Below are 142474 nucleotides of genomic sequence, written 5' to 3'. Positions count from 1 at the left end.
TCCAGATCCGATAAGATCCTTGTAAATTTCTTCCGGACTGCTTCAACTTGATTTATAGTTTTCTTGTTAGTAGATGACCAAACCGGCGCACAATAATCCCAGTCAGGCCTCAATGGCATCTTCTACAACTTCAACATTACATCCTGTCTCCTGTAATCAGCACTTTGATTTATGAAAGCCAGCATGTCAAAGGCTTTCATTCCGACACCTATATACCTCTGCCGCCACTTAAATTAATGAAGGACCCGTATTGCCAGATCCTTTTGTTCCACCGCACACCCCAGTGTACCGTTCACTGTGGAAATCTTACCCAGGGTGATCCAACTGAAATGCAGCACCTCGCACTTGTCTGCAGTAAAATCCATCCACCAGTTGTACAGCTGGTCCAGATCCCACTGGATTCCAACAGTCTTCCTTGTTGTCCACTGCACCCCTAATATTGGAGTCATCCGCAAATGTGCCGATCCGGTTAGCCACATTATCATCTAGATCAATGGTACAGATGTCAAACATCAGCGGGCCCGGCACCGATCTCTTTTGCACTCCGCCAGTCACAGGCCTCCAGTCAGAGAGGCAATCGCTGTCTCGCATCTCCCGCAAAGCTAATACTGAATACAATTTACTACCTCTCATTAAATGCCAAGCTATTGAGCTTTATTGACCAGCATCCCATGCGGGACCTTGTCAAATATCTTGCTAAAGTCCATGCACACAGCATCCACTTCCTTGTCTAATTTAATAATTTAAACTAATTTAACTAATTTAATTTAACTAATTTAAACTAATTTACGTTCCTAGTAAATTTCCCTTAAAAAGCTATCATATACATTAGACTACAGGGTACAAGACTATGCTGACTATCCATAATCAGCCCCTGTCCATTCAAATACTCATAAACCTGACCCCTCAGACTATCGTCCAATATCTTTCCCAATACTGATGTCAAGCTCACATCAGGAGAGGGCCTTTCTTAAACATTGGAACAACATTACACATTACACGATGGGGCAAGTGACCTAATTCTGATCATTTATAGTATGGTTGTGTTTTTGAGTCAGAGAGGGTAATTAAATCGGCCAGGATGAAATGGCGGTGCCGACTCGATCGGCCAAATTCCCCAAATTTGCTCTATATCTTACCACCTTATTCACTATTCTCCAATTTCCCGTTGTCTCACCCGTCGGTAATGGTGATATAAACATTTCTCCTGGAGCCCGAGCAGTTTCTGCAGTTGCCTCCACAAGTTCGGAAGGAACACCTTGGCAGGACCTGGGAGTTTGTCAACCGAATTTGCCTCAAGGCAGCAACATGTCCGCCTCTGTAATAAGTATATGGTCAATGAGCTGCTTCGCCTCACTTCTATATATTCTGTGCAGATTCTGCCTCCGTCTCCCGAATAAGACTGATAACACCCACAGCCCCTATAACTATCGGCTTCATGCACTGATGACCATTCTGGATTCCAATTCTGTCCCTTGCAATTCTTCTGCTCTTTACTTTTCTGTAGAATCCTCTTCGGATTCCTGTTCACGTTGTCTCCTTGGCCAACCTCCTGACTTCTTTAACCTTCTTGATCATTCTAAAGTGTTCTCTTGCATTTCCCATACCCCAGAAGTACCTCACTTGCCCCTACCTGCCGATACCTGCTAAGCAGCTCCATTTATTTCTTCAATGTCTGCCTCAATATCTCGAAAACCAAAGTTCTCTAACCCTGTTATATTTACCTTTGATTCTGACAGGCACATACAAGCTTGGTACTCTCAAAATGTTACTTTTAAGGGCCTCCCGTTCACCAAGTACACCATTGTCTGATAGCAGCCAAAGCACAATTCTCAAAGCCTTCTTAGAGACCATCAAAATCGGCATTTCTCCAATTTATGATCTCAACCCGCAGGCCAGACCGTTCCTTATCTATATTCACATTTAAAATAATGGCATTGCGATCGCAAGATGTAAATATTTAGCCTACACAATCTTCTGTCACTAGCCGTGTCTCAGTATCTAATCGGAAATCAAATCTCGCACACTCTCTCGATGGGACTTCCATGTAATGATGAAGGAAACGTTCTGAACACATTTAACAAACACTGCCCAATCTAGGCATTTTGAGCATGGGAGACCCAGACAATGTGTGGAAAGTTAAAATCACCTACTTTTACAAACTTATGTTTCTTTGAACAGTCTGTGATCTCTGTACAAATATGTTCCTCGAAATCCCTCGGACAGCTGGGTGGTCTGTAATATAGCCCCAGTAACCTGGGTCCTATCTTTTCTCATTACCCAGTTGTACCCATAACGCCTCACTAGACGAATTCTCCAGTCTGTTCTGATAGAGCACTACCACCATATTTTCCCTGACTGGTAACGCGATCACTTCCCCTTTAACCCCTCTTGCTCCATGGCATCTGAAACAACGGAACCCCAGAATATAGATTTGTCATTCCTGCCCTTGTCATAGTCAAGTCTCACTAATCACTACGATATTGTAAATTGTGTCGATTCACGTCCTGATCTCATCTGCCTTTTCTTCAACACTTCTTGCATTGAAATATGCGCAGAGCAGAACATTAGTCTCAACATGCTTTACTCTTTCATTCCTGACTTTGCCTGAGGGCTTAACATCTGTTTGGGAGACTTGGATAAGTACGTGGATGGGAGAGCTATGGAGAGCAGGTCAGTCGGAATCAGCAGAATATAATTTGGCACGGAGACCGGGTGGAATACGGAGACTGAGAATCGTGTGCGGTAAAACTCCCCGCTGTCGGATATGGAGACCGGAACCGTACGCGGTAAAACTCCCGCCGTGGAACCACAATCCCACGGTGGATTTGTTCGGTGACTTGTGAACATACATGATTAATGACCCTGCAACTGGGGACTGAATGAATAGTTAGTCTAACAATTCTAATCAGACACACCATCTCCTCGCATTTCTCCCTCACCCCTGGCTACTTACCCCGTATCTTTAACCACTCCATCCTCAGAGTTCCTCTTCATTATCCGGCCCTCTACTCCAGCATTCGCTTCCTGCTCCCTGTGTCCCTCATCGTCGCACCTCTCCATCATCCCTTCCTTATCATCTCCCCTCTCAATCATTCTTGCTTTTCACTGCCTCTCTCCCTCTTCCTTCCCTCTTCTCTATCCCTCCCTGTTACACCCCTGCGACCAGCATCCCACCATCTTTCACCACTTTCCTCGCTTTCTACTTCACTCCTCTCTCTACTCCTCCGTCAACAAATCGTACTCTCTCTTGTCTCTCTTCATCTCCTCACTCTCTCATGCCTCTCTTCATTTCTCTCACACTCTCTCCCCTCTATCCATCTGTTTATCTTACTCTTCCATTCTCTCTCCCATCCCACAATCCCTGTCCTACCCCTATCACCCACCATCTCCCTCTCAGTCATCCTCTGCCTTCCCCTCTTCACCTTCTCTCTTCTCCCTCTAACTCTTCTCTCTCACTCACTGACCTCTGTCTCTCAGTAACCTCCTCCATCTCCAGCTCTCTCCCTCTCTCTCTCTCCCCCAATGTCCCACCCTCTCCTCCGCACTCTCCCAAACACTCTCCATGCTGGCTCCCGTATCCCACACTCTTCCCCTCTTTCTCACCCTCTAAATGCACCGCTCACACCACACGTTCTCCCACTTTGCTCTCTCTCTCTTACTCTCTCAACCCGCTCTCCCTCTCTCAATCTCTCACTCTTTGCCCCTTCGCTCTCATTTTCTCTCTTCCTTCTCTCTGCTTCTCCCTCTCTCTCTTTCTCTCTCTCTCTCTCTCCCCCTCCCTCCTGTCACACCCTTCGCTCTCCATCTCATCCCATACATAAATCAACAATATTTAAATGCCATGTGGAATTTATAACAAGGATCTTTGTAGGTTCCAGATCTTTGGTAATGTTCTTTATATATGAGGATCAGAGAGATCTTGGGGTCAAAGCAGCTACGCAGGTTGACTCTGTGGTGCAGTGTCCTTTATTAATCATGGGATTGAGTTTAAGAGCCGAGAAGTAATGTTGCACCTATATAGGACCCTGGTCAGAATCCTCCAGAAGTATTGTTTTCTATTCTTGTCGCATCACTACAGGGAGGACGTGGAAAGTACAGAAAGGGTGCAGAGGGGATATACAAGGATGTTACCTGGATTGGGAAGCATGCTTTATGACAACTGGTTGAGTGAATTCGGCCTTTTCTCTTTGGAGCGACAGATGATGAGAGGTGACCTGGTAGAGGTGTACAAGATAATGAGAGGCATTGATCGTGTGGATAGTCAGAGGTTTTTTCCGCAGGGCTGAAATAGCTAGCACGAGAGGGCATAGGTTTAAGTTGCTTGGAAATAGAAACAGAGGAGATGTCAAGGTTAATTCTTTTTACTCAGAGAGTGGTGTGGTGTATGGGATGGGCTGCTGGCGGCGGTGGTAGAGGTGGAAACGGTAGTCGTTTAAGAGACTCCTGGATGGCTACATGGAGCTTAGAAAAAGGATTATGGGCAAAACCTAGGTAGTTCCAAGGTGGGACATGTTCGGCACATTTGTGGGCTGAAGAGCCTGTATTGTGCTTTAGGTTTTCTAGGTTTCTATATTAAGGAATGCCGCAGTTGGGGATAATGTTGACTCATTTATTTAAATGATTCGCGAAAAAATATTTTAAAATAACTGCAGAAAATTTTAATCTGAGTTAAAAATGTAAAGGAATGTTCAGATAGATATAGATTCTATCGCTCTTCCCTGCTGCAGGAAGGGTTAAATACAATATTAAAGCGAGTTTGCACACACTCGAATGAACGTCTTTTGCGGAACCGGTTCGATCTGATTTCAGCAGAAAGGCAGCTCCCTCTTCTCAGGAATGTGACCGGGCAGGCAGGCCCAGGAATATTCTGAGAGGATGGGTGTTTTGAAGTCGATTCTTTCAGCTAGCCCCGCCCGCTGCCTCCACACGCTCCCTCTCGCGGATCATTCGTAACCAGGGCAACAATCAAAATGAGGGAGAAACGCTGTAGGCCAAGCAGCATCTATGGACGGGAATAATAGGGCGACGGTTCGATCCAAGACCCTTCAGCAGTACTGGAATGGAAGGAGAAGGGGTCAGATCATTGATTGATTTGGAAGGTATGTGTTGTTGTTCTGTGTAACTCTGAGGCCAGGGTCGGTGTGTAAGCAGCTGCTTGTCCAGTCACATTCCTGAGAACTGGGAGCCGTGTTTGGGCTGAAATCAAATCGAACCGGTTCTGCAAATCACTCTCATTAGGGTGTGTGCAAAGTCGCTTTAATATTGTATTTAACCCTTTCTGCAGCAGGGAAGAGCGATAGAATCTACATCTAACCGAACCTTCTTTTTTCATTTTTAACTCAGGTTACAATTTTCTGCAGTCGTTTTAACAATATTTTCGGCGATTCATTTAAATAAATGAGTCAATGTTACTCCCAACTGCGGCATTCCTTAATATAGAAACATTGAAAACCTATAGCAGAATACAGGTTCTTCGGCCCAGAAAGCTGTGCTTAACATGTCACTACCTTAGAACTACCTAGGTTTTACCCATAGCCCTCTATTTTACTAAGCTCCATGTAGCCATCCAGGAGTCTCTTAAAAGACTCTATCGTTTCCGCCACCACCACCGCCGCCGGCAGCCCATTCCACGCACACCACTCTCTGCGTAAAAAAAAGCTTACTGCTGACATCTCCTCTGTACCTACTTCCAAGCACTTTTAATCTATTCCCTCTCGTGCTAGTCATTTCAGCACTGGGGAAAACCCCCTGACTGTCCACATGATCAATGTCTCTCAATATCTTTCGCTCCAAGGAGAAAAGGCCGAGTTCACTCAACCAATTATCATAAGGCATGCTCCCCAATCCAGGCAACATCCTTGTAAATCTCCTCTGCACCTTTTCAATGCTTTCCACATTCTTCCTGTAGTGAGGTGACCGGAACTGAGCACAGTACTCCAAGTGAGGTCTGACCAGGGTCCTTTATAGCTGCAACATTACCTCTTGGCTCTTAAACTCAATCGCATGATTGATCAAGGCCATTGCACCGTACGCCTTCTTAACCACAGAGTCAACCTGCGTAGTAGGTTTAAGTGCCCTGTGGGCTCGGACCCCAAGAACCCTCTGCTCCTCATATATAGAGACCATTGCTGAGGATCTGGAACCTACAACGATCCCAATTACAAATGCCGCTTGGCATCTACATACTGCTGATATATGTTGGGTTGAGGTGGAGAGCACGGGGTGTGACGGGGAGGGAGGGAGAGAGAAAGAAGGAGAGAGAGCACGCGTAAAGAGGGAGAACGCGTGGTGTGAGAGGTACATTTAGAGGATGAGAGAGAGGGGAAGGTGGGATACGGGTGCCAGCAGGGAGAGTGTTTGGGAGAGCGAGGAGGAGAGGGTGGGACATAATGAGAGAGATAGAGAGGGAGAGAGCTGGAGATGGAGGAGGTTATAGACAGGCAGATGAGGGAGTGAGAGAGAAGAGTAAGAGGGAAGAGAGGGGGAGATGGGGAGGGGAAGACAGAGGGTGACTGAGATTGAGAGTGAGATGGCGGGTGATAGGGGTAGGGACAGGGATTGTGGGATGAGAAAGAGAATGGAAGAATAAGAGAAATAGACAGCATAGAAAGGGAGAAGGGAAGAGAGAGTACGGGAAAAATAAAGGGCGAGGCATGAGAGAGTGAGGAGATGTAGAGATGCAGGAGAGAGGAGTACGGTTTGTTTTTAGGTTAGATTGGAATAGATTCAACTTTGTACCCAGTACAAAGACAGTGAAATGCAGTGAACATCTAACCAGAAATGCAAAGAATAGAGTTATTTACAAAATAACTGCGAATATAGAATTAAGTGTTACAGTACACAAATATAACAGTACTGAGACAGGACAATATTGCTTAGCGCTGTGATGTGAAGTTCAGCAGGGTCACAGCCTCAGGGATGAAGCTCTCCCTGAGCCTGCTGGTGAAGGAGTGGAGGCTCCTTCAGATGGGAGGAGAGTCAAAAGTCCATGATTAGGGTGAGATGCATCCTTGATAATGCTTTTCGCCCTGCCCAGGCACCGTTTATGGTAGATGTCCTCAATGGTGGGCAATTGGGTGCCGATAATCCGCTGGGCAGTTTTCACCACACGCTGGAGTGCTTTGCGGCCCGATACGGGACAATTGCCGTACCTGTGACGAGATCTGAAGGAGTATTCTAAAGTGCACTGTTCCTTTAAACGAGAGAGAGAGAGAGAGAGAGAGAGAGAGAGAGAGAGAGAGAGAGAGAGAGAGAGAGAGAGAGAGAGAGAGAGAGAGAGAGAGAGAGAGAGAGAGAGGGGGTGGAGAGGGAGAGGGAGAGGGAGAGGGAGGGAGAGAGAGAGGGAGAGAGAGAGGGAGAGAGCGAGAGAGAGAGGGAGAGAGAGGGAGAAGGAGAGGGAGAAGGAGAGAGAGAACGCGCGAACAGCTTGTGTGCTGATTCAGCAGCAGGGAGACAGAAAGTCTGTGAGTTGCCTTGGAAACTGAAAGGCGGAGCTATATGATAGACAGCTCGTGTTTCGCACTACAGAGATATATGCAAGGTCAGTCGACTTTTTAATCAGACACACCACAGGAGACACACGACTCCAGGGACAATGGGGACGCTGGTGAGCTTTCTGTTTCCCACGACAAGGGCGGGGTTTTGGCTCACAGTGTGGACAAAGGGCTGACCGGTGGGAAGCTATCGGTGTGTTTAACCCTGGTCTATGGCTGATAAATTCACCACAGAAGACGGCATCCCCTTCTTGTGGTCACAGTCGGTGACTGTAAGTTTCGGGAGCAGGAGGAGGACGTGAGGATCGACATCGGCATTGGAAGATAAACAAACACTCTAACTCTCTCTCCCCAACTCTACTCAAACCAAATTCCAGAAATGAACTGATCACTTACCATCCCACCGTGAGACTGTATCACCCAATCACCTGAGCTGGGGGAGCTTATTTACTCACCTATATATGTGCATAAACTCTGCTAACCTGTTTACTTTATCTCGTTTTATATCACTTTATTCACGTACTTACTAATAAAATAGAGTTTATAACGGAAGACTCAGACTCCAGGTGTGTCCATTTCTGCTGGTTCTTTTTAACCCGTTACGGGGTACATAACATACCACGCTGAGATGCGGCTGGTGAGTATGCTGGTTGTGGGGTGTGAGGCACTGTCTTATGAAGCCTGTCTGTCAGAGTCGACCATGACTGTCACGTCCCAGCTGACTCGATACGCAAGCCAGGACACTGCCTTATGGAGAGCAAGCTGTTGCCCATGTAGCACGCTCCCGTCTCCATGCATCTGGTCAACCCAAAGGAACAGCAGAGACTGACACAGCTTGGCACCAGAAGCATCACAGGAGTAGCCAGTTTGCGTTGAACACAACATAAGACTGCCTTAGGAGCTCCAGCTCCAGCTTTTGCCTTGTGGTTTTCATCCCGTGAGGGGTCGAGTTGCAAGGCAGCGGAAGATTGGGATCAGAGTTTTCCATCCCCTGGATGAGCTGCCAATCGTGTCTGTGACGAGATCTGAAGGATTATTAAATATGGACTGTTCATTTAAAAAGAGAGAGAGAGCGGACAGCGTGTGCTCTTTCTGAGATGAGAGTGGGCAACGAAAGCCTGTGAGTTGCCTTGGAAATTGCAAGGCGGAGCTATATGATGGACAGCTGGTGTTTGGCAGTTGTGGAATATATACAAGGTCAACTGGGTTTGTAATCAGAGACACGGAAGACACTGACACTGGTTGAGCTTTGTGTGCCCACGACACTGTTATTGCTCACAGTGTGGACAAAGGGGTGAGCGGTGGAAAGCTATCGGTGTGTTTAACCCTCGCCTGGGTTGATAGCTTTACCGCGTGAAAACGGCACTCTCTTTTGTGTGGTCACAGTCGGTGACTTTAATAAGTTTCGGGAGCAGGAGGACGACGTGGACGACTCGACGGCATCGGCACTGGGAAGATAAAACATCCCCCTCTCTCTCTCTTCATCTACTCAATTCAATATCCAGAACCGAACAGACTTCATACCGATATCAATCGTAAGACTGTATCATTCACCACCTGAGCTGGGAGAAGTTTGGGAACATTTTTTACTCCCTTATATATACATAAACTCTGCTAACCTGTTTCCCTTATCTTGTTCTATATTACTTTATTCACGTAGTTACTAATAAAATAGAGTTTATAACGGAAGACACAGACTCCAGGTGTGTCCATTTCTGCTGGTTCTTTTTAACTCGTTACGGGGTACGTAACATAGCACCCGCTGAGATGCAGTTGGTGAGTCTGCTCTCAATGGTACAGCGGTAAAGGTCCGTCAGTATCCTGGGACAGAGGTGATCTTTCTTGATGCTCAGCAGGAAATGAAGGCGCTCTTGTGCCTTCTTGATCAGGTTGGACGAGTTCAGGGACCAGGTAAGATCCTCGGACATGTGGACACCAAGGAATCTGAAGCTTGATACACGCTCCACTACAGCTCCGTTGATGTAGATGGGGACGTGAGTGTGGCTCCTAGCGTGCTTGAAGTCCACAATCATCTCCTTGATCTTCTGGGTGTTAAGGGCCAGGTTGTTTTCACACACCATGCGGCCAGGTACTGGACCTCGTCCCTGTAGGCCGTCTCGGCATCCCCTCTGATCAGGCCAACCACCGTGGTGTCGTCTGCGAACCTGATTATGGAGTTAGAACCATGTAGAGGAACACAGTCATAGGTGAAAAGGGAGTACAGAGGTGGGCTCAGCACACAGCCTTGAGGCACGACGGTGTTTAGGGTGAGAGTAGGGGAGGAGAGGTTGTCTAACTTAACTGATTGGGGTCTGTTAGTCAGAAAGTGCAAGGTCCGATTGCAGAGGGATGAGCTGATACCAAGTTGGCAAAGTTTGCCGATCAGCTTGGAGGGGGACCACAGTATTGAAAGCCGAACTAAAGTCAATGAACAGCACTCTGACGCAAGAGTTGGGGTTGTCCAGGTGGGTCAGGGCAGAGTGAAGTGCCTTGGAGATGGCGTTCTCCGTTGACCTGTTGTTGATATAGAGAGAGGGGTGAAAGAGAAGGAAATAGCGAGGAAAGGGGTGAAAGAAAGTGGGAGACTGATCAAGTAGGGGTGTAACTGAGAGGGATAGGGAAGAGGGAAGGGGGAGGGAGAGAGGCGGTGAGGAAGCAAAGATGATTGAGATGGATGATGATAAGGAAGAGGTGAGGGAGAGGTGAGATGGTGAGGAGACAGTGAGCAAGAAGGGAAGGCTGGAGTAAAGGGCCCTGTGAGGAAGAGGGACTGTGAGGAGGGAGTGAGGGAGATGGGATACGTAGACAGGAGTGAGGGAGAAAGGCAGGGAGATGGTGTATCTGATTAGAATTGTTAGACCAACTTTTCATTCAGTCCCCAGTTGCAGGGTTGTTAATCATGTATGTTCAGAAGTAATCGAACAAATCCACCGTGGGCTTACAGTTCCACGCCGGGAGTTTTACGGCGTATGGTTCTGATCACCATATCCGACAGCAGGGAGTTTTACCGCACACAATTCTCAGTCTCCGTATTCCACACCGGGAGGTTATTGTTCACTGCTGTTGTTATTGTTCTCCGTGACAAATTATTAATCTGCCGATTTCCACTGACCTGCTCTCCATACCCCGCCCATCCACATACTTACCCAAGTCTCTCAAACAGATGTTAAGCCCTCAGGCAAAGTCAGGGATCAAAAGGTAAAGCATGTTGAGACTAATGTCGTGCTCTGCGTACATTTCAATGCAAGAAATATTGAAGAAAAGGCATATGAGATCAGGACATGAATCGACACGATTTACAATATTGTAGTCATTAATGAGACTTGGCTATGACAGGGGCAGGAATGACAAATCTATATTCCGGGGTTCCGTTGTTTTAGACGCCACAGAGCAGGAGGGGTTAAAGAAGTGGTCGCGTTTCCAGTCAGGGAAAATACCGTGGTAGTGCTCCATCAGAACAGACTGGAGAGTTCCTCTAGTGAGGCGTTATGGGTACAGCTGAGTAATAAGAACTGTAGGATCACGTTACTGGGGCTGTATCACAGACCACCCAGCAGTCCGAGGCATTTCGAGGAACACATTTGTACAGAGATCACAGACTGTTCAAAGAAACATAAGTTTGTGAAAGTAGGTGAGTTTAACTTTCGACACATTGACTGGGCCTCCCATGCTCAAAATTCCTAGACTGGATAGTGTTTGTTAAATGTGTTCAGAAAAGTTTCCTTCATCATTACGTGGAAGTCCCATCGAGAGAGTGTGTGAGATTTGATTTCCGATTAGATACTGAGACACGGCTAGTGACAGAAGAATGTGTAGGCTAAATATTTACATCTAGCGATCATAATGCAATTATTTAAAAAGTAAATATAGATAAGGAAAGGTCTGGCCTGCGGGTTGAGATCATAAATTGGAGAAATGCCAGTTTTGATGGTATCTAAAAAGGCTTTGAGAATTGTGCTTTGGGACACGCTGTCATCAGGCAATGGTGTACTTGGCGAACAGGAGGCCTTCAAAAGCGACATTCTGAGAGTACCAAGCTTGTACGTGCCTGTCAGAATCAAAGGTAAATATAACAGGTTTAGTGAACTTTGGTTTTCAAGAGATATTGAGGCAGATATTGAAGAAGTAAATGGAGCCGCTTAGCAGATATCGGCAGGTAGGGACAAATGAGTTACTTCTGGGGTATGGGAGATGCAAGAGAGCATTTAAGAAATGATCAGGAAGGTTAAAGAAGACATGAGGTTGCCGAAGGAGACAATGTGAACTAGAATCCGAAGAGGATTCTACAGAAAAGGAAAGAGCAGAAGATTTGCGAGGGACAGAATTGGAATCCAGAATGGTCATCATTGCATGAAGCCGATAGTTATAGGGGCTGTGGGCGTTATCAGTTTTACTCGGGAGACGGAGGCAGAATCTGCACAGAATATATAGAAGCGAGGCGAAGCAGCTTATTGACCATATACGTATTACAGAGGCGGACACGTTGCTGCCTGGAGGCAAATTCGGTTGACAAACTCTCAGGTCCTGCCAAGGTGTTCCTTCCACAACTGGTGGATGGATTTTAATGCAGCCAAGTGCGAGGTGCTGCATTTCAGTCGGATCACCCAGGGTAAGATTTCCACAGTGAACGGTACGCTGGGATGTGCGGTGGAACAAAGGGATCTGGCAATACCGGTCCGTAATTCATTTAAGTGGCAGCAGAGGTATATAGGGGTTGAAATGAAAGCCTTTGATACGCTGGCTTTCATAATTGAAAGTGCTGATTACAGGAGACAGGATGTAATGTTGAAGTTGTATAAGACGCCATTGAGGCCTGACTGGGAATATTGTGTGCAGGTTTGGTCATCTACTAACAGGAAAGCTATAAATCAAGTTGAAGCAGTCCAGAAGAAATTTCCAAGGATCTTATCGGATCTGGAGGACCTGAATTTTAAGGAAAAGTATAGATAGGTTAGCACTTTAATACTTGAAGCATAGAAGATAGAAGGGGATTTGACAGAGGCATAATAAATAATGGGTACATATAGGGTAAATGTGCGCAGGATTTTTCCACTGAACAACACACACACACACACACACACAATGCTGGAGGAACTGCGCAGGCCAGGCAGCGTCTATACACAAGTGTAAACTGTCGACGTTTCGGGCCGAGACCCTTCATCAGGACTGAGCCTGAAACGTTTACTCTTTTCGATAGATGCGGCCTGGCCTGTTGAGTCCCAGCGGCATTCTGTGCATGTTGCTTTGACTTCCAGCATCTGCAGGTTTTCTCCTGTTTCTTTTTCCACTGAGGTTGGGCGAGACTACAGTCAGTGGTCTTGGGCGATGGATGAAAGTTGAAACGCTGAAGAGGAAAGTGAGGGGAAACTTTTTCACTCACTGGATGGTGAGAGTGTGGAACGAGCTGCTACCGCAGTTGTTGCATGCGAGCCCGTTTTCAACGTTCCACAGAAGGTTGGATAGGTACCTGGATGGCAGGGGCATGGACGGCTGTGGTCCGGGGCAGGTCGATGCGAATAGGCAGATTTTTTCACAGAATAGATGGGCCGAACAGACTGTTTCTGTGTTGTACTTTTCTATGACTTTGTGAATCTGTGTCTCGTTATTGGAAATCAAACCCACATCCAACTGCCATTAGTTCCCATTCTGTCCGGTCTCTGAGCGAAGGAGTTTCCCCTTATGTTCATATTAAATATTTCACCTTCCACGTCCCACTTAACCCATGACCTCTAGGTCCAGTCACACCCAACCTAAGTGGAAAATAGCCTGCTTGCATTAACCCTATCTCTTCCCATCAGAATTGTGTGTGCCTCTGCACTGTTCCTTACGCCACAACAGGGGTTTCCTACGCCCAGTATAGGTCTCCGTATCCCACGCTGCGAACTCTTTCCTTGAAGTTAACTGTTTTCCAATCTCTCGCCCTCTCTCTCCCCAGCGTTCTCTTCCTCTCTCCCTTCCTGTTTCATCTATCCCTCTCTCACTTTCTGTCACCAACTCCGGGTGTTCCTCACTCTCCATCTATATCTGTGTGTGTGTGTGTCTCTCTCTCTCCTCCCTTTCCCTCTCCCTCCCCCACTCTCTCCATTCACTACAGTCCCTGTCTTCTCCACTCACTCTCTCTGCCGTAGACCATAGCCTATCAGTTTGCGAATGTCATCAGCGCTTTTGTCTGCACTCCCTTAAATACTTTGAAATTGGAAATGATTCCCTTCCTGACTCCCATTTTTCCTACCACACAACTCCCTGGTTGGTTCTAATTTTCAATAAATCAGTCATTCCCACCCTGACCGCCAGGTTAACTGCGGTGAAGATAGTCAGCTTCTCCGTCTCTCCCTCCCCGACGGCCATTCCAATAACAGCGAGGACGCCCATCTCAAGTTCGTGCGTCACTCCCTCAATAGCGCTCATTTCCAAACAACCTCTCACTCCCTACATGGGCACAATTTCTGGCCATTTAGAATGGGCGTCTGTTAAGAAAAATAAATTTCTCAAATCTTTCAGACGCAGTGAGACTCAACAACCCGCTGGTTAACCGAAGGCGAAGATGTTTCTGTGGCAAGAATTGCCCGGATGGAAATACAATAATCAGTTAATGCTGGAGTCAATGAATGAATAGTCATAAACATCCCTGAATTGTACATGGGCGGACCGGTTTTTGTTTGTTTCCAGTAGAAAGGATGAAATTGCGTGCCCCGGATCATAGAGTTATACAAAACGACAGCACAGAAACAGGCCCTTCAGCGAATCTAGTCAATACCAAAATCGGTTAAACTTTCTACCCACACCAACATACACCGGGATCATAACTCTCCATATCCCTACTACCCATGTATCAATATATACTTCGACTGAATATTGAAATCAAGCTCGCCCGCACCACTTGTACTGCAGGCTCATGTCACACTGTTACAACACTCTGAATGAAGACGAATTGCCTAGAGGTAAACCTAGGTAATTTCTAAAGTAAGTGCACGTTCGGCACAGCATTGTGGGCCGAAGGGCCTGTATTGTGCTGTAGCTTATCTATGTTTCTATGTTTCCCTCCACATTCCCCATAAACTTCTCACATTTCACCCTGATTGTAGCCCTACCCAACCTAAATAGAAAAAGCCTGCTTGCATTTACCCCATCTATGCCCCTTGTAATTGTGTTTAACTTTATCAAATCCCCTCTCAATCTTCCATTCTCTAAGGAATCCAGTCTTACCCTCCGCAATCTTTCCTTATTACAGAGGTCCCCGCGATCCGGCAACACGCTGGTATTTTTTCTGTAATCCTTCAACCTTGTTTACACCTTTCCTGTAGGTCGGTGACCAAAACTGCTCACAGTTCTCCTAATTAGACTTCACCACCGTATTATACAACTTCAACATAACAGCCTGTCTCCTGTACTCAATACATCGACGTATGAATGGCAACGTGGCAAAAGCTTTCTTTAGGACCCTATCTACCTGTGGCACAACTTTTGCTGGATTATGTAGCTGTGTCCCCAGATCTCTTTGTTTATTCACAGTCCTCAGTGCCCCAATGTTCACTGTGTGAGACGTAGCTTGGTAGGTCTGAGAGAAGTGCGAAACCTTGCTCTTTTCTGCATTAATTTCCATCGGCCATTTTTCAGCCCACTTTACAACTGATGCAGATCCTTCTGCAAGCCATGATACCGTCCTCACGGTGCAGTAAAAGGTGGTGTTATCCGCAAATCTGCTCATCAGTGAACCACATTATCCTCCAGATCATTGATATAGATGACAAACAACAAAGGGACAAGCACCAATCTCTATCTGAGGCTGTGTCCTCTTGTCCTAGACTCTTCCACGTCCTTTCCAGATCTACTCGGTCTAGCCCTTTCAGCTTCGAAAGGATTCAATGAGATTCCCCCTCATCCTTCTGAATTCTAGCGAGTGCTGACCCAGAGTCATCGAACGTTCCTTGTGATAACACTTTCTTTCCCGGAATCATCCATGTGAATCTCCTCGGGACTCTGTCCAATACCAGCACATCCTTTCTAAGCTGAGGGGCCGAAACTGTTCACAAAACTCAAGGTGAGGCCTCACCCGGGCCTTGTTAAACCTCAGCATCACATCTTTGTTCTTGTATTCTAGACCTCTTGAAATGAATGCTGACATGACATTTGCCTTCCTCACCACCGACTCAACCTTTAAATTAAACTTCTGTGTGTTCTGCACAAGGACTTCCAAGTCCCTCTGCATTTCAGATTCCTGGATTTTCTCCCCGTTATACAAAAATAGTCCACACATTTATTTCTACTACTAAAGTGCATGACCATGCATTTTCGAATATTTTCATGCTCATTCTCCTAATCCGTCTAAGTCATTCTGCATCTGACCTGTTTCCTGAGCTCTATCTGCCTCTCCAACAATCTTCCTATCATCTGCAAACTTGGCGATAAACGCATCTGTTCTGTCATCTAAATTTTTAACATACAGCAGGAAAAGAAATGCTTCCAACACCAACTGCTGCGGAACATCACTAGTCACTGGCAGCCAACCAATCCTCTATCTTCCCACTATTTTTTGCTTTGTTGTATGCCCTTTCTTTTGCTTTTACAATAGCTTTGACTTCCCTTGTCAGCCCCGGTTGTTCTATTTTGCCATATGTGTATTTCTTCATTTTTGGAATACACATGTCCTGCGGTTTCCTCATTTTTTTCCAGAAAGTCATGCCATTGCTACTCTGCTGACATCCCTGCCAGCAGCTCCTTTCAATTTACTTTGGCCAACTCCTCTCTTCTCACACAGTAATCTCCCTTACTCCACTGAAATACCGCTACATCAGACTACACCAGATTATCATTTTGATCTTCCAGAGGTCCAACTTTATTCAGTGCAATCCTTTTGCTGGGATCATGTTTGTGGAATCCTCAATAATTCTCTTCACCTTGTCTATTAGAGGAACTTCATGCCTTCTTTTAGCCGCCCGGATTTCTCTCTTGAGCGTTCTCTTGCATGTATTAGACTCCAGAAGGACCTCATTTGATCCTACTTGCCATTCTCTGCCATTCACCTCCTTTCTTCTTTTAACCGGCGCCTCAATAATTCTTGCATGTCAGCGTTCCTAGACTTGCTATTCTTACCTTTAGTTCTGCGTGGCACTTGCAAGCTTGTAGTCTCAAAATTTTGTTTTTGAAGGCTTCACACCTTCCAAGTACATTTTTGCCACAAAGCAGCAGCCTGTCTCAATCCACACTTGCCAGTTCCACTCTGACACCATCAAAATTGTGCTTTCTCCAACTCAGAATCTCAACGCACGGATCAGGCCTAAGTTTTGCATATTTAAGTGCATATTTTTGGCATCGTGGTCACTGGATGCAAAGTGTTCCTATGCACAAACTTCTGTCCCCTGCCCTGCCTCATTCCTTCATAACAGATTCAATACTGTATACTCGCTTGTTGGGACCTTTGGTACTGATGAAGGAAAAGTTGTTCGACACATTTCACAAACTCTATCCTCCCTTGTCCATTTGCATATAGGTCAAACTCAAGGCCCGCGGTGGAATTATCTTTGGCCCGCGAGATAATATCTAGTTACTATTAAAGCTGGCCCCAGTAATCGAAGAGCCTATGGCGTATGATATGGCTAATGCTGAGTTTAATCAGGTACCAGGTTTTCAGGGTTTTTAGTGTTTATACGGCAGTCTTCTTCATAAGAAACGGAATTTGTAAAGTGAAACACTTTGTAGTTATAGCAGAGACTGAGACACATGAGAGCAGTCTGAAAAAACGGAGGCAACGAAAGCTGCGTTCGCACGCGTCCGACTGATCCGGCCCGCATGAAGCTGCATTTTGCTCAATCCGGCCCGTGACCTAAAATGAGTTTGACACCCTTGTTTTATTCGAACTCCGCAGCCTTGCTTTAAAGCCTCCCTCATCCCGCCCTCCCCGGGCGCGGATGCTCCAAGAGACACGTACTCACAAACCCCCGCAGGCTTTTCTCCCTTTGTTGCGGACCTAGCCTTTGTGCCTGCACGCTGGCTAATTGTGAGCCGGTTCGAGTGTGCTAGGAAATGGGTCGCCACAGTCCCGTTAAAGTGGCCATACCTTTCTTATTTCCCAGTTCCACACAGGACGCCTCACTAGTCCTGTTTGCAGTCTGTCCTGACGGAGCACTGCCGTGACATTTTCTCTGGCCCTGCGCCGGACAGTCCCGTTCACACACAGGGTGGAGCCTCAACCCAGCAGGATCAAACTCACAGCCTGAGACTGGCCGAATAAAACGGAGAATCTCCGCTCCGCTGGTTGCGCCAGAGGAATAAGGAGGAAAAGTGAGATCTGCACGGAAATCCAGACAGAAACTACATGCGACCGCGAGGGAAGGTTCACAAAGTCTCTGTAGTTCTGTCTGTGTTTGCTGCATTTGTCCTGGTTCCCTCTCCTCCCGCTGACCGACCTGTACCTGACCGGCGAGCAGGTGAGGGATCAGAACTGCGGACAGCCTCATTAACCTCGGCTCATCCGGATAGGGAATCAGCGACTGACACTGTATAACAGCATCGGCAGCAGCAGTACAGACTGAATTCTCGGTGCATGGTCGGCATGTTTGTCATCTGGGACCGCCACTGAACCCCGTCCGGTATCAACATCAGAGGTAAATGTTGTCTCCGATTCTGCAAATCAGTGAGCGTTTACAGCGGGGCTCGGCTTTTGTCGGGGTCGGGAGGGAATACAAGGGGAGAAGGGAGACGGTCAAGTTAACAAATTAATTGTTGACCAGATCCGTTACAAGAAACGACAACGTTCCCTTCTGTCATACACATTTTCTACGGTGGTTTCTACTGAGTCAGTGCAGATGAACCTTGCCCACGGAGAATGACATCTAAAATGTCCCACAGGTCCCTTCTTCGATTTCTCTCACTCTCTGCCTCCCCCTCTCCCCCTCTCTCCCTCTCTCCCTCTCTCCCCCTTCCGCCCTCTCTCTCTCACTCTGTCACGCAGAGAGACACACACGCATTCACACAAAATAAAAACTAACTACTCAGAATAACAGAGCGACCGTGAGATTTTGCTGTTTTACTACTCGGCAGTCGCTCTGGAGAATGTCAAAGATCAATTTATTTAAATAAATTGCAAAAAAATGATATTAAAACTATAAATGTAGAGAGTTTGGAGTAAAATTAAATATTGGAATCTCACAAAGTCTGGTAGCAATTATAACCAGTAGTCATTCAGATTGCAGACATTGGGTAACTTTCTTTTATATATCAACGGGTGTTTATTGTTTTATTTTCCTGTAACAGAAATACTTAAATACAACATTAATCCACCTTTGTGCACAGTTGAAGAGGAGAGTCGAACTGGTCTGTTTGGTTTCAGCAGAGAATCCGCCCTGCGGACAGGCAGCAGCTTGTACAGGGAAAATCGCGCTGTGAGTCTCACAGAACAACAACACCGGCCCCATAGCTACTAAATATCTGTCGCTGGACTGGTTGGAATGAAATTAGCAGCAAACCCCTTGAAAATATACCGACACGGAGACAGAACATTCTTGGTGAATTGAGGTGAGACTAACTCAGCTTCTGATATTTTTTTTTCCGGATCTTTATTCCCAATCAGCACGTTGTCTGTGTTTTGGGTCAGTGATCAAGAAGTCATCAGTTCTATTGTAACCTCATCTGGCGGTGGTGGTGTCAGTGATCCTGCAGTTTGCTGTTTGCACGGGTGAGATTTTCCACAATTTATGTCAAGGTTAAAAACAGTTCTCGAACCAGAGGTTACGGTTTCAAAGCCAGCGTGTGAAAAGCTGTTTTGCCAACACGGGTTCCGTTTCCAAACTTGTCATTTCAGATGAATGTGTGTTCTTTCCTGTTTGTGACTGTGTTTATTCTGGGTGTTTCGAGCTGATCTCCTCAGCGTCATGTGGAAGCAAAGACTTTGATTTTGCTTCAGGCCTCGATACAGTTGGAGGTGGGGATGGGGAAACAGTTACAGAAAGCGGCAGGTGGTATTACAGAACGAAAACCATGATTTCACTGTGTGCGCAGAAAGCCCGATGGGCTGAGTGGTCAACTTCTGCGTGGTATGTTCACAACAAAAGCTCTGACTACAGTCATTGTAAATCAATTTAATGCAAACGGCCCATAACACATGTAAATTACCTGTCGCCGAACTAAAGCCGCAATTAAATCATCCAGGGCGTTGACATAGATGATAAGCAACAATAGACCCAACACCGGTCCATGGGGCATCCCACTACCCACTGGTCTCCAGTCAGAGAGTTAACCATCTTTCAGCATTTGCTGGCTTCTCCCGCGAAGCCGATGGCCAAACCAATGTATCACCACATCCAGCATCTCCAAGCCCCTGAACCTCAGACCATAAGACAGAGGAGCAGGATCAGGCCATTCAGCCCATCGAGTCCACTCTGCTAGTCCATCATAGCTGATCCCGGATTCCACTCAACCCCACACACCTGCCTTCTTGCCAAATCCTTTAATACCCAGAGCGATCAGGAAACGATCAACTTCCACCATAAATATCTGCATGAACTTGGCCTCCTCTGCAGTCCGTGGTAGAGTATTCCACAGATTTACTGCTCTCTAGCAATGAAAAAAACTCTTCCTTACCTCTGATCTACAGGGTTGCCCCTCAATTTTGAGGCTGTGCCCTCTAGTTCAGGATACCTCCATCATCAGAAAAATCCTATCCTAACTAATCCTTTCAACTTTCAGTAGGTTTCAATTGGATCCCCAGACATTCTTCCAAATTCCAGTGAGTACAGGCCCAAAGCCGTCAAACGCTCCTCTTATGTTAACCCCTTCATTCCCGGAATCATATGCGTGAACTTCCTCTGGACTCTCCAATAACAACACATCCATGCTGAGATATGTCCAGAACTGTTGGCAATACTCCAAATGTGACCTGACTAGTCTCTTATAAAGAATCAGCATAATCTCCTTGCTTTTATATTCTATTCCTCTTCAAATAACTGCCAACATTGTTTTTACCTTTTCCCAAAGACGCAACCTGTAAATTAACCTTCTGGGAGTCTTGCACGTGGACGCCTAAATCCCCCTACACCTCTGATGTTTGAAACTTCTCCCTATTTAGATAATAGTCTGTGCTATTGTTTCTTTTACCAAAAACACATTGTCATACATTTCCCAACAGTTTATTCCATCTGCCACTTTTTCGCCCATCCTTCCAATTTGTCTAATTCCTGCTGCAATCGCATTGCTTCCTCGGCACCATCTTCCCCTCCGGCTATATTCCTATCATCCATAAACACTGCCACAAAGCCATCAATTCCATTATCTAAATCATTAACAAACAATGTGAAAAGCAGCGATCCCGTTACTGACCCCTGAGGAACACCGGTAATCATGGGCAGGCAGCCAGAAAAGGCCCCTTTTATTCCCACATGTTGTCTCTTGCCTGGCAGGCATTCCACTCTCCATGACAGTATCTTTTCTATAACGCAATCGGATTTTATCCTGATTTTAACATGTCTTGTGTGTGGCACCTTATCAAACGCCTTCCGAAAATCCAAGTAAATGATATCCATTGTCTAAGCCCTTCTGGTATCCAAAGGAAAACTTTAATATTGTTTTCTTTACTACTCTGAAAGCATCATAACTGAGGCCGGCCGAACAGTGCTACAGAGATGTGACTGTAAGACCGGGTCTAGATGTCCATTATTACAGATTACACAGTGTTGTGAAAGAACAGCAGCTCAAAGGGGAAAAATCTGCGTAGATGTTAACTAAGGAATCCGAATGTTCTCAATTCAAGATATAGAGGTAGTATTAATGCACAATAAGTGTGATTTTATATACTTAACAGCAGTGAAAAGGGGGATCCGGAGATAGTAAACAATAGAGATCCAGCAGGTGTGGAAAAAAGAGATTCGCACGCGAAATGCTGGAGGAAATCCGCAGGCCTGGCATAATCGATGGAGAGGAATCTCTCGACCTGAAACGTCGTCTGCCTATTCTCCGTAGATGCTGTGTGACCTATGATTTCTGCCAGCATTTTGTGGTTGTTATGGGTACAGTGTCATAGACCCCAGAATAAGATCTGTCAATTGGGTGAAGGTAAGTATCTTTTGAAGTTTTGCAGCTACGTATTGAGAGACGAGCCAATTGACAAGGCTATCGCAATATGTCACAATATTTTTAGAGTGTACATTATAACCCTCTGCGGGAAAATTTTATTTTTGGTTTTCTCCTTTTGTGCAACAAATACGGATTCATAAGAAACATTGTGAGTGGCTCCATGCCGTTGGAAGCGGGATCAGGCTCCGCTGAATGGGGCTGAGTCACGGGGCCTCCGGTTATCTCCAGCCCGATCATGGCATTAGGTAGCACTGGAGACACAGCACGTTTGTAAGGATTTGCGGTGATGCTATGGCCCGACTATTGCCATGCTGCTTATGAAGTCCCCCGATTTGATCCTGGTCTTGTCACAGGACAATTCACAATGGCCAAATAACCTGCCTACTGTGTGGGGACGGAGGCATCCGGATCACCCGGAGGAAACCCATGCGATCACAGTGAGAACCTGCAAACTCTTACTGGCAGCGGCGGGGATTGCATCCAGGTCGTTCTAACTGTAAAGGCTTAGGCCATTGTATAAGTCGTTGGTGAGACTGTGTTTGGAGTACAAAGTATGGTTCTGGCCGCTATATGTTTGAAAAGGCTTGGTTAAAGTGGAAAGAGTGCAGGGATTTGTGAGTCTGTTGTCAGGGTCAGAGATCTCCGTTCTGGGGAGAGTATGTCCACTCTATGTTTTTACTCCCTGGAATGTCGGAGACTGAGCAGCAATCTTACAGAAGTGTTTTAAATTATGAAGGGCAGAGTAACTGACACGCTCTGGTTTATTGTGTAATTCAGGTCATCGCCAGCAGGTGGTGCTTTCTTCTACCCGGAGGGCAGACAAGAAGACGACAATCGACCAACAACAGTCAGAGTCATAATAGACACAGGTATGTTCACTGGGCTCTTTCTCACTAAAACTCTATCATCACAATACACGTGTACATAGAACATAGAATAGCACAGCACATTGCAGGCCCTTCGGCCCACAATGTTGTGCCGACCCTCAAACCCTGCCTCCCATATAACCCCCCACCTTAAATTCCTTAAGCACCTTAAATCTAGTAGTCTCTTAAACTTCACTAGTGTATCTGCCTCCACCACTGACTCAGGCAGTGCATTCCACGCACCAACCACTCTCTGAGTGAAAAACTCTCTAATATCCCCCTTGAATTTCCCTACCCTTATCTTAAGGCCATGTCCTCTTGTACTGAGCAGTGGTGCCCTGGGGAAGAGGTGCTGGCTGTCCACTCTGTCTATTCCTCTTAATATCTTGTACACTTCTATCATATCTCCTCTCATCCTCCTTCTCTGCAAAGAGTAAAGCCCTAGCTGCCTTCATCTCTGATCATAATCCATACTCTCTAAAGCAGGCAGCATCCTGGTAAATCTCCTCTGTACCCTTTCCTATGCTTCCAGATCCTTCCTATAGTGAGGCGACCAGAACTGGACACAGTACTCCAAGTGTGGCCTAACCTGAGCTTTACAGAGCTGCATCATTACATCACATTTCTTAAAGTCTATCCCTCGATTTAACAGCACCTCTTTCACCTCAGACGGTTGAAGAGGTTTGGAATGGTTCCCGAAATCCCAAGAACTTTCTACAGGGGCACACTTGAGAACATCCTGAGAGTCTGAGGGAACTGAGAGAGTGGTGTGGACAGCTCAGTTCATCTGTAGATGTGAACTTCCCACTACCCAGGGTATTTACATTTACATTAATACAGGGTATTATTTTTTTTTACTGAGTTAAGTATTGTATGTAATTAGTTTTGCTACAACAAGTGTATGGGACATTGGAAAAAAAGTTGAATTTCCCCATGGGGATGAATAAAGTATCTATCTATCTATCTATCTACATTATTGTGTAAAAAGGACCCGTAGGATCATTGTGGAGCTCAGTCACCCCAACCACAGACTGTTGCCACTGCTACCATCCGGGAAACGATACCTCAGCGTAAAAGCCATGACCAACAGGATCCGGGACAGCTTCTTTCACCAGGCCATTGGACTGATTAATTCATGGTGATACAATTGAATGTCCTGTTGTACATATTAATTATTATAAATTACTATCAATTGCACATTTAGATGGAGAGATAACATAAAGATTTTGTACTCTTTAAGTATATGAAGGATGTAAGTAATAAAATCAATTCAATTCAATTCACCCTCTTCACTATCTGTTCTGTCATTCTGGCTCCAATCCTCCCTGCAACTTTAGTTTAACCACCCACCCCACAGGGAAACACAAGCAAACCTTATCACTAGGATAGTAGTCACCTTCCAGTTTTGTTCCACTAACTAACAAATCCCCTATCACCCCCTTTGACTTTCCTCTGCCAGGTAATTCCCACCAACAGTTTCTAAGATAGTCCACCTATTCTCGTGAGGGATGGCCACAACAGTACTCTGTGATGGCTATTTAACCTCATTCCCCTTCCTGACTCTTCCTTCCTTCCTGTGTCCTGCACCTTGGGTGGAACTCACCTCTCTTCATGTCATACCTACCACCCCATTCAACTGCTGGATGATCCAGAATTCATCCATTTCAAGTTGCAACTCCTTAAAGTGCTGGATTACAAGCTGCAGCTGGATGCACATCTTGTAGGTGAAGACATCAGGGACACTGGAGGTCTCCCCATCTACCCATTAATGTCCCCTCCAATTTGAAATATGTGCGCAAATACCTTCTGCTGTACAATGTTTACCCCGTGTCAGCAATATTGTGTGCACTGAATTTTATATTTTGAGGTATTCATTTCAACAGCTAGCAAATCACTGTTGATAAGAACTATGATCTCCTCTGGGATTGATCGAGTTCATCTGCACTCTCACACAACCTATGTAGCAGGTAATGAAGGATTTTCTTACCAGAACCTTTGCATACTGTCCATATCTGATTGGCTTGCTAAATGATGCTTTGAAAAGTCAGATTTCTAAGTATTACTCAATTTCTTCCCACTTGCAAATTCTCCAGCAACTTTTGCATCACCACAATACACACAGGTAACACCAGCTTCTGTGTTGTACATAATTATTCCCCCTGAACCCTCCCCCAGGGGACTGAAGGTGGTGAACTGATTGATGGCAATGCCAATGAATATGAAGGGAAGGGCAGTAGTCTGTCTCATTGGGATCTGGCACATTTGTGATGTGAAAGCTACTTGTTGCCAGGGCAAAGGTGTTTGATATCATTGTGTAGCCAGAGAGAATGGCTTGAAGCATGTTCTCACTGGTAGAAAATTCCAGAACAAGAGGTTCCAGAACAACAAGGAACACACACAAAATGCTGGATGAACTCAGCAGGCCGGGCAGTATCTATGGAAAAGAATATTATTGTTGAGTTCCTCCAGCATTTGTGTTTCTTGGATCTCCAACATAGAAACCCCCCACCCCCCCTGGAAAACACCTACAGCATAATACAGGCCTGGTGCACAATGCTCTGCTGAACATTACTTATTTTAGAGATTACCTAGAGTTCCCCATAACCTCCTATTTTTCTACGTGCCATGTTTTTATCCAGGAGCCTCTTAAAAGACCCTATCGTATCTGCCTTCATCACAGTCGCCGGCAGTCCATTCCACACACTCGCCACTCTGCGTAAAAAAAAAACTCCCCCCCTCGTTGTGATATCACGTGTCAGAAAGGGATGGTACAGAGTACCGAGCATGCGCAGAAATGAAGAATGATCGAAAAGCATGGTAGCGTAAAACGTGGTTTTGTTGCTGTTAAATAAAAGGTCAATTCTTCCAGAATATGGTTGTTATGAGTAACCCACGGTACGTATAAAGAACACAACACCCCTGACAGCTCCTTCCAACAGGCTTCCAAGCACCTTAAAACTGTGCCCTCCCTACAGGTCTTCTCTTGTTTGTGATTGGAGGTAGAAAAAAAGGTGATTTTCTCAACTGGTGATGTAAAAGATTTTGTTCCCTTTCTCCGAGTTCCTAATCCTTGCATTTAGATAGCTGGAGCTCAGCTCTGTCTGAGAGATCCATCGGTTCCCATTCCCTCATCAACCGGAAGCTCCCCGGGGCCCGTGTACGGATCATGGGACTGAGAGTGAGGGAAGAGAGCAGGACTGTGCTGGAATTGCGGACTACGGTGTCCGAAGCTCAGAGAAATATCCCTAAAACGGTGTTGCAAACTCCACGTGGCGAACACTCTTACCGGATGCTGATACTTCTGTTTGTGCACTGCGCGCATGCGTGATGTTCGGGTACATTAACAACGCTGACGCCTGCGCATTACATCGGTGCTTCAGCGACCACAAAATTTTTGACGCATGTATTTATAGGTAATCACGGTGCCATTGAAAGTTTCTGCAGTACCAGTTGCATGTCCACAGCTCAGTTTTGTTTTGTTTGGCGGCTCCCATAAACAAAAACGTCAATACTAACAGGAAATCCGTGTATCTAATGCCAAAGTAGAATCCTCTTGCAAATTCAGATATGAAACAGAAGAGATTCTGCAGTTGCTGGAGATAGAGAGATGCACAGACACAATGCTGGAGGAACTCTGTAGTTCAGGCAGCAACTAAGCAGAGGAGCACACAGTCTAGGCATGCTGAAGGGGCTCGGTCTAAACTTTGTCTATTTATTCCTCTCCACATTTGCGGCCTGATCTGTTGATTTCCTCCAGTACTTTGCAGAAATTAACCACCTTTTTTCAATCAAACATTTTCACAATGTTTCTGATCTTTCATTTGCAGCCACATCCTGCTGGTGTGATTCCTCTTCCTCCTACTCATCGTAAACTCCAGGCCTCATTTGTTTCTGGAGCCCCAAAGCACTGACTCAGGCTGGCAACTCTGGTTTCTGACTCTTCTCCATCGAAGATTGACTTGCTAGTCTGCTGTCAGGCTTTAGAGGTGCATTGCAACAACCCAGCTGTCTGAGGCACAGTCCTTTGAAATTAGTGAAGTGACCCAAACCGTTCAAAAGAGCAGGGAGGAAGTAGTTTAACCACCTTAGCCCGGAGCACTGAAGAACTTGAGAACCACAGTTTGGCCATCATCTTATTCAGCCTGGAGAAAAACATGCAAGTGTATAAGATGATGAGAGGCATTGGTCGTGTGGATAGTCAGAGGCTTTTCCCCAGGGCTGCAACGGCTAACACGAGGGAGCATAGGTTTAAGTTTAAGTTGCGTGGAAGTTGGTACAGAGATGATGACAGCACTAGTGTGGTGGGTTTTTTTTCTTACACAAAGTGCCTGCTGATATGGAATATATTGTTTATGGGAGCAGCCACACAAAAAAAAAAGTATTGTCATGGAACCGGTGTTTGCAGAAACTTTCAATGGCACAGTAATTACCCATAAATCTGTGCGTTAAAAATTTCGCTTTCACTGAAGGACCGATTGAATGCGCAGGCGTCAGCGTTGTTCACTTAACAGGATATCACGCATGCGCGCAGTGCACAAACGGAAGGATCAGCATAAGGTAAGAGTGTTCGCCACGTGAAGTCTGCAACACCGATTTAGGGAAATTTCTCTGAGTTTCGGACACTGTGACCCGCAATCCCGGCACAGTCCTGCTCTCTTCCCTCTCTCTCAGCCCCGGGGAGATTCCGGCCGATGAGGGAATGGGAACCGATGGATCTCTCAGACAGAGCTGAGCTCCAGCTATCTAAGTGCAAGGATTAGGAACTTGGAGAACGGGAACAAAACCTTTTACAGCAGCAGTTGAGAAAATCACCTTTGTTCTACCTCCACTCATAAAAAAAGAGAAAATCTATGGAAAGGGCACAGTTTTAGGGTGCTTGGAAGCCGGTTGGAAGGAGATGTCAGGGGTGTTGTGTGCTTTATACGTACAGTGGGTTACTCATAACAAATAATATTCTAGAAGAGTTGACCTTCTATTTAACAGAAACAAAACCACGTTTTACGCTACCATGCTTTTCGATCATTTTTCATTACTGTGCATGCTCGGAACTCTGAAACATTACGTTCTGACACGTGATATCACTACTGCAATAATATTCTTTTCCATAGATGCTGCCAGGCCTGCTGAGTTCCTCCAGCATTTTGTGTGTGTGCCTTGTTCTACCACCTCTTGTTCTGGAATTTTCTACCGGTGAGAACATGCTTCAACCCATTCTCTCTGGTTACATAATGATATCAAACACCTTTGTCCTGGCCAACAACTAGCTTTCAGATCACAAATGTGCCAGACTCCAATGAGACAGTCTACTGCCCTTCCCTTCATATTCATTGGGATTACCATCACTGAGTTCATCACCGTCAGTCCCCTGGGGGAGGGTTTAGGGGGAATATATATGTACAATACAGAAAGTGGAGTCCCCTGTGTGTATTGTGATGATGCAAAAGTTGCTGGAGAATTTGCAAGTGGGAAGAAGTCCAGTAATCTTTGGAAATGTGAGTTTTTAAATCATCATTTAGCAAACAAATCAGATATGGATAGTATGCAAAAGCTCTGACGAGAACATCGTTCATTACCAGCTACAGGCTTGCTACATAGGCTGTGTGACAGTGCAGATGAACTCGATCGAACTGAGAGGAGATCAAATTTCTTACTGACAGTGATTTGCTAATTGTTGAATGAATACCTCAAAATGTAAAATTCAGTGCACACCATATTGTTGTCATTGGCTAAATATTGCACAGCACAAGGTTTTTGCACACATATTTCAAATCAGAGGGGACATTGGTGGGAAGGTGTGGAGACTGCAGTGTCCCTGATGCCCTCACCAACAAGATGTGCATCCAGCTGCAGCTTGTAACCCTGCACGTTAAGGAGCTGGAACTTGAAATGGATGAATTCCAGATCATCTGGCAGTCGGATGGGGTGATGGATATGAAATGAAGAGATGTGAGTTCCACCCAGGGTGCAGGACACCGGAAACTGGGTGAGAGTCAGGAAGGTGAATGAGGTTAAATAGCCATCGCCGAGTACTGTTGTGGCCATCCCCCACAAGAATAGGTGGACTACTTTAGAAACTGCAGTGGGGGGGATTACCTGATGGGGGAAAGTCAAAGGGGAGATGGGGGATTTGTTAGTTAGGAGAACAGAACTAGAAAGGGCCTAATATCCTAGTGGTAAGGCTTGCTAGTGCTCCCCTGTGGGGTGGGTGGTTAAACTAAAGTTGCAGGGAGGATTGGAGCCAGAATGACAGAACAGATAGTGGAGAGGTTGAATTGAATTGACTTTATTATGTACATCCTTCATACTCTTTTTCTACATGTATCTGGGAGTACAGTTAGACGAGAAGCTAGACTGGACTGCCAACACAGATGCCTTGTGCAGGAAGGCACAGAGTCGACTGTACTTCCTAAGAAGGTTGGCGTCATTCAATGTCTGTAGTGAGATGCTGAAGATGTTCTATAGGTCAGTTGTGGAGAGCGCCCTCTTCTTTGTGGTGGCGTGTTGGGGAGGAAGCATTAAGAAGAGGGACGCCTCACGTCTTAATAAGCTGGTAAGGAAGGCGGGCTCTGTCGTGGGCAAAGTACTGGAGAGTTTAACATCGGTAGCTGAGCGAAGGGCGCTGAGTAGGCTACGGTCAATTATGGATAACTCTGAACATCCTCTACATAGCACCATCCAGAGACAGAGAAGCAGTTTCAGCGACAGGTTACTATCGATGCAATGCTCCTCAGACAGGATGAAGAGGTCAATACTCCCCAATGCCATTAGGCTTTACAATTCTACTGCCAGGACTTAAGAACTTTTTAAAAGCTATTATTAATGCTTTTTGAGATAGTGATTTAGATGCATATCATATTTTTTACTGAGTTAAGTATTGTATGTAATTAGTTTTGCTACAACAAGTGTATGGGACATTGGAAAAAAGTTGAATTTCCCCATGGGGATGAATAAAGTATCTATCTATCTATCTAAAGAGTAGAGATCTTTAAGTTATGTCTCCATCTAAATGTGCAATTTCTAGCAATTTATAACAATATGTACAACAGGGCATTCAAGATAACAGAAATACAATTGTATCTGCATGAATGAATCAGTCTGATAGCCTGGTGGAAGAGGCTGTCCCGGATCCTGGTGTCCTGGCTTTTATGCTGCGGTACTGTTTCCCGGATGGCAGCTGCTGCAACAGTCTGTGGTTGGGGTGACTGACCTCCCCAATGATCCTGCAGGTCCTTTTTACACAATAATGTAAATATCCTGGATAGTGGGAAGTTCACATATACAGATGGGCTGGACTGTCCACACCACTCTCTGCAGAGAACTGCAACTGGGGAAGTACAGTTCCCATACCAGGCAGTGATGCAAACTCTCAGGATGTTCTCAAGTTGCCCCTGTAGAAAGTTCTTGGGATTTGGGGAACCATTCCAAACTTCTTCAACCGTCTGAGGTGAAAGAGGCGCTATTGTGCCTTTTTCACCAGACAGCCGGTATGTACAGACCTGGTGAGATCCTCGGTAAGGTGTATGCTGAGGAACTTAAAGCTGTTCACCCTCTGAACAGCAGATCCATTGATGTTAGAAGGGTTTATCCTGTATCAATTCTTTCTGTCGTCCACAACCTGCTCCTTTGTTTTTGTGACAATGTTGTTTTCTAGGTTGGGCATGGTGATATGAATGTGCTGAGCTGTGTATATCACAATGCAAGAAGCATTGTAGGAAAGCCAGATTAACCCAGGGCATGGAATTATGATGTTATAGCCATTACAGGGACTTGTTTACACCCAACTATCTGAGGGATTTAGAGGAACAAATTTGTAGAGAGATCACAGACTATACCAAGAAACATGAAACTATGTCAAAAAACAAAGGTTGAGATTGTAAGCGATTTTAACTTCCCATATATTGACTGGGACTCCCATACTGTAAAAGGACTAGATGGGGTAAAGTTTGTCAAATGTGCCCTTAATCAGTACATAGAATTCCTGATGTGGAAGTGTGCAATAAGCTGTTAGGAAACGATCCAGGGCTAGTGACTGTAATTAGTGTATGGGAACACTTTGTATCCAGAGGTCATAATGCTATTAGATTCCAAGTAAATATGGAAAAAGAGAGGTCTGGAACACAGGTTGAGATTCTAAGTTGGAGAAAGGTCAATTTTGAAGGTATCAGAAAGGATTTCACAAGTGTGATTTGGGACAGAATGTTTTTTGGCAAAGGAGTACTTAGTCAGTGGGACGCCTTCAGAAGTGAAATTTTAAGGGTGTGGTGTTTGTGTGTGTCTGTCAAAATAAAAATTGAGATGCAAATGGGTCAGGGAACCTTTGTTTTCAAGAGGAATCGAGGTCCCATATATTTTGTTCCTCTAAATGCCTCAGGCTGTTGGGTGCAACCAAGATGCATTAATGGCTACAATATCATCATTCCATGCCCTGAGCATATCTGACCTTTTTTTTTAGTTGTCATCTGTTGGCTTCTAAAAGCTTGCCAATAGTTTTTGCTCTGTTGTTTGCCCTTTCTTTGGCTTTTATGTTGGGTTTGGCTTGTCATTTTGCCACAGTTGTGTCCTCCTGCCTTTCCAATGCTTCCACTACTTGGGGATGTATCCATCACTCAGCTCCCAAATTGCTCCAGAAACTCCAGCCATTGCTGCTCCATTGTCACTGCTGCCAGTATCCCTTCCAATCAAGTCTGGCCAGCTTCTCTGTCATTGAAACATGGAGAAGTTCAGTACAGAAACCTGCCATTTGGCCCATCTTCTCAATGCTGGAAAAACATTCAAGCTGTGGAACGCAATGACCTGCACCGGGACCATAGCACTCCATACACCTACCATCCAGATACCCATCCAAACTTCTCTTAAATTGTGAAATCGAGCTACCATACACCACTTGTGCTGGCATCTCATTCCATACCCTCATGGCCAATAATTTGTTCCCCATAAGTTTTCACGTCCCCACTTACCCATCACCTCTGGTTGTTGTCACACTTAAAATCAGTTGAAAAAGCCTGCTTGCATTTACCCATTTTATACCGTTATATTTTGTGTACACAGAAACATAGAAAACCTACAACACAATACAGACCTTTTGGCTCAAATATATCCTTACCTTGGATCTACCTAGGCTTACCCCTAGCCTCTAACTTTCTAAACTCCATGTATCCATCCAGGAGTCTCTTAAAGACCCTTTCATTTCCGCCTCCACCATGGCTGCTGGCAGCCCATTCCATGCACTCACCACTCTCTGTGTGAGGAAAAAAAACTATCTTCTATACTTCAAACAAATCCTCAAAGCAATGTATTATTTCCTTGTTTATGTTCAGAGCCTTTTTTTACATGTATCAGATGATGAGGGGCATTGATTGTGTGGATAGCCAGAGGTTTTTTCCCCAGGGCAGAAATGGCTAATATGGGGGCATACAGTCTTTTAAGGTGCTTGGAAATTGATACCGAGGAGATGTCAGGGGTAAGATTATTACACAGAGAGTGCTGGATGTGCGTAATGCACTGCCAGCAGCCGTGTTTGAGGCAGATACAATAGGGTCTTTTAACAGCCTCTTAGATAGGTACGCAGAAAAATAGAGGGCTATGTGCTGGGGCAGTTTCTAGAGTAGGTTACATGGTCGGCACAGGACTGTGGGCCAAAGTGCCTGTAATGTGCTGTAGATATCTCTGTTATATGTTAAGGAGCAAAACAACTTTGGTTAACTTTGCATTATTCAGGCTCCCGTTCCCCCTGCAACTTTCGATTAACCCCTCTATCCCCACCTCCCACCATGCAGCTCTATCACCCCTTTGGCTTTCCTCTCCCAGATCAATAAAAAGGAGGTGCATACCAGGTGCAGGCAGATAGGAGCAAATGGGGTCCTTATGAAATACAGGAAATTCAAGTGAACACTTATGAAAGAAATAAAAGAAGGCATGAGTTTGCCCCAGCAGACAAGGTGAAGGAGAATCTTCAGGGATTCTGCAGATATGTTAAGAGTGAAAAGATTGCAAGGGATGAAATTAATCCTTTGCAAGATCAGAATGGTAATCCATATGAGGAGACAACATAGATGGGGGAGATTTTTTTTTTGCTTCCTATTATTGCAGTAGATGAACACAGTCTGTAGAAGTGAGGCAATGCAGCATCAGATTCATGGATCCTGTACAGATTACAGAGGTGGAGGTGTTTTTACATTTGTGAGATTGACAACAGTAGTGGAAAAGTTACTGGAATGTGTGTGCAGGAACCTGATATATAAGTATTTGGATAGATGTGGACTGATTAAGGATAGACAGCATGGCTTTGTGCATGTTAGGTCATGTCTAACCAATCTTAGAGAGTCTCTCGAGGAAGTTATCAGGAGAGTGGATGAAGGCAAGGCAGTAGGTGCTGTCTACATGGACTTTAGCAAGGCACTTGAAAAAGTCTCATATGGGAGGTTGGTCAAGAAGGTTCAGTCACTCAGCATTCAAGATGAGACAGTAAATTGGATGAGACACTGTCTTTGGGAGAAGCCATAGTGTGGTAGCAGATGGTTGCCTCTCTGACTGGAGGCCTGTGACTAGTGGTTGCCACAGAGATCAGTGCAGGATCTGTTGTTGTTTGTCATCTATATCAGTAATGTGGATGATAGTGTGGTTAACTGGATCAGCAAATTTGTGGGTAGCACCAAGATTGGTGGTCTAATGGACAGCGAGGAAGACTATCATGGCTTGCAGTGAGATCTGGACCAGCGGGAAAAATGGTTTGAGAAATGGAAGGTAGAACTTAAAGCAGAAACGTGTGAGGGGTTGCAGTTTGGTAGGACCTACCAGGGTAGATCTTACACAGTGACTGGTCGGACATGGAGGAGTGTTGTAGAGTAAAGGAATCTGGACATACAGGTCTATATTTCACTGAAAGTGGTGTCACAGTTCGATAGGGACGGAAAGAAAGATCTTGACATATTGGCCTTCTTGAACCAAAGTTCTGAGTACAGGAGATGGATGTTATGTTGACTTTGTACAAGACATTGGTGAGGCCTAATTTGGAGTACTAAGTGCAGTTTTGGTCACCAACCTACAGGAAAGATGTAAGGACTTTGAAAGAGTTCAGAGAAAATTCACAAGGATGTTGCCAGGTCTGGAGTACTTGGGTTATAAGGAAAGATTGAACAGGTCAGGACTTTATTCCTTTGACTGTAGGAGATTGAGGGGAGATTTGATTGTGACAGAGCGGCATAGATAGTGTAAATGCAAGCTGGCTTTCTCCACTGAGCTGGGGATGGGACTACAACCAGAGGCCATGGGTTAAGGGTGAAAGGTGAAATGTTAAGGGAAACATGAGGGGAATCTTCTTCACACAGATGGTCATCCGGGTGTGGAATGAGCAGCCAGCACAAGTGGTGCATGTGAGCTCGATTTCAACATTTAAGAAGCTTGTATAGGTACCTGGAAGATAGGGGTATGGGATTGGGCAGTTTAAATAGATCACCACAAACCAGATGGCCCAAAGGGCCTGTTTCTGTGTTGTAATTTTCTATAACTGTGACAAGAACCTGAAATAATACAAAAATTTACTCTGTCCTTTTAACAGCTGTGCGGACCAGCAATTCACATCAACAGGATTTTTTTATATGGTGTTAGAATTGTGGCACTTTAAGTTAATAAGACATAAAAGAAAATCCCAGCTGCACATCAAGAAAGACAATTTGCGTGAGACTGTTTCAGTTGCTGCGTGGCCAGGCACCCATGCATCTCAGGAGGAACAGGGAATAATACCAATGGAGAGAGTCAAACTGAGCCAGGTCACAGATTGGAGATGGCAGAAATGCCCCATTCTTATAGAGACAGGAAGAGCATCAGAGAATTGATGGTCATTCCAGATACCAGCACTCTGCCCAGTCAGGAGATGATTTCTCTCTCCAAGTTGGGTTGTACCTCACTGTAACAGTGTGATACCAGATCAAACCTTGCCAGCTCAAGTAATCTCATCTGAAATGTTGCCCTACACCCATTGATGAATTATGTAAATCTTTTACAGGATACAAATGAGAAGGAATCTGTCGCCGGGAATCTCAAACGCGGCACACCAGTTTTGCTGTCTCTGTCTAGATATTTAAGAAGTGTGGCAAGGGATTCAATCATCCATCCTTCCTGCTCAGACTGTGGAGAGGGATTACGTTGGTCATTTGACCAACTGGCACACTCGTCATTTTAGACAGGAGAAAGGTCGTTCACCTGCTCAGACAGTGGGGGTGGATTCACTCGGTTATCTCAACTGAAGATACATCAGTCAAATTCACACTGGGCAAGGCCATTCACCTGTTCTGTGTGTGAGAAAGGATTCAGTCAGTCTTCCCACCTGTGGACACACCAGTCAGAGGCTAGTCATCTGCTGAATTTGTGGGGAACGATTCACTCGGCCATCTGACATAATGGCTCACCTGCGAGTTCACACCGGGGAGCAGCCGTTCACCTGCTTGGACTGTGGGAAGGGATTCACTTGCTCATCTAAATTAAAAGTACATCAGGGAGTTCACACTGGGGAGAGGCAGTTTACCTGCTCAGACTGTGGGAAGGGATTCACTCGGTCATCCGTCCTACTGGTACACAAGTCAGTTCACACTGGGGAGAAGCCATTCACCTGCTCAGACTGTGGGAAGGGATTCACTCACTCTTCCACACTATGGAGACACCAGCGAGTTCACACTGGGGAGAAGCCGTTCACCTGCTCAGTCTGTGGGAAGAGATTCACTCAGTCATCCATACTACAGATTCATCAGCGAATTCACACTGGAGAGAGGCCATTCACCTGCTCAGAGTGTGGGAAGGGATTCATTCGGTCACACCATCTGCAGAGACACCAGCAAGTTCACACTGGGGAGAAGCCATTCACCTGCTCAGACTGTGGGAAGGGATTCACTGAGTCATCCACTCTATTGGTACATCAGCGTGTTCACACTGGGGAGAAGCTGTTCACCTGCTCAGACTGTGGGAAGGGATACACTCAGTCATCCCACCTACATAGACATCAGCGAGTTCACACTGGGGAGAAGCCATTCCTCTGCCAAGACTGTGGGAAGGTATTCACTCAGTCATCCAACCTACAGAGTCACTTGCGAGTTCACACTGGGGAGAAGCCGTTCACTTGCTCAGAATGTGGGAAGCGATTCACTCAATCTTCCACCCTACAGAGACATCAGCGAGTTCACACCGGGGAGAAGCCATTCACCTGCTCAGTCTGTGGGAAGGGATTCACTCAGTCATCCAACCAACAATGTCATCAGCGAGTTCACACTGGGGAGAAGCCGTTCACCTGCTCAGAATGTGGGAAGCGATTCACTCGGTCATCCCAACTACTGGCACATCAGTCAGTTCACAATGGGGAGTTGCCATTGTTATGAATCCCGAGGTTTCGTTTGCCGTGGACTGTCATTTTAAGAGAGAGAGAGATAAAGAAGTCAAATCAGTTGGACTTGCAGCTTGTTTACATCGCTCGCAGCTTGTTTAGTTTTAACCGAGGACACAGACACTCAGAGTCAGACGGAGATGAAGGAGGAAAAATGGAAGGATTGAAACCAGGGAACTGGTGGCCAAGGGTCACTGTTTGGAGCTTTCCTATGCCCACAAGGGTGGGTTAATTATCGATTCACCGTACATCGAATGTGTGTTTGTCACCTCGTTTGATCCATAGGAGTGGATCTGATTTGGGATATCCTGTGAAGACAACTGATGTGTTAACCCTTGCATGGCTGTGGTGAGGTAATTCACTTGAAGACAATACTCCTTGTGACAAGTCACTTTCGGTGATAATTTGTATGTGGATTTGGAATTACGATGGATAAAATCTACAGTGACTGTTCTCTCATTTTACCACCATGGAACCTGTGGAATTCGACATAATTGCCTTCTCTCAACATTTAGCCTGGATTACAAATATCTCTCTCTCATCACCTATTCCATGAATGAACTGAACTTTCATATTTTACCATCTCAAGACCATTGTTTCCCCTAAACTCAATAGTTTTAGAGTTACCTTTATACACATATATACACATTACTCTATTAACTTTTGTTTATCTTGCACAAGTTTCTACATAGTAAGTAGGTACTAATAAAGAGGGGGGTTTTCACATCAAAGCCAGACTCCAGTGTGAACTCTATTTGCTGCTGGTTTGTTTCTAAAGTGTTATGGTTCGTAATGAAATTGGGGCCTGCATCTGAAATATGAACAAATTTGGGGCGTTTTGATTGATTTATGATCAATTTCATTGGGGAAATCCCGTTTGATTCATTTGTGTGTGGAAAATCAGCAGCGGATGCTGATAGGTTTGTGGAAGCGCCAACCTCTGAGGCATTAGAGGATGCCAGACGGATTGAGTTGTTGAGTATTGCTAAAACATTAAAACTTGTAAGGTGAAATTGACAATGAGGAGGGCACAGATGCAGAGGATAATAGCGGAACATTATGTATCTGAGGGTGTGCTTAAAGTGGAGGAGTTGGAGGTGTTTCCTGAAAGTAAACCTCATGAGCTTGAGCTCCCGTAGAAGTTAGAAAAATTAAAGATGGAAGCTACAGTAAGACAGAGGCAATTTGAGGGTAGAGAGGCAGAAAAACAGCAAGGAAGCAGAAAGAAAGAGGCTGCTCGAGCTGGAAAGGATAGAAAAATTGCAGGAAAGGTACTCTGGTGATGTTTGAGGCCAGTCGGGAAGTTAAATTGGTACCTGCGTTTGACGAGGCAGAGGTTGTTAAATATTTTCAGCGTTTTGAGAAGGTTGCTCAGAGTTTAAAGTGGCCTATTCTCATTTCATTCTTTTTCAATCTTTTTATTGATTTTCCAATAAAAAAATACAAATCAGAGGCGATAACACAAAAGACATGTAAACAGCAAAAAAAAGTATATATTGTGAAAATCAGATAAGTTTCTTTTTACTGTGTCATGTAACACCATGGTCCTCAAAAATGTTGTTTCATTTTTACTATGTACTGTGCCAGCAGTTATGTTCGAAATGACAATAACAGTGACTTGACTGGACTTGAAGTAGAATGTTATGCTGTTATAAATATAATCAAGAAACCACAACTCCTCTTAACAAATAAAAAAATAGGCCTATTCTCTTCAAAAGTGTAATTAAGGGGAAGGCTCAGCAAGCCTATTCTGCTTTGACAGTTGATGAAGCAGCTGATTATGACATAGTGAAACAGGCTGTGCTCAAAGCTTATGAGTTCGTCCCAGAATCATACAGACAAAAGTTTAGAAATTTGGTGATGAAACTGAAAATGGTGAGGTAAATCTTATTAAAGGCATTGGGGGCGGTATGGTTTTCGTGCCATTGTACAAGGTAACTTTACAGTCAGGGTTGGTTTCGGGACCTGTTAAAATTGGATTATTCTCCAGTTTACTGGTGGAAGATGTTACCTTGCTATTAGGGAATGACCTGGCAGATGGTAACGTTGTTCCTGCAGTGCTGTTGACAACTAAGCCAACCACTGACGACCCACAGATGGATTTTAACATTTATCCTTCCTCCGCAGTAACTTGAAGTATGGCTAAAAAGTCTGCCGATGCAGACGGTTCTGTGCAGCATGACTCTGATACCCATGATAGCCAAAATCGGGATTCAGGTTATGATGACTTGTCAGGGACTTTTCTGCCTTCATTGTTTCAACAGGATTCAGGTAGTAAGTCTGATGAGAAAGATCTATCCCTGTCTAGGAAGGAGTTTATAGCAGAACAGAACCGAGACCCTGAGATTGAAGCTTTAAAAGAAACAACTCTCTCAGATGATGAGATTAAGAAAGTGCCAGTAGGGTATTATCTCAGGGATGGAGTGTCAATAAGGAAGTGGAGGCCACTGGCTATACCTGCGAGTGATGAATGAGCAATTGTTCGCCAAGTTGTAATTCCTAAGGTTTATAGGACTGAAATGTTAACTTTGACCACAGTATGCCCTTAGGACGACATTTTGGAGTGAATAAAACTGTAAACAGGATTATGAAATACTTCTACATGCCTAATTTGGGGAAAGATGTTGTGACCTTTTGCAGAACCTGTCACACTTGTCAAGTCGGTGTCAGTTAGATAGGAGGCCCCACTGCGGCCTATACCTGCATTTGGTGAAACCTTTCCAAAAGTTATAGTGGATTGTGCTGGCCCATTGCCAAAGACTAAAGCTGGCCATCAGTATTTGCTAACTATTATGTGTACTGCATCCAGATTCCCAGAGGCAATACCTCTCGGAAATATTAAAGCTAAAACTGTGGCAAAGGCTTTACCGAGTTATTTTATTTGGTTTTCCTAAAGAAATCCAGTCTGATCAAGGAAGCAATTTTACATTTGGATTACTCCAGCAGGTAATTTATGAACTGGGAGCTAAACAAATTACATCGTCTGCATACCATCCAGAATCACGAGGGGCTCTAGAAAGATTTCATTCTACCCTCAAAACAATGATTAACACAAACTGTGTACCACACAATCTCTCTCTCTCTCTCTCTCTCTCTCGCTCCGTGCCTTGTAAAGGCTTGAAAAAGACATCATCGGACGCATGCACGCACATGCCAAAAAAAAGACATACTGTGTTGAAAATGGAAAAGTCTAGGATGAAGGAATATATTTGCTTTTGTTCCCAATAAGAGAGTTGGTACAGGATTAACTGGGCTTTACTCCATTTGAATTTGTATTTGGTCATAGAGAGAGGGGACCTTTGACCTTGTTAAAGGAACAGTGGATTGATGGGGATGTACATGTTAACTTGTCAGACTATGTTTTGATCAATGATAAACTACTCCACGCCTGTAGTCTAGTGTGACAAAACTTAAAGATTTCTCAAAACAAAATGAAGTGTTGGTTTGATAGGAGGGTTTCTAAAGAAAATAGCAGGTAGGGGATAAGGTGCTTACCTTATGTTGAAGAATGTTGACAAATCCACTTCAGGCGAATCTCAATGGACCATATGAAATAGTCTCTCAAATTAATGATGTGAATTATGTTATCAAAACACCCGACCGACGTACACTAACACAGGTGGTACAGATAAATATGATAAAGCCTTATTTTGACAAGCAGGCACCATCTGTGAGTGTTGTTGTCAAAACATATGAATCTGGCAACCCTGAGAATGGTACAATTGACTCGTCTGAGACTTTTCACAAGCCAAACATTGTCCCAGTTAGGCTAATGAACTCGGTTGTTCTAGAAAATACTGATAACAGTTTGGCTCACCTGCAGCCAAAGCAACAACAACAGCTGAAGGAATTAATTCTGAAGTTTAAAGATTTATTCCCTGATATTCCCAGGCAAACCAGGGTCGCAGTACATGATGTAGATATTGGTCAAGCCAAACCGATTAAACACTCATATCGCATGAATGTAGACAAGTGTAAATTGGCTGAGCAAGAAATTGAAAATGCTGGAAAATGGTATTATTAGTCCTTCAGCATCAGATTGGAGTCACCCCCCGTTATTGTGCCCAAACCTGATGGTAGTGTTAGATTTTGCACTGATTATGGGAAGGTAAATGCAGTAACAAAAACAGATGCCTATCCTATCCCGAGGGTGGATGATTGCATCAATAAGGTTGGAATAGCTAATTTCTTACAAAGATTGATCTGTTGATAGGGTATTGGTGTGTTCCATTGATGGACAGAGGTAGAGAAATTTCTGCATTTGTGACACCATTTGGGTTGTATGAATACAATGTTTTGCCTTTTGGAAGGAAAAATGCTCCAGGAACATCCCAGAGAACGTTTGATTTTGTAATTCGAGGGTTGGAACACACAAATGCCTATATTGATGACTTAGTCACAGGGAGTGACACTTGGGAAGAGCATATCTCTGCAGTAGAAAAGCTGTTTGACAGGCTTTCCTAGGACAACCTTACAGTTAACTTAGCTAAGAGTGAATTTGACAATGCCACTGTGACCTGTCCTGGCTATGTTGTAGGTCAAAGCAAGTTGGCTCCTGTTCGGGCAAAAATCCAGGCAATTTCTCAAGTTCCTATTCTGACTGCGAAGAAGGCTGTTAGAAGGTTTCTGGGAATGGATGGATGTTATCTTAAGTTCTGTAAGCACTTTGCTGCTATCGCTCTTCCTCTGACTAACCTGAAGAAGGTTGAAAAGTTTGTTAGGACCAAGCCTTGTCAGGTGGCATTTGATCGATTGAAAGTTATTATTTGAGATTAGGTCAATCAATGTAGTGCTGTCAGCAAATGTAATTAGCAGATTTTGAGCTGTGGGTGGCAGCACAAGTCATGGGTGCACAGAGAGTATTGGAGAGGGCCAAAAAAACAACCCTGTGAGTTATGTGTGCTGAGGGTCAGAGAGACAGAGGAGATAGAGCCCACTGTTACCACCTGCCGGCGATCTGACAGGAAGTCCAGGATCCAGCTACACAAGGCAGGGTGAAGGCCGAGGTCTCTGAGCTCCATGTCGATACTTCATGCCTTTGTATGGCTACTGCTCTGCCCATGACTGCAAGGAACTGCAGAGAACTTTGGAGAGCAGAGAACATCAGAGAAACAAGCCTCCCCTCCATGGACTCTTCCTACACTTCCCCTCCCTCGGAAAAGCAGGCCATGTACTCAAAGATCCTCACAACCTGGACATTCTTGCTGCAAACCCGCTCCCCCATCGGGGAAGAGATACAAAAGCCTTAAAGTGCGTAACACCAGGCTAAAGGATGGCTTCCTGTCTGCAGTTATAAGCCAAATGAATGATAAAATGGTCTCGGCCTCACAATGTAACTCGACGTGACCCTGCACCATATGTCTATCTGCACTGCAGTTTCTCTGCAGTGTTATGCCCGCAGCCCCCTCCTTTGTGAGAATCGCAAGGGCACTAATGGGTTGGGTCAGTGGACCCAGGAAATGGGAGAGAGACGTGCCGAATGCCTCGTTCCCCGACGATGCAAAATGACGCGACATTGGCCATTGTCTCTTGGAGACATATTTGTGGATTGGGGACTAGGATACGAGCAAGCCCTCGGGCAAAGTGGGCTGGTTGAGAGAGAGATTGCATCACCCCCATCCTGATTGACATCTACTACCCTGTGAGTCAAGATAAAAGAGGGGCTGTAGAGATGGCCCCTCAGACGCACCAGAAGACACGCTAGCGATCCCGTAATAGCGGGAGGCCATTTGAAGGAAGCCACATGCTTGTCCCTTGTCTGGGAACCGGTGGCTGATACCACAGAAAACGACTTTGAACTAACAACGGGGAACCAACTCCCCCGACGCAACGGATTGGCCTCATCAAAAGACCCGGGCAAGTTTAAGACTGTCTCTCTCCCCAACCCGAAAAAGAGCTGAATCTTTAATGACAATTGACTTTTATTTCTTCATCGGACAATACAGTAACCCCGAGACAAACGATAGAGTTATTTCTTATTGATGATTATGATTATACCCGCGCTTTAGATTGAGTATTGACGACATATATTATCTGATTGTTTGTATTAATCCTATTTTTGTGCCCCTTTATGAATAAAGACTTCTAAAAATAGTACCATCAGACTTCAACAGACCTCTCTATCTTTGCTGGTAAGTGACTCAGTTACGGGGTACGTAACAGCAGCCACAATGCTTAGTTACAGTGAGTGTTTTGTCATATATCAGCTCAATGTAGTGTTGTAATATATCGATCTGTGTGGATGGTACATCAGGCAAGACTTTCACTGTAGCTCAGTACATGATGATAATAAACAAATTCCCCATTTTAATTGTGTGGAAATATTAGACAGACTGAGCTTCTGCTCTGGAACCACAGAAGGAAGCTAAACTGTTGTCATTTCAGTGGAAAACAAATATATGGAAAATGCTTCAATCTCACATTACGATCTGCGGTAACTGGGATCAGGTGACCGGTGGTGGGTCTCCCATATCAATATCAGAATCAGGTTTAATAACACCGGCATATGACATGAAATTCGTTGTCCCTGCGGTAGCAGTAGAACCTAATTCATAACAATAGATTTTAACAATTGTGATTTAAAATAAGAATATACATATATATTGTACAAAAATGGAAAAAAATGTAATAAGCTATTTTAATTGTGTGGAGCAATTTGACTGACTGGCTGATGCTTTGGAAATTCTGAAGTGAAGCTGAACTGAACTTTACACATTTATGACAAGCTCAGAGAAATAGAAAAGACTAAATTCTCACATAAACGGGTCAGACACCCAGAAACATCGGCTGCACTTCAGCACGTTGAAACAGTGAAATGAAACATGCAGAAACTATTGCAGAGAAAAAAAAACATTGTCCACCCACAACGAGAGGATGTGACAGATCCGGATCTCACTGCCTTATCTGAACGGGGAAAGATGAAGCTATACGTACACGTAGAGCAGTGACCCACAGATGCTGCAGATCTGCGGAAAAACGTGAACAGGAAACGGGATCAGGTGACGGGTGGAGGGTCTCCCTCCTGAACCGGTGACTCTGCTCCTCTCCCCTCACACACTGCCCGACCCATCCACCGCATTCCCCACATTATTCCATATTTACCCCAGATACATGATTATTTTTCCACACCATATCTTCCCCGATCCCTTTCCCTCCACCCCCTGTTCACAGAGTCACCGGCTCAATTCCCATCCAGGTCCAAAACATAATTCAGACCCAAACAGGAAATGTTCACGTTTCATTTAAATCAGCTCTGTGTTTATAAACACTAATTTCTATTCACATTCCTCCGGAGCCTTGCTGGACAAGAACACTGAAACATCAAGTGAGAAACAGCAGGAGGCCATTCAGCCCCTCTAACCATCAGCAAGGTGGCGGCTGCTCTCCCATCACAGCCACATGTTTCTGTCCGATCCTCATTTCCTCAATCCCTTCGGTCTCCACACATCTGGCGGCCTCTGTCTTATGTGAGGACGATCACTGAGTCTTCACCGCCCTCTGTGGTGGGGATTTACGGACATTCAACACCCTCGGAGTGGAGACGTTTCCCCTCATCTCAGTCCCGGACAGTCCATCCCTGTTTCAGAGACTGGGATCCCTGGTTCAACTGGTAATGATGTTGAACATTTCAATGTGTTCACCTCTCAGTCCTCGATTCTCTAAATGAAAGGGTTATCGCATTTGATCTTTCTTCATATGATGACCCCACCACTCCAGGGATCAGTCTGGTGAATCTTTATTGCATTCTCTATAACAAATACTCTCTAACCTCTTTGTTAATCCTCTATGGAATTAATTTCCATCTTCTGCAGCCCCGTGTTGCCCCAACCACTCACCTCCCACCCCTGTCACTATTTCCACCTTCCCACCTCCCCCCTCACCTGGATCCACCTCTCACTCCCCAGCTCTTGCCCCATCCCCACCCCTCACCTCTTTTCTCTGACTATTTCCAGTCCACTATCAGTCCAGAGGGAGGGTCTCGGCCCGAAATGTTGACGGTCCATTTCCCTCCACAGATGCTGCCCGACCCACTGAGTTCCTCCGACAGTTTGTTCTTTGGTCTGTATAACCCGTGTTAGTATGGGGAGCGGGATTTTACACCATATTCCAGGTACAATCTCAACAAAGCACAAATAATTGTCACTCTGTCCGGACCATCGGCCCCGCTTGCAGGGCAACAGTCTGCCGGTGTTTGCCCCCAATGTGGTGAATCCCTCTGCTCGACACCACCGTGGGCTCAGACATTTCCACAGATGAGCCCCTCCTGTCCCCACCGGGACAAACATCCTGTCCGCCCCCTCTCTCACCATCTTCATCCTTTCAATAAAATCCCCCCCTCTCCCTCCCTCCCCGGGAAACCGGCATCAAACCGACGGGCCGAGCGGTCTCCTCCTACCTCTCAGCGATACATCAGACTCCGGCCGCAGGAGACGCTTCACAAACGCCCCAACTTCCCTCGGAGGGAAATGGAAATAAATCAGAAAGCGGACATTTACTTTGAGGTTTTCTCCGCTCTGAGGAGGCGGTCGGCGCTCGAGCGGGAGACGGACTCAGCGGGGTAACGCCCACTCAGCTTGTCTACCTCCGCGAATGGCTGTAACCGGTGATTGACATCGCTTCGCACCAATGGGAATAGCGCAGCCCCTGAATCCTCTGTTGAAAGCGGTGGGGGAGGGGCTGGTCACATGATTATTAGTCCAGCCGTTAAACCGATAAAGCTCGAGCACAGCAGCGCGTGGGTGACGTAAGACACCGCGCACGTGAGGGCAGATCCCGGTGTGGGAAGCCCATGTGTGACGTCAGGCGCGTGGGGAGCTGTGTCTGACGTCACCTGTGGGCGAGCGCTGGCATTTAAAAGCACCTTAATGGAGTTTTCAGTGGGACAACAACATTAATGACGGGTTTCATCACTGAATCCAGTGTTGTGGGATGTAAAGTCCCCTGTTATGTGTCCGGCTGTGCCGTGTTGTTGGTGGAGTGGGCAGCGTGGTGTTTGTCTCGATTCTGGTCACAACACCAGAATTGCCAGCGGGGTCCACACACATTGTATTAGTCAACAGAAAACCTCTCGTCCCTGCAGTCTTTGTCTCCTGGTAAACTCAACACCCTGACAGTGTGGACCATAGATACCCCTTCCTCTCAGAGTCAGGGAATCATTCAGACAGATGATCGCTGAGAGGAATTATATTTATTGGTCATTAAAGTTCGCCCAGATTCGTTTGGACGGATTTGATGTGGAGTTCGGGGTGTCACAGTGAAAGGGCCGGACTGCCGAACTCTCTCCGTTGTCCAAACATCCTTCCAGGTGAGGCGACGCTTCACCTGTGAATCTTCCGGGGTCGCCTATTGTGTCCGCTGCTCCCGATGCGGCCGCCTCTGCACTGGTGACACCGGCTCCTCCGCAGTTGTGCGGGGTAGGGGTGTTTATTTTCGGGGGCTCGATGTTATTGTTCCCTTTTGTGTGTGTGTGTGGGGGGGGGGGGTTGTGGATTGATGATCGGGATGTCGTTCTTTTTTATGCTGGGGTTGTGGTGGGAGTTTGATTTTTCTATCGAACGACTTTCGTGCTCTTTCTTTGTTTCGTGGCTCTCTGGAGAAGGAAAAGAAACTCAACGTGTGTCGGGGTGATGACTTCTTCTCTGCAGGCTGCCTCGTTACTTGGGATTCGGCCGATCAATGTAGTGTGGTCAGCAAATTTAATTAGCAGATTGGAACCCGCCACTGCAGCCCCACAGTGCACTATGTACTGATTGCAAAGCTACGAACTTGCATGTGAATAGCCTCCCCTCCCCCAACTCCACTCTTTCTGCGTCACCAGCAGACTGGGGCATCTCACATCTCGCTGCCTCCGCCAGGACATTAAACTGTGAACAACTGTGGTCAGGGACTGATCTCTGGGGTACTCCAAACGCTACCTCCTTCCAGTCTGAAAATGACCCACTCATCCAGACACACACTACCGGCAGTTTATCGATCTCCAACGAAAAAGCCTAATCACCTACTCCCGATGTTCAAGACCATTGCTGACCTGAGTTGAAATGTTGTCCTTCACCCAATGACGTGCTTTATAAACTTTTAACAGTGCAGAAAATTCAAAGGATTTGTGTATGGGAATCTCAAACATAACAGCACGTTAGTTCCGCTCTATCTCTCAGTTCACCAGAGCTTGAACATAAAGTAAACTGCAGATGCTGTGGTCAAAGCAACACGTACAAAATGCTGGAGGAACTCAGCAGGTCGGGCAGCATCCGTGTAAATGAGCAGTCAACGTTTCGAGCCGAGACCGAAGACCGAGATCTACAGCTTCACACTGGGAAGTGGCCGTTCACCGGCTCCGTGTGTGCGAAGAGACTCATTCCGTTAACCCACCTTGTGATGCTCCGGTGAGTTCACAATAAATAGAGGCCACATTTCTGTCCGGAGTGAGCAAAGAGTTTTACTCACTCATCCCAGCTGCTGCAACACCAGCAACTTCACATCAGGGAGGAAGTTCAAATCAGCTCCGTGTTAAATGTTTCACCATCACGGTGACTGAAGGCAGCTGCAGGTTCATGAGGGACTGTTACTGTCAGATTCTGCAGTTCTTGCGGCTGCTCATCGCACCCAGGACTGAACCCTGGTCACTGAGCATTGGAGGAGTCTGTTCTGCTGATGTTAGCCTTAAACTAGACTGGTGTTTAATATTGTGGATCTGTGAAAGATAAATCAGTTTGTATCAAATCCCGTGTCTCAGGTACTTACTGTCTCTACCACACTCACAATGTACACTAGAGAGGCCACTCGGTCTATCTGCTCTCTGCCCAGGTTTCTGTTCCATATCAGTATTTAAAAATTTATCTCTCACTCTCCCTGTTGCAACTTGTCACCGCTCCGTGGGAGAAGAGATTTCCCTTGAATTTCTTAGAATCAGAGAAATCTGCAGCAAATTACAGGCCCTTCGGCCCACAATGTTGTTCCGACCATGTAACCAACTCTAGAAAATGCCTAGAATTACCCTACCACAGAACCCTCTACTTTCCTAAGAGCCATGTACCTCTCTAAGATTCTCTTAAAAGACTCTATTGTACCCGTCTGTACCGCCGTCGCTGGCAGTGCAGTCCACGCACACACCACACTCTGTATAAAAAATATATCTCTGACATCTCCCTTGAGCTACTTCCAAGCACCTTAACTATGCCCTCCCCCCTTTTGCTGAGTTCTTCCAGCGATGTGTACGTAACTATGCCCCCCACGTGTTCGCCATCTCAGCCCTGGGAAGAAAAAAGCCTCTGACTTTTCACACGATGAATGCCTCTCATCATCTTATACACCTGCATGAATTTCCTGCATGATTTCCCCCAGGCTAATTAACACGATGAGCTCCCTGAGCATTTGACCTTCCCCAGGGCTCTGGACTAAGGTGGTTAAACTCCTTTTTCCCGGCTCTTTTCAAATTTTGTGTCATTTTCACCAATTTCAAAGGACTGTGCTTCAGACATCTGAGTTGTTGCAATGCACCTCTAAAGTCTGACAGCAGACTAGCGAGTGAATCTTCGATGGTGCAGAGTCAGAAACCGAAGAGTTGCCAGCCTGAGTCAGGGCTTTGGGGCTCAGGAAAGAGACGGGGTCTGGAGGTTACGAGCAGGAGGAGGAAGAGGAACCAGACCAGCAGGATGTGGCTATGAATGAAAGATGAGAAACATTTGGAAACTGGTTAATTGAAAAACAAAATGGTTAATTTCTACAAAACATTGCAGGTAATCAGCAGATCAGGCAGCAAATGTGGAGAGGAATAAATGGGCAGCATTTAAGCCGAGCCCCTTCTGCATGTCTAGACTGTGCACTCCTCTGCTTAGTTGCTGCCTGAACTGCAGAGTTCCTCCAGTATTGTGTGTGTGTGTGTGTGTCTGTCTGTCTGTCTGTCTGTATTTCCAGCAACTGCAAAATCGCTTTTGTTTCACATCTGCATTTGTAAGAGGATTGTACTTTGGCATGAGATACACGAAGTGCTTGTTGATATTGAGTGTATCGTTTATGGGCGCCGCTTTCTGCGTTAAGAAAGCTGCTGAGTTTTCTACACACAAAAAAGACCTGAGATATGGACATGGAACCGACGCTTGCAGAAATTTTTAATGGCACCATGATTACCCATAAAGCCCCGCGGTTAAAATTTCGCTGTCGTTTGAAGCACCGATCAAATGCGCAGGCGTCAGGATTGCTGCCGTCTCCGATAATTACGCATGCGCGCAGTATACAAAATGTCGGGAGGAGCGGAAAGGTAAGGGCATTTTCGACTCTAATTGAGTGACAATTGCTGTGAGAACCGGAGACTGTAGCCCGCAGACTCGGCACAGGCAGGTCTTTTTCCTCTCTCTGAGCCCCACGATCCGTATACGGGCCCCGGAGAGTTTCTGGTTAATCAGGGAATGGGAGCAGATAGATCTCACAGACGGAGCTGAGCTCTAGCAATCTGAATGCAAGGATTAGGAACTCTGAAAAAGAGAATAAAATCTTTCTATCAGCTGTTGAGGAAATCACCTTTGTTCTGCCTCCAACTGCAGCAAGAGAAAACCTGCAGCTGCTGGAAATCCGGAGGAATTTCACACAAAATGCCGGAGGAACTCAGCATTAGTACTCTTTCCCATAGATGCTGCCCGGCCTGCTAAGTTCCTCCAGCATTTTGTGTGTGTTGCTTGTTCTGGAGTTTTCTACACGTGAGGATATGTTTTGACCTATTCTGTCTGGGTACATCATGATATTAAACAACTTTGCCCTGGGCAACAAGTAGCTTTCAGATCACAAATGTGCCAGACTCCAATGAGACAGACACTGCCCTTGTCTTCATATTCATTGGCATTACCAAGTTCATCACCGTCAGTCACCTGAGGGAGGGTTCAGGGGAAATATTTATGTCCAATACAGAAACTGGTGTTACCTGTGTGTATCGTGGTGATGCAAAAATTTCTGGAGAATTTGCAAGTGGGAAGAAGGGGAGTGATATTTGGAAGCCCGACTTTTTAAAGCATCATTTAGCAAGAAAATTGCATACAGTGTCATGCAAAAATTTGGGCACCTTTCTGTTCCTGTGAATAGCTAAGCGAGTAAAACAATGACCTGATTTCCAAAAGGCATAAAGTTAAAGATGACACACTCTTTAATATTTTAAGCAAGATTACTCTTTTGTATCCATCATTTACAGTTTCAAAATAATAAAAAAGGAAAAGGGCCTGAAGTGAAAGTTTGGGCACCCTGCATGCTCAGTACTTAGTAGTGTTGGGCTTGAAATTCCGCCCGGTGTTCTTTTAGGAAGAGAGACAACTAACACCGGAATATAGCAAAACGTGGCTTTATTGCAGAATTCGTAACTGGCACAGCGAATCCACGGAGTCGCTGGAGAAGGCGTTCTGTTTTCCCCTTACAATCTGCTCTTATTTATACCCCTTTTCCCCCCAGCACAACCCCCCGTTACATATTAGGTAATATCGGGCACTTGTGTCCATCTTATTGGCCTGCAGCCATATGCTCACGAGTTACCTGTTTCTTTTGTTTACTGAATCGCGTGACACTAGTAGTTTCGATGTAGCGGGGTCCCCAGTTTCGCTCCCCCTCCCTCGCATTCCAGCCTCCTAACATTATGTGTGTTACGTGAGCCACTCCTGACCTGTAATGGCAGTCCCGAATTAACCCCAACACTAAATAACCCTGACACGAATTAACCCCAATACTAATTAACCCCAACACTCCCTCCCTTGGCCTCCCAGAGGCCACATCCCCACATCCCTTACAATCTTTTCCGCGGCTGCCGGGATCAGGCAGAGAGGTGAGCGTCCCCCGGCACTCTTTGGCGTGTCCTCCCTATTTGCTTATCCTGATTTGTCCGACCTAGGGTCACAAAATATGGGTAGGGGTTCCCTAAACATCCGCAATTTTTACAAGAAGCATGCAACATTTCAGAAAGCTTATTCAAGAACAAATTCACAATCCCCCCCTTGCCATGGTCCATTTCAGTCCGTGTCCTCCCATAGCGCGTCCGCTTTCCGGGAGGGCCGTGTCCTCCCCTTCCACTGGGAACAAGGGTGCCTGGTACGCCGGTGGAGGTCCATTCTTTCCAGTCAAGGCTCGATCTATAGTCCGGATGACTAGGGTCCTAATACAGGGTATGCAACAACAACCACACGTGATAAAGATAGCAATTGAAATAGACAGTCCCAGTGCCAACTGTCCAAGTAGGACCCCCCATTCCCCAAACGTACGTTTCAACCAATTCAGCACTGGGTTATTGACTCCTGATTGTTGCTTTAGCTCATTGGCCAGGGATCGCAATTTAGTCAAGCCCTTGGTTAGTGATCCGTCCGGGCCTGTATTGTTCGCTATGGTCATACAGCACATGTCACCAAACAGGGCGCACACTCCGCCCTTCTCTGCTAAGATCATATCTATGGCAATTCTGTTCTGCAGGGTCATTAGGGACGTCTGTGATAGCTGCTCGTGGACGGCTTCCGCGATGTCCCTGGTTAGATTAGCCAGCCTCTGAACGTTATAGTGGATCAGGTTGATCCGGTTGACATTTTTATTGGTGGTGATTGGGAATATGGCTGAAAAAAGTGGAAAGCTCTCAAAGCCTGCAGCTACCTCGTCTGCCAGTTTATATTCGTCCGGGATGTTTCTAGCCTAACCGATAGCATCGATCCATATCCCATCGGGGTTCCTTTCCCCACTTTCAGTGAGCGCCCTCTTGTTCCTATACCACCTCCCTATTTCATCAGGGATTGGGTTGAGGGTGTAGTCCCCTGGATTCTTTGCCGCAATGAAAAGAGGTACATTTAGAGTGATCAGGGTGCAGGTCCCCTCCCAGTTTACAGGTAGCCAATTATATAGGACCCGTTTCCCACAGTACCACCAGAGGTCCGCTCTGCTGACAGTCAGCATGGTGGCGTTTTCGGTGCCAGTAAGACTGATCCAGGTAGAACACGCACTGTCAGGTAGGTTGCCCACTCTGTAGGGCTGATCCGACGGGGACAGGTTAGTAACGCAAGTGATGTTCCTGATTGGGTCCACCCTAAAGGCTGGTGGGGTCACATTGGCCGGGGCCATGGGGAAATAGGTTTCCCAGGACTTACACCCGGCAGAGGGGTTGGTTAGTGACATGAGTTCGAGGGCGCAACGGAAGGTGTCATTTCCTTCCTCGAAGGGGCTGGGACTCATGAGGAGTGTGGGTTTCCCCGTAGCACATACCCAGCAGTCCCCTATCGCTGCCTGGGTGGTGTATTGGACCACTCGGTCAACCCAGGCGTTTGCTTCCACGTACCCTGTCTCAATTGCAATATACTCCCGGGGAGTTATCTTATTCGTGTCCGAACTCTTTACCAGAACAGGGCTGGCTGTGGGACCCAATCCTGGGTCTGTGTGGGTTCCCAGATTGATCCGGATAATTCCCCATGGGTCTCGGCCTGTCACGTCCGCCCTTATGATCAGATAGAGCACGCCCCCCGCCCCATGCTCCCTGACCTCTGACCCGCGACGAGTGGAGCAGGTCTGTGACGACCATCCCTTCATACTAAAAGGGTTGTGTATTTCTTCCTTGAGTGTCAGGATTAACGGGTTCACTCCCTGCTTTCTTCCCCAAACAGAGCCCCTGTAAAGGCTCACCTTCCTCTTAAACTCATAGTAGGGTTTGGAGGACCCTCGATTGTTTGGCCTCTTATCCAGCCAGGACTGGTCTGGGCCTGTCCACCACCATACATTTATCCATGCGCTACACTCCTTTACCCATGGGTTCGGGTATCCCAAGGTGAATGGACACATGTAGACATTATACCCAGTCCAGGCTTTCTTGTCGCCCCAACAGTTGATCACATCGCACAGGTCGAACTGGAATGTCCTACCTGTATGAGGGTCCGCATTAAGGATGATGTTCGCTCCGCACGCATCTCCTCCCCTTCCCGCTTCGGCCATCGGCGCCTTACCTAGGAGCATTACTCCTACCCATATCAGGGTTTTCCATGGCGTCATCTTCCTCGGCTTCCTCCTCCTCTATGTCGGAATCGGGATCAATCGGTCTTCCTTTCTTTGTCCTGGAGCAGTGCGAGAAATGGTGCCAGTTATTGTCCCCCTCCCTTCTTACCTTTTAATGCCCTGTTGGAGACCTCGGTGACAGGGTATGGACCATGCCACCGTTTTCCGTTCCAGGTGAGCTTCCCCGGGCCTCGGAGGAACACTTCCACTCCTACCTTGATGGTGTCCGACCCCTGCGGCTGCTCACTGTTAGATTATTGAACTCGCACAGTTATCAATTTTACCATATTTCTAAAAACTCTCATATACTCTGTTACTCAACACACAAATGTCTGAGTTTTGGTAACTCGAAATTGAAGTGCTCCATGGCTCCCTAGTACACAGAGAGGATCAAATGTGGGACGGTCGCCTTTCAAAACCTGACCTTCGCGTGGGAGATTTCTCCTCTTAACAACCAGTCTAAGGTAGGCGCCGTCATTATCCCTGTGTACTACGGTGTACCGCGACACTTTTCTCCTCACTCCTGAGACTTTTATGCCCATCGTGGGCGGCGGGTACCCTCACTCAGAAGACTTTTCCACGGGCGGAGAATTTTCCTAAAAACAGATAAGAGTTAGTACTTACCAGTCACGATTCTGCACCGGGAATGATCTCTCCCAGGGTAATTTGGGGTTGGTGAGGATCCGTCAGCAGACAAGATCTAACTCAGTGATTTAACTATCTAGTGGAAGTCTTTGATATAACAGGCACTTCCTGACCTTAGTCGAGCTTGCGGCCGCAAGTTGTCTGCTGTCGGACCCGCCAGCCTGTGTTGTCTCTCCCTCCCCACGTCGGGGTCACCAAATGTTGGGCTTGAAATTCCGCCCGGTGTTCTTTTAGGAAGAGAGACAACTAACACCGGAATATAGCAAAACGTGGCTTTATTGCAGAATTCGTAACTGGCACAGCGAATCCACGGAGTCGCTGGAGAAGGCGTTCTGTTTTCCCCTTACAATCTGCTCTTATTTATACCCCTTTTCCCCCCAGCACAACCCCCCGTTACATATTAGGTAATATCGGGCACTTGTGTCCATCTTATTGGCCTGCAGCCATATGCTCACGAGTTACCTGTTTCTTTTGTTTACTGAATCGCGTGACACTAGTAGTTTCGATGTAGCGGGGTCCCCAGTTTCGCTCCCCCTCCCTCGCATTCCAGCCTCCTAACATTATGTGTGTTACGTGAGCCACTCCTGACCTGTAATGGCAGTCCCGAATTAACCCCAACACTAAATAACCCTGACACGAATTAACCCCAATACTAATTAACCCCAACAGTAGCAACCCCCTTTGGCAAGTATCACAGCTTCTAAATGCTTTCTGTAGCCAACTAAGAGTCTTTCAATTCTTGTTTGGGGATTTTTGCCCATTCTTCCTTGCAAAAGGCTTCTAGTTCTGTGAGATTCTTGGGCCGTCTTGCATGCACTGCTCTTTTGAGGTCTATCCACAGATTTTTGATGATGTTTCGGTCGGGGGACTGTGAGGTCCATGGCAAAATCTTCAGCTTGCGCTTCCTGAGGTAGTCCATTGTGGATTTTGAAGTGCGTTTAGGATCATTATCCTGTTGCAGAAGCCATCCTCTTTTAATTTTCAGCTTTTTTACAGACGGTGTGATGTTTGCTTCCAGAATTTGCTAGTATTTAATTGAATTCATTCTTCCCTCTACCAGTGAAATGTTCCCCGTGCCACTGGCTGCAACACAAGCCCAAAGCATGATCAATCCACCCCCGTGCTTAACAGTTGGAGAGGTGTTCTTTTCATGAAATTCTGCACCCTTTTTTCTCCAAACATACCTTTGCTCATTGCAGCCAAACAGTTCTTTTTTAACTTCATCAGTCCAGAGGACTTGTTTCCAAAATGCATAAGGCTTGTTTAGATGTTCCTTTGCAAATATCTGAAGCTGAATTTTGTGGCGAGGGCACAGGAAAGGTTTTCTTCTGATGTTTCTTCCATGAAAGTCATAGGTGTCCGTGCCGAGCACTCAAGCATAGGTATCCCTGCGCAGTAGAGCAGTGCACCACCACTTCAGAGTCGGCTAAATATTCCTGAAGGTCTTTTGCAGTCAAACACGGCTTTTGGTTTCCCTTTCTGGTAATCCTACGAGCAGTTCTCTCGGAAGAATTTCTTGGTCTTCCAGACCTCAACTTGACCTCCACGATTCCTGTTAACTGCCATTTCTTAATTACGTTACGAACTAAGGAAAGGGCTACCTGAAAACGCTTTGCTGTCTTCTTATAGCCTTCTGCTGCTTTGTGGGCATCATGTATTTTAATTTTCAGAGTGCTAGGCAGCTGCTTAGAGGAGCCCATGGCTCTGATTGTTGGGACGAGGTTTGTGGAGTCAGGGTATTTATAGAGCTTTGAAATTTGCAACATCTCGTTTTTCCTAATGAAGACTGTGAACAAGCCATTGCTCTAACAAGCTAATTAAGGTCTGAGACCTTGGTAAAAGTTATCTGAGAGCTCAAATCTCTTGGGGTTCCCAAACTTTTGCATGGTGCTCCTTTCCTTTTTTTTCCACTCTGAAATTGTAAAAACAAAAATAATACTCTAATCTTGCTTAAAATGTTGAAAAGAATGTTTCATCTTTAACTTCATGACTTTTGGAGATCAGTTCATCTTCTCAGGACTTCATTCCTTGGAATGTCGAAGATTGAGGGGAGATTTGCTTGTGAAAGAGGGGCATAGATGGTGTAAATTCATTTTTCAATCTTTTTTATTGATTTCCAAATAAAGAATATACAAATCGGAAGACGAGTTTAACAACCAGATAATATAAAAGACATATAAACAGCAATAGTAAAAACAAAAAGTATATAATATCAAAATCAAATAAGTAACATATTATGCTGTTATATATACAATGGTTAAAAAAAACTACAACTCCTCATAATAATCATTAAAAAAAATTGGAGATTTTATTGATAAGGGGAAAAAACCCACTAACTAAACTGAAACAAAAAACAAAAAAAAAGAAACAGAAAAAAAAGAAAGAAAAAGAAAGATTGGGCAGTCCAATTGAGGATAAAATTAAGGAAAACAGAGAGAGAGAAAAAAAACACATCCTTCCAGTCATCTCCAAACCTTCATGGATAAGGATTTTCCCCAAAGAGAATTTAAAAAATAAATAAATAAAAATAAATTAAATCGTGAATATATTGAATAAAAGGTCACCAGACTTGTTCAAAATTAAAGGATGTATCAAATGTCTGGCTTCTAATTTTCTCCAAGTTTAGACATGACATAATGGGGGAGAGCCAATAGAAAACAGTAGGTGGGTTAGATTCTTTCCAATGTAGCAAAATAGCTCTCCTAGCCAGTAACATTGAAAAAGCTATCACATGTTGGGTGGAAGCAGACACTTTGCTTGCTTTCTCTGGAATAATCCCAAAAATTGCTGTAAGTGGATTAGGTTGAACATCCATATCTATAACTTTAGATAATATTCCAAACACATCCCTCCAAATATTATTTAAACTTACACATGACCAAAACATATGAGTTAAAGTAGCCATTTCTGTGTTACATCTGTCACAAATAGGGCTTATATTTGGAAATATATGCGCCAATTTATCTTTGGACATATGGGCCCTATGTATTATCTTAAACTGAATTAAAATATGTTGTGCGCAGATAGATGAACTATTGACTAAATAATAAATTTTACTCCATTGATTATTTGAAAGTGAATGTTAAAGTTCTACTTCCCAGGTACGTTGAACCCTATCATTAGGCGACATGCGAGCATTCATTAACTGTTTATAAATGATAGCTATTAATCATTTTTGAAAAGGTTTAAACTGAAAAATAACATAAGCCAAATTTGAAGAGCAGGCCAAGGGATAATTCGGTAAAAAATCGGGTAAGAAATTCCTAACCTGTAAATACCTAAAAAAATGTATATTGGAGATATCATATTATCCTTTAACTGTGAGAAAGACATTAAACAGTCTTGTAAAAACAAATCTAAAAAAGTTTTAATTCCCTTAATTTTCCATGTTAAAAAAGCCTTATCTAAAGTTGATGGTATAAAAAAGAAATTAGAATAAATATTACTAGGAAGTAAAGAATCATTTAATTAAAAAAATCTACGAAATTGAAACCAAATTTTTAAAGTATGTTTAAGAATAGGGTTAAGAGCTTGTCTACCTATTCTGGAGAACAAAAACGGAAGAGGAGCTCCTAATAAAGAAGCTAACGAAAACCCCATTACTGAATTTTCCTCCAACTGTAACCATGAAGGGCGATCTTGGTCGTCTGTATCATAAATCCAAACAGTAATATAACTAATATTAATTGCCCAATAATAAAATCTAAAGTTTGGTAAAGCCAGTCCTCCATCTTTTTTGATTTTTGTAATGAAAGTTTATTTACTCTAGAGCTTTTATTATTCCAAACCTAAGATAAAATCAAAGAATCTATTTTATCAAAAAATGTTTTTGGAACAAAAGAGGCAACTGCTTGAAATATATATAAAAATTTCATTAGAATAACCATTTTTATAGCATTTATTCGACCTGTCAATGACATCAACATAGGTGACCATTTAGAAAGCGCCTGTTGAGTATTTTCAACTAAAGTGAAGGTGTAAATTCAAGCTGGCTTTTACCACTGATTGATGTGGGACTACAACCAGTGGCCATGGGTTAAGCGTGAAAGGTGAAATGTTAAGGGGAACATGAGGGGAAACTTCTTCACACAGACGGTCATCCGGGTGTGGAATGAACAGCCATCATGAGTGGTGCATGTGAGCTCAATTTCAATATTTAAGAGGTTCGTATAGGTACCTGGATGGTAGGGATATGGGAGTGGGCAATTTAAATAGTTCAGCACAAACTAGACGGCCCAAAGGGCCTGTTTCTGTGTTGTACTTTTCTACAAGAACCTGAAATATTACAAAAATTCACTCTAAGATCTTTTAACAGCTGTGTGGACCAACCATTCATTTTAGCAGGAATTTTTTTATATGGCTTTAAAATTGTGGCACTTTAAGTTAATAATACATAAAAGAAGATCCCAGCTGCATGTCAAGAAAGATTGTTTGCGTGAGACTGTTTCAGTTACTGTGGGGCCAGGCACCCATGCAGCTCAGCAGGAGCAGGGAATAATACCAATGGAGAGAGTCAAACTGAGCCAAGGCACAAATTGGAGACAGCAGAAATGCCCCATTCTTTTAGAGACAGGAAGAGCATCAGGGAATTGATGGTCATTCCAGATACCAGCACTCTGCCCAGTCAGGAGATGATTTCTCTGTCCAACTTGGGTAGAACCTCACTGTAACTGCAACTCAAGTAATCTCATCTGTAATGTTGTCCTACACCCATTGATGGATTTTATAAATCTTTTTACAGGTTAAAAATGAGAAGGAATTTGTCTCCAGGAATCTCAAACATGGCATGCCAGTTTTGTTGTCTCTGTCTAGATGTTTAAGAAATGGGGCAAGGGATTCAATCGACCGTTCTTCATTTGACCAACCGTCATTTTACACAGGAGAAAGGCTGTTCACCTGCTCAGACAGTGGGAGTGGATTCACTCAGTTATCACAATTGAAGGTACATCAACAAGTTCACATTGGCCAAGGCCATTCATCTGTTCTGTGTGTGAGAAAGGATTCAGTCGGTCTTCCCTCCTGTGGACACACCAGTCAGTTCACACCACACCGGGCAGAGGTTGGCCATCTGCTGAACTTCTGGGAAAGGATTCACTCAGTCATCTGACCTAATGGCTCACCAGCAAGTTCACACCAGGGAGCAGCTGTACACCTGCTCAGTCTGTGAGAAGAGATTCACTCACTCTTCCACGCTATGGAAACATCAGCGAGTTCACACTGGGGAGAAGCCGTACACCTGTTCAGTCTGTGGGAAGGGATTCACTGAGTCATCCACCCTACTGGTACATCAGCGAGTTCACACTGGGGAGAGGCCATTCACCTGCTCAGTCTGTAAGAAGAGATTCACTCGGTTATCCCACCTCCAGAGTCATCAGCGAGTTCACACTGGGGAGAGGCCGTTCACCTGCTCAGAATGTGGGAAGGGATTCACTGAGTTATCCAACCTACAGAGTCATCAGCGAGTTCACACTGGGGAGAAGCCATTTACCTGCTCAGAATGTGGGAAGAGATTCACTGAGTTATCCAACCTACAAAGTCATCAGCGAGTTCACACTGGGGAGAGGCCATACTCCTGCTCAGAATGTGGGAAAGGATTCACTGAGTTATCCACCCTACAGAGACATCAGCAAGTTCACACTGGGGAGAAGCCATTCACTTGCTCAGTCTGTGGGAGGAGATTCACTCAGTTATCCACCCTACAGAGTCACCAGCGAGTTCACACTGGGGAGAAACCGTTCACCTGCTCAGAATGTGGGAAGAGATTCACTCAGTCATCCACCCTACAGAGACACCAGCGAGTTCACACTGGGGAGAAGCCGTTCACCTGTTCAGTCTGTGGGAAGAGATTCACTGATTCATCCACCCTACAGAGACACCAGCAAATTCACACTGGGGAGAAGCCGTTCACCTGCTCAGTCTGTGGGAAGGGATTCACTCAGTCATCCACCCTACAGAGTCACCAGCGAGTTCACACTGGGGAGAAGCCGTTCACCTGCTCAGTCTGTAGGAAGAGATTCACTCATTTATCCAGCCTACAGAGACATCTGCAAATTCACACTGGGGAGAAGCCGTTCACCTGCACAGTCTGTGGGAAGGGATTCACTCAGTCAACCACCCTACAGAGTCACCAGCGAGTTCACACTGGGGAGAAACCGTTCACCTGCTCAGACTGTGGGAAGGGATTCATTTATTTATCCAGCCTACAGAGACATCAGCGCGTTCACACCGAGGAGAAGCCGTTCATCTGCTCAGAATGTGGGATAGCATTCACTCAGTCATCCCAACTGCTGGCACACCAGTCAGTTCACAATGGGGAGTGGCCATTGTTATGAATCGCTAGGTTTCGTTTGCTGTAGGCTGTCATTCTGAGAGAGAGATATTAAGGTGATTCAGTCTGATTTGCAGCTTGTTTAGTTTTAGGCGAGGACACAGACACTCAAGAGTCAGACGGAGATGAAAGAGGTAAAATGGAAGGATGAAAACCAGGGAACTAATGGCCAAGGATCACTGTTTGGAACTTTCCTATGCCCACAAGGGTGGATTAATCATCGATTCACCGTACATCGAATGTGTGGTTGTCACCTCGTTTGATCCATAGGAGTGGATCTGATTTGGGGTATCCTGTGAAGACTGCTGATGTGTTAACCCTTGCCTGGGTGTGGTGTGGTAATTCACTTGAAGATGATACCCCTTGTGACAAGTCACTTTGTGTGATAATTAGTATGTGAGATTTTGGAATGATGACAGATAAAATCTACAGCGACTGTTCTCTCATTTTGCCACCATGGAACCTGAGGAATTTGACATAATTGCCTTCTCTCAACATTTACCCTGGATTACAAATATCTCTCTCATCACCTATTCTGTGGATAAACTGAACTTGCCTACTTTACCATCTCAAGACTCTAAGCCTTGATTCCCCCGAGCTCAATAGTTTGGGCAACACACACAAAATGCTGGTGGAACACAGCAGGCCAGGCAGCATCTATAAGGAGAAGCACTGTCGACGTTTCGGGCCGAGTCCCTTCGTCAGGACTAACTGAAAGCAAAGATAGTAAGAGATTTGAAAGTAGGAGGGGGAGGGGGAAATGTGAAAGACAGAAGACCGGAGGGGGTGGGGTGAAGCTGAGAGCCGGAAAGGTGATTGGCAAAAGGGATACAAAACTGGAGAAGGGACAGCATCATGGGACGGGAGCCCTAGGGAGAAAGAAAGGGGGAGGGGGGCACCAGAGGGAGATGGAGAACAGACAGAGTGATGGGCAGAGAAAGAGGGAACAAAAAATCTAAATATATCACGGATGGGGTGAGAAGGTGAGGAGTGGTGTTAACGGAAGTTAGAAAAGTCAATGTTCACGCCATCAGGTTGGAGGCTACCGGTAGATAAGGTGTTGTTCCTCCAACCTGAGTGTCGCTTCATCTTGACAGTAGAGGAGGCCATGGCCTATTCTGCTTTGATAGTTGATGAAGCAGCTGATTATGACATAGTGAAACAGGCTGTGCTCAAAGCTTACGAGTTGGTCCCAGAATCACACAGGAAAAAATTTGGAAATTTGTGAATCAGACTTATCTGGCATTTGCTTCTCAGAAGTCTGTGTGTTTTGACCACTGGTGCATGTATAAAAATATAAATGATGATTTTACAGATAGAAAGAGTTGGTTTTAATTGAAGAATTCGAAAGGTGCGTCCCTGATGACATAAAGACATATTTAAATGAAAAGGATGCTGCCACTTTGCAGGAGTCTGCTAGATTAGCAGATGAGTTTGCTTTAACTCCTAAGGTTAAGTTTATCCCGAATAAGAGCTTCCAAAAGAGTAGCAGGGATAACCAGGGCAAACCAGAAATTAAAGTTTGGACTAGTGATAAGAGTAAGGATGAAGGGAAGCAGTTGAAGGAGAAATATTCTGGTCTTACTTGTTACTGTTGTAAGAAAGCTGGTTATGTGATGGCTAATTGTTCTGTCCTGAAGAAGAAAAAGGAAAAGGAGGCAGTCCCGAATGCCTGTGTTCAGCATGTTGAAGCACCTATAAACCCACAGGGTTCTGAACATTCTGTTGAGGCTCAGTTAAGGTCTGAGTTAAGAAAGGATTCAAACATTTTATGTCAGATGGGATTGTATTAGTAAATGAATGGTCAACCCCGGTACCAGTGAAAATTCTTCGAGTTACTGGGGCTCCTCAGTCACTCGTTCTAGGAGGCTGTGGTGGCCAGTGCTATAATATTTGCTGTTGTGTGCTGGGGCAGCAGGCTAGGGTAGCAGTATCAACAAACTCATAAGGCCAGTGATGTTGTGGGGGTGGAACTGGACTCTCTGACGGTGGTGTCTGAAAAGAGGATGCTGTCCAAGTTGCATGCCATCTTGGACAATGACTCCCATCCACTCCATAATGTCCTGGTTAGACACAGGAGTACATTCAGCCAGAGACTCATTCCACCGAGATGTAACACTGAGCGTCATAGGAAGTCATTCCTACCTCTGGCCATCAAACTTTACAACTCCTCCCTCGGAGTGTCAGTCACCCAGAGCCAATAGGCTGGTCCTGGACTTATTTCCACTTGCATGATTAACTTATTATTATTTAATTATTTATGGTTTTATATTGCTATATTTCTTCACTATTCTTGGTTGGTGCGGCTGTAACCAAACCCAATTTCCCTCGGGATCAATAAAGTATGTCTGTCTGTCTGTACGTTAGACAGCGTTCTAAAGTTTGGTGATGAGACTGACACTGCTGAGGTAAATCTTATTAAAGGCATTGGGGGCGGCATGGTTTCCGTGCCATTGCACAAGGTAACTTTACTGTCAGGATTGGTTTCGGGACCTGTTAAGATCAGATTATGCTTCAGTTTACCGGTGGGAGATATTACTTTGCTGTTAGGGAATGACCTGGCAGATGGTAAAGTTGTTCCTGCAGTGCAGTTGACAACTAACCCAACCACTGACAACCCACAGATGGATTTTAACATTTATCCTTCCTGCACAGTAACTTGAAGTATGGCTAAACAGTCTGCTGATGCAGACGGTTCTGTGCAGCATGATTCTGATACCCATGATAGCCAAAATCGGGATGCAGGTTATGAAGACCAGTCAGGGACTTTTCTGCCTTCATTGTTTCAACAGGATTCAGTTAGTAAGTCTGATGAGAAAGATTTATCCCTGTCTAGGAAGGAGTTTATAGCAGAACAGAACGAAGACCCTGATATTGAAGCTTTAAAAGAAACAGCTCTCTCAGATGATGAGATTAAGAAAGTGCCAGTAGGATATTATCTCAAGGATGGAGTGCTAATGAGGAAGTGGAGGCCACCTGCTGTACCTTCGAGTGAGGAATGGGCAATTGTTCACCAAGTTGTAGTTCCTAAAGTTTATAGGACTGAAATTTTAACTTTGGCCCACAGTATACCCTTACGTCGACATTTTGGAGTGAATAAAACTAAACAAGATTATCAAAAAAATGTTACTGGCCTAATTTGAGGACAGATGTTGTGACCTTTCGCAGAACCTATCACACTTGTTAAGTTGTGGGTAAACCTAATCAGGTCACCCCAGTGGCCCCACTGCAGTCTAAACCTGCATTTGGTGAGTCCTCTTCAAAATTTATAGTGGATTGTGCTGGCCCTTTGCCAAAGACTAAAGCTGGCCGTCAGTATCTGCTAACTATTATGTGAACTGCATCCAGATTCCCAGAGGCAATACCTCTCAGAAATAATAAAGGTAAAACTGCCGAAGGCTATTACCAAGTTTTTTTTTACTTTATTTGGTTTGCCGAATGAAATCCAGTCTGATCAAGGAAGTAATTTTACATCTGGGTTATTCCAGCAGGTAGTTTATGAACTGGGAACTAAACAAATTACGACATTTGCATACCATCCAGAATCACAAGGGGCTTTGGAAAGATTTCATTCTGCCCTCAAAACAATGATTAAGACATATTGTGTTGAAAATGGAAAAGACTGGAATGAAGGAATACATTTGCTTTTGTTCACAGTAAGAGAGTCGGTACAGGAATCACTGGGATTTACTCCATTTGAACTTGTATTTGGTTGTAGAGTGAGGGGACCTTTGTCCTTGTTAAAGGAACAATGGATTGATGGGGATGTACCTGTTAACTTGTTAGACTATGTTTAGATCTGGATCTGTTGTTGTTTGTCATCTATATCTGTAATCTGGATGATAGTGTGGTTAACTGTATCAGCAAATTTGTGGATGAAAACAAGACTGGGGGTTTAGCGGACTGCAAGAGGACTATCATGGCTTGCAGTGTGATCTGGACCAGGTGGGAAAATGGTTTTAGAAATGGAAAATGGAATTTAATGCAGACCAGTGTGAGTTGTTGCACTTTGGTATGACCTACCAAGGGAGGTCTTTCACAGTGATTGGTCGGGCACGGAGGAGTGTTGTGGAAGAAAGGGACCTGGGCATACAAGTCCTTAATTCACTGAAAGTGGTAGATAGGGATGGAAAGAATGATTTCAGCTCATTGCCTTTAATGAACCAAAGTACTGATAACAATAGATGGATGTTATGTTGGCTTCTAGAAGACATTGGTGAGGCCTAATTTGAAGTATTGTGTGCAGTTTTGGTCACCTACCTACTGGAAAGATGTAAAAGAAGATCAGAGATTTCAGAGAAAATTCACAAGGATGTTGCCATGGCTGGAGGACTTTGGTTATAAGGAAAGATTGAACAAATCAGGACTTTATTCCTTGGAATGCAGAAGATTGAGGGGAGATTTGATTGTGATATGGAGGCACAGATAGTGTTAATGCAAACTGGCTTTTTCCACGAAGATTGGGTGGGATGACAACCAGAGGCCATGGGTTAAGGGTGAAAGGTGAAATGTTAAGGGGAACATGAGGGGAAACTTCTTCACACAGACGGTTATCCTGCTGTGGAATGAGCAGCCAGCACAAGTGGTGCATGCAAGCTCGATTTCAACATTTAAGAGGTTTGTGTTGGTACCTGGATGGTAGAGGTGTGGGAGTGGGCTGTTTAAATAGTTCAGCACAAACTAGATGGCCCAAAGGGCCTGTTTCTGTGTTGAAATTTTCTATGATTGTGACAAGAACTGAAATAATACAAACATTCACTCTAACCCCTTTTGACAGCTGTGTGAACCAACCAGTCATTTCAGCAGGAATTTTTCATATGTCGTTAAAACTGTGGCACTTAAATTAAATACGGAAGAACAGAAGGGATTAGGTATGCCTTTTACAGTGAAGGAGGTTGAAGAAGCTCTGGGATCACTTCAAAGTAATAAATCTCCAGGAGAAGATGGTTTTCCACCTGAATTTTATAAAAAGTTTAAAGATTTATTAATTTCTCCCTTTATGGAGTTAATACATCAAGCAGAAAGAACGCATAGACTTCCAGAATCTTTTTCAACAGCTATTTTAAGAGTATTGCCAAAAAAAGATAGAGACCTTTTAAAGCCAGCATCATATAGACCTATTTCTTTATTAAATACTGATTATAAAATTTGAAAACAAAAAAAGTTTAAAAAATTTTTTAATCTAATAGATTATCTAAATGCTTATCAAAATTAGTGCATATGGATCAAAGAGGATTTATCAAAAATAGACAATTGGCAGATAATGTAACCCGGTTAATTAGTATAATCCATTTAGCGCAAAAGAGGGAGGAAATGAGTGTGGCAGTTGCTTTAGATGCAGAAAAAGCATTTGAAAGATTGGAATGGGATTTTTTATTTAAGGTATTGGAAAAATATGGATTAGGAACATCATTTATAAAATGGATTAAAACCTTAAATACTAATCCCAAAGCTAAAGTAGTGACAAATGGTCAAATTTCGACACCATTTCAGTTAACAAGATCAACTAGGCAAGGTTGTCCATTATCACCTGCTTTGTTTGTGTTGGCAATAGAGCCATTAGCTGAATTAATTAGAATGGACCCAGATATTAAGGGTTTCAGAGTTAATCAGGAAGAATACAAGATTAATTTATTTGCTGATGATGTTCTACTTTATTTAACAGATCCATTACATTCATTATGTAAATTATCTTATAGATTAGAAGAATGTGGGAAAATATCAGGTTATAAAGTAAATTGGGATGAAAGTGAAATTTTACCTCTTACAAATGGAGATTATAGTAAATGTCGATTAATAACTCAATTTAGATGGCCGGCAAATGGTATAAAATATTTAGGTATAAGAGTTGATAATGATATAAAAAACTTATACAAATTAAATTATTCACCACTTTTGAAAAAAATTCAGGAAGATCTTGATAAATGGATGGCATTACCAATAACATTAGTAGGTAGAGTAATTCTATAAAAATGAATATATTCCCGAGACTACAATATTTATTTCAATCATTACCAATACAATTACCCCAGAAGTTTTTTCAAGAGTTAAACAAATATGTGAGGAGGTTTCTCTGGAAAGGTAAGATGTCAAGAATATTGTTGGAAAAATTGACATGGAAATTTGATCTAGGAGGGTTACAACTTCCAAATTTTAAGAATGATTATAAAGCAAATCAACTTAGATTTATTGCATCTTTTTTTGAGAAAGATAAACCGGCATGGATTAGAATAGAACTAGATAAAATAGGAGAAAACGTACCAGAAGATTTTATATATAAATGGGAATCTAAATGGATACGGGAAAAGAAAGAATCTTCTATATTAAAACATTTGATTAATTTATGGAATAAGATAAATGTTGATGATGAGACGAAAAAATCTTTATAAGCAAAGAGATCTTTAATTCAAAATAGACTTATTCCTTTTACAATGGACAATTAACTTTTATATAATTGGTTTCAAAAAGGGATTCGATACATAGGAGATTGTTTTGAAGGAGGTATATTAATGTCATTCGATCAATTAAAGAATAAATATAAAGTATCAAGTAACACTTTATTTTGTTACTTTCAACTAAGGGCTTATATAAGAGAAAATCTAGGTTAAACAATGTTATTGCCGAAATCTAATGAAACAGAAATTTTAATTCAAAAAGGAAATATTAAAAAATTTATATCTTGTATGTATAATTTGATTCAAAAACAGGCAATTAAACAAGGAGTCCATAAGTCAAGACAAAAATGGGAAAGTGATTTGAATATTAAAATTGAAGAAACAAATTGGTCAAGAATATGTCTTGATAGTATGACAAATACAATAAATGTTCGGTTAAGATTAGTGCAATATAACTTTCTACATCAATTATATATTACACCACAAAAAAATAAATAAATTAAATCCAAGTTTATCTGATCAGTGTTTCAGATGTAACCAAGAAACTGGTACATTTTTACATTCTACATTGTCTTGTTCTAAAATTCAACCTTTTTGGACAAATTTAAGAATTTTACTGGAACAAATTACGGGAATACAACTTCCTCATAATCCAATATTACTTTTATGAGGTGATATTGAAGGGATAAAACCGAAACTCAAACTAAATAAATATCAGAAAGAATTCATAAAAATTGCACTGGCAGTAGCCAAAAAGGCTATTGCAGTTACTTGGAAATCGGATACATATTTAAGTATAGATTGTTGGAAGAAAGAAATCTATGGCTGTATTCCATTAGAGAAAATTACTTATAATTTAAGAGATAAATATGAAACATTTTTGAAAATTTGGTGCCCTTATTTACAAAAGACAGGACTAAATATAGAGGTGCTCTGAAGATGAAACAATTGGTTACTTGGGGAAAGAAATAAATATACATACTAAAGTTATTAAGAACTCCATGGAGCATGTGGAGATCTTCCAACAACCAGGCACTTTCTTTTTCTTTCTTTCTAACTTTCTCTTCTTTTGATATAGGGAAGTTAGAGGGGAGGGGGGAAGGGATATATACATTTTTTTCCACACTTGTAATTACTTAAAAACACAATTAAATATATTTTTTTAAAAAACTGTGGCACTTTAAGTTAATAATACATAAAAAGAAGATCCCAGCTGCACGTCAAGAAAAACTATTTATGTGAGAGTGTTTCAGTTACTGTGGGGCGAGGAACCCATGCAGCTCAGTGGGAACAGGGAATAATACCAATGGAGAGAGTGAAACTGAGCCAGGAGACGGCAGAAATGCCCCATTCTTGTAGAGACAGGAAGAGCATCAGGGATTTGATGGTCATTCCAGATACCAGCACTCTGCCCAGTCAGGAGATGATTTCTCTGTCCAACTTTCGTTGAAACTCACTGTAACAGTGTGATACCAGATCACACCTTGACAACTCAAGTGATCTCATCTGAATTGTTGAACTACACCCATTGATGGATTTTGTAAATCTTTTTACAGGTTAAAAATGAGAAGGAATTTGTCTCCAGGAAGCTCAAACATGGCACGCCAGTTTTGTTGTCTCTGTCAAGATATTTAAGAAGTGGAGCAAGGGATCCAATTGACCATCCTTCCTGCTGAGACTGTGGGGAAGGATTCACTCGGTCATTTGACCAACTGGCACGCCTGTAATTTACACAGAAGAAAGGCCTTTCACCTGCTCAGACAGTGGGAATGGATTCACTCGGTTATCACAATTGAAGGTAAATCAGCAAATTCACACTGGGCAAGGCCATTCACCTGTTCTGTGTGTGGGAAGGGGTTCAGTCGGTCTTCCCACCTGTGGACACACCAATCAGTTCACACCACACTGGGCAGAGGCTGGTCATCTGCTGAATTTCTGGGAAAGGATTCACTCAGTCATCTGACCTAATGGCTCACCAGTGGGTTCACATTGGGGAGAAGCCATTCACCTGCTCAGTCTGTGGGAAGGGATTCACTCATTTATCCCAACTACAGAGTCACCAGCGAGTTCACACTGGGGAGAGGCCATTCACCTGCTCAGAATGTGGAAAGGGATTCACTCAGTTATCCCACCTACAGAGTCACCAGCAAGTTCACACCGGGGAGAAAGCGTTCACCTGCTCAGAATGTGGGAAGAGATTCACTCGCTCATCCACCCTACAGAGACACCGGCGAGTTCACACTGGGGAGAAGCTATTCACCTGCTCAGTCTGTGGGAAAGGATTCACTCAGTCATCTGCCCTACTGGTACATCAGCGAGTTCACACTGGGGAGAAGCCGTTCACCTGCTCAGTCTGTGGGAAGAGATTCACTAATTTATCCAGCCTACAGAGACATCAGCGAGATCACACTGGGGAGAAGCCGTTCACCTGCTCAGTCTGTGGGAAAAGATTCACTAATTTATCCAGCCTACAGAGACATCAGCGAGTTCACACTGGGGAGAAGCCATTCACTTGCTCAGAATGTGGGAAGAGATACGCTGACTCTTCTGCCCTAAAGAGTCATCAGCGAGTTCACACTGGGGAGAGGCCGTTCACCTGCTCAGTCTGTGGGAAGCGATTCACTCATTCATCTCACCTACAGAGTCATCAGCGAGTTCACACTGGGGAGAGGCCGTTCACCTGCTCAGTCTGTGGGAAGAGATTCACTCATTTATCCGAACTACAGAGTCACCAGCGAGTTCACACTGGGGAGAAAGCATTCACCTGCTCAGAATGTGGGAAGAGATTCCCTCGCTCATCCACCCTACAGAGACACCAGCGAGTTCACATTGGGGAGAAGCCATTCACCTGCTCAGTCTGTGGGAAAGGATTCACTCAGTCATCTACCCTATTGGTACATCAGCGAGTTCACACTGGGCAGAGGCCGTTCACCTGCTCAGTCTGTGGGAAAGGATTCACTCAGTCATCTACCCTACTGGTACATCAGCGAGTTCACACTGGGGAGAAGCCGTTCACCTGCTCATTCTGTGGGAAGGGATTCACTCAGTCATCTACCCTACTGGTACATCAGCGAGTTCATACTGGGGAGAGGCCATTCACCTGCTCAGTCTGTGGGAAGGGATTCACTCAGTCATTCACCCTACGGAGACACCAGCGAGTTCACACTAGAGAGAGGCCGTTCACCTGCTGAGAATGTGGGAAAGGATTCACTCAGTCATCCCACCTACTGGCACACCTGTCAGCACACAATGGGGAGTGGCCATTGTTATGAATCCCTAGGTTTTGTTTGCTGTGGATTGTCATTTTAAGAGAGAGAGATTAAGAAGGTGAATCAGTCTGACTTGCAGCTTGTTTACATCGTGTGCAGCTTGTTTAGTTTTAACCGAGGACACAGACACTCAAGTCAAACGGAGACGAAGGAGGAAAAATGGAAGAATCGAAACCAGGGAACTAGTGGCCAAGGGTCATTGTTTGGAACTTTCCTTTGCCCACAAGGGTGGCCTAATTATCGATTCACCGTACATCGAATGTGTGGTTGTCACCTCATTTGACCCATAGGAGTGGATCTGATTTGGGGTATCCTGTGGAGACCACTTATGTGTTAACCATTGCCTGGCTGTGGTGTGGTAATTCATTAAGATGATACCAATTATGACAAGTCACTTCGGGTGATAATTAGTATGTGGATTTGGAAGGATGACAGATAAACTCTACAGCGACTGTTGGTCTCATTTTACCACCATGGAACCTGTGGAATACGACATAATTGCCTTCTCTCAACATTTACCCTGGATTACAAATATCTCTCTCTCATCACCTATTCTGTGGTTGAACAGAACTTTCATACTTTACCATCTCAAGACTCCAAGCCTTGTTTCCCCCGAGCTCAATAGTTTGGGAGTTATATTTATATACATATCACTCACGAGGAAATCTGCAGATGCTGGAAATTCAAACAACACACACAAAATTTATTTATTTATGCTGCCCCAATCATCGCCACTGGGCTATAAATGTGCAGGAGCAGTGTGTGGTTCAGTGCTTTGCTCAAGGACACACACGCTGCCTCAGCTGAGGCTCGAACTTATGACTTTCAGATCGCTAGTTAAACACCTTAACCACATGGTCACACGCCACACATTATGACATAGTGAAACAGGCTGTGCTCAAAGCTTACGAGTTGGTCCCAGAAGCAGACAGGCAAAAGTTTAGAAATTTGAAGAAATCTGTGAACCAGACATACGGAATTTGCTTATGAGAAATTTGTGTGCATTGACCGCTGGTGCACATCTGAACATGTAAATGATGATTTTAACAGCTTGAAAGAGTTGGTTTTAATTGAAGAATTCAGAGGGTGCGTCCCTGATGACATAAAGATGTACTTAGATGGAAATGATGCTGCCACTATGCAGGAATCTGCTGGATTAACAGATCAGTTTGCTTTAACTCATAAAGTTATGTTTACCCTGAATAAGAGTTTCCAAAAGGCACTTGTCAAGTTGTGGGTAAACCTAATGAGCTCACCCCAGTGGCCTGTACCTGCATTCGGTGAACCCTTTTCCAAAGTTATAGTTGATTGTGTTGGCCCATTGCCAAAGACTAAAGCTGGCCATCAGTATCTGCTAACTATTATGTGTACTGCATCCAGATTCCCAGAGGCAATACCTCTCAGAAATATTAAAGCTAAAACTGTGGCGAAGGCTCTTACCAAAATTTTCAGTTTATTCGAATTGCCTAAAGAAATCCAGTCTGATCAAGGATGTAATTTTACATCTGGATTATTCCAGCAGGTAGTTTCTGAACTGGGAGCAAAACAAATTGCATCATCTGCGTACCATACAGAATCACAAGGGGCTTTAGAAAGATTTCATTCTACCCTCAAAACAATGATTAAGACATATTGTGTTGAAAATGGAAAAGACTGGGATGAAGGAATACATTTGCTTTTGTCCAGATGAAGGAATACATTTGCTTTTGTCCAGATGAAGGAATACATTTGCTTTTGTCCACAGAAAGAGAGTCAGTACAGGAATCACTGGGCTTTACTCCATTTGAACTTGTATTTGGTCACAGAGGGACCTTTGATCTTGTTAAAAGGAATGGTGGATTGATGGGGATGTACAAGTTAACTCGTTAGACTATGTTTTGAAGTTCAAAAATAAACTACACCAAGCCTGTAGTCCAGCGAGACAAAACTTAAAGATTTCTCAAAACAAAATGAAGTGTTGGTTTGATAACAGGGCTTGCGAAAGAAAATACCAGGTGGGAGATAACGTGCTTGTCTTATGTTGACGAATCCACTTCAGGTGAAATTTGTATGACATAGTCTCCCAAATTAATCTTGTGAATTATGTTATTAAAACACCCAACTGACTTGAACTAACACAGGTGGTACACATAAATATGATAAAGCCTGTTTTGACAAGCAGGTACCATCTGTGTGTGTTGTTGTCAAAACAAATGAAACTGGCCACCCTGAGAATGAAACAATTGACTCGTCTGAGACTTTTCACAAGCCAAACATGGTCCCAGTTAGGCTAATGAACTCGGTTGTTCCAGAAAACATTGCTAACAAGTTGTCTCATCTGTAGCCAAAGCAACATCCACAGCTGAAGGAATTAATTCTGAAGTTTGAAGATTTATTTCCCGATGTCCCCAAGCAAACCACGGTCGCAGTACATGATGTAGATGTTGGTGAAGCCAAACTGATTAAACAACACCCACTTCGCATGAACGTAGAAAAGTGTAAATTGGCTGACCAGGGAATTGAGTATATGCTGGGGAATGGTATTATTTGGCCTTCAAAATGAGATTGGAGTCACCCTGCATTATTGTGCCCAAACCTGATGGTAGTGTTAGATTTTGCACTGAATATAGAAAGGTAAATGCAGTAACAAAAACAGATGCCTATGCTATCCCTAGAGTGGATGATTGCATCGATGAGGCTGGAAAACCCAATTTCTTACAAAGATTGATTTGTTGAAAGGGTATTGGTGTGTTCCATTGACGGACAGAGGTAGAGAAATTTCTGCATTTGTGACACCATCTGGGTTGTATGAATACAATGTTTTGCCTTTTGGAAGGAAAAATGCTCCAGTAACATCCCAGAGAATGATTGATTTTGTGATTCGAGGGTTAGAACACACAGAAACCTATATTGATGACTTAGTTACAGGGAGTGGCACTTGGGAAGAGCATATCTCTGCAGTAGAAAAGCTATTTGACAGGCTTTCCTAGGACAACCTTACAGTTAACTTGGCTAAGAGTGAATTTGGCCATGCCAGTGTGACCTGTCTTGGCTATGTTGTAGGTCAAAGCAAGTTGGCTCCTGTTCAGGCAAAAGTCCAGGCAATTTCTCAAGTTCTTATTCTGACTGCTAAGAAGGCTCTTAGAAGGTTTCTGGGAATGGATGGATGTTACCGTAAGTTCTGTAAGAACTTTGCTGCTATCGCTCTGCCTCTGACTAATCTCCTGAAGAAGGGTGAAAAGTTTATTTGGACTGAGCCTTGTCAGAAGGCATTTGATTGATTGTTATCAGTATTTCAGATTAGGCCAATCAATGTAGTGCTGTCAGCAAAATTTAATTAGCAGATTGGAGCTGTGGGTGGCAACACAAGTCATGGGTGCACAGAGAGTAAAGGAGGGGGCCAAAGTGACAACCCTGTGGGGTATGTGTGCTGAGGGTCAGAGAGACAGAGGAGATGGAGCCCACTCTTACCACCTGCCGGCGATCTGACAGGAAGTCCAGGATTCAGCTACACAAGGCAGGGTGAAGGCTGAGGTCTCTGAGCTCCTTGTCGATACTTCACGCCTTCGTATGGCTACTGCTCTGCCCATGACTGCAAGGAACTGCAGAGAACTTTGGAGAGCAGAGAACATCAGAGAAACAAGCCTCCCCTCCATGGACTCTCCCTACACTTCCCCTCCCTTGGAAAAGCAGGCCATGTACTCAAAGAACCTCATTACCTGGACATTCTTGCTGCAAACCCGCTCCCCCATCGGGGAAGAGATACAAAAGCCTTAAAGCGCGTAACACCAGGGTGAAGGATGGCTTCCTGTCTGCAGTTACAAGCCAAATGAATGATAAAATGGACTCAACCTTACAATGTAACTCGACGTGACCCTGCACCATATGTCAATCTGCACTGCACTTTCTCTGCAGCCATAATGCTTTGTTACAGTGAGTGTTTTGTCGTATATCAGCTCAATGTACTGTTGTAATGTATCTATCTGTGCGGATGGTACGTCAGGCAAGATTGTCCCTGTAGCTCAGTACATGATGATAATAAACAAATTCCCCATTTTAATTGTGTGGAAATATTAGACAGACTGAGCTTCTGCTCTGGAACCACAGAAGGAAACTGAACTGTTGTCATTCCTGTGGAAAGCAAATATATGGAAAATGCTTCAATCTCACATTACGATCTGCGGTAACTGGGATCAGGTGACCGGTGGTGGGTCTCCCATATCAATATCAGAATCAGGTTTAATAGCACCGGCATATGTCATGACATTCGTTGTCCCTGCGGTAGCAGTAGAACCTAATTCATAACAATAGTTTTTAACAATTGTGATTTAAAATAAGAATATATATATATATATATATATAGTACAAAAATAGAAAAAAAATTAAAGATATAATAAACTATCTTAATTGTGTGGAACTATTTGACTGACTGGGCTGTTGCTTTGGAAATTCTAAGGTGAAGCTGAATTAAACTTTTCACATTTATGAGAAGCTCAGATAAATAGAAAAGGCTAAATTCTCACATAAATGGGTCAGATACCCAGAAACATTGGCTGCACTTCAGCGCCTCAAAACAGTGGAATGAAACATGCAGAAAGTATTGCAGAGAAAAAGACATTGTCCACCCACAACGAGAGGACGTGACAGATCCGGATCTTACTGACTTGTCTGAACGGGGAAAGATGAAGCTACACGTACACGTAGAGCAGTGACCCACAGATACTGCAGATCTGCAGAAAAACGAACAGGAAACGGGATCAGGTGACGGGTGGAGGGTCTCCCACCTGAACCGGTGACTCTGCTCCTCGCCCCTCACACGCTGCCCGACCCATCTAATTAGTTTTAATTAGTTTTGCTACAACAAGTGTATGGGACATTGGAAAAAAAGTTGAATTTCCCCATGGGGATGAATAAAGTATCTATCTATCTATCTATCTATCTATCTATCTATCTATCTATCTATCATCCGCCGCATTCCCCACATTATTCCATATTTACCCCAGATACATGATTATTTTTCCACACCATATCTTCCCCGATCCCTTTCCCTCCACCTCCAGGTCACAGAGTCACGGGCTCAATTCCCATCCAGGTCCAAAACATGATTCAGACCCAAACAGGAAATGTTCACGTTTCATTTAAATCAGCTCTGTGTTTATAAACACTAATTTCTGTTCACATTCCTCCGGACTCAGTGGACAGGAACACAGAAACATCAAATGAGAAACCGCAGGAGGCCATTCAGCCCCTCTAACCATCAGCAAGGTGGCGGCTGCTCTCCCATCTCAGCCACATGTTTCTGTCCGATCCTCATTTCCTCGATCCCTTCGGTCTCCACACATCTGCCGGCCTCACTTTTATGTGAGGACGATCACCGAGTCTTCACCGCCCTCTGTGGAGGGGATTTACAGACATTCACCACCCTCGGAATGGAGAAATTTCCCCTCATCTAAGTCCCAGACAGTCCATCCCTGTTTCAGAGACTGGGATCCCTGGTTCAACCGGTGTTTGCCCCCAATGTGGTGAATCCCTCTGCTCGACACCACCGTGGGCTCAGACATTTCCACAGATGAGCCCCTCCTGTCCCCACCGGGACAAACATCCTGTCCGCCCCCTCTCTCATCATCTTCATCCTTTCAATAAAATCCCTCCCCGGGGAACCGGCATCAAACCGACGGGCCGAGCGGCCTCCTCCTACCTCTCGGCGATACATCAGACTCCGGCCGCAGGAGACGCTTCACAAACGCCCCAACTTCCCTCGGAGGGAAATGGAAATAAATCAGAAAGCGGACATTTACTTTGAGGTTTTCTCCGCTCTGAGGAGGCGGTCGGCGCTTGAGCGGGAGACGGAGTCAGCGGGGTAACGCCCACTCGGCTTGTCCGCCTCCGCGACTGGTTGTAACCAGTGATTGACATCGCTTCGCACCAATGGGAATAGCGCAGCGCCTGAATCCTCTGTTGACAGCGGTGGGGGAGGGGTGGGGCTGGTCACGTGATTATTAGCCCAGCCGTTAAACCGATAAAGCTCGAGCACAGCAGCGCGTGGGTGACGTAAGACGTGAGGGCAGATCCCGGTGACGGGAGCCCATGTGTGACTTCAGGCGCGTGGGGAGCTGTGTCTGACGTCACCTGTGGGAGAGCGCTGGCATTTAAAAGCACCTTAATGGACTTTTCAGTGGGACAACAACATTAATCACGGGTTTCATCAGTGAATCCAGTGTTGTGGGATGTAAAGTCCCCTGTTATGTGTCCGGCTGTGCCGTGTTGTTGGTGGAGTGGGCAGCGTGGTGTTTGTCTCGATTCGGGTCACAACACCAGAATTGCCAGCGGGGTCCACACACAGTGTATTAGTCAACAGAAAACCTCTCGTCCCTGCAGTCTTTGTCTCCCTGTAAACTCAACACCCTGACAGTGTGGACCATAGATACCCCTTCCTCTCAGAGTCAGGGGATCATTCAGACAGCTGATCGCTGAGAGGATTATATTTATTAGTCATTGAAGTTCACCCAGATTCGTTTGGACGGATTTGATGTGGAGGTCGGGGTGTCACAGTGAAAGGGCCGGACGGCCGAACTCTCTCCGTTGTCCAAACATCCTTCCAGGTGAGGCGACACTTCACCTGTGAATCTTCCGGTGTCACCCGTTGTGTCCGCTGCTCCCGATGCGGCCGCCTCTACACTGGTGACACCGGATCCTACGCAGTTGTGCGGGGTAGGGTTGTTTTCTTTTTATCGGGGGTCGATGTTATTGTTCCCTTTTGTGCGGGAGGGGTGGATTTTGGGGGTTGATGATTGGGATGACGTTCTTTTTTATGCGGGGGGTGGGGTGGGAGTTTGATTTTTCTGTCTGATAGATGCTGCCCGGCCGGCTGAGTCCCGCCAGCATTTTGTTTGTGTTGCTCTGAATTTCCAGCATCTGCAGACTTTGTCGTGTTTGTAATTTACCTCTCCGTTGTCTCTCCCGCCTCCGGCCACTGGTCCCTCTGTAGGGACCTCCGGCCACGGCTGGTGCAGCCCAGAACCTCCTGCTAAACGCAGGCGCAGTGCCGACCGTAGCTATTATTTTGTTTAGGCGTCCGTGAAGAAGGGTCTGATCTCGGGTTTGTGGAAATCGGGGGCCGGCTGCCGTGGAAGCACAACTTTGTGGGCCGAAGGGCCTGTATTGTGCTGTAGGTTTTCTATGTTTCTATGAAAAGTGCCGGGAACGAGCTCTGCCGGACGGCTGGAGGCTCCGGGCTCTTCGATCCCGCAGCCCCGGTTTTAGCTTTGCGCCCGAGCCCGGGCTGTGGGATCAGTTAGTTGTGGTTCCCAGGCTCGGAGGGGTTTGAGGTGAGGGGGATCTGTCTGTGTGTGTGTGGGTAGAGGCTATGGTGGACTGTGGGTGTGGGGTGAGAGGAGTGACGTTTTGGGGGGCCGTATTCGGGGGGGGGGGAGTTGCTGTTGTGAGAAAGTTGGATGATCGGACGTTCCGTGACCTGGGTCTAATAAAGTTGTGAACGGGGAAGGATCTGCTCCGTTGCGTCGAACGCTCGCGTGTCCTTTCAGGAAGTAGCAATTATCTCTTCAAATGAATTACTGTCTAATCTTGCTGCTAACATTGTGTTTGTTACAAAGCCCCAGTGTCTGGAAGAGCTGTCACCGTCATGGGCTGTTGATGCAGATTGGGATGGCGGTGGGGTGTCAGCGACCTCTGTATCAGAGAACAACACGGGTTTCTACATCCCCTGTGAGACATAAATGTCCCCACAGTGGATTCGGATCAGCTGGCATAGCTGGAGTTTGCAAAGGGAAAGGGGATAGGGAAGGGGTGAGGAAAGAGAGTTTTAACCAGCAAACCATCGTCCGGGGTGGAGGGGTACAGGGGCTGTCTGATAGATCGTTTTACAGTGATTGTGTTTTTATATAATCTCACAGACGGTGACTGAGGAAGAAGCTTGTTGATGGAGGATACCCGGAGGTGAGCAGGTCAGACACAGTATCAGGAGAGTGACAGAGATGTGATTTCCTGTGTCACGGGTACAGACAGTCGTCTCCAGTGAGGAGTTTGTGTGGAGATGCAGCTTCCCTGGAGGTGGAGGAAAGAGGACACACCAACAGGTGGAACCAGCTGTGGAAGACATGGTTTGTCAGGTCTGACGATGAGCTGAATGTACCATAACCTTCAGACTGAATCAGAAAACCATTCTGAGGGTATTTGAAATGTCAGAAGCAGGGCAGATGTGATCCCATGTCTCCATCAGACCCTCAGTGAGATGGTTCCAGTTATAACGTGCAGGGATGAAAGCACAGTGTTTGGTGCGGGATTTAATCACTGATTCTGACACAGTGAGAGGGTTAGTTTTGCTGTAAGGCAGCAACATTAATGGAAGAAGACACAGAAACCTCATCAATTGCCAGTTGTTTAGCAGAAGTGATCAATCTCTATGCTACCTTGACAGAAACAGATATTCCCAGTGGTGACAAAGGGGTTCAGTCTGGTTTACTTCAGGTTGAAGAGGGGTGTGGAGTTTTGAAATCAATGCCTCGCGGTGCCACCATCGTTAATTTAGCATGTCCAGAGTGGAGGATCACACAGCACGGAAACAGGCCTTTGGCCGGCCATACCTGTTCTGACCATCCACTCACTGTCTCCACTGGTCCCATTTATCAGCACTTGGTTCACAGCCGACTGTATCTCGGCAGTTTCAATGCTCATCCTCTTCGTAAATGTTGTGAAGGGACCTGTCTCCACCACCACCTCGGGCAGTGTGTTCCAGATTTCAGCTACCCTCTGAGTGAGAAATCTCCTCCTCAGATCCCTCTAACCCTCTTCATCCTCTGCTTAAATCTATGCCCTCTGATGGTGACACCTCTGTCCCAGGATCGGGGCCGATATGGGCATCAGCGAGGCCTTTGATAAGGTTCACATGGTAAGTTGCTGTGGAAAGTCAGATCACACGGGATCCAGGGAGAGCTGGCTCACTGGATGCACAGTTGTCTTGATGGTAGGAAGCAGAGAGTGATGGTGGGAGGCTGTTTAGGCTGTGGGGGCCTAGTGAGGTTACCCAGGGTTACACCCCATTGCTCTCATTATTCATTGATATTTAATTATATTTCCATTTGCACAGTTTGTTGAATTTTATGCTCCAATTGATCTTTCATTGATCCTGTTACTATTCTACAGATTTGCTAAGTGTTCCTGTAGAAAAAACAATCTCAGGGTTGTATGTGGTGACATATATGTACTCTGATAATAAAATTTACTTTGAACATCAAGCATTGCTACTTGTCATCCAGATCAATAATTTGGTTAAGAATGTACAGGATATGGAGAGTAGGTTTGCAGCAAGTTCAAACAATTACTTTTTTCTGAAAGATATTAAGTATAAACTCTCCGCTCTGTTTCCCTCTCGGCACTCGACCACCCACTCCCCTTACTGTCTTCCCTCTCTGCCCCGTCCTCCCTCTCACCCTGACATTGGACATACGTTCAGGGTGAAAGTGAATTATTTTCGGGGAATCTGAAGGGGGATTCTTCACTCAGAGGTTGGTGAGAGTGTGGAATGAGCTGCCAGAGGAAGTGGAGGATGTGGTTTTGATTTAGACACTAAAGAGGAATTTGGGTGAGGACGTGGATGGGAGGTGTATGGAGGCTCTGGTGCAGGGAGTTGGAGCCAGGCAGTAACGACAAAAACAGGTTGGCATTGACTGGAAGGGCCGAAGGGCCTGTTTCAATGCTGCTGCTATCTGTGACTCTAGCAATATAGTGATTTGTAATTTCCACAGTCAGTACTTTGCTGTTTATGACTGAACCCAGAAATTTACCCAAACAAGAATTGTAAGACTCAAAAAGCATTTATAAGCTGTGTTTCTTGCCAAAGGGGTTGTTACTAAATACTGACCATGGAGGGCGCCCAAACCTTTGCTTCGGGCCCTTTTCCTTTTTTGTTATTTTGAAACTGTAAAAGATGGAATTTAAAATGTAATCTTGCTTAAAATATTAAATAAATGTGTCATCTTTGACTTTATGCCTTTTGGAAATCAGGTCATCTTTTACTTGCTGAGCTATTCACAGTAACATAAATTTTGACCAGGGGTGCCCAAACCTTTGCAATCCACTGCTGGACTAAGTGTGTAAATGTAGGACGGGACCACGTTGAAAAATAAATGTGCTAGGTTTTCCAAAATTGACCCCTTCCACCTGAGGCCACGAACATATCAATCACCCCTCAGATATATTTCCATCCAAAATTAAGAGGATTCAGCACTCCATGTGTGTATATGCAATCGTGGTAAGAAATACAGACCAGAACACGTACATGAGAGGCCAACTCAGAAAAATACATCATCACTCTGGAAGAAAACATTAACCAGTGGAATGAGTATGACCCCCCATGGGAGACATCCCAACGATCTGAGCAGACGAGATGGTGACAAATGAGCCTGAATAAGGACGTTCACTCCCAATGTCATTCTTCCTCAGCCAGAGATTTGAGGGGCGAAGAACATCTCAGACAGAACTGCAGTCAGCTCGACTTCTTCAGTCTGCAGGAAATTCAAGGGAAACCTCTTCTTCCAGAGTGATGACAATTTGGAACCCATCACCACAGGGAGAGTGAGAGGTGAACAACAGGGGAGGATTTGAAAGATCTGTTGTGGAACAGAATCAGGTGCAGCCGGCCTGAGTTGACTCTCTACTGTACACTAGCTGTGTTATAAATTCACTATGTACCAGAGACAGTGATTAAAATAGAGCTGATTTATTTGTCACAGATCCAGAATATTAAACTCCAGTCCCATTAAAGGTGAATGTGTAGCAGAAGAAACTCCTTCTATGCCCAGTGACCAGGGTGCAGAACTGGGTGTGGTGAGCAGCAGCAATAATTGCAGAGTTCAGCACTTACAGTCACTCTCGAAATTGCATTTAGCAACGGTGATGGACAAATATCCAGCATGCAGCTTATTGAAACTTTCTCCCCAGTGTGAACCCGGTAGTGTGTCACAAGTGTAACGCACTGTAAGGTTTCACTGCTGATGCAGTGGACTCTCTGCAATGTTTCACTGCTGAGTTAATGGCTTCTCTGCAGCAGCAATGTTTAGGGTAAGACTAGAGATAACAGGGTTTTGGAGTGTGGGACTATCCAATGACAGAAATGTTCTTCCTTGTGAGTCTGGAAGAGAGATTTTCATGGTCTTTTGCTGGGGAGAGATGAGAAGAGAGAGTGGGCCCTTTTTCTTTCTTTTTGATTACTTCACTAACCATATAGTCAAAGTAAGAATTATACATCTCAGTCATTTAATCACATATTGTGTACTGTTTGTTATTTCAGGGTACTGATTTGTAACACGGGACACAGCACACAACATCCACCCAAACAAGATTTCCTAAGTTTGGCTGGGCTGAGGGTTTATCACCCCCTATATTTAGCTGCGAGCTGAAGCAAGAGTTGCATAGGGTTAGATTACTGAGTGAATCGCTTCCGAAATACACAGCAGGTGAACGGTCTCTCCCCAGTGTGAAGTCGCTGGTGTCTCTGCAGTTGAGATGTCCGAGTGAATCACTTCCCACACACTGAAGCCTGAATTATGCTTCACCGTGTAAGCTACACCATATGCTCCGCATAGCCATGTACCTGATGCGGCACCCTAGGCCATACCGTACGCCGTAGCCTAATGTGCACCTTACGAAAATGTAACTGTGCGTCACAGACCGTGAGAACTGTGATCGGTCTGCTTGGTAGCAGCACAGTTCCTCCTAGGGATTTCCTGTTGCTTCAAAGTTGGAAAATGAGCCAAATCAAGGAGAGGTTAAGTGAGGAAGTCAGAAAATATCTACATTTGTACGACTCTTCATTGGTATATTATAAAGAATGGCAAATGACATGAAATACATGCAAATAAATTTCCACAAACATCGGTTTGGACGTCACGAACTGCACTAAGAAATGGAAAAACTTCTCTCTTTTCTGCGCTGCAGTAATTTCAATAAAAGTAACTCTTGTTCAACATCTATTAGCTCCAACTCCAACAAGATGAACTCAGCAGTCGCCATCATTCCCAACTCCACTCGAGTCAATTCAACACAGTGCCATAGAACCTCAACACCAACTAGCGTTTTGCCAGAGCAACGCAGACATACAAACTCACAAGTAAAAATGCTCACAACGGCATAGGCCACTTGCGTGGGCTACTGTGTATGCTACACTGTAGCGTCTACACAGAGGGATAATTCAGGCTTGAGTCTGTGAACGGCCTCTCCCCAGTGTGAACTGACCAGTGTGCTTGTAGGTGGGCTGACTGAGTGAATCCCTTCCCACAGTCTGAGCAGCTGAATGGCCTTGCCCAGTGTGAACTCGCTGATGTACCTTCAGTTGGGATGACTGAGTGAATCCCTTCCCACAGTCTGAGCAGGTGAACGGCCTCTCTCCAGTGTGAACTCGCTGATGTACCTTCAGTTGAGATGACTGAGTGAATTTCTTCCCACAGTCTGAGCAGGTGAACGGCCGTTCCCCAGTGTGAACTCGCTGGTGTACCTTCAGTTCAAATGACCGAGTGAATCCCTTACCACAGTCTGAACAGGTGAATGGCCGCTCCCCAGTGTGAACTCGCTGGTGTGCCAATAGGTGAGATGACCGAGTGAATCCCTTACCACAGTCTGAACAGGTGAATGGCCGCTCCCCAGTGTGAACTCGCTGGTGTGCCAATAGGTGAGATGACCGAGTGAATCCCTTACCACAGTCTGAACAGGTGAATGGCCGCTCCCCTGTGTGAACTCGCTGGTGTGCCAATAGGTTGGATGACTGAGTGAATCCCTTCCCACAGACTGAGCAGGTGAATGGCCGCTCCCCTGTGTGAACTCGCTGATGAACCATTAGGTGAGATGACAAAGTGAATCCCTTCCCACAGTCTGAGCATCTGAACGGCCGTTCCCCAGTGTGAACTCTCTGATGTACCTTCACTTCAGGTGAAGAAATGAATCCCTTCCCACAGACGGAGCAGGTGAATGGCCGCTCCCCAGTGTGAACTCGTTGGTGAGCCATTAGGGTGGATGACTGAGTGAATCCCTTCCCACACATTGAGCAGGTGAACGGCCTCTCCCCAGTGTGAACTGACTGGTGTCTCAGCAGCTGCGATGACGAAGTGAATCCCTCCCCACAGTATGAGCAGATGAATGGCCACTCCCCCGTGTGAACTGACCTGTGTGCTTGTAGGTGGTATGATTGAGTGAATCCCTTCCCACAGTCTGAGCAGGTGAATGGCTTCTCTCCAGTGTGAGCTCGCTGATGTACCTTCAGTTTAGATGACCGTGTGAATCCCTTCCCACAGTCTGAGCAGGTGAACGGCCGTTCCCCAGTGTGAACTCTCTGATGTACCTTCAGTTCAGATGACTGAGTGAATCCCTTCCCACAGTCTAAGCAGGTGAATGGCCGCTCCCCAGTGTGAACTCGCTGGTGTGCCAATAGGTCGGATGACCGAGTGAATCCCTTACCACAGACTGAGCAGGTGAATGGCCGCTCCCCTGTGTGAACTCGCTGGTGTGCCAATAGGTGGGATGACGAAGTGAATCCTTTCCCACAGACTGAGCATGTGAATGGCCGCTCCCCTGTGTGAACTCGCTGATGAACCGTTAGGTGAGATGACTGAGTGAATCCCTTCCCACAGTCTGAGCAGGTGAATGGCCTCTCCCCAGTGTGAACTCTCTGATGTATCTTCAGTTGGGATGAGCAGGTGAATCCCTTCCCACAGTCTGAGCATGTGAACGGCCTTTCCCCAGTGTGAACTCTCTGATGTACTTTCAGGTCAGGTGAACAAGTGAATCCCTTCCCACAGTCTGAGCATCTGAATGGCCGTTCCCCAGTGTGAACTCTCTGATGTACCTTCAGGTCAGGTGAACAAGTGAATCCCTTCCCACAGACGGAGCAGGTGAACGGCCGCTCCACATTGTGAACTCGCTGGTGAGCCATTAGGGTGGATGACTGAGTGAATCCCTTCCCACACACTGAGCAGGTGAATGGCCTCTCCCCAGTGTGAACTGACTGGTGTCTCAGTAGCTGCGATGACAAAATGAAACCCTCCCCACAGTATGAGCAGGTAAACGGCCTCTCCCCCGTGTGAACTGACCTGTGTGCATGCAGGTGGGATGACTGAGTGAATCCCTTCCCACAGTCTGAGCAGGTGAATGGCCTCTCCCCAGTGTGAACTCGCTGATGTACCTTCAGTTTAGATGAGCAAGTGAATCCCTTCCCACAGTCTGAGCAGGTGAACGGCCTCTCCCCAGTGTGAACTCGCTGATGTACCTTCAGTTTAGATGAGCAAGTGAATCCCTTCCCACAGTCTGAGCAGGTGAACGGCCTCTCTCCAGTGTGAATTCTTTGATGTACTTTCAGTTGGTATGAGCCAGTGAATCCTTTTCCACAGTCCAAGCAGGTAAATGGTCTCTCCCCAGTGTGAACTCTCTGATGTAGCTTCAGTTTAGATGACTTAGTGAATCCTTTCCCACAGTCTGAGCAGGTGAACAGCCACTCCTCAGTGTGGACTTGCTGGTGAACCATTTGGTCAGATGACCGAGTAAAACCTTCCACACAAATTCAGTAAATGACCAGCCTCTGCCCCAGTGTGAACTAACTGGTGTGTCCACAGGTGGGAAGGCCAAATGAATCCTTTCTCACACACAGAACAGATGAATGGCCTTGTTCTAGTGTGAACTTATTGATGTCCCTTCAGTTGAAATGTCCATCTGAATCCATTCCTACTGTCTGAGCAGATGACTGGGCACCCCCTGCCCGTTTAAAATGACAGGCGTGCCAGTCGGTCAGATGATAGAGTGAATCCCTCTCCACAGTCTGAGCAGGAATGATGATCGAGTGAATCGCTTGCTCCACTTCTTAAATATCTGGACAGAGACAGCAAAACTGGCGTGTTGTGTTTTAGATTCCCGTAGAGAAATTCCTTTTGATTTGTAACCTGTAAAAAGATATACAAAATCCATCAGTGGGTTTAGGACAACATTTCAGATGAGATCACTGAGTTGTCAAGGTGTGATCTGACATCACACTGTTACAGTGAAGTTCAACCCAAGTTGAAGAGAGAAATCATCATCTAACTGGGCAGAGTGCTGGCATCTGGAATGACCACCAAACTCTCTGATGCTCCTCCTGTCTCTATAAGAATGGAGCATTTCTGCCATCTCCAATCTGTGACCTGGCTCAGTTTGACTCTCTCCATTGGTATTATTCCCTGTTCCACTGAGCTGCATGGCTCCTGGCCCCACAGTAACTGAAACACGCTCACCGAAAAAGCCGGCAGTGCATTCCACACATTTCAGCCCTGGGAAAACAAACCTCTGGCTATGCACACGATCAATGCCCCTCATCATCTTATACACCTAAAAAAGGCTCTAAACATAAACAAGGAAATTATACATTGCTTTGAGAATTTGTCAGAAGTCTACAAAATCATGAGGGAGAAGATTGGGTAAATAAATGCAAGCAGCTTTTTCCACTGAGTTTGGGTGACAACTAGACGGCATGGGTAAGTGGGTTGGTGAAAATTTAACGGGAACATTTGGAAAAGCTCATTACTGAAATGGTTGTGAGAGTGTGGAATGAGATGCCAGCACAAGTGGTGAATATGAGCTCGGTTTCACCATTTAAAAGCAGTTTGGATGGGAGTCTGGATGGTAGAGGTATGGATTTGTGTAAAAATGGCCCAAAGGATATTGGGGACTCAGTTCACCACAACCACAAACTGTTCCTGCTGCTACCATCCAGGAAACAGTACCACAGCAAAAGGACCAATAGGCCCCGGGACATCACCTTCCACCAGGTCATCAGACTGAATAATTGATTTCTGTTTTCCTGACTGTCCTATATACAAACTAATTATTATAAGTTAATTTAAATTACACATTGCACATTTAGACAGTAACATAAATATTTCTACTCCTCATCTGTATGAAGGATATTTGTAATAAAGTCAATTCAATTCACCCTCTCCACTATCGGTTCTGTCAATCTAGCTCCCATTCCCCCTACAACTTATTTAAACCACATCAACCCCCCCCCCCCAACACTACCTCCAGCAAGCCTTATCACTGGGATATTAGTTGCCTGTTGGTCTGTTCCCCTAACTAACAAATCTCCTATCACCCCTTTGACTTTCCTCTGTCAGGTAATCCCCCCCCAACAGTGTCTAAAGTGGTCCACCTGCTGTTGTGCGGGATAGCAACAAAGTACTCTGCGATGGCTATTTAACCTCATTCACCTGCCTGACTCTCACACAGTTTCCTGTGTCCTGCACCTTGGGTGTAACTCACCTCTCTTCATGTCATATCTATCACCCCCTCCAACTGCTGGATGATCCAAAATTCATCCATTTCAAGATCCAACTCGTTAAAGTGCCGGGTTACAAGCTGCAGCTGGATGCACATCTTGTAGGTGAGGGCATCAGGGACACTGGAGGTCTCACCTCCTTCCCTCCAATATCCCCTCTAATTTGTAATATCCAGTGTGCAGATAAATCTTGTACTGTGCATTTTTTACCCAGTGACAAGATGTGCACAATGAATTTTATATAGAGAGGTATTCATTTTCACAGCTAGCAAATCACTGTCAATAGGAACTTTGATCTCCTCTGGGTTCATAACGGGTAATGAAGGATTTTCTCACCAAACCTTTTGCACATTGTCCATATGTGATTTGCTTGCTAAACTATGCTTTAAAAAGTCAGATTTCCAAATGTCACTTCACTTCTTCCCACTTGCAAATTCTCCAGCAACTCTTGCATCACCACAATACACACAGGTAACACCAGTTTCTATATTGGACATAAATATTCCCCCTGAACCCTCCCCCAATGACTGATGGTGGTGAACTCAGTGATGACAATGCCAATGGATATGAAGGGAAGGGCAGTAGTCTGTCTCATTGGAGTCTGGCACATTTGTGATCTGAAAGCTACTTGTTGCCCAGGGCAAAAGTGATTGATATCACTAGGTACCTAGACAGAATTGGACAAAACATGTTCTCACCGCTAGAAAAGTCCATTACAAGAACACACACAAAATGCTGGAGGAACTCAGCAGGCCAGGCATCAGCTATGGAAAAGAGTACTAATGCTAAGTTCCGCCGGCATTTTGTGTATGTTGCTTGGATTTCCAGCATCTGCAGATTTTCTCTTGTTTGTGATTGGAGGTAGAACAAAGCTGATTTTCTCAACTGGTGATATAAACGATTTTGTTCCCTTTCTCCGAGTTCCTAATACTTGCATTTAGATAGCTGGAGCTCAGCTCTGTCTGAGAGATCCATCGGTTCCCATTCCCTCATCAGCCGGAAGCTCCCCGGGGCTCGTGTACGGATCGCGGGGCTGAGAGAGAGGGGAGAGAGCAGGACGGTCCCGGGATTGCAGACTACGGTGCCCGCAGTTCACAGGAATCGTCCCTGAGTCGGTGTTTAAGATAAAAACACAGAGAATCGATTTTACCTGCAGACGCTATTACAAAGGCCTTCTGTGTACCGTGCGCATGCGTGATACCTGGGGACGTCATCAGCCCTGACGCCTGCGCATCTGTTCGGTGCTTCAGCGCCAGCGAAATTTTAAACGCACGGCCTTATGGGTAATCACGTTGCCATTAAATATTTCTTCAGGCTCTGTTTCAATATTCATACCTCATTTTTTTCGTGCGTGTATAGAAAAATCTGCAGCTGTTTTAACGCTGAAAGCTCCCATAAACAATATACTCGATATCAACGTGTATCCAATGCCAAAGTAAAATGCAGATATAAAACACAGGAGATTCCGCAGTTGCTGGAAATACAGAGACACACACACTGAAAATGCTACATTTTCGAGTGGATTTACAAATTTCTCCTCTCACTCACTTATTCCGTGGATTACTGAACTTTTCCACTTTACCATCTTACGACTTTAAGCATTGTTTCCCAAGCTTGATAACAACACTGTAAACTTCTGTTTATTTCGTTTAATCTTTTATATTTGGAGTAGATACAGATAAAGCTAGTGGTTTTCTCATCGAAACCAGACTCCATTAGTGATCTATTGCTGCTGGTACGTAACAATTCTGCTGTCTGAGGCACAGTCCTTTAAAATTGGTGAAAATGAGCTAAAACATTGAAAAGAGCAGGGAAGGAGTTTAACCATCTTCGTCCGGAGCCCTGAAGAACGTCACAACTACAGTGAGCTCATCGTCTTATTCAGCCCGGAGAAAATCATGCAGGGAATTCATGCAGGTGTATAAGATGATGAGAGGCATTGGTCGTGTGGATAGCCAGAGGCTTTTTCCCAGGGCTGAAACGGCTAACACGAGGGGGATTAGGTTTAAGCTGTTTGAGAGTAGGTACAGAGGAGATGTCAGAGCTAAGGTTTTTAAGCAAAGAGTGGTATGTGTGTGGAACGCACTGCCAGCGACGGTGGTAGAGGCGGATACAATAGAGTCTTTTACGAGACTCTTAGATAGGTACATGGAGCTTAGGAAAATAGGTGGCTATGCGGTAGGGTAATTCTAAGCAATTTCTAGAGTAAGTTACATGGTCGGCACAACATTGTGGGCCAAAGCGTTTGTAATGTGTTGTAGATTTCTATGATTCTATGAAATTCAAGGGAAATCTCCTATCCCACGGAGTGGTGACTCGTTGCAACCTGTCATCACAGGGAGAGTGATACGGGAATGGCAGGAATAGATTTTGATATTCTGATATGGAACAGAAACATGGGCCAGGACAAGATGGGCCGAGTGGCCTCTCTAGTGTACACAGTGAGTGTGGTAGAGACTGTAAGTACCTGACACACGGGATTTGATACAGAAGTGATTTATATATCACAGATCCACAATATTAAGCACCAGTCTAGTTTAAGGCAAACATCAGCAGAACGGACTCCTCCAATGCTCAGTGACCAGGGTTCAGTCCTGGGTGCGATGAGCAGCCGCAAGAACTGCAGAATCTGACAGTGACAGTCCCTCATGAACCTGCAGCTGCCTCCAGTCACCGTGATGGTTAAACATTTAACACGGAGCTGATTTGAACTTCCTCCCTGATGTGAAGTTGCTGGTGTTGCAGCAGCTGGGATGATTGAGTAAAACTCTTTGCTCACTCCGGACAGAAATGTGGCCTCTATTTATTGTGAACTAACCGGAGCATCACAAGATGGGTTAACTGAATGAGTCTCTCCGCACACACGGAGCAGGTGAACGGCCGCTTCCCAGTGCGAAGCTGTTGGTGCATCTGCGATGGCCGACTGAATCCCTTCCAAAATGAGAGCCAGTGAATGACATTTCACTGCTGTAACGTCATGGCAGTGTATCTAATCAGATCACGGGCATGGACACATGTTCGGGCTCTCCTTGTCGCAAGAGGGAGCGTTGTCTTCTCCGCCATCTCCGCCTCCACTTTCAAGGATCGGCGACATTCAAGCGCTGGTGAACTGACAGATACAGCGGAACTAACGTGCTGTTGAGTTTGTGATTCCCGGACACAAATCCTTCGAGTTTTCTAAACTGTTAAAAGTTTACAAACCACGTCAGTGGGTGAAGGACAACATTTCCACTCAGATTATTTAGTTTCCACGGTGCCTTCTGAGAAAAACACGGTCACAACTCAAAACAATTTGGGGAGACAAGACTTCATCTTCTAATTGGCCACAGTTCCGGAATCAGGAACAATATCAAACTCTCCGCTTCCCTCTCTGTATAAAAATGGATCACTCCTCCCCTTCATCAGTCTGTGACTTGGTTCAGTTTGTCTGTCTCCTTCGCATTTTGAGCATGCGCCATACTCCGACTGAGATCACATTTTATTTACACGGCTGTGACTAGAGACTTTCTGATTATTATGTCCCTCCCGGCATTTGACGGTGGTAAACTCAGAGTCAGCAATGGTATTGAACCACAGGAGTAGCTGATTAGGCTTTTTCGTTGGAGATCGATAAACTGCGGGTAGTGTGTGGCTGGATGAGTGGGTCGTTTTCAGACTGGAAGGAGGTAGCGTTTGGAGTACCCCAGAGATCAGTCCCTGACCACAGTTGTTCACAGTTTAATGTCCTGGCGGAGGCAGCGAGATGTGAGATGTCCCAGTCTGCTGGTGAGGCAGAAAGAGTGGAGTTGGGGGAGGGGAGGCAATTCACATGCAATTTCGTAGCTTTGCAATCAGTACATAGTGCACTGTGGGGCTGCAGTGGCGGGTTCCAATCTGCTAATTGGATTTGCTGACGGCACTGCATTGATCGGCCGAATCCCAAACAATAACGAGGCATCGTATAGAGAAGAGCATCGTATAACTTGTGTTCCGTGCGTTATCTGAATGTACTTGCCCGTGATGCTGCCACAAGTCAGTGTTTCTCTGTACCTGTACCTTCCCGTACTTGTGCACTTGGCAATAAATTCAACAGGACCTGAGAAACCTCAGTGAGATTTGATTAGCGATGATCACCTTGGCAGCTCGGTAGGTCGAATGTATGAGACAGTACACTGTTAAATGCAAAACCCTGAACAGTGTTGATGATCAGAGGGATCTTAGACTCCAAGTTCATCGCTCCCTGAAAGAGACTGCACAGATTGATCGGGTGGTTAAGAAGGCAAATGGCATGGTTGTCTTTATTAGTTAAAGCATTGAGTTCAAAAGTCGGGAAGTTGTGTTGCGGCTGTTACGAGCCTGCGGTCGTATTGTGACTGTTTCTTTAAGAGCGCCGGCGTGAGGAGGCGGGACTATGACGTCAGTCACAGGCTGACAGCGCTGACTGTGGACTGAACCATAAGAGAGAGAGAGCGATCTGCAGACAGGCAGTCGGCCAGTCTAAAGAGAGAGAGGGAGACTGGAAAAGCTGATAGCTTCAGTTAGTCGCAGCTGAGGCTTGGAACACTCCTCTGCCCACAAGAGTGGGTTGATCATCGGTACACGGAACCACAACGAACGTGTGTGGCTGTCACTTCGTATAATCCATTGGAGTGGATTTTGGAATATCTTGTATTAACCCTTGCCTGGGTATGTTGTGTGGTAACCCCTGGAAGACAGTATTCCTGTGACAGATCACTTTCGCTGAGAACTCGTCTGTGACGGATTCAACGGATAAGAACTTCGTCAGCGGTTATTTTGAAGTAACGGCCTTTTCTCTACGTTTCACCCTGGATTACAACTATCTCACTCCCATAATTTATTCCGTGGATTACTGAACTTTCCTAATTTACCATCTCAAGACTCTAAGCTTTGTTCCCTCAGTCTCGATAGTCGGGGAGTTATATTTACACATATACACACATAACACTGTTAACTTTCCTTTATTTCGTTAAGTTACTATATTATAAGTAGATACTAATAAAGAGAGTGGTTTTAACATCTAAACCAGACTCCAGTGTGAACTCGATTATTGTTGTTGGTTCGTTTCTAAAACGTTACGGTTCGTGACACAGTTTTATAAAACTAGTTAGACCACATCTGGAGTGTTTCATACAGTTCTGGTCGCCCCCATTCTCGGAAGGATGTCGGGGCTTTGGACAGGGCGCAGAAGTGGTTTACCAGGATACTGCCTGTATTAGAGCGCATGAGCTATAACGAGAGGCTGGTCAAACTTGTGTTGTTTTCTCCAGAGCGGCGCAGGCTGGGGTGAGACTGGATGGACGTTTATAAGATTACGAGAGGACAGACGATATATTTTCCCGGGGTTGAAATGTCTAATACATTTGAGGTGAGAGGAGATATGAGCGACAAGTTTGCTTCTTTCCACAGAGTAGTGGGCAGCTGGAGTCACTGCCTGGGGTGGGAGACCCTCCACCGTCACGTGATCCCGTTTCCTGTTCACGTTTTTCTGCAGATCTGCAGCATCTGCGGGTCACTGCTCTACGTGTACGTGTAGCTTCACCTTTCCCCGTTCAGACAAGGCAGTGAGATCCGGATCTGTCACGTCCTCTCGTTGTGGTGGACAATTTTTTTTTCCTGCAATATTTTCACCATGTTTCATTCCACTGTTTTTACCTGCTGAAGTGCAGCCAATGTTTCTGGGTTTCTGACCCATTTATGTGAGAATTCAGCCTTTTCTATTTCTCTGCGCTTCTCATAAATGTGTACAGTTCAGTTAAGCTTCACTCCACAATTTCCAAAGCATCAACCCAGTCAGTCAAATAGTTCTACACAATTAAAATAGTTTGTTACATTTTTAAAAAAAATATTTTTGTACTATTTATATCATTTAACTACATAATATGTATATTCTTATTTTAATCCACAATTGTTAAAATCTATTGTTATTGATTAGGTTCTACTGCTGCCGCAGAGACAATGAATTTCATGACATATGCCGGTGCTATTAAACCTGATTCTGATATTGATATGGGAGACCCACCACCGGTCACCTGATCCCAGTTACCGCAGATCGTAATGTGAGATTGAAGCTTTTTCCATTTATTTGCTTTCCACAGAAATGACAACAGTTCAGTTTCCTTCTGTGGTTCAAAAGCAGAAGCTCAGTCTGTCTAATATTTCCACGTAATTAAGATGGAAAATTTGTTTATTCTCTTAATGTACTGAGCTACAGTGAAAATCTTGCCTGACGTACCATCCACACAGATCGATACATTACAACAGTACATTGAGCTGATATACGACAGAACAATAACTGTAACAAAGCATTATGGCTGCAGAGAAAGTGCAGTGCAGATAGACATATGGTGCAGGGTCACGTCGAGTTACATTGTGAGGCCGAGTCCATTTTATCATTCATTTGGCTTATAACCACAGACAGGAAGCCACCCTTGAGCTTGTTATTACTAAGTGATTTAGATGCATATCATATTTTTACTGAGTTAAGTATTGTATGTAACTAGTTTTGCTACAACAAGTGTATGGGACATTGGAAAAAAATGTTGAATTTCCCCATGGGGATGAATAAAGTATCTATCTATCTATCTATCTATCTATCTATCTATCTATCTATCTATCTATCTATCTATCTATCTATCTATCTATCTATCTATCCATCTATCTATCTATCTATCTAACTATCTATCTATCTAAGAACTGCAGGTCTTCTTTTTTTCTCACTTTCTCGTGGAACTAGACAGGGATGTCCATTAAGCCCTTTATTATTTAATCTTGTATTGGAACCTTTTGCTATAACACTAAGTGAAGCTAAAAATATTCTTGGTATCTCTATGAATGGAACCATACATAAGATTTCTCTTTATGCAGATGATCTTTTGGTTTTTATTTCAAATTTTGAGGAATCAATTCCTAATCTTTTGGAAACACTTAAAGATTTCGCTAAATTTTCTGGATATAAACTTAACTTGAATAAAAGTGAATTGTTTCCATTAAATGTCCCTGTTAGTATATATAATGATATTCCTTTTAGAACTGTTAATACATTTAGATATTTGGGTATTATAATTACTAAAAAATATAAAGATCTCAAAAAACGAATATAGTTCCTTTAATGGACTCCATGAAACAACAATTTTCTAGATGGAATCCACTTACTTTTTCTTTAATAGGTCGTATTCATGCTGTGAAAATGATTTTACCTAGATTTTTATATATTTTCCAAAATATACCTATCTTTTTAACTAAAAAAATTTCGATCAAATTGACTCACTTATTTCTTCCTTTATTTGGAACCATAAGAGTCCAAGAATTAATAAGTATCATTTACAAAAATCTGAAAAAGATGGTGGACTTGCACTTCCTGCTTTAAGACTGTATTATTGGGCTGAGAACATTAGACAATTCTGTTTTGGTTATATTGTCTTAATAAGAACCAAAATCCATTCTGGGTTGATTTGGAATTAAAAGCAGTTAAACAATTTCATTTAACTTCAATATTAGGAGCTCCATTACTTTTACAGCTCTCTAAAATTCCAAATTTAAATCTTTACCCGGTTATTAAACAATCCCTACGGATTTGGGTTCAGTTTCGTTTTTTAAAAAATTTTAAACAATTTCAGATGACTAGTTTTTTACATCGAAACTTCTCATTTATACCTTCAACAACTGACCCCATTTTTCTCCTATGGAAAAATAATGGGATCCATTCTTTTACAGATTTATTTTGTGATGGTCCATTATGATCTTTGAAGAGTTAATTAACACATCTTCTCTCGCCCGTACACATTTTTTTGCAATATGTTCAGTTTAGACATTTTTTTACAATATTTACCTAAGATTCCATGTTTACAAGAATCTGATTTGTTGGATACCATTTTGAAATTGAATCCCTTAGTGAAAGGTTCCATTGGCAGAATTTATAATTTATTTTTGTTACAAAACGAGAACCTATCACTAAAGATTAAACAAGAATGGGAGAGAGAACTTAATATAATATATTTAATAGTAATTAGATATTATCTCGCGGGCAAAGATAATTCCACCGCGGGTTGGATTTGGCCTGCGGGCCTTGAGTTTGACATATATGCTGTAGAGAAAACAATTGTTAATGAAGATTGGCTTCGAGTTTTGAAAAATGTAAATTCTTCTTCTGTATGTGCCAACAATTGTTTAATTCAATTTAAAACTGTTCACCGTTATTATTTAACAAAGGAGAGACTATCTAAAATATTTCCTAGTATAGACAAATGCTGTGATAGATGTAAAACTGAAGTAGCTACTTTGTCACATATGTTCTGTTCATGTTTTTCATTAAAATCGTTTTGGAAATCTTTATTTTCAGCAATTTCTAAAGCTCTGAAAATTAATTTACAACCTAATAGATTGACTGTTCTATATGGAATATCTCCGCATCATATTCAGGGTATTTCATCTTCAGATCAACATGTAATTGCATTTGTTACACTACTGACAAGATTGGCTATTTTATTAAAATGGAAAAATATTTCTTCCCCTACATTAATTGAATCGTTTTCTCAAGGAATGTTATGTCTTAGTTTGGAAAAAATAGAAGTAGAACTTTTGATCCTCGATTCGATTTTGAGAGAAGATGGGGTTCTTTTGCCAAATATTATCATTTAATTTGAATTATGCTATATGGTTTCCATCCAATTTTATTTTTATAAATATGAAATGGCGGTTGATGATTCTTTTTTAAAAACATTAGATGATGGTCAAACGTATTGCTCCGGAGGGTTCATTCCAAATGGGTTCCCCCCCCCTCCCTTTTTTGTGGTTACTGGGTTCTTTTCCGAGTTAGATGGTGTATTTTTTTCCCTTTTTGTATATATATATTTCCATTGTTATATTTTACGATCAGTTTTTTCAGCTTTATTAATTGTATACATATTAATCTATTGACGTTTTGTATCAATTTATAGCTGTAGAACAGGGGTGTCAAACTCATTTTAGGTGACGGGACGGATTGAGCAAAATGCAGCTTCATGCGGGCCGGATCAGTCAGACGCGTGCGAACGCAGCTTTCGTTGCCTCCGTTTTTTCAGCCTGCTCTCATGTGTCTCAGTCTCTGCTATAACTACAAAGTGTTTCACTTTACAAATTCCGTTTCTTATGAAGAAGACTGCCGTGCAAGACTGCCGAATAAACACAAAAAACCCTGAAAACCTGGTACCTGAATAAACTCAGCATTAGCCATATCATACGCCATAGGCGCTTCGATTACTGGGGCCAGCTTTAATAGTAATTAGATATTATCTCGCGGGCAAAGATAATTCCACCGCGGGTTGGATTTGGCCTGCGGGCCTTGAGTTTGACATATATGCTGTAGAAGATTATGTATCAATAAAAAAGATTCTAAAAATTAAAAATGAAACTGGCAAAACAATCACTAGACATATGGTGCAGTCACGTCGAGTTACATTGTGAGGTCGAGTCCATTTTATCATTCATTTGGCTTGTAACTGTAGACAGGAAACGGTCCTTGAGTCTGGTATTACGCGCTTTAAGGCTTTTGTATCTCTTCCCCGATGGGGGAGCGGGTTTGCAGCAAGAATGTCCAGGTTGTGAGGGTCTTTGAGTACATGGCCTGCTTTTCCGAGGCAGGGGAAGTGTAGGAAGAGTCCATGGAGGGGAGGCTTGTTTCCCTGATGTTCTCTGCTCTCCAAAGTTCTCTGCAGTTCCTTGCAGTCATGGGCAGAGCAGTAGCCGTACGAAGGAGTGAAGTATCGACATGAAGCTCAGAGACCTCGGCCTTCACCCTGCCTTGTGTAGCTGGATCATGGACTTCCTGTCAGATCCCCGGCAGGTGGTAAGAGTGGGCTCCCTCACCTCTGTCTCTCTGACCCTCAGCACACATACCCCACAGGGGTGACTCCTTGCCCCCTCCTTTACTCTCTGTATTCCCATGACGTGTCGCCACCCACAGCTCCAATCTGCTAATTAAATTTGCTGACGACACGACACTGACTGGCCTAATCTTAAATAATAACGAGGCAGCCGACAGAGAAGAAGTCATCACCCCGACACAGTGGTGTCAAGAAAACAACCTCTCCCTCATTGTGACAAAAACAAAGGAGCTGTTTGTGGATTACAGGAGGAATGGAGACAGGAACCAAATTCAACATTTCCAACTCTGTTATTGACACAAAATGCACATTTTAATATTGATCATGACACAATGTATTTTATATATCGTTATTAACATAAAACATATCTATAGATTGTTACTGACAGAGAATCGTATAATTTATGTTCCGTGTGTTATCTGAATGTACTTGCCTGTGATGCCGCCAAAAGCCAGTGTTTCTCTGTACCTGTACCTTCCCGTACTTGTGCACTTGGCAATAAATTCAACAGGACCTGAGAAATCTCAGTGAGATTTGATTAGCGATGATCACCTTGGCAGCTCGGTAGGTCGAATGTATGAGACAGTACACTGTTAAATGCAAAACCCTGAACAGTGTTGATGATCAGAGGGATCTTAAACTCCAAGTTCATCGCTCCCTGAAAGAGACTGCACAGATTGATCGGGTGGTTAAGAAGGCAAAGGGCATGGTTGTCTTTATTAGTTGAAGCATTGAGTTCAAAAGTCGGGAAGTTGTGTTGCGTCTGTTACGAGCCTGCGGTCGTACTGTGACTGTTTCTTTAAGAGCGCCGGCGTGAGGAGGCGGGACTATGACGTCAGTCACAGGCTGACAGCGCTGACTGTGGACTGAACCATAAGAGAGAGAGAGCGATCTGCAGACAGGCAGTCGGCCAGTCTAAAGAGAGAGAGAGAGAGACTGGAAAAGCTGATCGCTTCAGTTATTCGCAGCTGAGGCTTGGAACTCTCCGCTGCCCACAAGAGTGGGTTAATCATCGGTACACGGAACCACAACGAATGTGTGTGGCTGTCACTTCGTATAATCCATAGGAGTGGAATGTGGAATATCTTGTGTTAACCCTTGCCTGGGTATGTTGTGTGGTAACCCCTGGAAGACGGTATTCCTGTGACAGGTCACTTTCGCTGATAACTCGTATGTGGATAGATTCAACGGATAAGAACTTCGTCGACGGTTATTTTGAAGTAACGGCCTTTTCTCTACGTTCCACCCTGGATCACAAATATCTCCCGACGATCATTTTTTCCGTGGATTACTGAACATTCGTACTTTACCATCTCAAGACTCTGAGCTTTGTTCCCTCACGATCGATAGTCTGGGAGTTATATTTACACATATATACACTTAACACTGTTAACTTTATTTCGTTTAAGTTTCTATATTATAAGTAGATACTAATAAAGAGAGTGGTTTTAACATTAAAACCAGAGTCTACTGTGAACTCTATTGCTGCTGGTTCGTTTCTAAACTTTACAGTTCGTAACACAGTTTTATAAAACTAGTTAGACCACATCTGGAGTGTTTCATATAGTTCTGGTCGCCCCCATTCTCGGAGTGCTGTCGGGGCTTTGGAGAGGGCGCAGAAGAGGTTTACCAGATACTGCCTGTATTAGAGGGCATGAGCTATAACGAGAGGCTGGACAATCTTGTGTTGTTTTCTCCAGAGCGGCGCAGGCTGGGGTGAGACTGGATGGACGTTTATAAGATTACGGGAGGAATAGATAGAGTGGACAGACGATATATTTTTCCTGGGGTTTGAAATGTCTAATACATTTAAGGTGAGAGGAGATCTGAGAGCCAAGTTTGCTTCTTTCCACAGAGTAGTGGGTAGCTCGAGTCACTGCCTGGAGTGGGGGGTGGGGGGGGGGACACCAATCCTGTCACGTGATCCCGTGCCCTGTTCACGTTTTCCGCAGATCTGCAGCATCTGCGGGTCACTGCTCTACGTGTACGTGTAGCTTCATCTTTCCCCGTTCAGACAAGGCAGTGAGATCCGGATCTGTCACGTCCTCTCGTTGTGGTGGATAATATGGATTTTCGGCAATATTTTCAGCATGTTTCATTTCACTGTTTTTATCTGCTGAAGTGCTGCCAATGTTTCTGGGTGTCTGACCCATTTATGTGAGAATTTAGCCTTTTCTATTTTTCTGAGCTTCTCATAAATGTGTACAGTTTAGTGAAGCTTCACTCCACTACTTCCAAAGCAACAACCCAGTCAGTCAAATAGTTCCACACAATTAAAATAGTTTATTACATCGTTTTTTTTTCATTTCGTACTATTTATATAATTTAACTATGTAATATTTATATTATTATATTAAATCACAATTGTTAAAATCTATGGTTATGAATTAGGTTCTACTGCTGCCGCAGAGACAACGAATTTCATGACATATGCCGGTGCTATTAAACCTGATTCTGATATTGATATGCGAGACCCACCACCGGTCACCTGATCCCAGTTACCGCAGATCGTAATGAGAGATTGAAGCATTTTCCATATATTTGCTTTCCACAGAAATGACAACAGTTCAGTTTCCTTCTGAGATTCCAGAGCAGAAGCTCAGTGTGTCTAATATTTCCACACAATTAAAATGGGGTACTTGTTTATTCTTATTACGTACTGAGATACAGTGAAAATCTTGCCTGACGTACCATCCACACAGATCGATACATTACAACAGTACTGTGAGCTGATATACGACAAAACACTCACTGTAACAAAGCATTATGGCTGCAGAGAAAGTGCAGTGCAGATAGACATATGGTGCAGGGTCACGTCGAGTTACATTGTGAGGCCGAGTCCATTTTATCATTCATTTGGCTTATAACTGCAGACAGGAAGCCGTCCTTCAGCCTGGTGTTACGCACTTTAAGGCTTTTGTATCTCTCCGCCAATGTGGGAGCGGGTTTGCTGCAAAAATGTCCTGGTTATGAGGTTACTTGAGTACATGGCCTGCTTTTCCGAGGGAGGGGAAGTATAGGAAGAGTCCACGGACTGGAGACTTGCTTCTCTGATGTTCTCTGCCCTGCAAAGTTCTCTGCAGTTCCTTGCAGTCATGGGCAGAGCAGTAGCCGTACGAAGGAGTAAAGTATCGACAAGAAGCTCAGAGACCTCGGCCTTCACCCTGCCTTGTGTAGCTGGATCCTGTCAGATCGCCGGCAGGTGGTAAGAGTGGGCTCCATCTCCTCTGTCTCTCTGACCCTCAGCACACATACCCCACAGGGTTGTCTCTTTGGCCCCCTCCTTTACTCTCTGTGCACCCATGACATGTGTCGCCACCCGCAGCTCCAATCTGCTAATTAAATTTGCTGACAGCACTACATTGATTGGCCTAATCTGAAATACTGATAACAATCGATCAAATGCCTCCTGACAAGGCTCGGTCCAAACAAAGTTTTCACCCTTCTTCAGGAGATTAGTCAGAGGAAGAGCGATAGCATCAAAGTTCTTACAGAACTTACGATAATATCCATCCATTCCCAGAAACCTTCTAAGAGCCTTCTTAGCAGTCATAATAGGAACTTGAGAAATTGCCTCGACTTTTGCCCGAACAGGAGCCAACTTGCTTTGACCTACAACATAGCCAAGACAGGTCACCGTGTCATGGCCAAATTCACTCTCAGCCAAATTAACTGTAAGGCTGGCCTGGGAAAACCTGTCAAACAGCTTTTCTACTGCAGAGATATGCTCTTCCCAAGTGTCACTCCCTGTGACTAAGTCATCAATATAGGCATCTGTGTGTTCTAACCCTCGAATTACAAAATCAATCATTCTTTGGAATGTTCCTGGAGCATTTTTGTATTAAGATATTGTATTCACACAAACCAGATAGTGTCACAAATGCAGAAATTTCTCTACCTCTGTCCGTCAATGGAACACACCAATACCCTATCAACAGATCAATCTTTGTAAGAAATTAGCTATTCCAACCTTATCGTTGTTTTTGTTACTGCATTTTCCTTCCTATAATCAGTGCAACATCTAACACTACCATTAGGTTTGGGCACAATAACGCATGGTGACTCCAATCTGATGCTGAAGGACTAATAATACCATTTTCCAGCATATATTCAATTTCTTCCTCAGTCAATTTACACTTTTCTACGTTCATGCGATATAGGTGTTGTTAAATAGGTTTCGCTTGACCAATATCTACATCATGTACTGCGACCGTGGTTTGCTTGGGAATATCCGGAAATAAATCTTTAAACATTAGAATTAATTCCTTCAGCTGTTGTTGTTGCTTTGGCTGCAGATGAGCAAACTTGTTATCAATGTTTTCTGGAACAACCGAGTTCATTAGCCTAACTGGGACCACGTTTGACTTGTGAAAAGTCTCAGACCAGTCAATTGTTTCATTCTCAGGGTTGCCAGATTCATATGTTTTAACAACAACACTCACAGATGGTGCCTGCTTGTCAAATTAAGGCTTTATTATATTTATGTGCACCACCTGTGTTAGTTTACGTTGGTCGGGTGTTTTAATAACATAATTCAGATTATTAATTTGAGAGATTATTTCATGCGGTCTATTGAATTTCACCTTAAGTGGATTTGTCAACATTGGAGATAAGGCTAGCACCTTATCTCCCACCTGGTATTTTCTTTCGCGAGCCTGCTTATCAAAGCAACACTTCATTTTGTCTTGAGAAATCATTAAGTTTTCTCTACAGGATTGGTGTAATATATTTTTGAAATTCAAAACATAGCCTAACAAGTTAATATGTACATCTCCATCAATCCACTGTTCCTTTAACAAGGTCAAAGGTCCTCTCACTCTATGACCAAATGCCAGTTCAAATGGTCTAAAGTCCAATGATTCCTGGACCAACTCTCTGACTGCAAACAAAAACAAATGTATTCCTTCATCCCAGTCTTTTCCATTTTCAACACAATATGTCCTAATCATTGTTTTGTGGGTAGAATGAAAATTTTCTACAGCACCCTGTGATTCCGGATGGTATGCAGACAATATAACTTGTTTAGCTCCCAGTTCATAAACTACCTGCTGGAATAATCCAGATGTAAAGTTACTTCCTTGTTCAGACTGGATTTCTTTAGGTAAACCAAATAAAGTAAAAAGCTTGGTAAGAGCCTTCGCCACAGTTTTAGCTTTAATATTGCTGAAAGGTATTGCCTCTGGGAATCTGGATGCAGTACACATAATAGTTAGCAAATACTGATGGCCAGCTTTAGTCTTTGGCAATGGGCCAACACAATCCACTATAAATGTTAAAAAGGGTTCACCGAATGTAGGTATAGACCGCAGTGGGGCCACTGGGGTGACCTGATTAGGTTTACCCACAACTTGACAAATGTGACAGGTTCTGCAAAGGGTCACAACATCTTTCCTCAAATTCGGCCAGTAAAATTATTTCATAATCCTGTTTACAGTTTTATTCACTCCAAAATGTCGTTATAGGTCAGTTGTTGAGAGCGCCCTCTTCTTTGTGGTGGCGTGTTGGGGAGGAAGCATTAAGAAGAAGGACGCCTCACGTCTTAATAAGCTGGTAAGGAGGGCGGGCTCTGTCGTGGGCAAAGTACTGGAGAGTTTAACATCGGTAGCTGAGCGAAGGGCGCTGAGTAGGCTACGGTCAATTATGGAAAACCCTGAACATCCTCTACATAGCACCATCCAGAGACAGAGAAGCAGTTTCAGTGACAGGTTACTGTCGATGCAATGCTCCTCAGACAGGATGAAGAGGTCAATACTCCCCAATGCCATTCGGCTTTACAATTCAACTGCCAGGACTTAAGAACTTTTTTTAAAGCTATTATTAATGCTTTTTTTGAGTTAGTGATTTAGATGCATATCATATTATTACTGAGTTAAGTATTGTATGTAATGAGTTTTTGCTACAACAAGTGTATGGGACATTGGAAAAAAATGTTGAATTTCCCCATGGGGATGAATAAAGTATCTATCTATCTATCTATCTATCTATCTATCTATCTACCTAAAGCCATACTGTGGGCCATGGTTAAAATTTCAGTCCTATAAACTGTAGGAACTACAACTTGGTGAACAATTGCCCATGCCTCACTCACTTCTATAGCAGGTGGCCTCCACTTCCTCATTAACACTCCATCCTTGAGATAATACCCTACTGGCATTTTCTTAAACTCATCATCTGAGAGAGCTGATTTTCAAAGCTTCAATCTCAGGGTCTGGGTTCTGTTCTGCTATAAACTCCTTCCTTGACAGGGATAAATCTTTCTCATCAGACTTACTAACGGAATCCTGTTGAAACAATGAAGGCAGTAAAGTCCCTGACAATGCATCATAACCGGAATCCTGATTTTGGCCATCATGGGTATCAGAATCATGCTGCACAGACCGTCTGCGTCGGCAGACTTTTTAGCCATACTTCGAGATACTGGGCAGGAAAGATAAATGTTAAAATCCATCTGTGGGTCGTCAGTGGTTGGCTTAGTTGTCAACAGCACTGCAGGAACAACTTCACCATCTGCCAGGTCATCCCCTAACAGCAAAGTAACATCTTCCACCGGTAAACTGGAGCACAATCCGATTTTAACAGGTCCCGAAACCAACCCTGACTGTAAAGTTACCTTGTACAACGGCACAGAAACCATGCTGCATCAATGCATCACCAAACTTTAGAACACTGTCTAATATAAGTGACTGAGAAGCCCAATGCATCACCAAACTTTAGAACACTGTCTAATATAAGTGACTGAGAAGCCCCAGTAACTCGAAGAATTTTCACTGGTACCGGGGTTGACCCCTCCTTTACTAATACAAATCCATCTGACATAAAATGATCGAATCGCTTCTTAACTCGGTCAGACCTCTCAGTCCTTATCTGAGCCTTAACAGAATGTTCAAAACACTATGGGTTTATAGGTGCTTCAACATACTGAACACCGGCATTTGGGACTGCCTTCTTTTCGTTTTTTCTCTTCAGGATGGAACTAATAGCCATCTTATGACCAGCTTTCTGGCAATAGTAACAAGTAAGATTAGAATATTTCTCCTTCAACTGTTTCCCTTCATCCTTACTCTTGTCACTAGTCCCAGCTTTAATTTCTGGTTTACCCTGATGATCCCTGCTACTCTTTTGGAAGCTCTTATTCGGGGTGTTAGGGGTAACCCTACTTTGTAACGGGGTCCAAAATAGACCCCATGAACTCTGCTGCTATTAAGAGAGAGAGGGGGAGGCGTCCAGAGCGATGAGAGAGTGGGACAGAAACTTCTCGAAACAATGATGCTGGAAGTATTTATCAGCCTCTGCCTCGTCAAATGGAGGTACCAATTTAACTTCCCGGCTGGCCTCAAACTTATCACCAGAGTCTAACACTCGACCCCTTTGCTGCAATCCCTCTATCTTTTCCAGCTCGAACAGCCTCTGTCTTTCTGCTTCCTCCCTCTGTTTTTCTGCCTCTCTAGCCTCAAACTGCCTCTGCCTTTCCGCAGCCTCCATCTTTAATTTTTCTCACTTGTACTGGAGCTCAAGCTCACTAGGTTTACTTTCAGGAAACACCTCCAATTCCTCCACTTTAACACACATCTGTGCCCTCCTGATTGTCAATTTCACCTTATCAAGTTTTAACCTTTTGGCAATACTCAACAACTCAAAAGTTCTGACGTCCTCTAATGCCTCAGAGGTTGGTGCTTCCAGACATCTATCAGCATCCATTGCTGCTGATTTTCCACACACAAATCAATCAAAAGGGATTTCCCCAATGAAATCGATAATAAATCAATACGTCCCCAAATCTGTTCATATCTCGGACGCAGGCCCCAATTGTGTTATGAATCGCAACGCTTTAGACACGAACCAGCAGCAATAAACTACACTTGGAGTCTGTTTTTGATGTTTAAACTACCTTTATTAGGATCTACTTATAATATAGTGTTACGTACCCCGTAACTGGGTGTCTTACCAGCAAAGATAGAAGTATCCATTGGAGTCTGGTACTATTATCAAAACAGTGTTTATTAGTAAAATATACAAATCAATATCAACAATGCAAATATACGGATAATACACGTTAGCAATACTAAACCTAAAAGTGTGGGTATAATAATAATCAATAATAAACAAGCTCTATCGATGTCTACGGGATAATGAATTGTCATATGTGAATATAATGTTCAGTTCTGTTCATACAGGCTGAGGTAGTTGTTGGTCGATGTGTTGTAATTGTTGGAGAGAGAGAGAAAGAGAGCGAGCAAACAGTGACAGCCAGTCAAACATTCCTTTACGTTCTTGATCCATCGATGTGTTGTTGTGGCCATTCAGGTATGACCCCTCTGTCCTTTTGCTAGACCGTTCTTCTATGGTGGACTCGTCAGCCAGGCAAGGGTGGACACACACACAAGCCCCCACCGGCCTCGCTATAAACACTGTGAGTTAAAATTGACCGATCCTTCGTTCGGTCTCTGATGCCCCACACTTTCTCGTGGGTTCCAACACTTAAGCAGTGCTCACTAGTGTGTCTCTTGGTGCGTCTGAGGGGTGTTCCCCCAGACCTCACTTTTATCCCTACTGACGGGGTCTCAGGTGTCAATCAGTTTTGAATGGCTTAGCCCATCAAACCAGCCCACTCCGGTTGTCCACTGAGGAGTTTTAATGAACAGAATGGTACCAAGTAAACAGCCCTCTCCGGAGCCATAGGTCTTACAGGAGTCATAATATGGTGGAACAACAAGTCTCTTCCTCCCTGTGTTAGCTCTCCCTTATCTGAAGCAAATGTTCCAGTCCAAGTATGTTTTTGTTCCATTTCTTTCTCTCTCATTAGCAGCCTGGCAGCAGTAACGGTTTGTAATTCTCCCAAGGGAGGGGGACATGGGCAACCCTGCACCCTTCTGCCCATCAGAGCTGTTCATCCTTTGTAACAATAGTAACTTAAACAAGATATACAGAAGTTAACAGTGTTATGTGTATATATGTGTGTAAATAAAACTCCCAAAGTATTGAGCTCGGGGGAAACAAGGCTTGGAGTCTTGAGATGGTAAAGTATGAAAGTACAGTTCAACCACAGAATAGGTGATGAGAGAGATATTTGTAATCCAGGGTAAATGTCAAGAGAAGGCAATTATGTCGAATTCCACAGGTTCCATGGTCGTAAAACAAGAGAACAGTCACGGTAGATTTTATCTGTCATCCTTCCAAATCCACATACAAATGATCACCGAAAGTGACTTGTCACAAGGGGTATCGTCTTCAAATGAATTACCACACCACACCCAGGCAAGGGTTTACACAACAGTGGTCTTCACAGGATACCCCAAATCAGATCCACTCCTATAGCTCAAACAAAGTAACAACCACACATTTGATTTATGCTGAATCGATAATTAACCCACCATTCTGGGCAGAGGAAAATTCCAACAGTGACCCTTGGCCACTCGTTCCCTGGTTTCGATCCTTCCATTTTTCCTCCTTCGTCTATGTCTGACTCAGAGTGTCTGTGTCCTCGGTTAAAACTAAACAAACTGCGAACAATGTAAACAAGCTGCAAGTCAGAGTGATTCACATTCTTAATCTCTCTCCCTCTCTCTCTCAAAATAACAGTCCACAGCAAACGAAACCTAGGGATTCAAAACAACGGCCACTCCCCATTGTGAACTGACTGGTGTGCCAGTAGTTGGGATGACTGAGCGAATCCTTTCCCACATTCTGAGCAGGTGAACGGCCTCTCCCCAGTGTGAACTCGCTGATGACTCTGTAGGGTGGATGACCGAGTGAATCTCTTCCCACATTCTGAGCAGGTGAATAGCTTCTCCCCAGTGTGAACTCGCTGGTGTCTCTGTAGGTTGCATGACAGAGTGAATCTCTTCCCACAGACTGAGCAGGTGAACGGCCTTTCCCCAGTGTGAACTCGCTGACGTCTCTGTAGTTGGGATGACTGAGTAAATCTCTTCCCACATTCTGAACAGGTGACTGGCTTCTCCCCAGTGTGAACTCGCTGATGACTCTGTAGGTTGGATGAATCAGTGAATCCCTTCCCACATTCTGAGCAGATGAACGGCTTCTCCCCAGTGTGAACTCGCTGGTGTCTCTGTCGGCTGGATAACTGAGTGAATCTGCTCCCACAGTCAGAGCAGGTGAATGGCCTCTCCCCAGTGTGAACTCGCTGATGACTCTGTAGGTTGGATGGATCAGTGAATCTCTTCCCACAGACTGAGCAGGTGAACAGCTTCTCCCCAGTGTGAACACGCTGGTGTCTCTGTAGTTGGGATGACTGAGTGAATCTCTTCCCACAGACGGAGCAGGTGAATGGCCTCTCCCCAGTGTGAACTCGCTGATGACTCTGTAGTTGGGATGACTGAGTAAATCTCTTCCCACATTCTGAACAGGTGAACGGCTTCTCCCCAGTGTGAACTCGCTGATGACTCTGTAGGTTGGATGAGTGAGTGAATCCCTTCCCACAGACTGAGCAGGTGAATAGCTTCTCCCCAGTGTGAACTCGCTGATGACTCTGTAGGTTGGATGGATCAGTGAATCCCTTCCCACATTCTGAGCAGATGAACGGCTTCTCCCCAGTGTGAACTCGCTGATGACTCTGTAGTTGGGATGACTGAGTGAATTCCTTCCCACATTCTGAGCAGATGAACGGCTTCTCCCCAGTGTGAATTCGCTGATGTCTCTGTAGGCTGTATAACTGAGTGAATCTGCTCCCACAGTCTGAGCAGGTAAATGGCCTCTCCCCAGTGTGAACTCGCAGATGACTCTGTACTTGGTATAACTGAGTGAATCTCTTTCCACAGACTGAGCAGGTGAACGGCTTCTGCCCAGTGTGAACTCGCTGATGTCTCTGTAGGGTGGATGAATGAGTAAATCTCTTCCCACAGACTGAGCAGGTGAACGGCCTCTCCCCAGTGTGATCTCGCTGATGACTGTGAAGTTGGGATGACTGAGTGAATCCCTTGCCACATTCTGAGCAGATGAACGGCTTCTCCCCAGTGTGAACTCGCTGATGACTCTGTAGGCTGGATAAATGAGTGAATCTCTTCCCACAGACTGAGCAGGTGAATGGCTTCTCCCCAGTGTGAACTCGCTGATGTCTCTGTAGGCTGGATAACTGAGTGAATCTCTTCCCACATTCTGAGCAGGTGAACGGCTTCTCCCCAGTGTGAACTCGCTGATGACTCTGCAGGTTGGATGACTGAGTGAATCCCTTCCCACAGACTGAGCAGGTGAATGGCTTCTCCCCTGTGTGAACTCGCTGGTGTTTCCATAGGGTGGAAGAGTGAGTGAATCTCTTCTCACAGAATGTGCAGGTGAACGGCCGCTCCCTGGTGTGAACTCGCTGGTGAGCCATTAGGTCAGATGACTGAGTGAATCCTTTCCCAGAAATTCAACAGATGACCAGCCTCTGCCCAGTGTGGTGTGAACTGACTGGTGTGTCCACAGGTGGGAAGAACAACTGAATCCTTTCTCACAGACAGAACAGATGAATGGCCTTGCCCAGTGTGAACGTGCTGATGTACCTTCAATTGTGATGACCGAGTGAATCCATTCCCACTGTCTGAGCAGGTGAACGGCCTTTCTCATGTGTAAAATGATGGGTGTGCCAGTTGGTCAAATGACCGAGTGAATCTCTCCCCACAGTCTGAGCAGGAAGGATGGTCGATAGGATCCCTTGTTCCACTTCTTAAACATCTAGACAGAGACAACAAAACTGGTGTGCCGTGTTTGAGCTTCCGGAGACAAATTCCTTCTTGTTTTTAACCTGTAAAAGATTTACAAAATCCATCAATGGGTGTAGGACAACATTTCAGATGAGATTACATGAGTTGCCAAGGTTTGATCTGGTATCACACTGTTACAGTGAGGTTAAACCCAAGTTGGACAGAGAAATCATCTCCTGACTGGGCAGAGTGCTGATATCTGGAATGACCACCAATTCCCTGATGCTCTTCCTGTCCCTGTAAGAATGGGGCATTTCTGCCATCTCCAATTTGAGCGTTGGCTCAGTTTGATTCTCTCCATTGGTATTACTCCCTGTTTTTGCTGAGCAACATGGGTTCCTGGCCGCACAGTAACTGAAACAGTCTCACGCAAATAGTTTTTCTTGATGTGCGTCTGGGATTTTCTTTAATGTATTATGAACTTAAAGTGCTACAGTTTTAACGCCATATAAAAAATTCCTGCTGAGATGAATGGTTGGTCCGCACAGCTGTTAAAAGGACTTAGAATGAATTTTTGTATTATTGTCACAGTCATAGAAAATTACAACACAGAAACAGGCACTTTGGGCCATCTAGTCTGTGATGAACTATTTAATCTGCCCACTCCCATACCCCTACCATCCAGGTACCTACACGAACCTCTTAAATGTTGAAATCGAGCTCGCATGCACCACTTGTGCTGGCTGCTCATTCCACAGCCGGATAACCGTCTGTGTGAAGAAGTTTCCCCTCATGTTACCCTTAACATTTCACCTTTCACCTTAACACATGGCCTCTGGTTGTAGTCCCACCCCATCTCAGTGGTAAAAGCCAGCTTGCATTTACACTATCTATGCCCCTCTATCACAATCAAATCTCCCGTCAATCTCCTACATTCCAAGGAATAAAGTCCTGACCTGTTCAATCTTTCCTTATAACCCAAGTCCTCTAGACCTGGCAACATCCTTGTGAATTTTCTCTGAACTCTTTCAAAGTCTTTACATCTTTCCTGTAGGTTGGTGATCAAAACTGCACTCAATACTCCAAATTAGGCCTCACCAATGTCTTCTACAAGTCAACATAACATCCATCTATTGTTGTCAGTACTTTTGTTCATGAAGGCCATTGGGCTAAAATCTTCCCTTCCATCTCTATCTAACTGTGAAACCACTTTCAGTGAATTAAGGACTTTCTTCTACAACAGGTCTCTTTCTTCTACAAGACTCCTCCATGCCCAACCAGTCACTGTGAAAGGTAGGTCATACCAAAGTGCAACAACTCACACGTGTCTGCATTAAATTCCATTTTCGATTTCTCAAACCGTTTTGCCAGCTGGTCCAGATCGCACTGCAGGTTTAAATGCTTTTTTGACATTGACTAGGTGGGCCAAAGAGCCTGTTTCTTTACTGAACTTCTCCATGTTTCTATGACAGAGAAGCTGGCCAAACTTGTTTGGAAGGGAAAGGGTAGGAGTGACAATTGAGCAGCAGTGGCTGGGGTTTCTAGAGCAATTCGGGAGTTGAGTGGTTCCACAGAAGTGGAAGCATTAGAAAGACAGGAGGACACAACTGTGGCTAAAATGAGAAGCCAAAGCCAACATAAATGTCAAAGAGAGGGCAAACAAAAGAACAAAAACTATTCAGAAGCTTTGAGAAACCAAAAGAAGACAACAAAAAAAGTCAGCTGAGCTCAGTGCGTGGAATCATGATTTGTAGTCATTAATGGGTCTCGGTAGCGCCCAACAGTCTGAGGCATTTAGAGGAACAAAATATACGAGGCTTCAATTTCTCTTCAAAAGCAAGGTTCCCTGGACCAGTTACCTTTCAACTTTCATTTTGGCAGCCACATACAAACACCGCATCCTCAAAAATTCACATCTGAAGGCCTCCCACTTACAGGTACTCCTTTGCCAGGAAACAACCTGTCCCAAACCACACTTGTCAGATCCTTTCTGATACCTTCAAAATTGACCTTTCTGCAATTTAGTACCTCAACCCGTGGTCCAGACCTCTGTTTTTCCATATTTACTTTGAATATCATGGCATTCTGTCACCACCCTGGATCATTTCCTAACAGTTTCTACATCGGGAATTCTACATACTGATTAAGGGCACATTTGACAAACTTTACCCGATCTAATCCTTTTACAGTATGGGAGTCCCAGTCAATATATGGAAAGTTAAAATCACTTACTGGAACAACCTTTGGTTCTTGGCATGGTCTGCAATCTCTCTACAAATATCTCTAAATCCCTCAGACTGTTGGGTGTAAACAAGCCCCTAAAATGGCTACAATATCATAATTCCCTGTCCTGAGCTCATCGGGCTTTCCTACGATGCTGCTTGCATTGTGATATACACAGCTCAGCACATTCATCGCACCATGCTCAACCATTTGATTGCTGACTCTGTCTGAAGTCTGAACAACATCTGACTTGTGTCAAGAAAACAAACTCCCCCTCATTGTCACAAAAACAGAGGAGCTGATTGTGGATTGCAGGAGGAATGGAGACACTCTAACCCCTGTTGACATCAAAGGATCTGGGGCTGAGAGGGTGAACAGCTTTAAGATCCTCGGCATAAACATCACCAAGCATCTCACATGGTCTGTACATACCGGCTGTGTTGTGAAAAGAGCACAGCAGCACCTCTTTCACCTCAGATAGTTGAAGAAGTTGTGAATGGGGCCCGAAATCCTGAGGACTTTCTACAGGGACACAATTGAGAGCATCCTGACTGGCTGCATCACTGCCTGGTATGGGAACTGTACTTCCCTTAATCTCATAAACCTGCAGAGAGTGGTGCGGACAGCCCAGCGCATCTGTAGATGTGAACTTCCCACTATTCAGGACATTTACAGAGACAGGTGTGGAAAAAGGGCCCAAAAGATATTGGGGACCCAATTCACCACAACCACAAACTGTTCCTGCTGCTACCATCTAGGAAACGGTACCACAGCAAAAGGACCAACAGGCTCCCGGACATCATCTTCTACCAGGCCATCAGACTGATTAATTCATGCTAATACAATTGCATATCTATGTTATACTGACTATTCTATGCACAAACTATTTATTATAAATTACTATAAATTACACATTGCACATTTAGATGGAGATGTAACGTAAAGACTTCTACTCCTCATGTATATGTATGTAAGAAAGTCAATTCAATTCAAATCACCCTCTCCACTATCTGTCCTGTCATTCTGGCTCCCATTCCCCCTACAAATTATTTTAACCACATCAGCAGCCCCCTCCACCACACTTGCTCTCGCACCCTTACCACTAGGATATTAGTCCCCTTCCTGTTCTGTTCCCCTAACTAATGAATCCCCTATCACTCCTTTGACTTTCCTCTGCCAGGTAATCCACCCCAATACTTTCTAAAGTGTTCCACCTGTTGTTGTGTGGGATGGCCACAAGAGTGTTCTGCGATGGGTATGTAACCTCATTCCCCTTCCTGACTCTCACCCAGTTTCCTGTGTCCCGCACCTTGGGTGTAACTCACCTCTCTTCCTGTCATATCTATCACCCCCTCCAACTCCTGGATGATCCGGAATTCATCCATTTCCAGTTCCAACTCCTTAAAGTGCCGGGTTACAAGCTGCAGCTGGATGCACATCTTGTAGGTGAGGGCATCAGGGACACTGGAGGTCTCCCCACCTTCCCACCAATGTCCCCTCTAATTTGTAATGACAGGTGTGCACATAAACCATGTACTGTGTATTTTTTTACCCAGTGACAACATGTGCACAGTGAATTTTATATAGAGAGGTATTCAAGTTCACAGCTAGCAAATCACTGTCAATAAAAACTTTGATCTCCTCTGGGTTCGATTGAGTTCATCTGCACTCTCACACAACCTACCTAGCAGGCCTATAGTGGGTTATGAAGGATATTCTCGCCAGAGCTTTTGCACACTGTCCATATGTGACTTGTTTGCTAAATGACGCTTTAAAAAGTCAGATTTCCAAATTTCACGCCACTTCTTCCCATTTGCAAATTCTCCAGCAACTTTTGCATCACCACAATACAGACAGGTAACAGCAGTTTCTGTGTTGTAGATAAATATTCCCCCTGAACCCTCTCCAGGTGACGGACGGTGATGAACTCGGTGATGGCAATACCAATGAATGTGAAGGGAAGGGCAGTAGTCTGTCTCACTGGAGTTTGGCACATTTGTGATGTGAAAGCTACTTGTTGCCCAGGGCAAAGGTGTTTGATATTATCATGTACCCAGAGAGAATGGGTCAAAACATGTTCTCACCTGTAGAAAAGTTCAAAACAGGATGAGGTAGAACAAACAACACAGACACAAAATGCTGGAGGAACTCAGCAGGTCGGGCAGCATCAATGGAAAAGAGTACTAATGCTGAGTTCCTCCGGCATTTTGTGTGTGTCGCTTGGATTTCCAGCATCTGCAGATTTCCTCTTCTTTGTGATTGGAGGTAGAACAAAGGTAATTTTCTCTACTGTTGATGCAAAAGATTTTGTTCCCTTTCTCTGAGTTCCTAATCCTTGCCTTTATTATAGCCGGAGCTCAGCTCTGTCTGAGAGATCCATCGGTTCCCATTCCCTCAGCAGCCGGAAGCTCCCCGGGGCCCGTGTACGGATCGTGGGGCTGAGAGAGAGGGAAGAGAGCAGGACTGTCCCGGGATTGTTGGCCACGGTGTCCGGATTTCACAGGAATTGTCCCGAAGTTGCTGTATAATATAAAAACACGGAGAATCGTTCTTACCTGCACCCAACATTTTCAAGGCCTTCTGTGTACTGCGCGCATGCGTGATACTCGGGGACGTCCTCAGCCTGACGCCTGTGCATTTCATTGGTGCTTCAGCGCCGGCGAAATTCTTAACGCATGGCCCTATGGGTAATCACGGTGCCATTAAACATTTCTGCAAGCACCGGCTCAATGTCCATACCTCATTCTTTTTCCCTGTGAAAAATCTGCAGCTGTTTTAACGCAGAAAGTGGCTCCCATAAACAATATACTCAATACCAACGTGTATCTAACGCCAAAGTAAAATGCAGATATAAAACACAGGAGATTCTGCAGTTGCTGGAAATACAGAGACACACACACACAAAAGCTGGAGGAACTCTGGAATTCAGAGAGCAACTAAGCAGAGGAGTACACAGGCTAGGCATGCTGAAGGGGCTCGGCCTAAACGTTGTCTTTTTATTCCTCTCCACATTTGCTGCCTGAAATTAACCACCTTTTTATCAGTCAACCAGTTTACAAATGTTTCTGACCTTTCTTTTGTAGCCACGTCCTGCTGGTCTGATTCCTCCTCCTCCTGGTAAACTCTAGACCCCATCTCTCTCTGGAGCCCCAAAGCCCTGACTCAGGCTGGCAACACTTTGGTTTTTGACTCTGCACCATCGAAGATTTACTCGCTGGTCTGCTGTCAGACATTAGAGGTGAATTGTGTTACGAGACCGCAGGTTCATTTACTGTGAGTGTCGCTTTAAGTGCCTGAGTGAGGCGGGGCTGTGACGTCAGACACAAGGAGAGAGAGAGAGAGAACATCAAAACCACAGTGAGCTCATCGTCTTATTCAGCCTGGACAAAATCATGCGGGTGTCTAAGATGATGAGAGGCATTGGTCGTGTGGATAGCCAGAGGCTTTTTCCCAGGGCTGAAATGGCTAACATGAGGGGAATAGGTTTAAGCTGCCTGGAAGTAGGTACAGAGGAGATGTCAGAGCTAACTTTTTTAAGCAAAGAGTGGTGTGTGTGTGGAATGCACCACCAGCAACAGTGGTAGAGGTGGATACAATAGGGTCTTTTAAGAGACTCTTAGATAGGTACATGGAGCTTAGGAAAATAGGTGGCTATGTGGTAGAGTAATTCTAAGCAGCTTCTAGAGTAAGATACATGGTCGGCACAGCAATGTGGGACAAAGCATCTGTAATATGTTGTGCATTTATATGTTTCCATGAAATTCACGGGAAATCTCCTATCCCACGGAGTGGTGACTAGTTGCAACCTGTCATCTCAGGAAGAGTGAGAGGGGAATGGCAGGGAGAGATTTTGATATACGGATATGGAACAGAAACATGGGCAGGAACCAGATGGGCTGAGTGGCCTTTCTCGTGTACATTGTGAGTGTGGTAGAGACAGTGAGTACCTGAGACACGGGATTTGATACAGAACTGATTTATCGTTCACAGATCCACAATATTAAACACCAGTCTAGTTTAAGACTAACATCAGCAGAACGGACTCCTCCAATACTCAGTGACCAGGGTTCAGTCCCGGGTGCGATGAGCAGCCGCAAGAACTGCAGAATCTGACAGTAACAGTCCCTCATGAACCTGCAGCTGCCTTCAGTCACCGTGATGGTTAAACATTTAACACGGAGCTGATTTGAACTTCCTCCCTGATGTAGGAGCGCTCAGACCGAAGAAGTAGGGGAGAAGGGGAAGAAAAGAGATAATAAATTTGTTTGCACCGTTAGGGATAAACAGAAAGGAAGAGCGGGAAAGTTTCTTGAATGCATCTGTTTTAATGCTAGGAGCATTGTAAGAATGGTGGATGAGCTTAGAGTATGGATTGACAACTGGAAATATGATGTTGTATCTATTAGTGAAACATGGTTGCAGGAGGCGTGTGATTGACAACTAAATATTCCTGGGTTTCATTGCTTCTGGTGTGATAGAATCAGAAGGGCAAGAGGGGGAGGTATTGCAATGCTTGTCCAAGAAAATATTACAGCAGTGCTTTGACAGGATAGATTACAGGGCTCATTTAGGGAGCCTATTTGGGTGGAATTGAGGAATGGTAAAGGTATAGTAACACTTATTGGGGTGCATTATAAACCACCTAATTGGGAGTGAGAATTGGAGGAGCAAATTTGTAAGGAGATAGCAGATATTTGTAGTAAGCACAAGGTTGTGATTGTGGGAGATTTTAATTTTCCACACATAGAAACATAGAAAATAGGTGCAGGAGTAGGCCATTCGGCCCTTCAAGCCTGCACCGCCATTCAGTATGATAATGCCTGATCATCCAACTCAGAACCCTGTACCTGCTTTCTCTCCATACCCCGATCCCTTTAGCCACAAGGGCCATATCTAACTCCCTCTTAAATATAGCCAATGAACTGGCCTCAACTGTTTCCTGTGGCAGAGAATTCCACAGATTCTCCACTCTCTGTCCGATGTTGGAGAAGTCCAGAATGAGGGATCACAGTTTAAGGATAAAGGGGAAGACTTTTAGGACCTAGATGAGGAAAATCTTCTTCACACAGAGAGTGGCTAAAGGGATCGGGGTATGGAGAGAAAGCAGGTACAGGGTTCTGAGTTAGATGATCAGCCATGATCATACTGAATGGCGGTGCAGGCTCAAAGGGCCGAATGGCCTACTCCTGCACCTATTTTCTGTTTCTATGCTTCTATCCACCGTCAACCCTTTAAATATCATTTGCCAGTCTGTCTTAGCTAATTCACGTCTCATATCTTCAAAGTTGTCCTTCTTTAAGTTCAGAACATTTGATTCTGAATTAACTATGTCACTCTCCATCTTAATGAAAAAATCCACCATATTATGGTCACTCTTACACAAGGGGCCTCGCATGACAAGATTGCTAATTAACCCTTCCTCATTGCTCAATACCCAGTCTAGAATGGCCTGCTCTCTAGTTGGTTCCTCGACATGTTGATTCAGAAAACCATCCCGCACACATTCTAAGAAATTCTCTTCCTCAGCACCCTTACCAATTTGGTTCACCCAATGTATATGTAGATTGAAGTCACCCATTATAACTGATGTTCCTTTTTTGCACGCATTTCTAATTTCCTGTTTAATGCCATCCTCAACTTCACTACTACTGTTAGGTGGCCTGTACACAAATCCCACCAGCGTTTTATGCCCCTTAGTGTTACACAGCTCTACCCATATCGATTCTACATCCTCCAGGCTAATGTCCTTCCTTTCTATTGCGTTAATCTCTTCCCTAACCAGCAACACTATCCTACCTCCTTTTCTTTCCTGTCTATCCCTCCTGAATATTGAATATCCCTGGATGTTGAGCTCCCATCCTTGGTCACCCTGGAGCCATGTCTCTGTGATTCCAACTATATCATATTCATTAATAACTATCTGCACATTCAATTCATCCACCTTATTACAAATGCTCCTTGCATTGACACACAAAGCCTTCAGGCTTGTTTTTACAACACTCTTAGCCCTTATACAATTATGTTGAAAAGTGGCCCTTTTTGATTTTTGCCCTGGATTTGACTGCCTGCCACTTTTACTTTTCACCTTACTACTTTTTGCTTCTACTCTCATTTTGCACCCCTCTGTCTCTCTGCACTTGTTCCTATCCCCCTGCCACATTAGTTTAAATCCTCCTGAACAGTAGTAGCAAATGCTCCCCCTAGGACTAAGAGGAGGGACAGCCCTCAGTGATTCCTGTGTATGCTCCCTGGAAGCCTCAAGAAATGATAATGATCATGAATCAGGCCCCAGATAGAAAAGAAAAACCAGCACAGTTTGCTCAGTATGTCCACAGTACTACACAAATGTTTAATGCGACTCTGCAAGATTTATTCGGTCTCTGCTGTGTGATTCTCTCAGCTGATGAGGGGCGGAAATGGAAGGCAGAATTGAGATACCAAACCTATCAGGAGTTACAGGCGAGAAACCATAATGACAATGAACAGACAGAACCACTTCTGCCAGCAGCCGACTCTCATGTGACTCTGTGCTATGACCCTGCGGGGTGCGTCACTGAGGAAAGCCAATATTATGCACCCCTCGAGGGACAGTCACGGTGATTGGATGTGGATGAAGGAAGAGAGGGCAGTGCATTACTGGCTGAAGTTCCACATTTCCTTTGGCGACAGAGAGGACTGGTGGTTCCCCATACCACTGTTTGGGTTAAAGCCAAAGAGCTCAGAGTTCTGTTCAAAAGGTTCAAAGGAACATCTAAACAAGCCGGATGCATTTTGGAAACAAGTCCTCTGGACTGATGAAGTTAAAATAGAACTTTTTGGCCACAATGAGCAAAGGTATGTTTGGAGAAAAAAGGGTGCAGAATTTCATGAGAAGAACCCCTCTCCAACTGTTAAGCACGGGGGTGGAGCGATCATGCTTTGGGCCTGTGTTACAGCCAGTGGCACGGGGAACATTTGCTGGTAGAGGGAAGAAAGAATTCAATTAAATATTCAATTTAATTAAATTGAATTAAATTAAATTTAAGAATTCAATTCAATTAAATACCAGAAAATTCTGGAAGCAAATATCACACCATCTGTAAAAAAGCCGAACATGAAAAAAGGATGGCTTCTACAACAAGATAATGAACCTAAACACACCTCAAAATCCACAATGGACTACCTCAAGAGGCGAAAGCTGAAGGTTTTGCCATGGCCCTCACAGTCCCCTGACCTAAACATTATTGAGAATCTGCGGATAGACCTCAAAAGAGCAGTGCATGCAAGATGGCCCAAGAATCTCACAGAACTAGAAACCTTTTGCAAGGAAGAATGGGCGAAAATCCCCCAAACAAGAATTGAAAGACTCTTAGCTGGCTACGAAAAGTGCTTACAAGCTGTCATGTGATACTTGCCAAAGGAGTTGTTACTAAGTACTGACCATGCAGGGTGCCCAAACTTTTGCTTTGGGCCCTTTCCCTTTTTTTGTTATTTTGAAACTGTAAAATATGGAAATAAAAAAGTTCTCTTGCTTAGAATATTAAAGAAATGTGTCATCTTGAACTGTATGCCGTTTGGAAAACAGTTCCACTTTCACTTGTTTAACTATTCACAGTAACAGAAGTTTTGACCGGGGTGCCCAAACTTTTGCATGCCATTGTACTTGAGCAGGCATCTTTTGAAGCGGCTGTCTCTGCCCAGAAGGCTGAGCTGTTTGCTCTGACTCGTGCCTGTATCCCAGCAACAGACTAAAGTGCAAACATTTACACAGACTCCCGTTATGCATTTGGAATTGTACATGACTACGGGGCTCTCTGGGAACATGGGGATTCCTGACTTCCTCTGGCCACCCCATTAGTAATGCTACCTTTGTAGACAACTTACTCACCGCTCTACAGCTACCTCGAGTTTTGACCATTATTCAATGTGCAGCCGACACTGGGGAATCTGATGAGATATTTAAGGGTAATGCTCGGGCTGATGCAGTGGCCGAACAGACAGCCTTGAATCCCACACTTTTAGTCCCCTCGGGAACCCAGCAAGCTCCTATTAGACAAAATCTATGGACGGGTATGCCGGACATGGGGGAAATACTTAACTTCCAGGGGGACGCCCCTGAAGGAGAGAGCAAACTACGGTCCCAAATGGGTTGCCACCTTGAACCTCAGACCAACTTATGGGTGACCCCTGCGAGACAGGTCTGTGTTCCCTCCGTGTTCTTACCTATTTTGATAGATTATGTACAGAACTGTACACACCTGGGCAAGGAGGGAATGGTTAATATATTATTACAATCTTGGTGGCACCCTGATTTCCAGAAAGCAGCTGAAAAACGAGCCACAGCATGTTTAACTTGTAGAGCAAAATGAATGGTGGTAAGGGGATGCTTTGTGTTTCCGGAACTACCCTCTTGCCTGGTGGACCTGTTTCTTGTTTGCAAATTGATTTTATAGAATCACATTGTTATAAGTATCGCTCAGTGACAGTAAATCTGTTTAGCAGATGGATTGTAGCTGTTCCTACAATTAATAATACCGCAGTGACTGTTGTGATAAGCTCGGACAATGGGCCACATTTTGTCGCCAAAATAACTGAGGAAGTCTGTAAACAACTTGCTATAAAACAGCAGTTCCACGGCACCCGTCACCCAAAAGCAGCCGGCACAGTGGAACGAGCCGACGGCACTTTGAAAGACAAGTTGGCCAAACTGACACAAGAAACTGGATTGACCTGGTGGAAGTCTTTACCCTTAGCCCTATTCCATATGAGAATCACGCCATCAAGTAAGATGGGGTTGTCACCTGCAGAAATTATCTACGGGAAGCCCACGGGGACCCCGACCCTCTTTGCCAATTCTCCCCGCAAGCTCACCTGCAACATTGGATCTGCATACCCTGGGGGAGGAGATGGGAAAATACTTACGCAAATTAACTAAGACTCTCCAGAACTTGCATTCACAGGTACGACAGGCCTATCGAGAGGACGACACCCAGCCTACTCCACCATGGAGCCTGGAGATTTTGTCCTGCTCAAGAACTGGGATGGTAAGGAGCTGGGACCGAAGTGGAAAGGACCGTACCAAGTGCTACTGACAACACCTCCTGCAGAGACGGTGGAAGGGCAGCTCCGGTGGATATGTCGAACGGACTGTAAACACCTTACTGGCCGAACTGATAAGGACTGAAAAATGTACTGGTTCATGCTGATTTTAATGACCCTAAGGGAACCTGCCCCTGTCTCGGGAGGCCCCCAGGTTAACACTTTTCTGTCCCTCTGCCACACCTACGCTAAGCAAGTAGAGCAGGGAGCATGTTGGGTATGTGATGAACTTCCCCAAGATAGTCAGACTGTGATCCCCATGTCAGTAGTGCCCCTGAATACTAGCGAAGTAAATTCAGTTCTGGTGTTTTCTGATAGCCGTAATGGTAGCATTGTCAATTGCACCATATCCAGGTCTAGAAGGCGAGACTGGGGATGGTGTTGCTTTGAGGGTTGGAGTCGTAGATCTCCTCCACAAGACCCCTCCAAGCTATGGCCGGGGATAAGAGTTACATCTCCAGCAGTGGTTAGTACTACTTGTTGGTGTAACCAGAATGAGAGTGCACCCTATCAAGCGGGAAGTTGTAACTGTACCGAGAATCAAACTTATGATACCGCTGGACCACGAAACTGAACTTATTGGGTTTGTGGAAATGGGGCCTACCCCTGGCTGCCGGGAGACAGAACAGGGCAGCGACATGGAACCACACGGGACCAGACGGGTTCTCGAGGGCGGGACGAGGGTTGGAGTGGCTGTTGCTACTTGGCCGACCTTGTGCCATACTTGGGGATCCTGGCTCAGCCTCAGGATCACCCCCATTGGAATAGCCAACGAAGGGGTATAACGCAATCTGAGAGATTTTCTGTTCTGAAAGGTTATCATGTAATAATAAAAAAGAGGAATGATGAAGTTTTAAGGGTTATTGGGGACATAAGAAATGATTCTTGGACTCTTGTAAATAACGGGTTAAAATTAAGTGCAAACGTATGTGTGCTCTGTTCCGGCTAGTGTGCAAATTTCTGTTTTGTCCTTCACTGAGGAATCTGCTTGAAACTTGTTTAGATTAACGACTCACAGATGTCTCTTGGGAATGTAATGTAGAGTTGAGTTCTCATGAGACACGAATTGAACTAAGTTCCATCCTTTCTCTAACAAAGGAGAATAACTGTTAAGAATTGGACAGAACATTCGTTTGTAATTAAAACCCTGATTCAGTGGACTCTCTTATCTAAGAAATTAAGTTTTGCTCCAACAGACTTGCTGGGAATACCAGTTGAACTAAAGTGCTCTTTGTTTCGCTAGTTCTATAACTTGTACCTTTGTTAGACAAAGGTTCGTCACGAGCCACCGGAAGGAGAGGAATTCTGTCTCTCTGATGCTTGGCTCCGAGCTTCTCACCGGCTGACTTCAAACAAATAAACTGGTCATAAGGATAAAGTAAAGAACTGTTTGTGATGTGGTTATTGGTCCAGCGAATTTAAGTTTACACCATAAAGAGTATCCCATCCGGATATATCACACCTTTGTACGGCTACTCTCTTCTTTTGAATTGAAGAAATAGCAGAGAACTGCGGACACAGCTGAGCACGTCATGGAAACAAGCCTCCCCTCCATGGACTCGCTCTATACTTCCTGCTGCCTCAGTAAATCAGGCAACGTAATTAAAGATTCACAGAACTCCAGACCAGACATTCTCAATTCTCAACCACCAATCGAGTCCAAGATCAATGAAAACATAAAAACAGAAAATGTACCACCAGGCCTAGGGACATTTTGCATTCTGCTGTTACAAGCAAACTGAATATTCCTCAGCGTTATAAGACGGACGCTTGACTTCACAATGTAACTCGATGTGACCTTGCACCATATGTCTACCTGCAGTGGATTTTCTCTGTAACCATAATACTCTGTTACACTCTGTTAATGTTTTACCATAATTGTTACGAAGGATGAACAACTCTGATGGGCAGAAGGGTGCAGAGTTGCCCATGTCCCCCCACCCCCGGGAGAATCACAAACCGTTACTGTTGCTATGGTGATCATGAGAGAGAAAAGGAGACCAAGGAAAACAGACTAGGACTGGAACATTTGTTACAGATAAGAGAGAGATAACACCGGGAGAGGGAGACTTGTTGACCCACCACATTATGACTCCTGACAGACTTATGGCTCCGGAGAAGGCTCTTTACGTGGTACCATTCTGTTCATTAAAATTCCTCAGTGGACAGCCGGAGTGGGCTGGTTTGATGGGCTAAACCATTCAAAACTGATTGACAACTGATACCCCGTGAGTAGGGATAAAAGTGAGGACTGGGGAGACACCCCTCAGACACACCAGGAGACATACTAGTGAGCACTGTTTGAGTGTTGGAACCAACGTGAAGGTGTGGGGCATCGGAGACAGAACAAAGGATCGGTCAGTAAAGCTCACAGTGTTACAGCAGGGCCGGTGGGGGCTTGTGTGTGTGTCCACTCATGCCAGAGTGACGGGTCCGCCACAGAAGAACAGTCTAGCAGAAGAACAGAGGAGGTCATAACCGAATGACCAACGCAACAACGGAACGACGGATCAAGAACGTGTGAAGGAAGGTTTGCCAGACAATAGCTGTCACTGTTTGTTCGCTCTCTCTCTCCCTCCAACGATTAAAACACAGGAACCAACAACTACCTCAGCCCGTGTGAACTGAACTGAACTTTATACTTTTCCATGACAATTCATTATACCCTAGACAATGATAGAGCTTGTTTATTATTGATTATTATTATACACACAGTTTTTAGGTTTATTATTGCTAACTTGTATTATCTATATATTTGCATTATTGGTTTTGATTTGCTTATTTTATTAATAAACACTTTTGATAATAGTACCAACAGACTCCAACGGATACTTCTATCTTTGCTGGTCAGACACCCAGTTACGGGGTACGTAACATAATCTGCTGTTGTAATGTGTTGATCTGAAAGGATAGTATGCAAGACAAGATTTTCACTAAACCTCGGTGCGTGACAATAATAAACGATTCCCCACATTAATTGTGTGGAAATATTAGAAAGACTGAGCTTCTCAGCTGTAACTTCTGGAGGGAGATTTCACTGAAGAGTACAAATGTTTGAGAAGCCTGGAAAAACAGAAAAGGCTTCCTTCTTGCATTAATCGGGCTATATACCTCGAAACATTGGTTGCACTTTGGCAATTTGTAACACTGGAATAGAGTCAATGATAAAAGATGCCCACCCACAATGAGAGGACGTGACAGATCTGGATCTCACTCCCTTGCCTGAACGGAAGAAAGGCTTTCCTAAGATGCTTCTTGCATTGTGATATACACAGCTCAGCACATACATCGCATCATGCTCAACCATTTGATTGCTGACTCTATCTGAGGTCTGAACAACATCTGACTGGTGTCAAGAAAACAAACTCTCCCTCACTGTCACAAAAATAAAGGAGCTGATTTTGGACAACAGAAGGAATGGAGACAGGCTAACCCCTATTGACATTAATCAGTCTGTGGTTAAGAAGGTGAGGAGCTTTAAGTTCCTTGGCATAAACACCACCGAGGATATCACATGGTGCCCTGACGAAGGGTCTCGGCCAGAAACGTCGACAGTGCTTCTCCCTATAGATGCTGCCTGACCTGCTGTGTTCCACCAGCATTTTGTGTGTGTTGCTTGAATTCCCAGCATCTGCAGATTTCCTCATGTGTACGTACCAGCTGTGTTGTGAAAAAAGCACAACAGCACCTCTTTCACCTCAGATGGCTGAAGAAGTTTGGGATGGGGTCCCAAATACTAAGAACTTTCTACAGGAACACAATTGATAGCACCCTGACTGGCTGCATCACTGCCTGGTATGGGAACTGTACTTCCCTTAATTGCAGGAACCTGCAGAGAGTGGTGAGGACAGCCCAGCACATAACTTCCCATTATTCAGGACATTTACAGAGACAGGTGTGTAAAAAGGGCACAAAGGATATCGGGGACCAAATTCACCACAACCACAAACTGTTCCTACTGCTACCATCCAGGAAACGGTACTACAGCAAAAGGACCAACAGGCTCCGGGACATCATCTTCTACCAGGTCATCAGACTGATTAATTCATGCTGATTTAGGATCCTCTTCAGTTTGCGTATAAGGAGAAGGTGGGAGTTGAGGATGCTATCACGTATTTGCTGCACAAATCACTCTCTCACCTAGAGGGGGTCAGTTGTGCTGTGAGGATTACATTCCTTGACTTCTCTAGTGCCTTTAACACCATCCAGCCCAATGATCTTAAGGCACAAACTAACGGAGATGGGAGTAGACTCTCACATGGTGGATTGGATAGTGGACTACTTGACAGATAGACCTCAGTATGTGCGGTTGGGAGACTGTAGGTCTGACACGGTGGTCAGCAGCACAGGGGCGCCGCAGGGAACCGTACTCTCTCCGGTCCTGTTCACCCTGTACACATCAGACTTCCAATATAACTTGGAGTCCTGCCATGTGCAGAAGTTCGCTGATGACACGGCCATAGTGGGGTGTGTCAGGAATGGACAGGTGGAGGAGTATAGGAAACTGATACAGGACTTTGTGCTATGGTGCAACTCAAACTACCTGCGTCTCAATATCACCAAGACCAAGGAGATGGTGGTGGACTTTAGGAGATCTAGGCCTCATATGGAGCCAGTGATCATTAATGGAGAATGTGTGGAGCAGGTTAAGACCTACAAGTATCTGGGAGTACAGTTAGACGAGAAGCTAGACTGGACTGCCAACACAGATGCCTTGTGCAGGAAGGCACAGAGTCGACTGTACTTCCTAAGAAGGTTGGCGTCATTCAATGTCTGTAGTGAGATGCTGAATATGTTCTATAGGTCAGTTGTGGAGAGCGCCCTCTTCTTTGTGGTGGCGTGTTGGGGAGGAAGCATTAAGAAGAGGGACGCTTCACGTCTTAATAAGCTGGTAAGGAAGGCGGGCTCTGTCGTGGGCAAAGTACTGGAGAGTTTAACATCGGTAGCTGAGCGAAGGGCGCTGAGTAGGCTACGGTCAATTATGGATTACTCTGAGCATCCTCTACATAGCACCATCCAGAGACAGAGAACCAGTTTCAGCGACAGGTTACTATCGATGCAATGCTCCTCAGACAGGATGAAGAGGTCAATACTCCCCAATGCCATTAGGCTTTACAATTCTACCGCCAGGACTTAAGAACTTTTTAAAAGCTATTATTAATGCTTTTTGAGATAGTGATTTAGATGCATATCATATTTTTTACTGAGTTAAGTATTGTATGTAATTAGTTTTGCTACAACAAGTGTATGGGACATTGGAAAAAAAGTTGAATTTCCCCATGGGGATGAATAAAGTATCTATCTATCTATCTGATACAATTGCATTTGTATATTATATTAACTGTCCTATGTACAAACTATTTATCATAAATGACTATATATTACACATTGCACATTTAGATGGAGACGTAAAGTAAACGTTTCTACTCGATGTAATAAAGTCAATTCAATTCAATTCACCCTCTCCACCATCTGTTCGGTCATTCTGGCTCCCATTCCCCCTACAACTTATTTTAACCACATTACCCCTCACCCCCCACCCTACCACTAGCAACCCTTACCACTAGGATATTAATCCCCTCTTCTTCTGTTCCCCTAACAAATCCCCTATCACCCCTTTCCTCTACCAGGTAATCCCCCCCAACAGCTTCTAAAATGGTCCACCTGTTGTTTTGGGGGGATGGGCACCAGAGTACTCTGCGATGCCAAGTCACCCCAACCACACAGTGTTCCAGCTTCTACCAACCGGGAAACGGTACTGCAGCATAAAAGCCAGACACTCAGGCTCCTGGACAGCTCCTTCCACCAGGCCAACAAGTTAATTTATGCTGATACAGTTGTGTTTCTGTCATAATGACTGTCCTATGTACAAACAATTTATTGTAAATTACACATTGCACATTTAGATGGAGAAGTAATATCAAGCTTTCTACTCCTCGTGTATATGAATGATATAAGTCAATTCATTTCACCCACTTCACTATCCGTTCTGGCATTCTGACTCCCATTCCCCCCTGCAAATTTAGTTTCATCACACACTAGCAACAGCAAGCCTTACCACTAGGATATTAGATCTCTGCTAGTCTTAATTCCCAAACTAACAAATCCCCTATCAACCATTTGACATTCCTCTGCCAGGTAATCCCCCCAATAGTTTCTAAAGTGGTCTATCTGTTGTTGTATGAGATGGCAACAAGAGTACTCTGGAATGGCTATTTAACTTTATTCCCCTTCATGTCTCTCAACCTGTTTCCTGTGTCCTGCACCTTGGGTGTAACTCACCTCTCTTCATGTCATAACTATCACCCCCTCCAACTCCCAGATGATCCAGAATTCATCAATTTCTAGCTCCAACTCCTTAAATTGCAGCTGGACACACATCTTGTAGGTGAGGGCATCAGGGACACTGGAGGTCGCCCCACCTTCCCAACAATGTCCCCTCTAATTTGTAATGACCAGTGTGCACATAAATCTTGTACTGTGCATTCTTTTACCCAGTGACAACATGTGCACAGTGAATTTTATCTGGAGAGGTAAGAACTTGGATCTCCTCTGGGTTCGATGGAGTTCATCTGCCCTCTCACAGAACCTACGTAGCAGGCCTGTAATGGGTAATGAAGGATTTGCACATTGTCTATACGTGGTTTGCTTGCTAAGTTACGCTTTAAAAAGTTGCATTTTCCAAATATCACTCCACTTCTTCACACCTGAAAATTCTCCAGCAACATTTTGCATCTCCACAACAAACACAGGTAACACAAGTTTCCGTATTCTACATACATATATCCCCTGAACCCTCCCCCAAGTGACAGATGGTGGTGAACTCAGTGATGGGAATGCCAATGAATATGAAGGGAAGGGCAGTAGTCTGCCTCATTGGAGTCTGGCACATTTGTGATGTGAAAGCTACTTGTTGCCCAGGGCAAAGGTTTTTGATATCATTAACTTCCCAGAGAGAATGAGTCAAAACATGTCGTCACGGGTAGAAAAGTCGAGAACAAAAGGAGGTAGCTCAAGCAACACACACAAAATGCTGGAGGAACTCAGCAAGCCAGGCAGCATCTATGGAAAAGAGTACTATTACTGAGTTCCTCCGGTATTTTGTGTGTGTTGCTTGCATTTCCAGCATCTGCAGATTTTCTCGTTTGTGATTGGAAGTGGAACAAAGGTGATTTTCTCAACTGCTGATGTAAAAGACCCGATTTTGTTCCCTTTCTCCGAGTTCCTAATCCTTGCATTTGGATAGCTGGAGCTCAGCTCTGTCTGAGAGATCCATCGGTTCCCATTCCCTCATCAGCCGGAAGCTCCCCGGGACCCGTGTACGGATCGCGGGGCTGAGAGAGCGAGAGGTGAGCAGGGCTGTCCCGGGATTGCGGGGTACGGTGTGGGAAACTCACAGCAGTTGCCCCTCTGTCGGTGTTTAGGATAGTCGCCCGCAGATAACCGCTTACCTGCGTCCGATCCAGCAGCCTTTTGTGAACTGCGCGCATGCGTTAAATTCGCCACCGTCACAACCTTCACGCCAGCGCATATGATCGATGCTTCAGCGCAGGCGAAATTTTTAATGCAGAGCATTATGGGTAATCACGGTGCCATTAAAAGTTTCTGCAAGCGCCAGTTCCATGTCCAAAACTCAATTTATTTTTGTATATAGAAAACTCAGCAGCTGCTTCAACGCAGAAAGCGGTTCCCATACTCAATATACTCAATATCAAAGTGTATCTAATGCCAACGTTCAATCCTCTTACAAAGGCAGATATAAAACACAAAAGATTCTGCAGTTGATGGAAATACAGAGACACACACATACACAAAATACTGGAGGAACTCTGCAGTTCTGGCAGCAACTAAGCAGAGGATTACAAAAACAGCAAAGGGAAAAACAGAGAGCTGAGAATACTCTACCGCCGACCCGAGGGTGCGGCAAATCCCGTCCCACCATGGCCGGCATCTGACGGCCAAGTACTGTCCGAAATGTCATTTGGAATTCTGAATAAAGGAGAGGATCGAAAATATCCCTGGTTCCTCCGGACCATATCCCTCCCATACTAGTAAAATGATTCTCGATGGTGAGGGGCGGAGGGAGAGGCATGTGTGGCTTCCGATTCGGGGCCAAGTAGTGACTTGTACTTTAAATCCCCATACATGTAAGGCGGGATGAATTTTTAGAGAACGGGGAAGATGTGATGTGTATGTTGCCGGGGCAGTTTCCCTCATGACTTTAGAGAGACGGATAAAGAGAGGAGCTAGATTCCGCCATTCCAGATTGAGTGGACGATCTTTACTTGAACAGAGACCCGCTTGTCAATATTGAAAGAGGGGCCGAGCCGCCTGTGTCTGTTGGCCTTGGCCTGCAGCCCGGCTGAACTTTCTTTCCGAGTCTTTGTCCTTGAGACACCTTTGAACAAATTACTCTGCGGAGGGGACCCCGACATCTAATTCCTGATCAGGAGACTGAGCGGGCAGAAACTCAATTTGACATTCGAATGGGGTCGTACCCAGCGGTGAATGCTGTAGGGTATTGTGGGCGAACTCGGCCCGGATTAAATGGTCACTCCAAAAGGGCAGATTCCCGGACAAAGGCAGAGAAGGGCTCGCTCCAGGTCCGGGTCCGTCCTCTCAGCCTGCCCATTAGTCTGAGGGTGGAACACCCACTGGCACAAGCTGATGGGGAGGATCGGAAACATTGCCGGGTGTCGGTGGCGAAGAGGAAGATTCAGACGGAGGGTTCAGTGAGGTGGTGTGTGGTCTTTGGATGTGTGTAAAACGTGTGGGGTGGGTGTCGGTGATTTCAATGCGAAGGGCCTGTGCTGATGGAATGAACTCGGGGGCTTTCCGTGTAGGAGGACCGGGCTCATTCGGACAGGTTATTGGAGGAGACGTGTGTTTACTGGGAGGTGTGTTTAATGAGCAGGCGAGCTGAGGGGGAACGGTCTCTGGTGGAGTGATGCGGCTACAGCCCGTACGGAAGGCGCTGGGTGATTGGAAGAGGTTAGAGGAGGAGTTGTGGTGTCTGTGGGGGCTGAGAGATTCCGAAGGTCAGTATCTGTAGCTACCTGGAGACACGCGTAGTCAGTGCGACAGTGTCATGCAAGAGGCGATTTTTATTACCGGGAGCCACGAACTTCAGTATTTTATTTCACCTGCTATATTTCCCATTAACCTTCCTCTATATCACGGTTTTGTTTTCCCAGAGTTTTTCCGCTCTCCTTTAATGATTATAACAATTTGCAAATGTTACTGACATCTGAGGAAGTCCAGTGTGAATCCTTCACCGGTCCGGAGAAGCAGCAACATTTCAGGGCTTGATTCTGCAGAGTCGCGCTCCCCGTTATTGCACGATATCAAATCTCCATGGCAACCCGATTATCCAGCAGCTTTTGGAAGTCAGTAACTGCCTCATTGCATTAGCTTACGCATCTTTTGCTTCACTGAAGAGTCCTCCCGTGTTACTAAGAAGCGATTTTTTTAAACAATCTTGTTCTAATATATCGCAATTGTCCCAGTGAATGCAAATTGAGCCCCTTCCCCGCATCTCCATCCTCTGTGTGGAATGTGTTTTGATTCTCGGTCAGATTCTTCGAGACACATTCACTGTATTCTTCCGGTACCGACCGTTCACAGTCCTTACACCTACTCTGACACTGCCTTCAAAATTCTCATATCATCCCGGCAGATTCCACACATCTTCTCTCTTCTAGGCATAATTTAAGTACCTTCTCCGAATCTTTCATATAACTGAAAGCCAACGTTCTTAGCATTAGACTGTCCTACAAAACTTCTATATCATCCTGGCAGATTCCATCACAGCCTCCCGTCTTCCAAGGATAATCTAACCCCTCTCACAAAATCACCCGTATCACTGATAGGAAACGCTCTTAGTAATAATGTTGCAAGTTTATCGTTGGATTGTCACGAGAAGAAGACAACAGAAATAATAAAAATTAATACTGCGATTGATCTTTCTGAAGCAAAATTGCCGGACGCACATTAGTCCTACCGAAGAAAATGTCAAAGGTGAAAACTAGGCAGCTTCATAACAATAAATGACCCATGACTGCCACCTTCCGGAAACGTTGGGGTAACGCATGCCCTTTCATACAATGTGATCACAGGTTTTATCACATCCGTTTAATGTCTTATTCCTCAGCAGACCAGCAAGAGCTCCCCGCCCGGAACGTCGACTCTACTCTTTCCCATAGATGCTGACCGGACTGCTGAGTTCCTCCAGAATTCTGTGTGTGGAACCTGTAATTCGACAAGAAGTGCATCAGCTGCACGAACTTCCTTCTAAAACAGGGGTGGGCAAACGTTTTGACTTGTGGGCCACAAAGGGTTCTAAAATTTGACAGGGTGGCCAGACCAGGAGCAGATGGACGGAGTGGTTTGGTAATACACCTCATAAGAGAAAATAAAATATCATGGGATATGTAGAAAACATGTGCTTTAATTTCAATTGAAAATGAACAAATGCATTACAACAAAATATCTGTCTTTGAAGTCCCATGGTATTTAGCTATTTATTGAAATGACTTTTAAAACACTGAAAATTAAATGAATAAAATACAGCTTTTTTTAATAGTAAGTTATTATTTTAAAGCACTGAAAATTCTGTTATCCTTCAAGATATTATCATCATCACTCTCCTCCGGACTGTCTTTATTTTAAAAACGGTAGGAGATGCAGGTCTACTTGTCCTGCTCCTTCTTATTCAATTGTCCCCTGTGCCAAAACTCAACAACGACCAGCACAAGGACAGAACAGTGACAGCGCGCCAGTATGCGGTGCGCGTTATTTGATCTGGAGCGCATTTTTTATTTTGAGAACGTACGCACACCTGTGCACTACTCATGTCCATCACTTAACAGAAATGACATGTAACATGTAAGGCTTATTGAAAAAAATATCTTCAAATGCATTTTTTACATAACACAACGAAGAAACTTATTTTTAATTTCAGTGAGAACAGTGTTGTTGGTCTCCCTTTTTAGCCAGCGCATCAAAGTCTGGATTTAGTTTTGTTGTGGCGAAAACGTCAGAATTGCGGGGAAAAAAACGTTAACAAGGTTTATCAATATAATTTCATCAAGTTCTGCGGGCCGGATTAAAAAGCTTAACGGGCCGCATATGGCCCCCGGGCCCTAGTTTGCCCATGCCTGTTCTAAAACCTTCACTCCACGGAATATAAGCATCGATAAATCCCCATTGACCGCGGTATTCATGAAATATGGTGGAAATGATTTCCCGTCATATAGTCAGCATTGAGCGTGGGGAATGCTTTCATAGCCTAAGAACGTTGCTGGATATTTGAACTCGGTTAAACTAATCAATAGAATAAAGTCCCGCCTCCCATTTTGTCTGGAAAGTTTGTTCCGTAGCAACACGTGGTTGTACATTTCATTTGGTTCACGTTTGTAAAACTACCGTCCGGCCTGTTCCTGACCAACAACAACGAGACCGCTCTCACTGCCGACTGACATGTACAAGCAATTTATTCCGTTCATTTATAACTGATATTTATGGTTGTCAGCGATCCTGCACCAGGTGATGGGAGAAGTATGAAGGGGTTAAACAAGGGACGGAGTAGCGGGAGACTGTGGGAGAAAGTGATAGTGGGGTGGTGGACTAGGGAGATAGGCTGAGGGGACAGAGTGACTGGGGGATAGACACGGATGTAGAGTGTATGGTAAGGATAGAGAAGCTGCGGGGTAAGAGGTGTACGAGGGAGACTGTTGTGTGATAAGAGAAAGGCCGGCAGAAGCGATATTGGGACAGAGAGAGGCCGGGGAAGGTGAACGTGACTGGGGTAGAGAAAAGGAGTGTAGGAAGGAGAGATTAGGGTGAAGGACGGGGTAGCAGGGGTCCCGGAAGAGAGGGAAAGAGGGGTGAGAGAGCTGGGGATGAGAAAGACAAGAACTGAAACAAGTTATGAGACAGATAGTGGAAAGGGAGACTGGGCTACGGAAATCGGGGAGAGTGTGACGGGGGAAGAAGAATGCAGGAAGGGAGATTGATGAGGGAGCGAGACGAGGGGAAGGCAAGAGAAGACGGAGAGAGAGACGAAACCGAGAGGACGACTGGGAGAGATACATCAATGGGAGCGACACTGGGAGAGAGAGAAGAGGGAGATCGCGAGAAACGGGGAAGAGAGTGGTCGGGCAGTGAGGCTGGGGGAGAGAGAGAGACTGGGTAGAAAGCGAAAGTGGAAAGAGGGAGATTTGGGCGAAGAAAGCTTAAGCTTTGTGACGTTGAAGACATCTGCGTTTTCCACTGAAGAATACCGTGCCTGTCACTGCGACTCATTAGAACGATAACACGGCTGCGCAAATGAGATGAGCGTAAACGGATGAACACAAGTCAAGAAAATAAACATTATGAACAAATTCCATTGTTCTGCTGAAGTTTCACACACTTCTCTGCTGCTAGGTATAAAGACAATCTTTTTCCCTGTACCTCAGAGTTCCACAATGCGGACTCTCCATCACATCATGCTGAAATAAAAGATTCTCCAGTTGAACTTTATTTTTTAACATTTATTTTCAATTTGCCTTAGTCGAACAGGATCCCGTCAAAACGGGGTCGTACGATGGAGTAACTGAGCGTCGCAAAGGCGACCTCGAGTTCGCCACCCGTTGCGTGATCAGCTTAGAGCCTCCCTGATCCTGGCCCATGACCGGGTAGGAAGGACGGGATCGGCAAGAACAAATAGGAAAGACCGGGGCATTGTGGGAAGCATTGTGGGAAGTCAGGAAATCTGGATCCGGACCCTAGTCCCACCCAAGATGTTCTCCGATTAGTAAATAAATCCTGTAGGCATAAATAAGTCTTCAAGAGGCGAACGGAACGAGATTTCGTTCACGCTTGTGCTTGTGACTGATTGTCTTTCCTTTGCAGGAGCAGGTAAGTAGATTGAAGGCGGATGGGAAGCAGTGACAGTAAAGTTGATCAAGAATGCGGGGGAAACAGTTCCCTGTAAAGACAAAGATGAAAACCAGGTAAGTAGATTGAAGGACGATGGTAAGTAATGACAGTAAAGTTGATGACAGAAATGCGGGGAGAGTTTTCTCTGTAAAGGTAAAGAGAAACACGAGAAAGTAGCAACAACAGATTGAACGAGTAGCGAAATCCCGGGGAGATCCGCTGGTGCCGCCAGTCTCCCTGCTGATGAGGTCTGGTTGGAAAGTGGATATACTAGATATGTGATTCCTTTTACCAGTGACTTGTGTGGTTGGACACAAGGACGGTGGCTCAATGGGAGGCTTTGGAGATAAAGAAAATTAAATATTTTAAACAAGATACTGGTAGAGGAGACGGAGACACCACGCGGCATTTAATAAAGAGTTTTGATTTATGCAATTTACTTTGTTATTTTGTGCCTGGTCAACGCAGCATGTTATCCTTGCTTTCCTAAGTATCTGTGTGTTGTATGAGCCCTGGGTCGGGGAAACGAAACGTTGTTTCCTTAAATGACGATAACCTTGACTTGACTTGAGAAAAGGCTGGAGGTAGCTCAGCGACATCAGTCTCCGAAACCAATACGTTTACTGTTACGTATAATAAAGTGTTGAGTTACTAATGACTGGCGCAGGGCGCATAAATCTATCCTGCGCTTGGAAAGTTACCTGTCGGGTCAACTCTTACTGCCGTCAAACCCCAGGCGTGTAGAATCACCGAAGTTGGAGAAACGCTGATCAGTTGCAAGTCAGACATCAGTGCGACGGAACTGGAAATGCAACAGAGTGTTTAATGTTCGATCAGAGAGCGGTACTACATCATTTAAAGTAATTCTGCGATATTTCTATGTGTGGTTTGCCGCCTTAGATAATCAATTTAAAATATACAGTGTCCGAATCCTCAGACACGAGATATTTGACATTTTTTTAACATAGTGATGAACGGTAAGCACAGATGACTGAAATATTATTGAATATTTAACCGAATGTACCTTACAAGCTGAGCCTGTCCATTAATTTATGTCTGAATTCGGATCTCCAGTATCACACTTTATTTTTCCCAAAATTCGATTGCACTTTCAGCTGGAGATCAGTTCGTTCAGAGAGAGAGAGAGAGCGAGAGGGAGAGACAGAGAGAAATCAAATAACATTTTCCTATGGCTTTGGTAGCTCCCTAAAGTTTAACATAGATTTATTATCAGCGTAAATGCATTGGCCAACATACTGCAATGAGATTTAATTTGTTCTGTAGGGGAGCGGACGTGTGGTCGGCGAGAAACATAGCACAGAGGGAGAAGGAAGGAAACAGACTGTAATGGGGCCACGGGATGTGAATAGAGAGAAAGACGGAGATATGAAAGGACAAAGAGAGAGCAGTCTGGAGATGGAGACGGAGTTGAAAAAAAAAACACATTGACCCCGTTATATGTTTCCCAACCGATCATGTTTCCGTCATGGTGAAACTCGCCAATCTAAACCGGTGTACAGGCGTTGGGGAAGAAATAACCGAGGAAGTTTCTGGTGAAATCGAGGGCACCCTGAGAAAGGTTTTGGAGTAAATACCGTGAATGTCACTAAAAGGAAGAATGGGATGCAGCGGAGAGGCTGAAGAAAAGGGAGTTGATCCATCCTGACTGAACAAACCCGGGGAAAAGCACAGAGGGCATCACCAGAACGAAGAATGAGATGTCACGGAGAGAATGAAAATAAAACGGACGGGACCTGACTGGACCGTCCCGGACAGTTCCCGAGTTCTACAGAGCGGCCACCGGGTGAATTACCACTGAGGCGAGTCTCACATATTTGGCAGGAGTCCAATGAAGGACAATTTTCATATTTACGGGGTAGACAGCGAGTGAAATATATCACCATTAAACGCATGCGTATTTCAGAGCGCTCAGTTGTTAGTCGTGGTTCTACATATCGGCAAGCGGATAGCTAATGGAGGAAAATGGCGATAGATTTAACTTCCCTGCAGAAACCAACTGGTCGCTCTACAATTTAAGGAATTTGTTTAACCGTTTCAGCGGGTATTTCACCGCGTTCTTCAGCTCCTCTCTGAACTTGCTCTGAGTCACGGCGTAAATACATGTGTTGGTGCAGGAGCTGAGGATCTGCAGCATCGTCGCCGTGGATTCTGCGATATAAATCGGATCCGCGTCCGAGTAACGAGGGATGCTTGCAATCCGTGCGAAAATATCAAATACTACCCGTGTTAACCACAGAAATATAGAACTACCGGTTATACTGAATAGTAAAACGACCAATTTCTTTCGGTTCTCCATCTCCGGGTCCTTGTCATTCTTACCGTTGCTGCGGCCCCGGAGCCCCATCCGGACATTAATGGCCGACAAAATCCGTCTGACTGTCAGAGAATTAAACAATAACATCAGAACAAACGGGAGACAAGGCAAGAAAATGCGATGTGTGTGTGTGTGTGTGTGTGTGTGTGTGTGTGTGTGTGTGTGTGTGTGTGTGTGTGTGTGTGTGTGTGTGTGTGTGTGTGTGTGTGTGTGTGTGTGTGTGTGTGTGTGTGTGTGTGTGGATGTGTGTATAGGTGTGTTTGTGTGTGTTTTTATTGTGTATGCGCATGTGTATGGATGTTTGTGTGCAACTCTTATATATCACAAAATCTATATGCATAAAATTTGTAAGTCGTGCTGTGGATTTTGAACAGTAAAGTGACGGACAAAACCGCTGTTGAATCCGCCTGAGGAACAGTTAGATGCTGAAACACTGTGGCGTTCATTTTGCTGTAGGAATATAATGAGATGATAAGGCTCACATTCACTGCCCTGCGGGTTACGAACACAACCATTAACAAGTTTCTCCATGGTGTAAATACCGGCACGTTTTAACAAAATACTTTCTGCCATGTATAGATTCCATTCCGATAAGATCTCATGGTTTAAAATAATACCCGTGTCTTTGGCATTTCCTTTACAGTGTCCTTCGCAGGACCGTCAAATAAAGCCAAGTCATCAAATAAAGGCATATTGAAAAGTATTATGTACACACACACACACACACACACACACACACACACACACAACACACACACACACACACACACACACACACACACAAACACACACCTCCGCTATGTTTCAGTCTGATCACGTTCCCCTCACCGGCGTGGGGGAAGGAGTGAGCGAGGACAACGTGAGAGATATTGGGAGTAAAACACCTTGAGCGTCACTGAAATGGATGAATCAGAAACAACGGAGAGAATGGAAAAAACTGAGAGGATTTTAACTGGACCAACCCAGAGTAAAACGCTGTCAGATGTAAGGGAGATTATTAAAGTAAAACGGGCGGGACCTGACTATAGACCCTCCATCGGGGTGAATTACAGCTGAGCTGACCGCTACATATTACATATTTGATGAAGGACACATTTCACCTGTACGGTGTAAACAGCGAGTGAAATATATCATCACAAAACGCATGCGTATTTCAGAGCGCTCAGTTGTTACCTGTGGTTCTACATATCGGCAAGTGGATAGATTATGGAGGAAACATGGTGTTTGAGTGAAATCTCCCTCAGAAAGAAACAAGTCGCTCTAGGATTTAACGAATTTGGTTAACAGTTCCAGCGGGTATTTCACCGCGTTCTTCAGCTCCTCTCTGAACTTGCTCTGAGTCACGGCGTAAATACATGTGTTGGTGCAGGAGCTGAGGATCTGCAGCATCGCCGCCGTGGAGTCTGCGATATAAATCGGATCCGAGGCCGAGTAACAAGGGATGTTTGCAATCAGAACGTAGATATCAGAAACCAGCAGTGTTAACCACAGAAATATAAAACTACCGGTTATACTAAATAGTAAAACGACCGATTTCCTTCGGTTCTCCATCTCCGGGTCCTTGTCATTCTTTCCGTTGCTGCGGCCCCGGAGCCCCATCCGGACATTATTAGCGGACAAAATCCGTCTGACTGTCTGAGCATTGAACAATAAAATCAGAACAAACGGGAGACAAGGCATGAAAATACGATGAATCATACGAAGTGCGGCCCACCAGGGGGACGTATAGAAATTCTCTTTGCTGACACAGCCATAGAAAACTCCATCAATTATCATCGAAGGCTCCAATGTAAAGTAGAAAGGGATACTTTCTAAACAGCCCAGAACACTCACTGTCCCGATAACCACAGACGCCGTTCTTTCGGTGCAATATTTTGTTTTCAGCTTTTCACAACAAATGGCCACAAATCTGTCACAGGTGAACGCGACTGTCAGCCAGACAGAGACCCCGGTGCTTCCTATGAGCAGGCAACGAACAACCCTGCAAACGGGAGTCCAATAGAGGAAGGAAGACCAAAAGTACATGAGAACAGTCCAGTTCAACAGAGGGTCAGAGATAACGACCAGGAGATCGGCCGCCGCCATTCCCAGCAGGTAGCGAGTGATGCATTTGGAGAGACCGCACTTTCCTCGGGACAAGATAACAATCGCCACCAGGTTAACTGCAAGAGGGAGGGAAAGAAGCAGAGAAACTACTGACCTGTCAGGGCAATATGGAGCGCTGCCTGCTGCGAAAACAATGGGATTAATATTGTCAGCGCCTTCCGCCCATGACTGAAATGCGGGACTGGGCGGGTGGCTGTGGAAACAAGTAGCGAGAGAAACACTTCAGAACATCGGAATTAACTCTCAGTTTCTGCCGTTTGCAGATGTGACAGCGGCTTACCGGGAATTCCAACGGCTGAAATAACAGGGTAGTAAATCTCTTCTATCCGCCAGATTACTGGATATCCCATTTGAGTGATGCAGTGAACGCTATTGCTCTGAATTCCACAGCTCGGTAAGACACTCTGGGCTGACGTACTGCAACAGGCTCTGATTTATACAGGGGATCAATCTCCAGTGAGAAGGTCCCACCTCCCACCATTGTTATTGAACAAACAAATTACATCACCGGTAGTGTCTCAGGTGTAAATTCTGTGGGGATGTGACATTAAAAAGTCAATACCATTGGAATTACAACATTCAGATCCCTCTGTGTAATTCGACCAAAATGTGCAATGAGACCAGTAAGTGAGCAATGAGCGGCTTCATTTACAACATTCCACAGTTGTATTGGCAGCGGTCACTACTGTTCCCATTTTCCAAGCTGAAACTTTCACCGTGATTCTCTTTCCACAAGCATTCCGGAATCGATTTTCCCAGCATTTTCAGCAATTTTCACTGTCACGCCTGCTGTTTCATCTACAGATAGATCCGGTTTCCCCTCAGTGTGCTCTGGATCCAGGGGCACATGAAAACCCCTCCCAGTCTCCTCCTGCAGACTTCAGTTTAATATCTTTCACTTTTTCTTGTTTCAGCTGTCCACTCTGGTTGCTCAGACACAAAACCTATCCCACCCCGTCCGACTACGTGTCACCATATACAAAACATACTCGTTGCGTACACAGACACTCGGTCCAGTTCTCCTTCAGACACCAAACCCATCCCACCCCGTCCGACTATGTGTCACCATATACAAAACATAGTCGTTGTGTACACAGACACTCGGTCCATTTCCCCATCAGACACCAAACCCATCCCACACCGTCCGACGATGTGTCACCATATACAAAACATAGTCGTTGTGTACACAGACAGTCGGTCCAGTTCCCCATCAGACACCAAACCCATCCCACACCGTCCGACGATGTGTCACCATATACAAAACATAGTCGTTGTGTACACAGACACTCTGTCCAGTTCCCCATCAGACACCAAACCCATCCCACCCAGTCCGACTATGTGTCACGATATACAAAACACACTCGTAGTGTACACAGACACTCGGTCCTGTATAATGTTTATTTTCGACAACTTCGATAAGTCCAGAACAGTCCACGGCTCCCTCCGTCTCTTAAACTATCTTCTCCACATCTTTAGAATCTGTGTGTCTCTATGTTTGTGTGTGTGTGTGTGTGTGTGTGTGTGTGTGTGTGTGTGTGTGTGTGTGTGTGTGTGTGTGTGTGTGTGTGTGTTTGTGCGTATGAGCGCACGTGTGTGTATTTATGTGTATATGTGTGTGCCTGTGTGTATGCGCATGTGTGTATATGTATGTGTGTGTATGCGTGTGTGTGTGTGTGTGTGTGTGTGTGTGTTTGTGTGTGTGTGTATGTGTGTGTGTGTGTGTGTGTGTGTGTATGTGTGTTTTATATTGTGTGTGTGCATGTGTATGGATATTTGTGGGCAACTCTTATATATCACAAAATGTACATGGATAAAATTTGTTATTCGCACTGTGGATTTTGAAACGGAAAAGTGACGGACAAAGCCTCTGTTAATCCACCTGAGCAACAGTTTGATGCTGAGATACTGTGGCGTTCGATTAGCTGTAGAAATATAATGGGCGCATAAGACCATTCACTGTCCTGTGGGTTACAAGCACAACCACAACACGTCTCTCCCTGGTGCAAATGCCGGCATGATTTAACAAAATACTTTCTGACTTGTACAGATTACGTTCCGATATGATCTCATGGTGTCTTTGGCATTTCCTTACAGTGCCCTTCGCAGGAACGTCAAATAAAGCCACGACATCAAATAAAGGTATATTGAAAAGTATTATCAACACACACACATACACACAAACACTCTTTTATACACACGCGCACACAGATACACTCTCTCACACGCAAACACATATATACTCACACACAGTCCCTCTCTCTCCCGTAGAGTGTGCGTCTGTGCATTTCATACTGTATATACCAGTTTCCACTGCAGTGTGAGAGTGTGGGTTTCATTCTGTATCTGTCAGTCTCTGTTACAGTGTGAGAGTGTGGGTTTCATTCTGTATCTGTCAGTCTCGGTTACAGTGTGAGAGTGTGGGTTTCATTCTGTATCTGTCAGTCTCTGCTACAGTGTGAGAGTGCGTGTTTCATTCTGTATCTGTCAGTCTCTGTTACAGTGTGAGAGTGTGGGTTTCATTCTGTATCTGTCAGTCTCGGTTACAGTGTGAGAGTGTGGGTTTCATTCTGTATCTGTCAGTCTCTGCTACAGTGTGAGAGTGCGTGTTTCATTCTGTATCTGTCAATCTCTGTTACAGTGTGAGAGTATGGGTTTCATTCTGTATCTGTCAGTCTCTGCTACAGTGTGAGAGTGTGGGATCCATTCTGTATCTGTCAGTCTCTGTTACAGTGTGAGAGTGTGGGTTCCATTCTGTATCGGTCAGTCTCTGTTACAGTGTGAGAGTGTGGGTTTTATTCTGTATCGGTCAGTCTCTGTTTCAGTGTGAGAGTGTGGGTTTCATTCTGTATCTGTCAGTCTCCGTTACAGTGTGAGAGTGTGGGTTTCATTCTGTATCTGTCAGTCTTTGTTACAGTGTGAGTGTGTGGGTTTCATTCTGTATCTGTCAGTCTCTGTTACAGTGTGAGAGTGTGGGGTTCATTCTGTATCTGTCAGTCTCTGTTACAGTGTGAGAGTGTGGGTTCCATTCTGCATCTGTCAGTCTGTGTTACAGTGTGAGAGTGTGGGTTTCATTCTGTATCTGTCAGTCTCTGCTCCAGCTTTAAGCGTGTCGTCTCAGTCCTGTACCTCTGAGCCGCGGATGCAGTGTGAGCGGGATTATTTTTTCCCTTCTTTGCCGCTGTTCCTCAAATCTAGCAAATACTCTTAAAATAGATACTGTATTCCCTGAGCTGTTTTTAGAACAAGAGTCTCCTGCAGTACATTTATATTACAATTTTGAGATAGACACTGCACTGATGAATGCTGACGGTTGTATTGATTGCTACATTCGGCGTAACAGATTCACATAGCAAAGGGACCATTCGGCCCGGCGTCATTGAGCACGCCAATTGAGCAGCACTTGATCTGTAACTTTCTGTGGCTTCACAACTCAACATTTCAAATTTTGAATGAAAAAAAACAAATTAAATAAACATTAATTGAAATAAATATATATATATATATATATATATATAAATAGAAAAATAAATAAATAAGATTAATTAAGTTAATCAATTAACCGAAACAAATGCATCGCCTTTCGTGTTCTAGCAGCATTTATATGAATACATTCCCTCAGCCATTTTAAATTGCTCCATTCACCGTGTATCTCTGCACTGTTATTATTGCCGATTCTGTCACGTATTCCTAAATGTGCACCAGAGTATGAAATGATTCAAGTGATGTCCCACTCAGAAATCATATCATATTAATTTCGATTTTCTTATAACAACTTCTGACGTGTCTTTTTTTTCGCCATCTGTATTTTTCATTAATATGATATGGACTACCTTGTTTTGTGCAACACTTTGAGATCTTGTGAGTAGGAATGTGAGGAAAGCTCAAGTTTCACATTTGGGAGGCTGGAGGTTACACCTCAACAGATGACAAACCTGTACCATCAGTTCCCTTGGTGAGCTAAATATCTGAGAAGACAAGATAAAAGTTATGGATTTAAAAATGATGAATGCCCAGTTTAGGACTTCCCGGGAAAGCAGCGGTGAGGCTGGTGAGTTATGGAAACTAGAATCAAGTTGGGTGGTGAAATGGAATCCCAGATGACAGGGCTGACAGAGAAACCACCAAACTGTACACATATAGACTTAGTCACGACACAGCAACAGGATCGGGAGTTAGCAAAGGTACAAAGAGGAGAGAATTCTGATGACTTTGGGAAATATCGAGGGGTACAGGCACGGAATGGAATTATAATTAATAATGGTGAATTTGTTGTGCCAGAATGTGGAAGAAAGCAGGTGATATATTGGTACGATGACATTTGTAAGCATCAAGGAGCAGATAGAACTATGGAGCAGCTGAGGAATCTATCTGGTGCCCAAAATTGCGACGAGATACAGAACATTATTGTAAGAATTGTTTGATTTCTGCCCGGTGATAATCCACATAAATCGGCTGATGAGCAGTTTCAGGACACGCACTCCCGTAGAAGGACCATGTGTTAATATGCAGGTTTATGTTATTGGATCTTTATCTGCATCCGCTGGCGGAATGAAATAAATCTTCAAGTCAGTGGATGCGTTCACCAAGTGGATAGAGTTCTTCTCAACTCGATAATGAAGACGGCTGACAATCCGGACGGGATTTTGTCCGAGAGAGTTTTTTACCCGTTAGGGATTGCCAGGGACGTTGGAATCAGATGGAAGTCCCCATTTCACCACACAGGTGATACAAAATCTAATGAAACAGTTTGGGGTAAAAGAGAGGTTCCATATCCCCTATCGACCACAACGCAGTGCGATTATTGAAGAGATGAGCAGGACTTTAAAAGCAATGTTAGCTAACATGGTTAAACGGCACATGGGACACTGTCTTACCCTATGTTCGTATGATAGCTGTTGTCTGCCCCGTTCGGATATGATCGAAGTGCCGAGAGAGAGAGAGCCACTGTGATGCGGGTCAAGAGTTCTGAGCCAAACAGGGTATTAAATATTACGCTCATAATGGAAAACGAAGCCAACACTGAGCTGAAAGGAATAACTAAATGTAAAATGAGCAGCGCTCATTCTCAGAGCCAGTGGACTCGACAGCCCAATTTCTCAGGCAATGCGGGATGCAGGCAGGCAGCAGAACATTGTTGTGCTTTGCTCAAGTATCGGTAAGCACTACGACGAAAAGTAATAATTAGCTGATACATGCATATTCACTAGCCCAATTGCGGTAAATGCTGCGCTACCGTTATTGTGTTTCGGACAGGGAATGCCCTCCCTTGGTGAAGCCGCTGAGGCGTCACAGACCTGTGTCCGCTGCAAGTCCTGGATGAGCGACTTGTCAAAGATATCCTTCGTCAGGAGGCACCGCACCATATAGACCAGGAAACCAACCATCAAGCGAGGAGAAGGGTGGGGCGCGGTGATTCGGGCCAGGCTGATAACATCGTATACTGTGTATATCTTCAGTGATGCTGGTAGACATAATCTATACGACTCCTCGTTAAAAGCCGTTTCTACGACAAACGGGTCCCATATAGCGCGGTGCCAATTTGCGGCTCCGAACTTTCATTCAAAGATCCCTTGATGCCATCCAAAATCCCGCTCCTGGCTTGAATGGCCTTACCTGTCGAAGGAACGGATCAGCCTGCCGGATATGTTCTTTCTGGGCGCGCAGCAGAGAAGCCCTGGCTCATCTCCAGGAGCGTTTGTGGCACTGGGTCAACTGTTGAGCAGCAGGAACTCCTGCATCAGTCTGCTGCTCAGGGTAGAGCGGGGGCTGGAACCTCTTCTGGGATTCAAAGGACGACTGGAGGTTACTGTGGGCGATCTCTGCAGAAACCAATTGTGACCTCCAGGACTGGGGTTTGGAGGAGACTAAACAATGCATGGTTGTCTACAGCACCTGGTTCACTCTCTCAGTCTAGCCATTGGATTTGGAGTGGCCGCCTTCTGAATAGTCTGAGACTGGGTAGTAAAGTTTTGGGCTGCGCTGAGAACAGCCGGAGGCAAGGTAAGTAGGTAATTGCACCCCTTATTTTGTATTCAGATCTTGAGCGAGTATGTCCGCAAAGCCAGTGTTATGTTCTGACGTCAGATGTGGGATATTCCGTAGACTCCCAGTGTCCCGGATGCCATATCTGCGCCCGATGCACCGAGATGCAGCTCCTCAGACTGGAGCTCCAGCTCGATACCCATCTGTCAGGGCCCCGTCTTGCAACACCTCCCCCCCATCTTGCTATTATCTCCTGGACTGAGCCTTAATCTCCTCGTCTGATTCCCAATTGTTCTCAATTCCATTAATTTGAGCGCACCTTGTTTCCATTAGCAAACCTAGGAGAAAACTCGGGCGTCACAGCCATACTTTTTTCAGTTCGTTGGTCGACTCTAGTGTGAGTAAACCTCGTTTCTTGGTTCCTTAGGACTGTCAGTTCTAAGCTCCGCACTATTTCCTGGATAGTCTACATAAACCTTGTCTCCGTGTAAAGACTCTCCTGGATACTGGTTCACTGTTCGCGACTGTGCCTCCGCGCCCGTGTCCTGCATCTGGATTCGTCCCCAGCCATGTCCTTGCAGCACCATCGGCTTGTGAGGGAGAATGAGGCAGTGATAGACAGGAACTACACGGAGGTCGTCACAACAATGGTTCAGGAGACAGATAAATGGTTGACTGTCAGGTGAGGGGTGGGAGACAAGTCAGAGTGTGGAGGTCACTGTGGCCGTCCCTCTCAACGGTAAGTACCGCATTTTGAGTACTGTTGGGGGGATGAGCTACCGAATGGAAGCAAACGTTTGGCCGTGACTCTGTCACTGAGTCTGGCCCTCTGGCAAACAGGAAACACGGATTGTAGTTTGCCTCGCAGGTGCCAGGATCCAGGACATTTCTGGACGCGTCCTGAAAATGGAGTGTGAGCAAACAGAAGTCCTGGTACATATTGTAACCACCGAAATAGGAAGAAAAAGGGTGGTGGTCCTGAAAAATAAAATAGAATACAGGGAGTTAGGAAAGAAGCTGCGAAGCAGAACCTCAAGGGTAGTAATCTCGGGTTTGCAGCCTGTGACTGCGACAGTAAGGATGGGATTCAATGAAGTGGCAGATATATGCGTGGCTGAAAAATTGAAGCAGGGAGCAGGGATTTGGATTTCTGGATAATTGGGAACATTTCTGCGGCAGGTGGGACCTCCTCCATAGGGACGAGTTGCACTTGAATCTGAGAGGGGGGCATTATTCTTGCAGGCATATTTACAAGAGCTGCATGGGGTGGTTTAAACTAATATGGCAGGGGTTGTGAACCAGGCTGATAGAGCTGGGGATGAGAGAGGTTAACAACCATATGATGGGTGTTGCCTGAATATAAGAAAGGACAAACTTAGGACTTACTACATATGCAGCCAGAGCAAAGAGTTAATTTGTACCGCAGAGACAAAATTCAAAATGGCGAAAGATGCAGGACTGAGGGTGCTCTGTTTAAATGCGCGTAGCATTCAGGATAAAGTGCGCGACCTCGTTGCGCAATGACGGATTGGTGGGTATGATATTGTGGGCATCAATGAGTCGAGGCTGATGGAAGGCCATAGTTTAGAGCTTAACATCAAAGGATATACT

The 142474-nt window shown here is 44.7% G+C and overlaps 3 protein-coding genes across 4 annotated transcripts; 1 reads left to right on the top strand and 2 right to left on the bottom strand.

The window, feature by feature from the left end:
* Nucleotides 1-22253: 22253 nt before the first annotated feature.
* Nucleotides 22254-75491, top strand: LOC140721260 (uncharacterized). Its single transcript, XM_073036110.1, has 6 exons — nucleotides 22254-22432; nucleotides 34434-35789; nucleotides 47936-48057; nucleotides 57516-58768; nucleotides 67199-68320; nucleotides 75399-75491. Exons 2-6 carry the CDS (start codon nucleotides 34828-34830, stop codon nucleotides 75489-75491), a joined length of 3552 nt encoding a protein of 1183 aa, XP_072892211.1. The 5' UTR covers nucleotides 22254-22432; nucleotides 34434-34827.
* LOC140721288 (uncharacterized) lies at nucleotides 49110-53097 on the bottom strand. 2 transcript variants are annotated; one of them, XM_073036145.1, is made up of 2 exons: nucleotides 51904-53097; nucleotides 49110-51853 (listed from the first exon to the last, which is right to left on the bottom strand). In XM_073036145.1, exon 2 carries the CDS (start codon nucleotides 51789-51791, stop codon nucleotides 50451-50453), a length of 1341 nt encoding a protein of 446 aa, XP_072892246.1. In that variant the 5' UTR covers nucleotides 51792-51853; nucleotides 51904-53097; the 3' UTR covers nucleotides 49110-50450. The 2 variants fall into 2 exon arrangements, with proteins under 2 accessions (XP_072892246.1, XP_072892247.1); XM_073036146.1 differs by having other exon boundaries at nucleotides 52419-53097.
* Nucleotides 75492-79128: 3637 nt separating the features above from the next.
* On the bottom strand, nucleotides 79129-83037 carry LOC140721254 (uncharacterized). The gene has a single exon (XM_073036103.1). The coding sequence runs from the start codon at nucleotides 82938-82940 to the stop codon at nucleotides 80619-80621; it is 2322 nt and encodes a 773-aa protein (XP_072892204.1). The 5' UTR covers nucleotides 82941-83037; the 3' UTR covers nucleotides 79129-80618.
* Nucleotides 83038-142474: the final 59437 nt, after the last annotated feature.

Source organism: Hemitrygon akajei, unplaced genomic scaffold (genome assembly GCF_048418815.1).
Source record: "Hemitrygon akajei unplaced genomic scaffold, sHemAka1.3 Scf000053, whole genome shotgun sequence".
Taxonomy (NCBI): domain Eukaryota; kingdom Metazoa; phylum Chordata; class Chondrichthyes; order Myliobatiformes; family Dasyatidae; genus Hemitrygon; species Hemitrygon akajei.
This window is presented reverse-complemented; position numbering and strand designations above follow the sequence as displayed.

What these genes read in the sequence shown, in the direction of transcription:
- LOC140721288 (XM_073036145.1), bottom strand. Translation starts at nt 51,791, where the DNA reads ATGACGCCATGGAAAACCCTGATATGGGTAGGAGTAATGCTCCTAGGT.
- LOC140721260 (XM_073036110.1), top strand. Translation starts at nt 34,828, where the DNA reads ATGGCTCACCTGCGAGTTCACACCGGGGAGCAGCCGTTCACCTGCTTG. An exon ending in ATGGGGAGTGGCCATTGTTA is followed by an intron (nt 58,769 to 67,198) that starts TGAATCGCTAGG and finishes AAGGGATTCACT; the next exon opens with CATTTATCCCAACTACAGAG. An exon ending in CCCTACGGAGACACCAGCGA is followed by an intron (nt 68,321 to 75,398) that starts GTTCACACTAGA and finishes GTCCCTCTGTAG; the next exon opens with GGACCTCCGGCCACGGCTGG.
- LOC140721254 (XM_073036103.1), bottom strand. Translation starts at nt 82,940, where the DNA reads ATGGTTCACCAGCAAGTCCACACTGAGGAGTGGCTGTTCACCTGCTCA.